Raw genomic sequence first — 144,179 nt, 5'->3', positions numbered from 1 at the left:
ATTATCAAATCACTCACACAACACTCGATATCCTATTTGATTGCTCACCCTAAGGCCCATGAAACGGTTCTTGAGTCCAATCCACAGAAGGAGGAAAATAAAGGCCTGGCTGCAGCAGATGATGGCAGTTACGTCCACTTTGGAGATGCTGCAAAAGTGCCAACAAGTACAAATAACCAGATAAACTCCATAGCACAGAGAATGGAGCAGTTCCTTTCAAAACAACCCTTACAGTCAACTCTTCTCCCAGGAACCGACTGCACTCTCTGCAAGAAAAAAATTATATACAACATTGCACATCCAAATGCTATTAAGTTTCAAATAATACTGAATCTTAATATAATTCTAACACATAATTCTTTAAGTATAATAAAATAGAGTAGACTGGGCTGGGGCAAGTTGTCACAGGTAGGTTTTGAGTAAAAAGTCCAATAACACAAATATGTATTTTCTCTATCAGGGGTAAAGATGAATGCATGTAGTTTTAGTAGGCTGCTTTATAAATCAAAAACTCTAAACCCCATGTGTAAAAATACAGTTAGTCAGGACAATTTATAATAAAGCTGCAGCTAACCTCATCTGACATTACTGAAGGTTTCGCTGTTCCCAACAAATGCCAGCCAGTGTCAGTGATGGCTTTGCACTGATAATGGGCTGCTGGCCAGGCAGTGATTCATTAATGAAAAGTTGTCATTTGTTTAGATGTGCTAAAAGCCGAGAAGATTAGAGACTGAAAGCAGCTTGTACTAAACAGCTTAAAATAAAAATAAGAATTATATACAATAGTGATTATTTGTATTTAACTTGATTTAATTGCATCACCACTTTAGAAAATTAATATTGCATGAAAGATGTGCAGCTCAGGGTTTGGACTGCAAAACATGCATAACAACATGAGCTAGTCATATTATATACACTCTATAAAGTTTCCAAAAGGGAGTTTTCACAGCAATGCCATAATATAATAATTCTGGGTTCTCTAAAGAAGTGTTCAGTTCTTAAAAGTACCTTTTTTTTTTCTTAGAGTGAAAAACATTTTATTAATTCGTAGATTATTTTTATGCTTTAAAGAACCTTTTATACAATGAAAGGTTTCCATGGATTGTAAAGGCTTGCCATGGAACCATCAAAGCCATCAAAATAAATTCAGAATGTTTTCTTCTAACCTGAACTCGGTAGTTGCTTCTGTTTCTCCGTGAGAAGATGACACAGATAGTAGAGTGGAAAAAAGGGAATGTTCCAGGTACTACAGAACCATATGATGAAGAACGGGGCAGGATGTCTTATAAGAGTCTGTTTAGCACTATTAGTATCCCAAGCCCTGGAAACAGCTACACAAGCTGAAATGAGCGCAGATGTCACCTTCAGTATAGCTCGGAATGGACATCGAGCGCAGCAGCGTTTAGATGGTCTTTTTGCATCAGATTGATCCTGAACTACAGTCTGCTCCTGAGGATCCTTCTCACTTGCTAAAACAAGACATTTAACAAATTACAAATGCCACTCCTTCCAATACTTCTACAATAACAGATTTCCATTCCACGAGGAAGGCTCCAACAGACTATATGAATAGCTGAAAATCATTACCTGGTGTGGGCAGGTGAAGTGTGACAGGTTGAGGTCCAGAGGAAGGAGATATCTTGGCAGAGAGTTTGTTCATTGCTCGTTGTGCTCTCTTAAAAGAAAAACCCTTGGATCAGGGTTTTGAGACCCTCTGTAAGCTTGGGCTCTCATGCCAGTAATATGCTTTAAGTAAACACATGCTAAGTGATTCAACTGTGATTACAATTCCCATGTTTAACAGCTTATAGTCTCACTTGCTAAATGCTGTTTAATCACAGTTAGTGCTGATGTTAGTTAAAACTGAATTTAAGTGTTCTGAGGTTTTATCATTGATGGTTGATTAATAATTATAAATTACTGAACTTGAAAATGTCTAAATTAACCATTTAAAAAATATTTAACTCTGCTGAATCAATTTAAAAACATTCATTTATACCAACAATGGGTTAAATCAGGCAGATATAGGTCTTTAAGGTAACAATTGCACCTTTTACATTGTGTATGATGGTTTGAATATCTATACCCATAATTAACTTTACAATGACATCTAAAACTAGTTATTAATCCAGATTTTGGCAGATCATCAACACTGGACTATGAAAACACTGGACATTCAAAACACTAATGAGATGGATGAAATTAGAATTTAATTAATCTCCAGTCTCTAAACTACTGTAGTTGTAGAAAAACCCTTACTTAAAACTTACTCTAACTAGAATGGTATTGTACGTCACTTTTGTCAAGTCATCTGATATTTATATAGTTCTCTGTGACTTCATTGGGAACTATTATTGTAGGGGGAAAAATATATATAGCTTCTTTAACTTACAATGATCTTTTGTAACCACATGCCCCAGTAGCTGGGCTCTGATCAACAAATAGTGTCTGAAAATCATAAAACAACAGCAATTTGTTGAAAGTCATTTGATCAGTTCTACAAAATTTCAACTATATTCATGTTTTATAAGTTATCATAATTAATATGAAAACATCGCTAATGAAGGTTTTAAAGGTATTTTATTTGGTTTAATGTGTCCAAAATTCCACACTTGACAAAACAAGACTCTAGACTCTAGACAAGACAAGTTAACACAAGCATACATAATCAGATGATCAAACTCCATTCATTGAAAATGCATTGCTCATACACTCTTTGTAACCATATGGGTTCATTTATAGGTACGACCATTAGGGAGCACTTTCACAAAGAAGAGGCATGTTATTCCTGGACAGAGAATCTCAAGGCAACCATTCACCGCACACTTATGTATTCAAGTTGGATTTATGCTTTAAACTGTCTATTTATTACCATCAGTGTGACCCAGTTATAAGTGATACAGATGTGGTTTCTTTGCTGTGAGGTACTCCTGGCATTGGGATGCCTTTTTGCTTAATGTGGAGCCGGAGTAATGGACTCGCTGTGAAAGTGCTGAGGGAATGTACTCGAGGATAACATCTGTCCTGTGGAATCTGATACGGGGAATTCAGTCTGTTATAAACAGAGAGGGAGACACAAAGAATGGGAGTGAGATAATTATGCGCTAAACATTGGTAAATAACATTTATACATCAGTTTCTTAAAAACTTGCCATGGATATAATGATGAGAAAAGAGGGTGGGTTTTTTTTTACCTTTGGGTTTAGGGTGCATTAGGGTCAGAGGCAGCTCTACTGTCACGTCACTGAATGGAGGAAACAAAAGGTTAGATAAAGGGCCATTTCTGATTTCCCATAATGCATTTCAGCTGCATTTCATTTTTGATTTACCTTGCTGTCAAGCCTCCCAGCAGACTGAAAAAATAGAAATAAATGTATAAATAAAACAGTACTAATAATTATAATATTAATGACACTATATTTATAATTGTCTTCTATTTATGAACAATTGTTTAGCACAAACTGGATGAATTTCTCAAAGGAAGACATCCTTACCCTCCTCCTGATACCATGAGGTTAACCTTGATCTTGTAGGACACCAGGATTCCCAGAATCTCCTTATCCATACCGCTTCTAATTCTGAAGGAACAAGAGAAAAGTAAATGAGTAAATGGCAACTGATTAAAAAAAAAAAAGGTTTAATTGTTCTTGCATTTATGTATGAACTCAGGTCAGATTAGAGGTGATAGATACTAAAGAGTTCACAGTACAGTTCAGAAGCATTTGTGTTGTAAAAACGTTATTATAAGCAAGGTTATACTTCATACTGTCGGAGTTCTGTGAAACTCTTTATAAAAGTTTGTAAATATGAAACAAACGCTCACATTGTAGTTGAAGCCAAATTGGTGTCTTCATCTTTAAGCCTGCCGTCCAGCGCCAGGCCACGTTTCTCCTTATTGTTTGCCAGCAGAGGAGTGATTTGGAGGGTTTTATCAAACGAAGCATTTGCTTCTACAGTTTCCCTGCAGAGAGCATTTGAATAATATAGTTTCAAGAACTTAATACAGATTTCTGAAGAGATCTTCACTATGGCTGGCATACAAGCATATGTCACTGTCAAAGAAAATAACACTCACCCAAACTCTTCACACAGCACATTTTTGGTGTATTTGTCGGCTGAATAGAGAACGACGTCTGTGGTTTGGTCAACTATGATGATAATGGATGCCACATCAGTTCATTTATATATACAGTTATATTTATTATACTGCCTGCTGGAATATTCAATTCTGATTGGTCAATGACGGCATTCTGTGGCTATTTTTTTTCCTATAAATTATAATGACTATAAAATGTAAAATTATCTGTAAAATGCACCTGATTTTCGCACATAAATCAACATTTCCACATTTTTAATAACTTAAATCATTTCATGTCCATTTATTGACTTATTTGGGAGAAGTCGTGGAGAATGTGTTGGATAATATACAGTCAACCAGTTAGCAGTAAGCTACATTATTCGTTATATTTACAACTTGTGAATTATTTGAAATTTCTTTAAATCAGTCTCACCTGTAACCTTGATTTTTTTCACAACTTTGTTGGTCTCGTTCTTGATCTTCACAGTGACAGGGATGGGATCACCGTGGTAGTAGATCTGTCATCACGAGGAAAAAGACACATGAGTTTCTTCTTGATTTGGTAAATATCAAAGCCTGCAGTGCATCAGAGGTTACATACTTCCTTGTCCAGAGAGGCTTCCAGAAGAACAGGCTTATCAGACATCATAAAGCTCTTGCAAATCTCAGCTTTCTGTCCGGATCCTGTGTTATCAGGAGCAAACTGGATTTTACGAATGACAAGGCGGCAGGTGTCCCTGTAGAGGGAGATGACAGAACAATGGTTAGTAAAGTTCAGTGAATCAACAGTGTTTTAACATGGATTGAATGTGCAAAATAACCAACAACAAGCTCACTTCTTGTCAATCTTCTCATCGGGGTCATCAGCTGATTTGGCCAAGTAGGCCTTGACCTCAAAGTCAACACCGCAAGCCTGCAAGAACAAAGTCATGAGCAAGTCCATTAAGCGCATTTATATTTGAAGATAATATATCTCATTCATTCTTTGCATCTCACCTTTCCTTTGTCATCTGGGCTAGGCTGAAGTGTAACAGAGCAGGGGAGGTTGGTAGGAATCTGAAAGACAGTTCATTTCAATTAAAATCCTTTCAGTTCTATGCAGATTATTCTGTGACAAATAACAAATAGGGTGTTGAAGGTGTATGTTAAAAATATCAGTCCTAATCATTGCCTGTGCTATTTTAGTGTCTGATTCACAGTGTAAAATAAATATTCTGTTGTTGGTACTGGCAGATGCCTTACATTAAAAGTGAAGGCATGACCCTGCTCTCCAGCTTTCTTTAGGAGAGTGTTATGCATCTCTGTCAGGGTGGGTTTGTGGCCTGCATCAGGATATAGCTGTATGTGCTGAATCCAGATGTCTTTTCTGAAGGAAAGCCCAATCACATCCAGGTCTTCACGACCATAGCGGAAAGCACAGGCCAGCTGAATCCAAACTACATGAAGCAAGAAACTGGTCAAACATTTTTTTTGAATCCAACTGTATTTTTTTCTTCTATTGTTTTAGTCATTTTTACATTTTTAGTTGGAAACGAGATTAGGGGAAAATTAAAAAAAAGCAAAAAGCTAAACTTTTTTTTTTTCTTTACATCACAGGTAAATGATTAAATACCTAACTAAATAAAAAATAAATTTCTTTATGTACTTTTATCATTAGATATTGTTCTGTTTTATTAAGACACATAAATACCGACAGTACCTTTTCTGTCTCCAAGATCTGCAGGGTCGATTTTCAGAACACCCTCTGTTTAAAATAAGAAACAATTCAAATTTAGTTGTTGGACAATACATGTTGTCTGTGTTTCAATAATAAATGCAGATAGTTCCTCACCAACAGTGTCAACTGTGTCAACATGATCAACATAGTCTCTCTTCCCCAGGTAGAGAGTGAGCTGAAACACAAACAGTGCATTGCACACATTTTTTCAGAAATGTAATCGTAAAATTCAAGATGTATCTTGAAAAAACAGAAAGAGTTCAGTCATACCTGGCCATTTCCACTGGTCTTTTTGAAAACTCTTTTTGAATACACACACACACACACACACACCACACACACACACACACACACACACACACACACACACAACAGACACACACACACACACACACACACACAAAATGGGGAAAAGAACAGAAAGAAAAAGGTTTGGAATATGGTTTGTGCTGTAGTAAATACTGATAAAACAAGATAAAGAATTTAGTTGGTGTTACGAATGGGTAGACTCCAAAGAGGAATGAGCTGGGGTCACTTGTCCCATTAAGCCTATACCTTAGGTATTAACCCCTTCAGCCACCTCTACCTGAGCAACATATTTGTGTTGGCATGTTTGACCTTCTTATCCTGGGCATTTATCAAGCTGTGAAAGCTTAGTATTTTAAGACACTTCAAAGCCAAGTCCTGGACTCCCCTGCGCTAATCCAGGCTCCATGAATGGAGGCAGCTTGTGTTTACTCCAAAGGGGATGCCTGTTAATTGATTGTGACTGAATAGCTTATGACACATTAATGCTGGACTCCAGAGAATGTACTGATAAAACAAGATAAAGAATTTAGTTGGTTTACAAATGGGTGCTCCAAAGAGGATGAGCTGGGGTCCTTGTCCCATTAAGCCTATACCTTAGGTTAACCCCTTCAGCCACCTCTACCTGAGCAACATATTTGTGTTGGCATGTTTGACCTTCTTATCCTGGGCATTTATCAAGCTGTGAAAGCTTAGTATTTTAAGACACTTCAAAGCCAAGTCCTGGACTCCCCTGCGCTAATCCAGGCTCCATGAATGGAGGCAGCTTGTGTTTACTCCAAGGGGATGCCTGTTAATTGATTGTGACTGAATAGCTTATGACACATTAATGCTGGACTCCAGAGAATGTTCCCACTTGATGATATATTCTATACTTACAAGAACATCCTCACAGACACATGTAACGGTTTTTCAATATGTGCTGCTTCCTATCCTATCCCATCCCATCCCATCCCATCCCATCCCAACCTCCCTCTCCTATCCTATCCTATCCCATCCATCCCAACCTATCCTATCCTATCCTAGATATGTTAATATGTTTATTTATGTATGATCTCTCAAATGATTCAAAACATTAATGACAATGCTTGCAGTTTGCCCTAAGTTTAGAAAAATGTGAGCAAAATGGGAAGAAAACTTACTTGTCTGCCATCGTACTGTACAAGGATTTTCCTGAAATAAATGAAAAAGACAATATTATGAACTTTAAAAAATTCAAATGTTATTAAAAAACAACAGGTCTGTTGTCAAAGTGACAAGACTGTGAGTGTGTGTCAGTGTCATTATAGTTAACAGTGAAAGCATAAAAACTACTGTTATTTGATAAATAAGATTCAGCAGAAATTAAATATACAGCAAATCTTATTCAAATCTTAAATCAAACTTATTTTATTTCAAGGCAACACTTCTCACTTTCTTATTTGTAAATAAACAACAAAATAACAAAAACTTTAACTAAAATGAAAACCTCAGTGATACTAAAATAACACTGTGTGCATCTGTCCCTACTCTTTATTGCCTATCACTACGTGTGTTTAAAAAGCCGTGATGTGTTTTTGTGTGTGAATGTAGTAATAATCTCATGCAATGAGATTACAGCATCACTCTTATTTTTCTTGAAGATAGATCTAAAATAAAGCATTGCTCATCCATGGAACTCGGATGCTTTGCCATAAACCTCTATAAATGTGCAGTTAAACTAGGCTTTAAGGTTATTATATTATATATATATTTTTTTACATGCAATTCACATGGAATATATTCAGACAAAAACAAACATGTTGTGCTCCATTTACATTTCAAAAAGAATAAAAATAAAAAAGAGACTCCAATAGGTTGTCAGTTACTTTGTGCATCTTATATTGGCTTTTATAAACACGTTAAGCAGTAAAAAAACGTGAATTTTTCCCTTTTGTTTAGTTTCTCAAGACCCTTTCTTTTAACTGTAAAGCACGTGTTCAGATACACAGCATGAGGTTGTTAACACACTGCTGCTCATCCCTGTCCAAAATCAATTTTTCCATATTGAGCGGCTCTTCACAGGAAGACAATCTGAATACAATCAAAAATTGGTTGGACGCGTAGGCTGAATGATTATATACTGGGCCCTGCCAATAATCCAGCAAAGATGTAGGCCTAATTGTAATGAATGATGTCAATAAAATACTGTATTGTATATTGTACTGTTACAGAACCAATGGTGTCCTATAATGGAAAGACACTGAGTTCTTACCTTTGCACTGGTAGAGCAATAGTGTGATCTGCTTCCTCTCTCTGGTAATCCTGTCTGGTGAAGTCACAGTCAGAGGAGCAGGGTTTTATACTCGGACCTTTGCTCTGCTGGCTTGGGCTGCTCTGTTGTAGAAGCTTTCTGTCAATCCAATTAAACACTTTACCTGCTATTTAGGGCTACAACATGTTTATAAATAAAAATGGGGAATTAAACCAAAGATCTACAGGGAAATTGCAATGGTTTTGCAATTGAATTGAACATGTTTCAGAGCATATCTTGGGAGGAGATTATGTCTCTTAATGTAGTCCAGTTTAGAATTGAATTGACTTGGACTGAACCAAAAAGTCCTGTTATTTGGTTTTGTTGTTTTTTTACTTGACACAAATGTATTTTTGGTTCTAAATCAAAATTATTTGTCATACCGCTTGTTATATTAACTGAATAACAAACAATAAGATCATTCCATATTTTAAAGAAGGTACAGTGTGATACACTGAAGTGTTGAACAATTTAACAGAAGTGCACAAAGCATCTAAATACATTTTGGTAAAATGCAAATATTTTTTTTAATATAGTATGACAGTAAAAATCTAATTAATTTATTTAATTTCAATATTTAATATACAGCAATTAATCTTTATTGTATAAAGACGTGGTATTTTGTGTGGAATAAACATAAGAATAATAAATGTCAGCAGAATAATTATATCAGCAAACAGTTAAATTCATGTGTCTGTGTTAACCAGTAAAAAAAAAAAAAAAAACTGTAGTAAATGAGACGAGAACCTCAAAACTTACCTAACAGAGCCACTCAAAATGCAAATATTTTTTCTTTAACATGCCCTCAGAAAATATAAATAAATGTAAACAAATATTAATAAAATATCCCAACACAAACTGAAATGGCTGGTCTGCAGTTGGAACGTGAGCAGGACACTTCAACTTCAAAACAACCTTGAGCGATGTCATGCCTAAACATAGACCATTCACCCAGTACAGCACCTTTAATATAGCACTGTACATATTGCTTGTACACAATTGTAGTAATAAAACATTGTGTACATATTGTAGGATTTCCATTATTAATAATTTATTAGTTCTTTTTCTCACAAACAAGATTGCACCTTAATATACACTTCATTAAAGAAACCCCAAAAGAAAGATAACGTATGGGTAAAGTGGGAGTCTCGCTGCACCAGATGGCCAACAGGTTTGGAAACCCAGTGACCCCTGGGTACTTTTCTTAAGACTTTGACTTATATGAAAGGCTTTTGTGTTGAGCGTTGGTCATTAAATTGTTTTATTTATTGTTTGAATTATGAAAACACTTGCTTTTAACTATACACTTATAGTCTTTATTTTAAATTATAGTTATTTTCTTATTATTTATCATATACCCCTAAAGACATGTATGTAACAAATATGTAACAAAAAGATACAAAACTTTTACAATTATTGACAGTTAAATACTAAAAACTGATTGTTGTTTAATCAAACTGAGTTGTTAATTTCTAAAGTTTATTCATATGCTAATGATTTATTTATTAATGTATTTTTTAACATACCTGTGGCAAAATGTGTAGCGAATAATTAATGGCAAATGTAATTAAATCTCCACATATTAAAGGTGCTTCCTTGCACAAAAGGTGTATGTAAGCTTGTTATGAAATCTCTGTTTGCCCAAGACAGGTAAATCTCTTAGCGTCAGTCAGTGTTCACTGAGATGGCCTTTACTTCCATCTGTTCCCTGGCAGTCCAACGACATCATGTTTATCTAAAGGCTCTCCACCAATCCCAGAAGATCAAGCACTCAGGTGGCGTGTGGCTCACTAGTGCAAGAATTGGCACCCTAAGGATATTTCTCGAGAGTAATCCACTTATTGCTAAGAATTCACTTTAATAGCTACGTTTGAGTCGAAACATTACATTAAGAACATATGTCTTTATTTTTAGGACATAATAAATGCATTAACTTATTTACATTTTTTATTTTTTATTAAAGTGAGTTAAAACTGTTAGGCAAACCTTTCTGATATGTGACCCGGGACCACAAAAACAGTCTTAAGTCAATGGGTTATATTTTTAGTAATAGCAAAAACAAAAAACAAAAAAACAACAACAACAACAAAAAACATTGTATGGGTCAAAATTATAGATTTTTCTTTTATGCAAAAAATCATTAGGATATTTAGTAAAGATCATGTTCCATGAATACATTTTGTAAATTTCCTACTGTAAATATATCAAAACTTTATTTTAGATTAGTAATATGTATTGCTAAGAACTTCATTGGACAACTTTAATGGGGATTTTCTCAGTATTTAGATTTTTTTTGCACCCTCAGATTCCGGATTTTCAAATAGTTGTATATCGGCCAAATATTGCCTTGTCCTAATAAACCATACATCAGTGGAAAGATTGTTTATTCAGCTTCTAGATGATAAACTGACACTTAAGACTGGTTTTGTGGTCCAGGGTCACATATGGGGACATTTTAATCACAATAATGTAGCTGAAGAAAAAATTACACATTTAAATAATTAATTACATTAGATATGTTGTTGATAGATAGGTTAATAATAACAAATAATTTGAAAAATAGTAAAAAAAATAAAATAAAACAAAACAAAATCATAAATTAAAATAAAAATAAAAAAATAAGTCAGAAAGAGCTTAGTCTGTCACTTCTAATATATCAGTTATATTATAATTATATTCAGTTCAGAGTGTGAAGATTTAGGATTTAATCCAAAGGTAATTACAGAAGAGCTCATGTGCGTCTGTAATTATACTTTAGGCATGTGTGGGCGGGCTTGTTGAGAAAGAAGTAAAACCCAGGTAACAAAGAGTCAAAGTCTGTAGTGCACATATAAACATATGATTACTTATTTCTAAACAACTCCTAAATGAATAATCACATAAAATATTGTATAATTATTCAGAAATAGAAGTGAAGTCATATTTCACTTCTTGTATCCATTGTACACAGGACTGTTGAATAATTTTTATCTAAAATTTTCTGACTCAACCAGCAACAGAGACTTATAATGTAGCAAATATTATGTAGAAGATTTCTTAAAAACAATTTTTAACTTTGAGTAATTTATGATCCAAAAACTATGGTAATGACTGGCTTAAAAGGAGGCTACCTCACATCTCCTAAATATATGCAAAGTTACACATCCTCCCTGGATGGTATCTGCATAAACAGCATTTGCATTAGCCCAACTTCCATATAAACATTATTTTTGTCTGGTTTGACTGGACTGATTGATATCCAGTTTGGTTTTGGTGCTGTGGACCCATAGCTGGCACAGATTGCTTCAGAGTTTAATCTCTCTTAATCTGTCTACACTCCAACTTTGCCTGTAATGGGATTGTGTCTACTGAGAGCACAGGATGGATTCTCTCTTTATTAGAATGCGCTTGAAGTCCTCTGTGACAAAACCAATGTCACTCAAATGAAGTAAAGACCTATGAACTCCGGCCTGACCTTTTGTAAATGCCCAAGGATTTCAAAGATCTAGACGGTGCTCAGCACCTTCCTGGCATGTATTCAGGCTTCCACTTTGATTAAGCTTTTTAATCTTTGTTCTGGACGTCCAGAGTGAGAGTGACCAAACAGTTCTCAAATATTTAGTCTTTTGTGCATTATTGCTTATATAAGTCTTCTTGAAAATGCACTGAATGACTCTTGAATTATGTTAAACCTTGACTAAAATTGAATTGGAATTGTAAACGGGGGTGGGGGGTTGTAACGGGGTGGTGTTGGCGCAGTGGAAAAAGACACATGCCTTTGGTGTGAGAGACCCTGGTTCGACTCCACTGTGAGACTCCAATGTGTCCCTGAGCAAGACACTTAACCCCTAGTTGATCCAGAGGCATGCGACCTCTGACATACAGTATATAGCAATTGTAAGTCGCTTTGGATAAAAGCGTCAGCTAAACGAACAAATGTAAATGTAAAAATGTTATCAGTGTCTTTCATTAAGAAAATACATAATGCCTAAGGATGGATTGGAGAAGAGATAGTCACCCCCCTACAGGCCTTTACCTGTAATGTGCATCATTAAGCTGAAAAATTGTGGTTTGCAAATGACAAGTGAAATGGGTCAGAGTTTGTGTTCCTATGAGTGGAAAACCAGGTGCTCATTAGTTCTCATGATCACAAGGCTTGGAGAACATTTTAATTCACATGTTCTATTTATAACTTCTATGAATGCTTAAAAAGCTCAATAACAGTGGCTGCTGGTGTTGAGCCATCCAGATATTTGGTCAAAGTTCATGGGCCTGTCTTTAAATTTGAATGACTGCCAGCACTTTCTAATATCTTTTAATGTAATTGTTGTGTAGTTATATGGTTATGAACCTCATTAGAGACATTCATTTTTTCTCACACTGGTTGCTGTGCTGGTCATCCGTAATCAGCCTAAAACTTAGGTCATCTTCATAGTTCCATGTAGTCACTAGCAGTATATGCTATACTTTGCTATACACATTTAGAAGAGAAGGTACAAAAGCTGTCACTGGGGTGATACAATATAAAAAGTACACCTTTGCACATTTAGTAAGTCCATTAAGTACATCTATGTGTGTGTGTGTGTGTGTGTGTGTCTCTGTATACAAACAAGTAATGTTTTATCTATAGTCAGGGACACTCAGTCACATTAAATTAGATTTTAGTAAAATGATATAAAGCCAGTTAATTTACAAATTATATTAAAAATTACTAACGTATTATTTTTTTATTATACATACATGAAAATATTTCTTCTATATTTATATTTAATAAATAAGAAATATTATTATATAATTATTACTCGCATTTATAACTAGATATATAACCATACATACACATACACAAACACATACACATACACACTGTATTCATAATTTTACATTTTATATCACATTTATTTCAGGTATATGTTTTATATATATATACAGTACAGACCAAAAGTTTGGACACACTTTCTCATTCAAAGAGTTTTCTTTATTTTCATGACTATGAAACTTGTAGAGTCACACTGAAGGCATCAAGGGCTATTTGACCAAGAAGGAGAGTGATGGGGTGCTGCTCCAGATGACCTGGCCTCCACAGTCACCGGACCTGAACCCAATCGAGATGGTTTAGGGGTGAGCTGGACCGCAGACAGAAGGCAAAAGTGCCAACAAGTGCTAAGCATCTCTCGGGGAACTCCTTCAAGACTGTTGGAAGACCATTTCAGGTGACTACCTCTTGAAGCTCATCAAGAGAAGCCAAGAGTGTGCAAAGCAGTAATCAAAGCAGAAGGTGGCTACTTTGAAGAACCTAGAATATGATATATTTTCAGTTGTTTCACACTTTTTGTTATGTATATAATTCCACATGTGTTAATTCATAGTTTTGATGCCTTCAGTGTGAATCTACAATTTTTATAGTCATGAAAATAAAGAAAACTCTATGAATGAGAAGGTGTGTCCAAACTTTTGGTCTGTACTGTATATATATATATATATATATATATATATATATATATATATATATATATATATATATATATATATATATATATATATATAGCCTTATTATTATTATCGTTGTTATTATTATTATATATGAATGAGCTGATGTAATAGTTTGAGGTGGCGGTTTACTGCCCGAGTGTGTATCGATCTCTGTCCATGGTGCTGGATTTCATAATTCATGTCCTCCATACAATGTGACTCTTGCAGTTTAATCCAATCAGGTCTGATTCGAGCAAATTACACAACAATGTGGTTTCGTACATAGATTTTGTTCCGCGTTACAGTCCTGCAGGCAAAGTCATGGAAGGGGGAAGTTGTGAGGCTAAGAAGTAGAAGTGTGTCTACATCCATACGAAAATGGCAATTCAGAAACAATGGCCGAGGCTAATCCACTCAGGGGACTGCCCCGGATCCAGAGGGCTGCGGTAAAATACATTCTTCTTTGTTTTGGACCGGGTTTATGCTGCAGAATTGAGGCGAGTCTGGTTTGCTTTTGATTAATGAGAAACTATCAACAAGACTATAAACGCACGCGTTTGTTATAATAATTATTAGTTAGGACCGGGATAATTATTGCAATCAGCAGTATTGTTTTATATTTGATATAGGCATGTGCAGTGATCGGTTTTTGAAACACCTGATACTAATAAGGTAACAGATCTTTTGCCCAGTCTGTTTAACTGATACACTGATTAAAAGCTGGGAACATTATGTTGTTCTTGCAGGAAGAAATGGGCCGTGCTCAAAATATTGTACTACATGGGCACCAGTTGGCAGCGAGTCATCACTATGCTCTTCCCCTGATTGTTCAGCGCTGCAATAAACTGAGGCATCACTCTGACACTCTCACTACAGCTCTTCATGTCAAACAGGCATCTCTCATGTGCATACGAGACTTGCTGTTGCGGTTGGAGGAGGTAATAATGATGCAAATGCAATAAATATGTAATTTATCCAATTTATGCAAAGCATGTACAGACTCTGCATATCTGTGTATGTGCAGACTGTGCATTGGTGTAATGAGGGTGCCTATCTGCTGGCAAACCAGCTGCTGGATAAGTTTCAGTCAAAAGAGGGTGTGCAGGCAGCCCTGCAGGACATTGAGAAACTGATGGAGACAGATCCTTCAGTGCTGCGGTCTAGCCCAGACTTTCTTAGTCTGGAATTTGAAGCAATAATCACTCCACAGTTGCAGGTACTGACATATTTTATGATAAACTATTTCTTTATTAGCTCTATAGCAAGCAGATTAAATCCGCAGTTGCTTCAAGTGAGAAAAGTCACTATTCATGGCCGTTTACCATTTTATGTAATGTGTCTAGCCTCGCCTCCAAGGTCAAAAATGCTGAAGACAAGTCTGTTCTTTCAACAGCGTTAAGCAGTTTTGAGCTGTAGCTAGCTCGTGCTTTGTCTTTCTTAACTTAGCCTTTCTTAGCATTTTCAGATTTCCAAGTAAACCAACCAATTAACTATGTTATAAAATCGTTGATGGTCTAGAGAAGAAATTTTAAATTAAGGCAAAGTGCAGCTACTTCCCGCACATAACAACCGGAAGTCTTATCTAATGTTTTATTTTAGTCACAATAACCTTTTTTATATTGCATGGCAGAAACAAGCTTCCATATATCTAAGCTCTCAAAAAGCAATATTATTTTTTCTCTGAGTACAGACACTGGAATGCAACGATGTAGAGTCCCTCTTTTTCTACAGCATGTCCTTACTAATTTTCTATCGATCAGGTACGTATTTTAAGTTCACACTGTTCCTTTCTTGTCAGTCTCAGATACAGCAATATCTCGCAATATCTCGACAAAATGAAAATGTATGTTTATGAATCATGAATTTCTTCTCAACCTCCTCTCTTTGTCTGTCTCTCACCAGTATCTTTCCCGTTCTGTCCTCATATCTTTCTTCCCCTCTCTCTTCTGTTATTGCCCATGCCTCCCTCGCTTCTGCAGCCACGTAATGAAGGAGCTGATTGAGACAGAGAGAATTTATGTGGATGAGCTTCTGTCTGTTTTGCGGGTAATGTCTAGACCAAATGGCCTTGAAATTATTGGTCTGTGTTTTATTTTCCCTCGTCCCATTTGCTGTGCAGCTGTAATATTGTAGATGACCTTTGGATGCACTCATTTGGAAACCACATCTTTCCTTTCAAACTGTAGTTTAGTGGCATGGTGCATTAGAGCCTGGTCACGTAGTTACATACACATTTTCCACTGGTAATGTGATGTTTTCTGTACAACTGTTGATGGAGACTGCCATTTAAAAACAAAACCAACTCTGGTGTGTCTGATTTGATACAGTGCACACAACATGAAAAGTTTACAATTAGAGCTAATTTAATAGTTAAAAAAAAAGCATGCTGTATGATATTGTGACAGGGTTACAGGGCAGAGATGGAAAACCCATCTCTCTATAATATACTGCCATCTGTACTGCGAAACAAGAAAGAAGAGCTGTTTGGAAATCTGCCAGAAATCTATAAATTCCACAGCAGATGAGAAAAATGGCCACACACATGGACACATGGACACACATTCATACTGATCCTGTCTTTGCTGTGCAGGATATTTCTTCAGGACCTCGAGAGCTGCTTAGAGACCCCGCACGTCCTGATTTTGCCAAGTCCGATGTGTTCCTAGGTCAACATATTTTGTTGACCCTGGAACAACATTTTACTCCAAAAATATATTCTTAACCATATCCCTACACCTAAACCTAACCTTAACCATGAGTAATCCCTAAAATCAGAGGAAATGATAGATGAATGACACTGATGTACAAGCACCAAACACTGATTTTAAGAATAAACTTCACAAAATCTATAAACTGGTTCTTCAAATCTGATTGGTTAATCACAATGTTGTTCCAGGGTCAACAATGATGTTGTCCCAGGAACATGTCTCACTTGGTAAAATCAGGTTAGGCTAGAGACCCCAGAGAGAGTGGGAGAGTGCTTTCTGGAACGGGTGAGCCATTCTGTGCCAAACATATATACTGCATATGTAAAGACATTACAAAAGATTAAAAGTTACAAGATATAAAGCTACAAAAGATTTTCTATTTTTAAAAATAATGCTGTTTTTTTTTTTTTTACTTTCTGAGCATCAGAATCCTGAAAAAATGAATCAAGGTTTCCAGAAAAAAACGTTTTTAACATTGATAAAAATAAACATTTTAGACTGTGAACTCACAATCACAGCTCAGGTAAATGTAATTTGTTCTGGTCTGGTTCTGAAGATTCGGTACTGACAGACTAGAAAAATAATAGAGGAAACATCTGGATACTTAAAGCCCATTAAGAGGAATTAATGCTTTTGCAGAAAGAAACTTTCAGGTCTATGAGTGCTACTGCCAGAACAAACCTCGCTCAGATGCCCTCTGGAGGCAATGTTCAGATTCAGCTTTCATCCAGGTATTGTTGTGGATATTTTTTTTATATCACACAACCATACATTAAAAACTGATAAACATGGCTACAATAAACAACACTAGCAGGTGTTAATAGGGATAGATTGCTAATTTTTGCTAATTTAGAATTCTTTCTTATAGGAGTTAAAAAAAGAAGCTGGATCATAAACTAGGTCTGGACTCATATTTGCTGAAACCTGTTCAACGTTTAACCAAGTACCAGCTTCTTCTGATGGTGCTTAACCAGAACAACCCCCCCCACCCCGACACACACACTGATGTCTATTGCACTAAATGCTGTCTGTCTCTCTGATTAGGAACTATTAAAACACAGCTCAAACTCACAGTATGCATCTGAGATGTAAGGCGCGCTAAATGCCATTCTGGATCTCCTCAAGTCTGTCAATGACTCCATGCATCGAACTGCCATCAGTGGTTATGAGGTGTGGCCAAGAAATGAGGAAGGATAGAGGAGGAATATTAAAGGAATAGTTCAGCCAAAAATTAACATTTGCTCAAAAATGGCCTTCCATTAAGTTTGAATGTGCTTCTATTGACATTCCCACATTTGCTTTCTTTTTATTTCCTTTGTATCTAGGGCGAATTGAGTGTCCTGGGCCGTGTCCTTATGCAGGGGTCTTTCAGTGTCTGGATCAAACATAGGAAAGGGCCAACACGCATGAAGGATATGGCTCGCTTTAAACCAATGCAAAGGCATCTGTTCCTTCATGAAAGAGCTCTGCTTTTCTGCAAGAAGAGAGAGGAGAGTGTAGAGGCACATGATCGGACAACCTCTTACAGCTTCAAACACTGGCTGATGGTGAGAGAGAATATCAACTTATTTGACATTTAAACAGTCACTTTGTCAGAACGTATTACTACTTTTGAATGACTGCCAAAGCAGAAAGATACTTTTTGCCGGCAGATTTTGCAATTATGACATCCATCATGCAGCTAACCATTTTTGAGCATGTTGTTGTGTTGCACAAATGCTGAAGTTAAGCACCTCTTTATTGTGCTCCAAAGAGATGGAAATTTTTTTATGAAAGGGATTTTAGGCTTAACTCAAATTCCATTGGCCGTTAAAAAACCCACAAGGTTATGTTTTCTCTGTTTCTTTTGTAGATGAGTGCTGTTGGTATCAGAGAAAATGTCAAAGGGGATGTAAAGAAGTTTGAAATGTGGTATAACGGAAAAGAGGAGGTGTATGTTGTTCAGGTGAGTCATTTTATCAAGGTTAAAACTCCACAGTATGGAGTACATTAAAAAAAGTTACAAGTGCCTTTGTCATCACTTAATAACGCCTCCTCAATACCTCTTCATTGATGGAGATATTAAAAAAAATATCTTGTTTACAATGAATGTGAATGTCAAGTGCTGAACATTAAATTTAAGCTTTTTTGCAAAAATTAGAAAAACTAAAAATTAGAAAAAAAAAGAAAAGAAAAAAAAAACACTTTAGAGGAACTAATTAGCCATTTTTAAGACCACTTTGAAAATGTGGGATTCAAAATCTAATCTAACTGATAATAAGGATTTTAATAAAAGGATTTAAGAAAATAAAAAACATTTAAGTGTATGATGGGTTTAGTTTAAACTTTCTACTAAAATTGTTATGATAATAATATAACGTGTAAATAAAAATAATTAAAAATAATTAAATGTTAAAATTATATAAAATAAAATTTGTAATATAAATTAAAATGATTTATATTTAAAATTATATACCTGTATATTATACATATAAATTAGTTATATAAAATATATTCTAAAAATGTGAGTAAATATTATATAAATAAAATAAAATATTAAACAAGAAAAAATATGGTGGCCTCAGAAGTTTGTGTGCAAAAAAAAATAAATAAATAAATTTGTATTTTGTAATTGTTTTATGTTGCAGGCTTCAACTGATGTGAAGACTGTATGGCTCACTGAGATCCTCAACAATCAGCAAAAGATTGACAAAGGTTCCTACACTGCATTTCCATTTCTGTTGATATCAGTGCTGAATTCTGAATTGGTGAATCTTAATGTCTTAATTAAATCTTTTGTGTTTAGTGTGTTTCACTTTCTCAGGTGATGCTCACCCGGTTGGTGAGCAGACATTATCTCCTCCCTTGGCCGACAGGTGATCCTCACTGTACTCCTGTAACCCCTCACATTCTTTTTACAATCTCTTCTAGAGTATGGATGTAAAATGTTCAAATCAAAATTCATATTTGCATATGGAAGGATCTATACAAAAATCAACAGAATTTGTTGAACAGTGTTGCCTTATAAATCACATTCATATAGACTGTATGCTTTGAGCCCATCTACATGATGGATATAGTACAAAATACAAATCAGTACCATTCTGGCATGAAAAACACTCTTGAAGCACACATTCTTGCCATTTCTGAAACCTGCTTGAAACATTTGGATTTTGAGAATAAAACATAAAATGCATTATGCATATATAAAAGATACAAGCATAATTTTACAATAAATAATAAAAGTTACATTTATAATTACATTTGGAAAGTAATTTGCAGCAGATGGTACTTTGTGTTTGTTCTTTCAATTTCTTAGAATTTTGTTGTTCAATGGAACAGGATTGGGATCAATGTCATGTCAACTCTGCTAATATTAACGTTTTTTTTCTGCTGCTTAGGTTGTTTTGATGTCCTTCCTCACAGCAAGCTCCCAGGTGCCATCTGTCAGCTCTGAGGAGGCCAATTCAGGCCGCGTGAGTCCGGTTTTGACAGAGGCCATTTTAACTGGCATTTAGTCGAGTTGACAGGAGCAGGAAAATTCACTATGCTATGGAACATAATGGTACATGGGATTTTTAATATGTAAGATGTAAATTGAATCTTGTAATGATTTACGACCCATTCGGGGAGAATGTCGTTATGGTTCGGCTGGTTGTGGGTTGCAGGCTGGCCAGGGACATCTCACTCAGTGGACATCAGTTAGGGTTTGGAGGACTGGACCACTGACCTTTCGAACATTTCAGACTCTGATGAAGAAGATGATGTATTGCTTGTAAGCTTGGACATTTAGATATCATTCCCAGTTATTCGGGTGAAACTTCATCAGCATTAAAGGATTTTGATTGTACAGTATAGTCCATATGATGGCTTTGACCTTGTATTAAGCTCAATTGTTTGTTGTCTTTTAGGTTCCTGGAAAGTATAGAGCAATGGAGGACCACTTAAAGTGTGGCAAGGATGATGTAATCATCAAATGTGGTGATGTCATTCATGTGCTAAAGGAGAGTGCTATGGGGCTTTGGTGAGTCACATTTCATTATTCATTTGTTCTTAAGTGGAGCAAAACATACATAAACATAGAGGGCAGAGCATTCTGATATTTAAAGGGGCAGTTCACTCATCCATGAGTAACAGAGGAATAAGTAGTTGGATTCTGATGACCGTATTTTCCGGACTTTAAGTCGCACTTTTTTTCATAGTTTAGCTGGTCCTGCGACTTATAGTCAGGTGCGACTTATTTATCAAAATTAATTTGACATGAACCAAGAGAAATGAACTAAGACAAATGAACCAAGAGAAAATATTACTGTCTCCTGCCGCGAGAGGGCGCTCTATGCTGCTCAGTGCTCCTGTAGTCTACACTGAAAACATAGAGCGCCCTCTCGCGGCTGTAGACGGTAATGTTTTCTCTTGGTTCTTGGTTCTAAATAAATGCGACTTATAGTCCAGTGCGACTTATATATGTTTTTTCCCTCATCATGACGTACGTTTATGTGTAGTTTGGGGTAACAAAGGGTTTTATGGGTTTGACTGAAATAATAATGAAAAAATACACTTTAAATCAATGTTTCAGACAACAACAACAAAACAATCTTGCCTAGTTATCAAAATTGCTATAAATGGCACTATGTAACGCTATAATTCCCACAGGCATGTTAACAATTTGACTTGTGGAGGTGAAGGAAAACTCCCTGTTGATACACTGCTGAGAATGCTGGGAGATGCAGATGCAGGTTTTATAAGCCTACTAATTAAATTAATGTTTATTAAAGCAAACTGATTGTATTTATTTAAACATATCTGTACTGCTGAAGCTTTTCTTTCTCTAAAGCATTTTGGTGTTGTCTCATAGATACGGGAAATATAAACAGCAGGAAGCCCAGCAACACGTAAGTACATAAACCACATGTTCACAAAGCTCACACAAAGTGACAACCCTAAAGGCCATTATTGTCATTAAGGACTGTGCCCAGTCACGCCAACCTGAAGCACACAAGCAAACAACAAGTCAGGAAAACAGAGCCGCCTAGTCAAGAGAAAGTTTCCATCTGCCGTCAGTGGGGATTCTGGATTATGCTGCATTTAAAGACAAAAGGAGATTCCTCTCTCTCCTCGAATAAGCCAATGACACGCCAACAATACAGTATGGAAATAAAAGTAGCTTTGCAAAGCACTTACTGATCTACTTCACCCCTGGAAAGAACCATCACCATGCTGTGCCATAACATGATATAAAACATGTATTTGTGTAGTTAGCAGAGTATTTAACTGTTTAATAAAAACAGGAAGGTTTACTGCATGGATGTAAACTGGCTTGAGAGAATAGTAGACTATTTTTTCTCTTCTTGAATGGGTACATTGGTTGGACATTTATTTAAAAAGCCATTTTAGTTCTGGAATAGACACCAGTGATACAAATAATGAGGGATAAACTAAACATTAGTATGAAGTTAATGAACCAAAACCTAACATTCCATTTCAAAACTTACCAGGATGACACTATTTCCTATTTTTTATTACTCTGATTTTACTTTGGCACTAGTATTTCTCCAAGAAATGTTTAAAAGAAATATGTGCAAGAAAAATTATTTCAGAGAGTATGTGAGATTACAACTTGAACAAATCACTTACAAATCGCTTACAACTTCTCTATACAGCTGAGTTCATCAACCATTACTCCTTCGAGGACAGCCAGAAACCTAGGAGTTGAGATGGATCATCAGTTAAGCTTCACAGACCACATTGCTACAACGCCCCGGTCCTGCAGATTTGCGTTATACAACATTAGGAAGATTAGACCCTTCCTGTCAGAACAAGCTACCCAACTTCTTGCCCAAGCTCTTGTTCTCTATTATTGTTCTCGATTATTGTAATACTCTCCTGGCGGGCCTTCCTGCATGTACTGTCAAGCCTCTGCAATTGATCCAGAATGCAGCCCCTCGCATCAAATTCAAGGTACTGATGCTTGCCTACAAGACGAACACTGGTATGTCACCAACATGCCTAAACTCACTGGTTAAATCTTATGTGCCCTCCAGAAGTTTGCGCTCTGAAAGTGAACGACGCCTTTTGGTGCCATCCCAAAGAAGTTCAAAATCACTCTCACGGTCCTTCTCCTGGACTGTGGCCAGCTGGTGGAATGACCTCCCAATCCCAATCCAAACAGCGGAGTCTTCACTCATTTTCAAGAAACATCTAAAGACTCATTTTAGTCGATAGCACTTAACCAACTAATACTAGCACTTTTCCTTGTTTTCTTGTCCTTTCATTAAATAAACAACAACAACAAAAAAAACCTGGCTATGCGTTCTATACTAGACTAACTGAGACTTGTCATTGCACTTGTATACTGTTGTTGTTCTCTTGTTGACCTGAGTGCTTCTATTGTTCTCATTTGTAAGTCGCTTTGGATAAACGCATCTGCTAAATGATTAAATGTAAATGTTAAATTTCAATTACTAGTCAGCAATGTGATTGCTTTATAGCTTCACGGTTATGCTTAAAAGCATACATCTCACCCATGAGATGATCTGTGTTTATATTCAAATTCACTTTAAGCCAGATCAAATATGGCTATTCTGGACAATTTAGCAAATGTTCTTAGTCATCAATGTGTTTTTAAATGGGTTTATGGAAGAAACAGCATAATTTATGTGTTCATATTTTGTTTTTGTTTTTTTAGCACATCCATCATATTTGGGTCAGTTTTAGTCACTGAAATAAAACTTGTTGGTATGCATCATTATAATGTCCATTGTAAACTTGTCCATTCCATTCTTTCTTTTTTTTTATGAACTTTCTCTGCACTCACAATGAGCACTTTGTTAACCGCTTAGAAACCACTGAGGTGAATTTACATGAGCTAACCTCATTAACAACGGGAATGAATAGAGACATTATTGTTCAAAATTTTGGGGTCAGAAAGATTTTTCTGCATGTTTCTTTTTTTTTTTTTTTTTGTCTGAAGGAAATAAATATTTTTTTAAAGAAAGGATGCATTACGTTGATCAAAAGTGAGAGTAAAGACATTGATTAGTATTTCTATTTCAAATAAATGCTATTCTCTGAACTTTCTGTTCATCAAACAATGCTGTAAAAAATGATTTCCACAAAAATATCATATTTAGCATATTTTGTCACTTTGATATTAATGAGAAATGATTCTTAAGACCAAATCAGCATAGAAGGATTTCTGAAGTAATGACTCCTGAAAATTCTGCTTTGTGTCAAAGGAATAAACTACATTGTAAAAATATTTATGTTATTTTAAATTGTATTCATATTTCACAACATGACTATTAAACTGTTTTTGATCAAATATAAACAGACTGAAGGAGCATAAAAGTGACCCCAAACTTTTAAACAGTAGGGTACATTTGCATGCCATTAGTTTAAAAGAGGGCTCGACAAGGAAGAAGAAAAGTGGATGTGGCCTGAATGGGTTTTATGTTTTATGTACTTCTATTTGCAGTACACTTCTTAAAGCCATACAGTCCTAGTGTTTAATATGTACAGAGTTAGAGTTAGATGACCAGATGTACAAGCACAAAGTCTAAGATGAAAAATTATATTTTTTCTTGTTTGTTACAGTTTGTCTGTTGAATGATGACTAGTAAATATCATCTGTACAAAAATGTCTGTGAGATCTAATTCAATCCAACATTTATTTTTATGATACTTTTAAAACAAACCTGCACAATGGTTTAATCTAATTCTAACTCTGTTTATTAGTATTGGACATATGTCCTATTCTGATGCCAGTCATGTTGTTTATCCAGTGCATATATTTGGAGACACGGGTGTAGATGCCATACTTTCCCTTCATGGCACACTCGTCCCCCCAGCTGACAATGCCAGTGAGGAACCATGTGTTCTGATAGCGGGTGGCATGGGGTCCTCCGCTGTCCCCCTGACAGGAATCCTTGCGTACCGTACTATAACCAGCACAGAACATGAAGCGGGAGATGGTGTCGGTGCTGCTGTCTTTGCACTCTGTCCGGTCCACATAAGGGAGCTCTACTTTCTGAAGCGTTTTAGATACGATGCCCCCCTGCAGTAGCCTCCCCCATCCGCTCACCAGAGAGTTCTCCGCACTCTTGAGCAAGTTCTCTAAGAAGTCTTTAGAGCCCAGGCAGATGGGCACAGCATAGTCAGAGAATTTGACGGGTCCCTGGAGCTTTAACAAGGCGATGTCATGATTGTAAAGACTCTGTTTAGAGTTGTACCGTGGGTGGATATGGTACTCCACTATGCCATGGTCACTCTCTCTTCCCTCATTCTTTGAGACATCATGTTCCCCTTTAGAAACATAGGACCAGAAATACAGCAACTCATTGACAATATGTGTGATATCACATCCAATGTGCCTTGGAATATGTAATTGTACATCTGAGACAGTGAAATTAAAAATTCAATAATACATTATACATACTGTACTATTCACAACTCCAAAAGTTTTTTTTTCTATAACCAAATAGCAATAACAATGATGTGACAGTGCAGTTGGTGTCTCACCAACTCTGATGAAGAAAGATCCCACCTTTCCTTCTACACAGTGGGCAGCTGTAATGACCCATTTTTCACTGAGGAGAGAGCCACCACAAAATGAATTCTTATTCACCTTTTCCATAAGAACCACCTGCCAACATAATAGAGAAAAAGACGGTAAATTTCCCTCAAGATGTCTGATCTTATGGTTTTTACTGTAATACTCTCTTCATAAGGTTCTGTGGATTTTTTGACAGAAACTAGAGTAGATTATACTTGCTTTTCTTCACAAAGTGAAGAGGAATCATATGGACACACAATTCATCACTTCACCTACCTGCCAGGGAATCTCCCCTGGTGTTGCCTCATTTCCTCCTACAATACGATATTCATTATTTGTTGCATTTTTGATGGTGGGCTGAGTGGGAAAGAAGGAGGTGATGTTTTTCAGTGTAGGTTGTGGTGTGCTAGTCACGTTCACATCAGGGGAATCTGTAGGACTGGACTCTGTTGTATTTTGTTCTGTTGTATCACTGATAAGAGACCTTGAGTTAAGAGTTTGAGCAATACTCGCTCCAAGACGTCCACATGGGTACTGCCCTATAAAAATTAAGTGCGGATCTAATCAATAAACCAAACCAAGCATCTGCTGAAACATGAATAAAATTCCTTAAATGAAAATGGTATTCAAAATATTCTACTGCGTGGGATGAAAAGTCATATAGCACACTGTAAGAAAAGCTTTGATCTATGAGATGAAAATATAATGCACGCCCTGGTGACAATACTGACAAAGTGGCAATGCAAATAAATATAATACATGGGAATAGGATTTTTGTACCTGTAGGTTCACAAGTCCTGCCATCCAGAGCCAGTCTGTAACCCTCGGCACAGTCACATACTACTCCATAAATTTTATCCACAGAGCAGAAGTGCATACAGCCTCCATTATTTACATTACACTGTATTGCTATTTCTGCACCAGAGCAACCCATGAAAGACAAAATAATGTTTTAGCAGAGGGAGACTTTAAGAGTCACTAAAGAAAACAAGGTTAGGAATTTCTTTTAGACAAAGTATTAATGCAGAGATATTTGGACACATAAAAAATAATAAAAAAAATAAAAATTGTTTATTATTTATTTGATCAAAAATTATGATTTATATCCATTTCATGTTTTTAATGATCTGTGTCTAAATATATACATATTTGTGTACTTTATAAATTGAAACTTTAAAAAATAAACAATTCAGAATTTAGCCTTTAAATAAAGACTAAAAACAACACCATCTAGCATATTTGTTAAAAAAATAAAACATTGGATGCACTACAAGATATAATGTAAAATATTGCTCTTAACAGCTAATGTGAGCATCATGGATCTTACCCAACTCACAGTTCTTCCCACTAAAGCGGGCTGGACACCAGCAGGTGTATGTATTCATACCATCAACACATTTCCCATGATTTTGACAGGGCGACGACTGACATTGGTCTCCATCTGAAAAGGAGGAGAGGCCATGACCATGATATTATGAATATATACTGAAATATAAGGTAAGGTTAAATTAACAGATGCTTTATGGACAAATTTGAAAGGACAGAAAGATTTATCATCAGTGTTCTACATGACATGTATCATAAAGAAAGAATATTTACGCTCACCTCTGTAACTGATCCAGAATTCCACCTGAAACAAGGTTTGAAAAGGTAAAAACTCACACACAGAGCCCTAAAAACATTTAAATGAGATAAACATGTGCTTATGCAACTCACTGTTTTTTCCTGGTCTTCAAAAACCTCTCTGGCCTCCTCTCGATCGCAGCGTTCTTCGAAACATTCTCTCTCCAAATTATCCGGCTTCATCTCCTCAATACCTGTGTTAAAGCGTTTCTGTCTCTTCAGAAGAGACTCTGCGAGATACTTCGGCAGAAACACTGAAGCTACATACACAAAAGAGACATACTGAAAAATCACTTTTTATTGGACACGAATAATGTAGTCTTACAAGCACTGAAGTTTTGGCAACTGAATATTATTTTACTTTGAAAGTCCTTTCATGTTGAGTTTGAACAGCTTTTGTATAAGTCAGAGGCAAAGATTTCAGTTCTCTCAGTTCCTCCATGATAAGAACAATATGATGATAGATTTTTTTGTTTCCTTTGTTTTCTCACAACACAAAACATGAAAAGTCTCTGTGTGTTAACAAGTTTCTCTCTTTTCTAACTCTAATTGGTTATTGCACAAGGCTTTTACATTTCAAAAGACTGCTTGTAACAAACAAATACTCAGCCTTTGACCGTTAGAACAGATTTTACATTCAGAAAACGTTAAGACAGACGAATGTTAACTTACCTCCAGAAGAAAGCCAGGTTTCAAGCAGCAAACTGCAAATCAAAATAATGGGATAAATCTTCAGCATTTTCCCTATGATGATTTTCCTTTGGGCAGAAATCTCTCCCAATAGTTTAAATACGTTGATCAGCTCCAGAGTTCAGGGACATACGTGTTTACACTTCTGGTGGGTGTTTATTTTTTATTGTATTTTTATAGCTGATGCATTTGAAATAATTTTATGTTATGTATAGTTTCATGAGAACATATCAGTGAATAATGCATTTTGTCACACTTCATAACAGTATCGATACTGTATGTGGATTATACAATTCATGTGGATGATTATACTTGCATGGATATCCATGTCTATTAATTTATTTCTTCAGACTTCAGACTTAGGACCCAGCAAATATTGACAAGGCTTGGCTGACTTTCCTCATAACAGACATCAATGGGTGTTAAACAAGGTAATGCTTTTAAAATTAAAGAAACAACACCGACATAATGTGCTCAGTACAGAGAATTGCTATTTGGCAAACGACTACAACCTTTGACAACATAAACTCAAAAAATCCTTGTTGAAATATACAAAACATGTTTGGTGTTTTACTCCAAACTTCAGTTCTTCTTTAGTGACTCGTGGAAAATAAGCCAACATAAGTTTCCCAACAGTAAATTTAATTTAGGAACATTTTTTTTATATTATTATATTATTAACGCAACGTGAAAAAATATGAAAAAAATATATATATATTTGCTTCATCGTTTTTGTGACTTGTCTGTGGCAGTCAAACTGGAAGTTTAAACTACATAGTCTTTCAGTGGTCAACCATTTCTATGGCATTTCTATGTACAGATTCATCTTACTCAAACAAGAGTATTTTCATATTATAAGTTTTAATCGTTGTGTAACTCGATTTCTCAGGAAAAACATTTGCAGTAGACGAAAATGTAATACCTTTTTGGTTAGAAATCAAGTATACCAATTCTCACTTTTAAAAGCAAAATGTAACAAACATCTATTTTTGCTAAATAGATAAACACTCGTTGAAATAATATAAGCCTAGTCATTTTTGTTCAATCTTGAAATTGTTGTTTAACAGATTACCTTGCTTATGGTTATATATTTTACACTTACTGGCCTGTAGCCACTCTTTACACGAATCTTTAAGTTCAGCTAATGAATGACTCAGCGTAGATGTTCTACGTCATGTTTGTCAACTCGAGAGTATTCTGAAGACTGAAGCATCAGCGGAGGGTGACGTCACGCGTCACGTGGTGAAGTTTGGGACCGGGATCCACAACGCAACCTCAATAGTAGCGTAGCGGGTTGAGACACCGCCATGTGGACTGATTGATTTGTCAAAGCACATCATGAGCGCTCGAATTGTAATCTTGCGAACCGCAAACTGAACGACACTGAAACAGCTTGGCAAGTGGCCTTTTACATTTTAATTTCATCAGAAGACTTGTTACATATTTTTTCACGTCTTATTGTTTTCCTGCCTTGTTTTTTGTCATATGGAACAAAGCGCTATATGAGCACCTGCCAGATAAGATAATAACGACCAGCAAACGGTAAGGATTCAGCAGCATGAAAATCCACAGTATTAAATTCATTTCAAGGTTTTTCTTTTCTTTTTTTTCTTTTTTGTTTTAGTTTATTTGATGAGTGTGATTGAAAAAAACACATAAATGGTTTATACGGAATGCCATGTATTCTTTGATTTAAAATATATGAAAAACATAATTAAAAAGACATGCTACGGGGAAACCGTTGTAAACAGCGCTCTGGTTCCTTTAAGGGGGGTTGGCCACTGTTAAACTGAAGAGCCAGTTTTAAATGATCGGACCGATTTGGTGTGAGCTATCATCAGGAATTCTTCATCAAAACTGGGATCTATGAGCGGGAAAGCATTACTAAAGACGAAAGAAGATAAGGATGCAACAAAGGGTAAGACGTCACATGTATAATTTTGCTTAAACATTTTTGCTTTCCATGTATTTATATAAATTTGGCTGTTTATGATTCTGCAAAAATGGCTCACGATCTGGTTATGCAGACAAGGTTATGCATGTCAAGCATCGCACGGAAAATCATTAAATATTGATTCTCTCGGCGGTAGTAGCCACCGATCTATTAAGCCTCTACAGAAAGTAACTTAACACGAAATTATAAAAATATATCGGCTTCTAGGCAAACAAAACCAACAAGTGTGATGTTTATTTTGCCATCATATTAGCCGTGGCGCGGTCACTTTAAATCTAGCTACTGTAACAATCGAGTGCGCTTCACTAGAAGCGAAAATAGCTTTCCACTCTTTTCACACTTTACCTTAAAACAAACGCTTTAATTAAAAGCACTTTCTTTCAATAAAACGCGTTGATAGCAAGAATGGGTTATAAATGTATTATTTTCCTTGAGAGTGACTGACAGGCGCTCAGCGCGCTTCAGTTCACGGATGTAGGCTGGGTACCTATTGCCATGGAGACAAAGAGGCGGAAAGTACCTCATTAAAAATACATAGCATGCTCTATAAAGCAGATGCATTCGGTTTTTAGTGTCTACAGTGGTCCTTTCACTGGACATTAATTGCATACATTTTTATATAAGGTCAGCAAGCAATTAAGTGTGGTTGGATCATAGGTAGGCTAATATAGCTGTTCACAAACCCTGAGAGGGAGCTATGAATGGTTGTACAAAGGATTAGGTTTGATTAAGTTGTTACAGGAAAAACGAATTAAAGTTTATTAAGTTATGGAAAAGTGAGGAACAGTCTACCCATCTACACCGAGGCCATGTTAAATGAGGGGTCATTAAAAAGACACAGGTTTTTATTATATTTAATAGACCTGTGGGGATACAGCTTAAATAAGAGATTAAGCTTCTTTGTAGTTTTAATTGAACACACTGTTCATTTAGAACACCTTCATTTAGTGTTTAATTCTAGTCAGTGTATTACTCCACTGTACGTCCATGTTTTACAGCCTAATAGTGTCCTTCAAAGATACAACATAGGCTGTGATGTTAATTAAATTTTCATGTTGAAGTTGAAGCCTAAGTGATTTATACTTTGTAATCTTGTAAAAGTGTCACTGACAAAAATGAATCATAATGTTTCACACCACATGTAAACAAGACTCCTCCGGAACAATCTTATAGTATCTGTAGCCACAGATCTGTACAGATAAGATACAGATCTGTGTTCAGCTTAGTCACTTATTTATCGTTTATAATTTTCATGACAGTTTAAGTGTATACTGTTGTAGAAATACTGAAGAATATACTTTAGTGTAGATTTCATTAAACACATGGCTTTACCACCAGATGTCAGTATCCTCTTTCTAAACTCATTTGGTTTCTTTTTATGGTTCTCGGACTCCCGCTGTGTGTCTCTTGTTACTGTTAGTGTGTATCTGTCTCTTTCTTTCTCTCTCTCTCTCTGTGTGTGTACATGGATGCTCACATGAATCAGTATGTTGTGTAGAAATGATGTCTAGTCTATATTATGTCACCAGAATTTTTCATAATACTTGTTGTTCTGTATGTTTCTGTTATATTTAAGTATATACCATTCAAGATGCCAGTGAGTACATTCTGTTGATGTCGGAGTCAACTCAGTCGCTTGCTGTAGATAAGAAAGAAAACTTACCCTTTCATAGTAAATGTCAGGAGCTCTTTTGCTGTCCATTCTGGAAACTCTTCGTTTTAAAGAAAAAAGAAAATACTGAAGGTTTGTCGAGATGAAAGTTTATTGATTCTACCTTGCTATTACCTGGATGGGATTTTTTTTTCCTCATTTGCTTAAATTAGGACTTGCTATTATCAGTCCCATTTTTTTATCTAAATAATGTAGCTTTTTTTTTTATATAATAATAATTATGTCAACCAAGCTCTTATAATATATGCAATATTATATTGATAGCCTATCTGAATTTAAATAAAACAATAAGCAAAAAAATAAATAAAATAAAATTGTGTCATAATTTACCCAGGTTTTTCGATGTCTGTATAAAATACTTATTTTTCTTTTTTTTCTGTTGAACACAAAAGAAGATACTTTGAAGAATGTGGGTAACTGAACAGCTGCTGGTCCTCAGTAACTTTCATAGTGGAGAAAAATATTATGGAGTCATTGGGGACCAGAAGCTGTTTGGCTACCACATCCTTTAAAGTATCTTATTTTATGTTCAACAGAAGAAAAAAAAATTATAACAGGTTTGGAACAACTTGTGGGTGTGTAAACAATGACAAATTTTTATTTTTTTGGGTGTACTATCACTTTATAGGGTTAGTTCACCCAAAAATGTAAATCTGAACTGAATCGTTTGAAATGGTTCCCATCTCCAATAAGCATTAATTCACAAATTACTTAAGATGTTAACTTTTTTTAATGTGGCTGACACTCCCTCTGAGTTCAAACAAACCAATATCCCGGAGTAATTCATGCACTCAAACAGTACACTGACAGAACTGCTGTGAAGAGAGAACTGAAGATGAACACCGAGCTGAGCTAGATAACGAACGAAAGATCGACTAGTTTTCGAGTCAAGAACTGGGTGCATTGGTTTTCGGATCACCAGTAGTGATGGTAAGTTTGGTTCTTTTCCGTGAACCGGTTCTTACGGAAAGTTTGTTTCAATAAACCGGTTGAAAAAAAAAACCGCATGCTTATTTAACGGCATACATTATGGAGACACGAAAATGTAATCAAGTGCAAATTAGCTTCTCTAATAATTTTCATGAAATTAATTTCATTATAATTGATTTCATATAGAATTGAGTATTAAAATGGTGAAAAATACTTATTTGTAGTTTCAACTTTGTGTTGGCCTTTGTATAATACGGGACAAAATGCATACTGTGAAAAAAATTGTAAAGTGTTTCTTTAAAGGTAAAATCAAATCAATATGTGATTCAACAATTTACAGTATCTCTAATGGAACACTATAATATTTATGAAAATAACCTAATTTTCCAACTACCCTAAAGTAGCATTTTTTACCATTTTCGAATCCATTCAGCCAATCTCCGGGTCTGGCGGTAGCACTTTTAGCTTAGTTTAGCATAGATGACTGAATCTGATTAGACCATTAGCATCTTGCTAAAAATATTATGATAAGAGTTACGATATTTTTCCAATTTAAAACTTGACTCTTCTGTAGTTACATCGCAACTTTTCATTTTCCATCAGTCTTAGTACATGATTCCGTATTTTAAGGGAGTTTTTTGCTATTTGAGACAAAAGTAACAACATTTATGGCACAGTTGTTGTCCACAAATCTTTAGTGATTTCAAATATGAAATTTAATAATAATCTTAGTGAACAGTTTTGGCAAATTTTTATGTTTCCCCATTCAAATAAATAGGAGTTACACTTGCATGCCTGAGAGGCATTTCAAAGATGGCCGCCGTCTTAGTTTCCCCCTTTTTTTTGTTATGTCACAGAAATTCTGTAATTTTTCCTTTAACAAATGGGTAGGCAAAAATTATATTTGTTGTAGTTTACATTCATCATAAAATTTTTCCCAACTTTGACGACGTCCGCTTTTGAGAAACATGGAAATGTGAAAAGTGTCCATTGCAACACATGCTATTATTTCAGTGCACAAGTGCTATTATTAAATTTAATTAACGTTACTGAATAGAAAGGGAATCAGTATGCCTTCCCGTCCGGACCCACACAAGGTGTTACTCCTGCATGTATACACTGATTGTATTTTAAACCCAAGTCTGTTTTATTCCACACTTCAGGAGTTGTTGGATGAAATGATGAAATGGAATAAGTCCCGCCTTCTAAATGAAAGAGCCAATTACTGATCGGTAAAGTCATTGCGTCACTGCAGCAGTTAGAAGCTCCGCTTATGACTATTCAGCTTCGAGTTTATGACTGCACATACGCATTGTCGAACCTGAAAAATAAGTTTTTTTATGCTATTTGAGCAAAAGGAACAACATTTATGGGGTAGTTAATTTAAGATTTTGTTGCTGATTTTAAATATTTAATTTAAATGTGATTTTTTGAAATTTTAGGATTCCCCCATTCCATCAGATAGGACTTTTTTTTGGATTCCCGAGATAGTGGCCACCAAGACTTTCCTTGAAAGGGACTTTGGATGAGCCCAGCGTTCCCTCCGAGCTCATTTAACATATTTTAGCGCCATCTAGTGGTGCTCTTTGAGATCAGCTTTAGGGTGGGGTTGTTGTTTTCACTCGAAAAGTGTCTGAAAACAAAAGCATAAAACTAAAGTATTTTCTAACTGTTTAGGTTAAACACGTAAATACGTTTAGCCAAATCTGTTTTGATCATATATATGAGTTTGAATTTTTTTTTTATAATTTTATGCCCTTTTGAGACTATCTTTTTGTATCATTACAAGATTTGAAATAGTTTAGGTTTAAGTAAACCATGGTTTAATAGCCGTAATAAATTAGATCAAGAATTATAATTATATCATTGCCTGGCTAATTAAATTCAGTTCCCAACGAAGACAATATATTTGTCAATAGCAACACAGAGAATAAAGAATGTAGAAAATAAAAAGTGCTCCAGCTCGGGTTCCCTTATGAGTAAAGACAAAAAGAATTGATAGAATTCACAGTCACTGGAGATTTGCTGTGAATGAGTAATATAGAGACTGCCAAAGCATTAGGATTACATAAAACACTTGTGTATGACAACAACATTGATAGATCCTTAAACTCACATTATATTAGTTGCATTAGAGGAGCAACTTTGTTGTTTTCCATGTAGGCCCAACACATAACAGGAAGGAGGGCCAGACAAATTCAGTTCACCCTCTCCGATGAAAAAACCCTGTTTCTTCATTATGCGGTATATCTCATTAGTCCCTCTCTGAACATGTAGCTAGTTCGCTCTGCTTTTCTGAACTGTTCCTAAACTGTGCATGGTTTTCAGAGCTTGCAGACCAGCCAGAGCTCTGACAGATTTATTACCAAGAATAATATTTAGAAGCAGGACTTTTTTTATCCAAATGGGTTTTATTTATTGCCCTGTTATTTCTCATGATGCTGTCTTGGCAACACTAATACTGTAATCTGTTATTGACTATTAGCGTGATATTTTGAGCATATACTTTTAAGTAAATCCTCAGGTTTGTGATTAGGATTCATTTATCTCAACAAAGGTTTGAGAGTGTTTGCTCTCTCTACTCTCCCCTATCTTTAGCTTCTTGCTGTGAATGACCCTGAAGAGAATGTTAGATTTGGCAGTAGCACAGATGCATCTGATGAATCATTGATAAGGCGCCCTAAGCTCATAGTGGTCCTTCAATAATAGCCGATAACAATCTGCTATGATCACCAGTCTGTGATCTTTTAATGGACAGAATTCTCATGAGAATTAGTTGAAAGTTTGCAATGCCCATTTTCTTGCTTTGCACACTATGAAGCAGTGCGAAAGAATAAAAGCATTCTTTGGATGCCTCTGAGATGGCGTTTCCCTTGAGAAGATCTGTATCAGGTAAACTTTTAGATATCTGTAGAAATCCAATCCTAAAGGCTTTCTTAATAGGAGTTAGACAACAAATGAGGTATAGACATTTCTAAGCTGATGATAGCATGTTTGAGGGGTTGAATGGCTTTGTTTGTAACTAACAGAGAGTTGTGGGTCTTTAGTGCTGTCCATGGTGCTGAAATTTACCAGTGCAACTGAAATTCATCTTAAGTGGGTCACAAGATTTTTCTAGTTGTTTTCTCAAAGAAGGATCTGAGTAAAAAAAAAAAAAAAAACTAAGCAAAACAGATTTTAAATATATATATTTGCTTATGTATATTTTCTAATATATATTTCCGCTGTGTACTTTAACACCACCCATCCGTATGCAATGTAAACATTTTGCATTCAGTGAAAAATATTATTTAATATGACTGATTTTACATGCCTATAGGTTGAGGGCTAATTGAAAATAAGGTAAAAATATATTGAATTAAATGCAGTTTACTTTACCATATAGACAAAAGAGTATTTTCAACATTTCACCTATTTTTAAAAGTGTAAAAATTACTGTATGTGTTTTTATTTTATGAATTATCTTATCATTTACAGACAAAAATATTTACAACAATAGGCAATAATATACTTTGATATTTATTTGTAAAAAAATGCTATAAGTAAAAAGTATAGCCCATGTTAACTGATGTTGAAGTGGCATTCCCAGAATCCCCCTGTGTAAAGTTTTAATGAAAAAGTCATTTTCTTTTATTTTTGTTATTAGTTATTTATTATGTGTTTTATGCTACATTGCACAGAATGTTGTTTAGTTCATGTTTACTGCATTATTGTTACTCTGATGGTGTTTATGTTATTATATAGTAGCTGGAGAGGGATTAGTTGGTAATTTAACATTATAGCATTAAATCAGATATAATTGAAGCAACCACTTTTGTTTGTAAAACATGTATATAAATTTAACTAAACATTTTTACAGCGTAATTGTATAAAACAACACAAAACATGTATGGCAATGAAAGGACTAGTAATGACGTAGTCTGTGTGCCAAAAAGGCCACTCGTCTACAGGAGGCTCTTTTATTGCCTGTTTATACACGGCGGCTTGTTGAAGACCACAGTCACGTCTCTCGGGCTGTCTGTCACCATGCAGCCGCTGAAGCCGTGCTGCTGCAGGAACCACTGTGAAGGGAACGAGCTGCTGCTGCTGCTGCATTCCAACCCAGTGTCGAAAAGAGAGCAATCTGGAATCTCCGCACTAGCAGATGTGGATATTTTAATTTTTTGGATCATACTGCAGACACCTAAGTTCAGACGCTGTTTCATACGCCTCTGAATTTCCATATTTTGGGCGGTCTTGCGGAACGGGGACGGGGTATCTGTTAGTTACCTATGCAGATCTCCACTGCTGAAAACGAGCACATCTGCAAGGGAAGCCGATTAATCCACTCAACTTCAATTAAAGGCTGCGTTATTGAAAGGCGGGGACCTCTTGTTCTCTATTTCCCAACACTATCTCCCTCTCTCTTTTACTCTCTCAGTTTTCTCAGATGAAGACAATATTTAATTATTTCCTCAGCCGCGGTGTGTTACAGGTGCTCATTTTTCAGCGCATGACTTAGTAAAGCGTTGGATCATGACACAATGGCACGCGTTTCTCTCTCCCACAAACGCGCAACAAAAAGGCAACGTTTTCTAGAAGGCAGCTTTTTCCCTGGAGAGGAGAAGAGGAGCTGTCCGGGATCTGCTGCACCATGTCGGGGCACAACAGCCGACGCTGAATGAAGCGGCTGTAAAGGATTCAAACTAAGTGATTTGTCAACAGGAGAAATATGCTTAATCCTTGTAGGGACAACAGCGGACTTCTGAAATGACCAGTATGCACCGTCATGGAGTATTGATTTGACAATGTTCTGAGCACACAGGACTTTAACATACACAACATATGGTCATTTTTAATCTGGGACGCGTCGCCACAACGAAACGCCAAACTGGCTACAGCCGCAGCGATCGCCAGCTCCCTCATTCGGCAGAAGAGGCAGGCGAGGGAGCGCGAGAAAGCCAATGCCAACCGCTGCGCCAGCAGCCCCAATAAGAGCATAGGGAACTGCGAGAAGCCCAGCAGGCTCAACTTTTTCTCACGCGTCAAACTCTTTGGCTCAAAGAAACGCAAGAGAAGGCGGCCAGGTCTGATGTTATATGTTCTTTTGAGCAGACTTTACCCAGATACTCAAGTCCATCAATCATCTTCATCATCTCCATCCTCATCATCGTCATAGTTGACTGAGTTAAGAAATTGTGACAAAAATGTAACTCCTTCTATACGAAGGAGTCTGAACTGTAAACTAAGATCTGCTCTACAGAGTAACAAGAATTTCACAGTTCACTGCTTTTGAGCACTGGCTTCTCTCTGAGCTAGAGCTGATGTTGCAATATCACCAGAGCACACAGCTCATCACTTGTTCTACACTAGATAGTATGCAGTCTACGCAGTTTGAATCAGAGATATGGCTAAACTGAGATTTGTGGCACTCTTTAGGTTATGTTGACTTTAATTTGATGGATTTTCATTGCTTATATTGAGTATTTTGTTAGAATGAGCATGCTGGCTGGTCTCTCATTCAGTGTTGTATTTATTTATAATTCTACAATAAATATAATAAATGTGCATCTTGTTTATAATAATTAATATAGTGGGTTTCTGGTTGGTACACTACTAAAAATAAAGGCTCCAAAAGGGTGTTTTTGCAGTAATGCCATAAAAGAACCATTTTGGTTTCCAAAATAATCTTTTAGTGAATAGTTTTTAAAAGAGTAAATGTTCCATAGTGTGAACAACATTTTTTTTTTTTACTTTAAAAAACTTTTTGTGCCATGAAAAGGTTCTATGGATGTTAAAGGATCTTCTCAAACCTTCATGAACCTTAATTTTTTACCACTTGAGAGACCTCTCGAGTGGTCTTAAATAACTGGGAGAGTAAGAGTGATTCTTAGCTTTAAATTGTAGGTTGAGGCAGAGCTGAACTTGGGTCATGGAAAATGTGGTAACATGCAAATTAACTTAACAATACTTTGAATGACATAAAAAATACATAAAAAATAATTTTTTAACATTTGTTGCTGTATTCACGTTCAGAGCACTGAAAATACAACACTTACAAGTGAAAATAGTGCAAAACCATATTAAAAATGTGAAACATTATTAATAATAGTAAAATAAATAATAGCAAAATGTAAATAAACTAAAATATTATTTAATATGATTGACCAATCCTGACCTTGCTTTGCATCATTTAAAGTTATTCTAAGGGTCAGATCAGGTAGAAATACCTCTTTAAACAACTGCAGGTGAAAAAAAGAGAGAATTATTATAGTTTACTGGAATATTGTTTGTGACATTTGTGGAATCATCAAATATCAGTAGCACAGAATGGGTAAGCAACGTCTTTTGTATCCCCGCTGCTCCTTTTTTTGTTTGTTTGTTTTTTGCATTTTCTCTTGTATACAATAAAGAAATATTTTTTTTTGAAAACTTATAAATTCAGAGTGGTTTAACTGGAGTCGGAATATTACTGAAATGCATGTTACATAAGTTATAGTTATCTATCACCTCAACACTGAGGCATGCTTGGCAAACGCCTGGGTCCTGTTGGCACCAGCACTCACTATGTTTTCACAATTCACATTTTATGGTTTTCCAACATTCATTTCTTGGCTTTCATAAGCTGTGCATTTTTGTGCTGGACGTTCTTCCTCACCCCATATACATCTGCTGTGGCATCCCCCCCTCACCTCTCCTAAATTGTGTTGTCTCAATTCTACAGAGCCTCAGCTCAAGGGGATAGTCACCAAACTCTACAGTCGACAAGGTTTTCATCTACAACTCCAAGCTGATGGGACCATCGATGGTACAAAAGAGGAAGATAATAGCTATGGTCAGTTCACCATACATAACGTTTAAACATGACCATGCTGACACGCTTCTTTCCTGTTGGTTCAATTCTGTTTTGTACTGTAACTTCACAGCTATTTTCAACCTCATCCCCGTTGGGCTGCGGGTGGTGGCTATACAGGGTGTCCAGACCAAGCTCTACCTGGCCATGAACAATGAAGGCTACCTGTACACCTCTGTAAGTGTAGCAATCTTTTTTATACACTCTTAAAAATAATGGTTCATTATATTTCAATTATTATTTCAATTATGCAATAGAAGAACCATTTCGGGTTTCCCAAAGAACCTTGCAGTGAACAATTCTTAAAAGAAGCTTTATTCTAAAGAACATTTTAATAATCTACAGAACCTTTTTTCCAACATAAAGAACCTTTTGTACGATGTTAAAATTTCTTCCTGGGGACCAATAAAAAACCTTTATTTTTAAGGGAGTAGTGCATCTTTGCGAGTCCCTCCTACACATCGTGGGCTCTTCTGAGTTCAGGGCAGTAGTAAACATCCCACATTTCATCTCTGCTGCTCTCATTTGAGTTAAATCTATGTCTTAGACAGCATCATGGATGCCTGAGGATCCATGCTGTTAACTTAAAAGTTGCAGGTTGGACTCCAGACAGCCGGCGATCGATGAACTGAAGAGTTAATGAGATCCAACTCCTGCCCAAACACCATCTGCCTCTCTTATTTTTTCACAGCATTGTATCGTACTCATATTCAAAGAGGAGATAATGGCATATTTAGACATGCTTGTTAGCACCTCACATTCACACGAATATTATTCACACTTCATATAATTGCTTTGTACTTGAATGCTATCTATAGAAAGCTCATGGGAGATCATCATCATAGCCAAGGTTTCCGTCCCAATATCTACTCTGCAGTTTTTAAATACAGAGAATTCACAATAATGCTCTAATGGATATTCTGTTTTGCGAGTGCCTCCCTCGCCTCTTTCCTTTGATTAAATGTGCTGTGGCAAGATTAATAATTTAGTGCTGTGCCAATAAGTGCTTCTGTCAATGTTCCTTCATTTTGTGTTACATTGCTGGCATTAGAAGATCGCTAAAGATTTGCAGGGGCTTTTGAAAGTCTTGGCCAGATCTGTGCTTTCATAATGCAGAAACAGTTTACACTGTACCTTTGTATTTCAGCTGTGTGTGGGTTCGCGTCTGACCACCTGCCCACAGAAATTGACTCTTTTTCACAGACTGTGATGATGCATTTTCCACAGTTATTAACATTGTAAATCTAGCTAAGCTTTTTAATATTTTCATTTAACAATGTAACATACATTTATGATTCTATACTTGGGCTATATTACTTTGGTATAAAATATCAGTAAACTAGATAATGCTGCTTTTAGGGTGTTTTAGGGTAATGACTGCAAATTTGACATATTTCTCTTTACTGATATAATCAATCTCTCAAAATCCTTTCCTCATTTGGAAAGTCGGAGACACTATTGTGGATTTTTTTTTTTTTTTTTTTATGGGAATGCAAAAAAATTATTTGTTGTTCTTTCTATTCACCACCACTGAAGTTTACTCAACTACACTGAAAATTGCTAGTAATTTTCACAATTACAAAGGAATGGCAAGCAACACATTTATTTAAATGTGAATTTGGTAGTAGAACGACTGAAATTGTATTCTTTAGTAAAACTTTCTCCAATAATCATTATTTACACTTAGAAAAAAAATATATATATAAATTTTTTTTACAGTGTATGACAACTTTGCTTCTAAAAACACCATTAATGTGCAAAGGGCCCATACTCAAACCCGCACCCATGGTCGTGCCGGTATACACGTATCTCCTTGTTGATTTTGAGAGGTTGTTTTCCCCAGGATGAATGTATTGATCCACAGGAATGAGTCAAAGTGTTTCAGGCCTCGGGAGTTTAATGGTAATCAGTCTGTACCACAAACTAGAATGAAAGCACACGCGTGCTACCATGTTTAGACCACTTATTACAGTTCCAATCAGAGGAGTTTACCTTCAGGTTTAAAGACAAATCATGAAGAAGTGATGTGTGATATCGACGAGGCTGGTCTGGACCATCATCAGCCCAAATTTGTCTGCTCTCGCTTTCTTTATCTCCCTATGAGCTTGCACACACATTTCTTTTTCTCTCTTATGAAAAATACTCCTCCAAAACATGTACAAATTTTTCTCTTGTCTTTTATGTCTTTGTCGTCTTCTCTGCCCATTTCACTCTCACAGGAGCACTTCACGCCAGAGTGCAAATTCAAAGAGTCAGTGTTTGAGAACTATTACGTGACATACTCATCAATGATCTATCGGCAGCAGCAGTCAGGACGAGGCTGGTACCTGGGTCTCAACAAAGAGGGTCAAATCATGAAGGGCAACCACGTAAAGAAGACCAAGCCGGCTGCACACTTCATTCCCAAACCCCTCAAAGGTTTGTTCAAGTGTCTTCTGTACCGATCGCCAGGCTGATGGCTTTCTAAAAATATCTATTTTCGCCTTAGGAGATATTGGCTGAGTGTAGTGCAAGGATTCAAGTAACTTGTTGGCTTTCCAGCATGTCTCTGCAGTTGTCTGGTGTTAAGGACAGAAATGTGCTCTTCGAAAAGATAGAAATGCAGATGTGTTGGAAATGCTCGTATTGTACAAACTTGCAAAGATGTGATTGTGCTGAAGGGGGCATCTGTGCCATTAAACTGGTATAACTGCTGTAAACATGTTAACATCTTAACTAACTTTCTAAACAGATTTTGTTTGAAGTGATATATATTAGTACTACACGTTTTATCAGCTTTTTTTATTTTTGCTGTTCTTTTAATTAATTGGCATTAGTTAATTTGAAATTGAATTTAATTGAAATTTAACTATTCGTGTTCATTTCGCCTCTTTTCATCTAAGGGCCAGTTAAAGGTATTTTTTAAGAACATTAGTCTATTATGTAATCTTAAAAATTGATATTCTCAAATTATGTATATGATAAGGTTGTGATGACTAAATTTGCTTGCAGCATTAAAATTGACAGATTTTTTTCATTCATTTAGGCAAAATAAAATAGAATTTTAATATGAAAATAATTCTCTTTATTAACCAGAGAACATTTGCTTCTCAAAATATGACTCTCCCATTGAAGAGAAAACAGTCTATAAAAAAGATTTATAGGCACACCTTATTTTACCCCTTTTAGAAATATGCAGTTTTTTCCTCCTTGAATTAAATTGGTGCCTCTCTTTCTCAGAACTGTCTGAATCAGTGGGGGATTTAAAAACTGCAGCTGCTTGTGTGCAGTCATAAGTGAAGCTACGGAAAGATGGCTAGACATTAGTCTGCTTTAAATGAGCATGGAAGCACCATGCAATTAGATTTTAAATAAAGTTATGGTGTATTCATGCAGCACAAAATAATTTTTTATTGCAAGCAGGTGTTTTTGTGCTGCATAGAGTACTTACTTGGAACTGGTTCAAATGATTTTCATGATGTTCTACTTCGACAGACCGGAAGCTATTCATTTCCAATTGAGCTGTTTTGTGCCCTGGTTGCATTAAAATATTTGAATTATTATGGCTAGGCTGACCGGATATGATGTATTTTAATAAAAAATATGAGCATGAGGTGAGAAATGCAAAAAATTAAAAATTATATATATATATATATATATATATATATATATATAAATATTAAATATGTTCCTACATTTGTTAGCATAAAAAAAAAATGGCATCAGAATGTCAGTCCTGTTTTCCAAATATTTCTTCCTCAAATTCAAAAGAATCAGTAATTGGAAGCCTAGTAATTGGAAGGAACAATAATCATTCAATTCCTTGTGATTCCCATCCCTATAGCATTGTGTATGCACTAATAGAAGTCATTGATGTACTAATAAGGAGACAAGCTTGCTACAAGCAGAACATGAGACTCATGAGATCTGTTATTTTCGTTTCCCTCATATAGTTGCCATGTACAGAGAACCGTCGCTCCACGACCTGACTGAGTTCTCCCGCTCCGGAAGTGGCACTCCAACCAAGAGCCGCAGCGCCTCAGCCATGCTCAACGGTGGCAAGACTCTGAACCAGAATGAGTCAACATAACCGCAGGGCACAACTGTGGCCTGCTGCTGTACAGCTGCTGGACTCTACTAAACAGCACAAACCCGTTTACAAGAGTGCAGTGAAACCCCTTAGCTGGTCGCTAGCTAGTGTTTCCTGAAATCACTGTGATGAGAACACAAGTGCATACCTGCATTGTACAATCTTCTGCAGGTCAACCTCGTGAGACAAACAAACCAAGCCATCCTTCTGATCTAGGGGTCTGTGTCCATTTGCGGGCGATCCCTGTTTCCATGTGTAGCAAACAGAGCTGTGGTTTACTCCTGTGGCATTTTCACAGATTCTTCTAGAACACCTACTTTTGTGTTTTGCTCCATTTCTTTCTTAGGGATGCCAGCTCCATAGTGCTCTAAGTCACCTACAATATGACAATAGCAGCTTGTGCGAACCATTTATCGGTATATAGAGACGGAAATCCCAAAGGTTTTTGGACATATGATACAAGTATTTCAGCTCAGCTTTTTTTGAGGCATTGTTGTGTGCTTTTTAGACGAGGCGTTTTGCTCCTCGCTTCTCTTTTTCTGTCTTTTCAGCTCCCCCCACCCCCCCACACACATTGTTATTCTGCAAATTAAACAGATTTAGGGTTCGGTCTTTCTGCACACCAAAGATGTCATTAGTCTCTTTGTATGGAGGTAAGTCAATTTGTGTAATTTCAGCTCCCTCAGACAGATGGTTGAGAAAACCGCAAGAGTGAATGTCATTTAGTCAGAGAAAATGTATTCAGGATAGAAGAAGGCTACTCGCGGTGTGTTTTTCTGCTTTTTTGTCTGTTTATGTCTTCCTTTACTTCCCCTCTAATTTGGGAACTCAGCATATTGGAGAAATGTTTAAATTATTGATTAATGCCAACGCGGTAAGATTTCCGTAAAAACCAGACAGGCTCCAGCCCCCCCACCCTCTTTTTCGTAAACAAAAATATAATGAAAACCAAGCAAGAGAAAGCTTCCATTTTTTTACAGGGCTAAATCAACATAGTAAATAATTTGTGTGTGAAAATGTATTCTTATTGTTCTTTCTAGTCGTCAGTGGTCAGGTAGCAGCCCCTGTTTATCATTTGGATCAAAATCATCTTCTGTTGTATGTATGTATGTATGTATGTAGCTGTATGAAGCATATTTAATGCATGGGGGATTATGGACGCTGCATGTTATGTGGCTATGTATATTAACTACAGTATGGAACCATGTGCTCTAATGGATACTGGAGTAAAATACAAATGTATATAAATGCCTTTTATCCTGCTACCCGTCTGTTTATTATTTGTTGTACATTTAAGAAGCTGCACTGAATAAAATGTTTTGTATGTTCAGAGCAATCACAATGTTTGATTATGTGTTGTTAAGTGTCAAGTGCTGTGGCACTTGATAACTCTTCTTCAAAATAGTCATTGTATGTTGTATGTGACAGTGCTGCTTTAAAATACAATACTAATGCAGATTTGTAAAAAATTATAATATTTGAATTAAGCATATTCTAACTGCTATATAATACAAATGTAAAAAGGTGAATTAAATATGTTACAGTACATATAAAATTGCATTTAATAAAATGTAATATAAAATATAAAAATTTTATAATTATACATAATTATGTACATTTAATATGTACAAATGATCTTGGCATATTTGAGTTTGCGTATGTAACATTTAAAGACAAAATAAATCTCTATTTTATGGCAGATAGAGAAAATCTCCAAAATTCTTAAAGAAAATAACATCTAAAATAAAATGTATTTTATATCAAATATATTATTTGTTTTTATATTTTATTACATTTATATTTCCCCCCATATTTTACTTATAACCAGATTTGACCAATGTATTCCGTTAAAGACTTAAATAATGTTAAAATAATCAAAGGTGACATTATATTTACATTTACATTTATTCATTTAGCAGACGCTTTTATCCAAAGCAATTTACAAATGAGGACAGTGGAAGCAATCAAAAACAACAAAAAGAGTAATGAAATATAAGTGCTATAACAAGTCTCAATCGGGTTAACACAGTACACGTAGTATGGGCTTTTAAATAATATAATAAATAAAAACAAAACAAATAGAATAGAATAAAAAAGAACAGGTCAAGTTAATGTTAGAGGTCTTTACACACACACACAAAATTGCATAATAAATGAAAAGAAAATAGAATACAAAAAGATTAGAAAGGTAGTTAGATTTTTTTTTAAGAATAGAATTAGAATAGTGAGTGTTAAAGTTAGAGGGTCAAATAGAGATGGAAGAGATGGGTTTTAAGCCGATTCTTGAAGATGGCTAAGGATTGAGTTGGGGAGGTCTTACATTTAAAGATATCTTACAATAAATGCATATTACATTCTTCTCTGAAAAATTTATTCCGACTCTCTGTCATCAAGGCTGGTTGACTGTATATTATTGCTTGCATTTTTAATAACCTAGTTAATTGACAGTATGTTGACATACTGTCCTGAAGTTATTAGTAATACTGACTGACAGAAATAATGACAACAGCAGCTAATAACTTTACATAAAAAAGTTAAAAAAAGTTTTTAATTATATCATGAATTTGTTGTTCTGTTACCAGCTTGTTGGTGAAACTCTCCACACCCTTGAAATATGCAGACTCTGTGACATTCAGAACCTCTTAGGAATGTACTTGATGTTCATTTTGGCACCACAGTGCATAAACTGTGGTGAATTCATCTGAATTTAAACCATAACTTGTGAATAAACATCAGGTCAGCAATCACTGTTTGATTTTTAAGTAGATAGTTCTACCTGTTTTTTATTCATGAATTCATATTGATGAAGACACCGTGAATGAAGAAATTGATTTTGTTATGCTTTGCTTCACTGGAGTGGTGTAATGAAACGTTGATCATGTCTAATGCAGAACCTATGGGGAGGCTATTGGAAAACCATCTGCTGTTGTTTAATGTACTGTAAATGGGCATGATATAGGTCTCATTTAAAAACCATCCAGTTCAACACTATTTAACTTAAATATGATTAAACCATTAAATAAATGTATAAAGGGACATTTTAATGAAAAAGCACTGAAAATAAAGAAGGCCAGATGACCTTGCTTGATTGTGTTTTCAAGACATTTAAAACGCATTCAAACATTTGAGACAGAATAATATTGTAAACCCACAGAAGAAAATGAAATATACCAAGGTGTTCTTAACCCTTGTTTATCATCATTCTAAAACCCACCTTTAACCCTGAATTAATGTGCATTTCACACTTGTAATTTGGTAGAGAGTTAGCGTTGTTTTTACCCTGGATTATGAAACCCTGCTTCGGAGCAGGATTTTGGCACCAAGTTTTGTGTGTGTGAAGAAGTGAAGAAGTTCTAACTTTTAGTGTCCAAAAAGTCCATTCAGAGAAAACATCTCGGGTTATGCAAGTAACCATGGTTCCCTGAGAGGGAACGAGACATTACATCCCCTAGGAGACACTTTAGGGAAAGCCATCCGCATGACCGGTGTCTAAATCATGTGTTTAAGCGCATGACATCTTTAGTTGAGCGCCCGGAAGTATAATAAATGGTTGTAATGCACGTCATCGACTTCTTTGTCTGAAGAAGATGTGACACAGGAAAGCTTTTTTTTGTCTCATTCCCTGTTGGGGAACCATGGTTACATGTGCATAGCCCGAGATGTTCCCCTTCAAGGGAATTTGCAATGCGTCCACTAGTGGATACTATAGAGAATTTGAATTATGAGTTTGCCTGTAGACTTGGTGAGAGAGCTCCAAAAAATAGTGACAAACATACACTAATTGAGGGGGGGGGGGGGGGGCAATCCTGTGATGATTCAGACAGCTTAAAGGTGCTGTCTAGTTCATTTCAGTTCAGGGAAGAGAGTGGAAGGATGACTGAAGCCCTTGGCAAGAGAATACCACCCACTACAGGGAAACAACCGCGTTCGGAATCACAAATCAAATCCGATAAGAAAAGGAGCCGAACCAGAGTAAACATCGGCCACTGCTTTCAATCGCTGGAGACAACTGATGGACCTGAAAGAAATGAGGTTCGACTTCGAACTTGCAACATTTCTTTTGGATTGGTAAGTTAGATGCTGTTAGTATTTTGCTAGACGTTTGTTTTATATGTTTGTGTATTTTTTTTTCGGGAAGTTATAATAGAAATCGAAGGCTGTTCGATAAACGTGCTAATGTTAGCGATGGCTAACCGTAGCTGCGTTTGATAATTAGCTAGCTATAATTTACCCATTTTTTTTATATCATAACTAACCTGCTCTGTCTAGTCTGTTGGTCTCCGTGTCCTCTTTGCTTCGTGGTTTTTCTGTGCGTGAGAAAATCGATGTGTGGCGTGAAAGTGTGTGAAAGAGTCAATTGCGTGTGTCTCACGGTGAATGCTTGAGAGTTGGCAGCTCTGGTTACGTTGGTTGGCGCTAGCTGGTCAATCAGCTGTCTGATGTTGACCAATGATGTGACAGAATGCTGTCTGTGAAATTAATTTAATTCAAATAATGTGAATATACAACTCAAAATGTAATATGAACAAAACGAATAGGAACATATTCACTGGTAAAGGTGAAGGATAGTAGCTTGAAGATGTCATGTTTCAAAATCACTTGACATCACCCAACGTTCCTCTGGAGGCAAAACGTCCTCTTAGGCTTCGGCTATGGCTGTAGGGTTGTTGTGAAGGTAGGGGCGGAGCATAGAGACTATGCCGTTCTCGTTTGTTACTCTAGAGTAGACCAATTCACTTTATTGAGGCATACTGCCCCCATCTGGTATGGAATGTGGAGTATGACTTGATTTTTTTGCCAGACATGACAGATGGCTCCTTTAAATAACTTGGGGAAAATGGGGAACCCAACCAGTACTAGTATTTCAAGGAGGGACATCCCATTCAGCCAAGGGGAAACAGCGGGGGACCGCCTACTTGAAAATACTCTTAAATCAGGGGAGGCAGCCTAACATATCAAAAGGAAACCTGAGGGGACCACCTACTTAAAGCCTTAAAAGTGGGGAGGCAGCCCAACCCTGCTACCAGAAATATTAGAAGGGAAAGAGCTCACACTCAGGGGAAGATCTTATCAAAGAAAACTCGACTCAACCGGTACATCTTTGACAAAATTACTTCCCGAATAGGAAGCCTAAAAAGAGAATCAACCTATAGACATGGACTGTCTACTTGAAAAACCTCAAATTAAAAGGAAAACCTAGTTCCTGGGTAAAGTTCCTGCGGTGGAAACGCAGCTTTATACAAGAGCTCAAACAAACAAATAAACTAAAGAAGGCTGACCACCCACTTAAAGCCCCTAGTATTTGGGGGAACAGTCCAACCCATACATGAAGACCAAAAGGTTATTTGATGGATATCTTGCTCCATCGGGGAGTGACATCTTGCTACAATCTTTAGCCATCAAAGGAAACTGTTCTTAAACAAGTACATCTTTGATGAACTTCCACTTAAGAGATATAACAAGAAGAGCTGGAATGGAAGCTTTCTACTCCCCATGCTACAACCCCTGTGCTCGAAACCGACTCAACGCAGTGGCAACCATGGAAATTGAACCACAGAGTGTAGGGGTTCAACTTTCATTCCTCGAGAGTCAGATCTAGGTGGAACCGATTATTGCGACTGCATCACACATCATGCATTAAGCATACTAAATTCAAGCATCACCATAATCCTTCTGAGAGCCGGACGTGCTCATGCAAATGCTGAATACTATCCCTTGGGATAGAACAAAAAGAAAATCTAATAATCTGTCACTTTCAGTCAGTCTTGCGAATGCATCACACCAGTAACATCCACTCTCTCATATTACATAGTTTCTATTTTGTATAAAGAATAGAAACAACATGGAATTCCTGAAAAGTAAAACATTTCCTGTTATGTCACTTCCCTGCTCCACCTACAAACCACTTGAATGGAATCCACAGTAGCGAATGCATTGCTATGAGCCTGTTCAACTCCCACGAGAGGCGAATGCTCTCATGCAAACACTACAATCTCGGGTAAAAGCTGAAGCAAAGAAAAATCAGGCTTGCTACCTTCCCTCTCGGTAGTCCAGCAAATGCATATAATGAGTGCATGCTACCTCCTCATGAGCAAAATGCACTCCATCCATGCTACTTCACAAAGAAAGAAGCGCAATGAGTGCATTAAACTCCCTTGAGAGCTGAATGTGCATGTTTCTCACCCACTCACACAACACGAGTCACATGAATCCACAAGTATCAAAGCAAATCTTCTCAATGAGAGCATTGAGTTTCCTCAAATACTAAAAGTGCACGCTCCTCACTCATGCATTAATCATCCATCATACAGAGGAATGCACTACATTAAATGATTTGCAGAGTGTTTCCTACACATACACAAACAAACAGATCCTAAAGACAAAGAAGTTGATGACGTGCTTAACAGATGTCATTTTATACTTCCGGGCATTCTGTTAATGACGTCACGGACTGTGCGGTCCAATGTATTGGAGTGTTTTCACACATCCTTTAGACACCGGTCATGCTGATGGCCTTCCATATAGTGTCAAGTAGAGAACATGTTATGAGTTCCCATGAAGGGAATGTTGATTTATAATGGTTTTCATGGACTCTTAATTAGCTTTTCCTTGTTTCCTGATTTTTTTTGTTCCCTTTTCCTTTGCTTATAAATAGGATTAATTATTAATTCGAAGTAAATTATGAGTAGCGCGAACTCTGAAGTGAGATAACCCAGGGTTCTGTTTCTGATTCGGTTTAGAATGACCCACTGTTAACTAGTTCAAGTGTGAAAGGACTAAACATGTCTGTATAAGCTCCTTGGGTGAATCTAGGATGGTTACATCATCATTTCCCAGGCTAAGGCCATCAAATCATGTAAATATTTCATAACCTGAAATGAATTTTGAATGAACTGGGCTTTCGTTCCCAATAAACCCAGTGAGACAAGATTATTTGCCCCTGGGAAATGTGCTAAAGACTCTGCATTCATTAACATTCATATCATTAAAAGAGCACTACTTTCGGTGGTAAGGAAGGTGACATGACCTGGCTGGAAGCACAAAACAACTGATATGGAAGAGTGATGTGGGACAGAAAAATTATAGATACTAAAAATGAAATGAAATGGAGAAGTGAAGTTATGATGGACAGCTCAGTGCTGATCAGCTGTTTAAAAATCTGTTTCTGAGAGCAGCACTCAGAAAATTGTACTGCAAATGAAACTAATGAATGTAAGGAAATCAGACGAGGGTGAGTCTGGACTGAATCACGTACAGCCGGCTATACAACCCCAGCTTTGTGCAGCCATGCATGGTCACTTTAACTCTGTCAACTTGCATTCTATAGAAGAAAGCACGGCTCGGTGAGCACCGACTTCTTCAAATAATTTTATTGGCTGCTTTGTGAGATATAGTTCTAATATGACTTGCATTTACATTTAATCATTTTGCAGACACTTTTACTCAAAGCAACTTACAATTGACTTCTTACATAACACTGGCAAACCCACAGATACTAGAAAGTATAGTTGCAGATCTATGTTTGTATTTACAGTACAGCAGTGTGCCGAAGCAGATTTGAGCATGCAGTTCCCATCTGTTTTGGTGTTTGTGTGCTGCGAGTGGTGCCTCGCAGGCTCTGATGTCGATGATGGAGTGCAGAAGAAAGGCGGGGCTGATAGCCTGTACCATCACTGGTTGCCATGGAATCAGGGAGGATGTGATTTCTGTGGTTATGGGGACTATTTACAAACCCCTTACATACATTTTGTTTGTTTGTTTTTTTGAATGATGAATGTGTATATGTATCTGTGCTTTAGATTCAGATGTTTGGTGTCTGGCCACAGAAACTGAAATGCATACAGTCATATTTTCTTCTATGTGTCATTAAAGCACTGAGTCAGGGCATCAGAAGATTCTGGAAACCAGAGCAGGTTAAAAAGACATGTAAGCTCTGTGAGAATCAAATCTTGCGTTGTGTGAGTTTGATTTATGCATATTTCAAAAGCTTGGCTTACTCTGTCTTCCTCTCTGAATCCATAGGGATTTATACATTTGCACACATACAATCATGCACATATGCTGTTAGACGCCTCAATATAGCTCTGGCCCCGTCCCACCATGGGGCATCGTCAGAGGCTTTTATTTTACTTAGGTGAAGCTCCTGGTAAAGGAAAACTTGAAAAAAAAAAATTGTCAGGTCAATTCAGGGACATTTCTAGCCTTTCATAATTAGGCTACTCCATGAAAAATTCTTTCCATATTTTCATTCTCATTTATGATACTGTTTTGAATGTTTGAATATAAATGGTTATTGTAGTACAGAGTGTGTTGCTTATTCACAAGCCAAGCAGTTTCATCCCTGACATAAACGTGTTAGTTTGTTTCATACAATGGGCTGTAGGTAAATATCACCTCATTCATTCATATTTTTGTGTCTTATAATGTGTACCATTACAGTGTGAGAAACCACTGTACACGATTCAGTGTGTGAGTGAACTATCCAAATGAATCAAACTGAACTGCAAAATATTTCATACCTCTTTACAAACCCATTTAACTGAAAATATCAATAGTAATTCATCTGTGAATCACTAGCTCTGATTCTAAACAGTTAATAGAAACCAGACATTATTGCTGAAATATTACCAGAGATAATGAATATCAGGTTGGTATGCAGTATTCTCCAGCATCAGCCAAGGATTTATCAGTAAAAGTTTACTGGGTCGCTGGCATTTCACTGGGGCTCAAGCCCCTGTAAATAGTGTCTAACCACACACCTAGTGAAAATATGACAAAATATTTTGCCATTTAAAATTTGAACAGTCTATAAAACTTTTAGACAGATAATTTCAATTTTTCTCCAATTTCCAGCACACCACAAAGAATGTGAGCCATGATGTCTGATTCAGGGACAAATGACTCCTATGAAACGGTTCTTCTCAATGAGTCAAAATGATTCACAAACCAGTCTCAAACTCACTGCCAGTGAAAATATGAGAAAATGTTATATATATATATATATATATATATATATATATATATAAACAAACAAACCACATACACATGCATGCACGGTTTGTGTAATATCACAGCATCTTCCACAAATAGAATCCCAGTCAAACTGGGTAACCAAGGACACATCCATAAAACTGTCAGTTTATAGATTTTTCAGACTCGATGCTCGGCTCATGGTTTGAGCGCTGATGTGCGTATGTGCTCGGCCTTGCACTCATTTCACCCGATCGATCAGTAAACAGAGTTCAAGGATAAGACTGATCTCTAGAGCAAAAATGACAGCTTAATGACGCCATTCAATCAGATGATGCCATTCTAAAAAAATTTTAACTCTGTGAACATTAGACCAAAAGGAAAGCAGCTGAACTGAACACAAAAGGAGCATGCAACAGCCAATTTTTTATAGGAATATAAACAGGAACCCCCTTTTCATTAAACCACAGGACTGTGGTTTGTAATCATAAGAGGTCCATTCATTACCTTTCTGCTGAAGCCATGTTTACCACTGTGCTGAGATTGAAATATACTGCCATGGATTATCTGACATGACAGGCCAAATTAATGTCTATTAGTAATCATGCATGTAAACCTTTGCCTTGCCCTGTATAATTAATGACAATGAGGTTCATGAGATTTGTAATGGGATAATGAAGTTGAGAGATGAATACAGAGAATAGGATTTGATATAATAAACACATCTCTAACATTATCGATTTAATTATAGCAAATACACGGACTGCATTGTGTTATTTTAAAGAAAAAAAACCCAGGCCACTGGATGGTCAGACAATTTTTAAGTCATATTTTTCAATATGTATCCTACCTATAGAGGTTGCATTTTTTTAAATATATACTAAAATAAAGATTCATCTGCCTCTGATTTGATTACATTTTTAATTGAGCTTAAACTAAACTGTTGCATACCCAACCCTTTCAACTCAGGTCTGTTTTTTCAGATCAACATGCCATTCTCAGAGCTGAAGCTCTTTTCTCATCGACTGGTTTGCTGGCTCATTAGAGGATGTGTTATGCAGCTCTATCTCTGTCAGGTACAAGCCAATTTCAGAGCCAGTTATTCTGTGATGAGAACAAGGAGCACTTTTAATGAAAGCCTTCCTCACATATTTCCTGTGAACTTAATCAGCCAAGGCTAATCATAGAACCTGCACCATCTATCCTAACGAACAGTTAAAAAAAGTTTCGACCTTCTGAAATGATCTTGATTTATGTCAGCTGGCTCTCGGCATGTGCTTCCATCTAAGTCAATAATAATTCAATTCTGTCATTTAACAATATTTTACAGTAACAAAAATGTTTCATGCGAATACTATTTATTATTTTGTAACTTTTGTGACCCCAAGCACTGTCAAAAACATCCTATAGCTGCTCATCAGGGAATATTTTGGTCCATTTTTTTTCTGCACAAGCTGTTTCATAAATATTTTGGGATGTCTTGCATATTTTTGGGATGCCTCAAATGGCCTTGAATAGAAATCATGCCACAGCATTTCAATGAGATTGAGGTCAGGACTCTGACCTGACTATTTTTTAGATAGGATGCGCACTGATAGTGATTTATTCCTCTGTTTAGGAACAAACATGTTGCATGACCATTCTTTCTTTAAAGTGTCAGATCATAAACTTCCTGACATTGTTCTGTAAAATTGGAACAATTATATTTTAATAAGTATGCTTGCAGATCCATAAGATTTCTCTCTAGGGTAATTTTCTGAAGGGTCCTTTGACATGTCCTTACACTGACCTTTAAAAGGAAAGCCATGATACCACTTCTGCTGAATATCTTCTATTTGTAATCAATCTGCTTCAGTGGAGACTGATGGAGCCCCACGTCTTCAGACACCCTCATGTAACCTTTTCCAGACTAATGAGCCTGTACAATTCCTCTTCTGTGGTTCTCCGAGATCTCTTAGGTCATGCCATATTGCACTTTAACAGAATTCAGTGGTAAAGATCAGGCAACCTAAGGTTTCCATTTCAAGAGGCCTAGAAAGTCACATTTTATATTAATAACTACTTTGATGGATTTAACCTTTTGTTGATATGGATTTGCTAAATATTCTTTCTCGTTTGGTATGTAAGACTATCTTTATTGACTTATGATTTTAGGAAGTGTCATATAGAAATCTAAATAATTTCAAAGGTTTTTCAACATTTTTATCAAACTGTTAATGGAGAGAAAAGTTAATGAGGAAGATATAAACAAACAACAAAAACAAAAGAAAACAAACTAATAAAATAAAAAATGATGAACAGAAAATTAATTAATAAAAAATACATTAAAAAAATAAATGTCTTAATCCATTAATAAAAATAATTGCAGTAATTTAAGGTAATACATCACTTGATGATACTGAAAATAAAATGCAATATTCAGACGTCTAGATTTATTAAATCCATTTGCCAAGTTCTGTAAGAAAAAAGATCCCTGGAGAAATCTTTTGGTTTATATGTATGTGTCACTGAAATCACTGAAATCACTGTATTGAACAAAAAGGGTTCAGGTGACCAGTATAATTGAAGAAGATTCTGATATAGTATGATTAAAAAACCTTAATACTTTTATTTTTTCACTTCAGTGCACACCACAGGCATGACCTTCGGATGCTGCCAAGCCCAAATTTCATTGTTTCACGTTTGAACAAATACTGACACCTGGTGGCAATAATTACATGCAATATTTGAAGAAAAAATAAATAATAAACATTAAATAATAATATATAAATTTCACTTATAAAACACAAAACTGTAAATCGAAATACTGATATACTAGTATCTTTCTTAATAACACAATATTTGTATATGTATATGGCAGTAACAATGTCATTTCCTGTCCCTCTAAATATGGTATTGCATGGATGGAACGTTCATCCCAGGCTTTTATGAAGCACAATGCACCACAAGCACCAAAGTCTTACTACCTCTTTGTACTGAAGCCCTCTGGGTCCCAAACTTGTCTGGGCTGTCTGGCGGAGAAGTAGCATCATATGACCCCATAGGGATACAGTCCCGCTGACCACCGCCTTCTTCTGTATGAAGGGTGAGATGGGCTGGAGGTTCTGGCCCACATCTTACTAAAGCTATAAAGCACCTGTAAAACTGGCAGTAAATATAGATTTGACAGTAACACTGTTCTATAAGAATAATTTGGATACAAATATTATTATGAGAAACACATACCTGATTATTGAACAGAACATATATGATGGGGTTTAGAACAGTGCTGCTCTTTGCTAGTATGGATGACACGACGCTGGCTGTGGGGCTGACAACACCGACGCTGAACGTGCCAAGCAATGCCATGACCCCGTACGGCATCCAACAGAGCAGGTAACAGGACACCATGGAAACCACCATCACCAGCACGTGCGTTTCCCTCCTCTGTGCAGCTGTCTGATTGATCTTAGCAACCTGTGAGATGAGGAGACACACTTTGAGGTTTGCTTTTCAAAAAATAACTGCAACCAGGCTGGATTGGAACACCATATTGAGAATGTACCCACTCTCAGGCCATCCAAGATGTAGGTCAATTTGTTTCAACTTTGGAACAGATTTACATCACTTGCTCACCAATGGATCCTGTGCAGTGATTGGGTGCCGTCAGAATGAGAGTCCAAACAGCTGATAAAAACGTCACAATAATTCACATGTAATCCACACAACTCCAGTCGATAAATTAACAATATTTGAAGTAAAAAGATGCCTGTTTGTAAACAAATGTGATGCTAAATTTCTCTAAATCTGTTCTGATGGCCTGAGGGTGCATAAATATTCATATTTGTTTTTTAGCATTTGTTGAGACAAGACCTACGAAAATCTGCACATTTACATACTAAAATGCCCAAATCTGAATCTGCTGTATATATAATTCACAGAAGTCATACATAATGATGACAATGATTGTGTGAAAGACTTTGGTTCCAGACAGTGGCTTAAAAATGGCTTAATTTATGGCGAACTAACGTTTGGCTAGAAAGATTGATGAGCCTTACTAGAAAAGACCTCTTTAATCAAAATAATTGCTTCTACTCCCTCTCTCTTTCAACCTTTTCCTCTTTCACTCTTCCCTCACCCCATGAATGGCAATGAGGATCTTCCCGTAGCAGTAGACCATCAGAAGAAGAGGCAGCAGCAGACAAAAGACAAAGAGGCAGATGACGTAAGATCGTGTTTCCGAGGAGGGCTGGTTCCACTGGACTGAACAGGTGGTGCCGGGACCCTCAAGACCATAGCTGCTCCAGCCGAAGAGTGGCGGCACTGTCCACATGAGAGAGTACAGCCAGCAGCCCGTGATGAAGAGCCAGGCCTTCCTATAGTCAGACACATCTGCTTTTGAACAGCAGAGGATGGTGCTGTAGCGCTCGTAAGACAGCACAGCAAGGGATACCAGTGAAACAATGCCTGTTGATATTGGATAAAAAGACAAATAAATTATATGTTCATCAACTATTTTTTTTTAAATTGTTGTTTGTTTTATAGTGCACATTACTTTACTCAATGTAAAAAAACCTTTAACTTCACATTAGATAAAATGGCTATTTGACAGGTTGGTAAATTTCACTAAAGCCCCTTTCACACTGCCATTCCGGCAAATACACGGGTAAAGTGTTCCGGCAATTGTTCTCGGGTCGCCACTAGATTTTGCACTTTCACACTGCCACTGATTACCCGGGATATGTGCGTGGTTTCACCAGGGGGGCAGGTTTTCATATTTTTTTTAAGCACCCCTGGGCACCGCCATTGGCTAGCAGACCCCCACCTGCTGTTAGCATTCCATTGACTCCCATTCATTTTGGCGTCACTTTGACAGCAAATAACTTTATATCTGAGACGTTTAAAGACTCCATTTGTCCATTGATTATTTCTAAAGAAACACGACAATGTATAAAAGGCTTCATTCCCTTGTATCTTACGTTATGGTCCTGTAGAAGCAGTTTTTGTAAAAAAAAAAAAAAAAAAAAATAGGCTAACGATTGCATCATAACCAGCGACTATCTGTCGCACAGTAGAGAAATTACCGTATGGACAGGAGGAGAAGCTCGCAGGCAATCTTTTACTGTCTATGAGGCAATCGGGGGACGCGGAGGCATGAAGTCAAGGGAGATAATTAATCAGAATACTTACCAAAATTTGCTCCTGTTCACGATCGCCTTCTCTGGAAGATTAAGTGGGTGATTCAGATTTCTCTTGGCACAGCGGTTAGAAGACTTACAGGTTGCTCACGTGACATCTACGTCATCAAGCTCAGTTTGAGTCTGCGCAGTACGCCCGACCCCCCAGGAATTAAGTGCTTCTAACTGACTTCACTTGTCTACGTTGAATACAATGTGGTCGCTGTGTCCATTTCTTTTACTGTCTATGGCTTTCACACACAACCCTTAAAGATCCCGTAATGACACGTGACATCAGGGCGTGACGTGTAATGTACGAGTCGCAAACTTTAGGCACATTATACAGTACTTTCACTGAAGCAAGCTAACGACCTCGGCGTTAACGCGGAGGAACTATCTGATCTCTGCTCCATTACAGTTTGCACATATTTTTTTTGTCGCGAACGTTGATCTTTCTTCAAAACAGCCAGTAAAAGAGTTGCGCGATCATCACTTCGACACGCCATTAGATCTGGCTTTTGTTCACACAGCGCTCGTCCAGGGTTGAACTCGGCAATGTCACTAGGTCGGGTTCAGTGCCGGAATCAATCCCGGGACGTGTTTGCTTTCACACAGAAGGCGACCCGGCAATGTGCCGGGTCCGACATGCAGTGTGAAAAGGGCTTAAGAAATCAAGAAGTATTTGTACACTTAAATACGTAACATCCTGAGAACATTTCTGCATATTTTCATGGAATTTCCCCCAGAAATAATCAACAATAATAAATAAACCAAATGTATTTTTTACCTTGGTAACCCTAGTTTATCCCAAAAATTTTTTAACAACCATTATTAGACTATGTACAAAAGTATTACACATCTAGGGGCAATTGTAACATTGATATGATTTCACTAATTAGGACAAGACTATAATTAAATGCAAGTTAAATGCATTAGGTCAGTGTTACAATTGCTCCCTTGGTTACTGATTGTAACAGTGTTTGGGGGCAATTTGAACACTGAAAAATTAGTCGTATCCTACGATCCTACGCCGAATTTTCTGTCTACGTTCGTTTCGAAAAGGGCCCCAATAACATGGTGCACTTTCGGATTACATTTTTTTTGCAGGATGTTTTCATTCACTTAGAGTTGTGTTACACACTGCATGTAAGGTAATTTTCAAAAATCCATAATAGGGGAGCACTTTTAAAAAGCATAATAGGCTACTCTGAAACTAATGAATCCATGTGACACAGACGTGATCCACGAGTTAACAGCTTTTGAAATAGACCCAAACCAGTTAATGTTGTTTGTTTTCTATAACGTCCAGTTAAAGGTAATCACATTGTGTAATCAGTAGAACATATTAATATATTGGATATAAGCTTACCGAACAGCGCGTTGGCAAAGCCATACCACCTGCAGCCATGAACTCCCGTCAGCCACCGGCCGTGCACAGACGCGGCGAAACTTAAAGGTGAAAAGGAATTCTGAGAGGGATATGCAGGTGGCTGGCTTGAGACCAGTAGAGGTGTCGGTAAGAACAGTCCAGTCCAGTCACTTCAATTACACAACTTCTTTCCTTTATTAGGTAGGTACATGTGAGTATGTGTGTGTGTGTGTGGTTTCTAAGAGGAAAAAGGATATGGGATACAATTAGCTACATAATGCTACAATACAAAGCCACAATTCATTTGAAGGATAAACATTTGTACAAGAACTTAGATTGCAGGAAATTAGCTAGATAGCCTACAAACAAGTCAATACATACATTTTCTCTGCCCCGTAATTAAGGAACTGGTCATGCCTATAAATACTCAAATGCACATATTCTTACAATTACCACAGTAAGCCACATGAACAATATAAGCCAAGATAAACAGTTCATTCTAACAGTAGAAACATATGGAACTTACATAGTTCAGTAACGCACACAAGGCAGGAGACACGGCATTTCCAGCAACAACACACTAGGATTCCTCCATGTGGCATGAACAAAGGGATAATGCTATGTCTACAGGTGCTGCCTAATAAAGTCTGTGGCTAATTAAGGCTAATTGAAGGTGTGGTGAACTGCATGAGAACTAAGTGGCAAAGAAAACTGGAATGTGGCAACTGCAGGACAGAGAGCAAAAACTTCCAAACAGCCGCCCCCAAATTTGCCTTGCAAATTTGCTAGAGTGAGAGGTCATGGGGGTTCAGGTAGGGCAGGGAGTGGAATGAGGCGGGCAACAGGTCTTGTATACGGTTTGTCCCCCACCTGGACATCTGCAACCCTACAACGGCCGTCCTTGCCGAGATGGAGGGAAATCACTTTACCTACTGGCCAGAGGGATCGGGGGAGCTGAGGGTCAATAATGAGAACAACAGTATTTAGCTGGAGGTTAGAATTATCAGTGCGCCACTTCTGTCTAGACTGGAGAGAAGGAAGATAATTTCTGAGGAAGTGGGCCCAAAAATGATCTGAAAGAATCTGACTATGACGCCACTGACGACGGCTGCACAGCTCAGAATCAGGATACGTGACTAAGGGGAGGGAAGAGTCATGCCGCCCCATAAGCAACAGGTTTGGAGTCACCGGATCAGGATCCGCAATGTCAGAAGACACATAACCTAGGGGCTTTGAATTGAGCATACCTTCGATTTCAATCATCACTGTGCGTAGCACCTCTTCAGTGACAGCTTGGGCACCTAGGGTGGTCTGCAGGGCAATCTTGATTGAACGTATTTCACGCTCCCACATCCCGCCAAAGTGGGGTGCGTGTGGGGGATTGAACTTGAAGGAGATCCTCTGTTTGGCCAGAACTGCCTGGAGATCAGGGGTCAGAGATCGGTAGACTTCCTGTAGCTCTCGGTTGCCTCCGATAAAGTTGGTACCTCTGTCAGAAAGCAGCTCGAAAGGTTTACCTCTACGAGCTATAAAGCGCCTTAGTGCCATTAAAAAGGAATCTGTATCCATATGACTGAGTAGATCTAGATGTACACACCTAGTTGTCAGGCATTTGAAAATAATTCCCCACCTTTTCTCAACTCGCCGTCCAACTTTCACAGTGTAGGGCCCGAAACAATCTGTCCCGGTGGAATAGAAGGGAGGTTTGCGGAGGCGTAGGCGAGCAGGAGGGAGATCGGCCATTTGGGGAATAAGGGGTTTGGCACGGGACTGCTGGCACTTAGCACACCTGTGCTGATGTTTCCTGACAGCTTCACGACCCCTCAGGATCCAGAATCGTCTCCTCAGCTCAGCAAATAGCCTCTCTGGACCAGAATGATGTAGGTGGTCATCACAATCTTTAATTATAAGTTTCGTGATCGGATGAGCAGGGTCCAGGACCACTGGATGTATGGCATCAGGGGGCAGGTCACCACTTTGTCGTAACCTTCCACCTACTCTAATAAGACCTGACACTGGGTCTAATTCCGGAGCAAGGGAGAGAAGACGACTGGAATGTGGAAGAGGCTTGTGGGTCTGAAGGCATGCCAAATCAGTTCCAAAGGAATCCAACTGGGTCTGTCTTAGGATGGCAATCTCTGCATTAAGGTAAGTTGCTGCCGATGGTGTTGCAGGAGGCTTTGTCACCCCATTATGGGAGGCAGCGGTAGAGTCAAGGAGGTCCTGAAAGGTGGTAAATTGAGTAGGGTCAAAGATGGAGGGATTTCGGCCAAGCAATACGGCACCACAGAAACTAGGCTTACGCAGCTCTACAGGATCTTCGGCCTGGTCTATTCTGGGGTTAATTGGCCAAAGATCAGGGGGTTTTAGGAGGAAGGCAGGTCCCTGGTTCCACCTGCAAGGCTTACTTAGATCAGACAGCTGCTTCCCTCTAGTCAGATCGTCAGCTGAGTTGTTCTTGGAATCCACATATCGCCATTCCTGGCTTTTGGTAAGTTCCTGAATTTCAGCCACCCTGGTTCCAACAAAGACCTTATAGCGGCATGAATCAGAGAGAAGCCAATAGAGGACAGTGGTAGAGTCAGTCCATAAAGTAGCCTGTCTGATGTTGAGGGTGAGCTCTGTTTGAAGAAGGTTGAACAATTGAGCTCCAATGAGGGCTGCGCACAATTCAAGTCGAGGGATAGATAGTTGTTTTTTGGGCGCAACACGGGACCTCGCCATTAGGAAGGACACATTCACCTGTTGACCATCTTCAGTACGCATATAGGCAACTGCACCATAAGACTGCTCTGATGCATCGCAGAAGATGTGCAGGTCTTGGATGGCTGAGTGGGTATCTACTGTCCAATGGATAAGACAACGGGGTAGTACTATTGAGGAGAGATTAGGGAGTTCTCCTTCCCAGGAAAGCCAGGCTTCTAGGATGTTGGGGGGAAGGTTTGGGTCATCCCATTCTCGTGCCTTTGCCCACAGGTGCTGGACAATGATCTTGGCTCTTGTTGTATAGGGGAGAATATAGCCAAGAGGATCATACTGGCTCGCAAGAACTCTGTAGATGTAACGCATGGTTGGAGTTGTAGCTTCAATAGCTCTGTGCCTGTATTTCAGGGTGTCCGTATAGCAATTCCAGTGGAGGCCTAGGGTAGATTCCATGGGATCAAGGGAAGGATGATGTGACAGCCAAAACTCTGCCTGGTCTGACCTAGCATCGGGAGGGAGATCACAAATGACCTTGGGGTCATTACTAGCCCATTGTCTAATCTCAAAACCACCAGAGGAGAGGGTTTCCCGCATGCAGTGAAGAAGGTCCTTAGCTTCCTCTGGTGTGGGAAGACTTTGAAGGCAGTTATCCACATAGAAACAATGCTGTATGGAATAGGTAATACGCTCATCGGCCTGTGCGTCCATGGCGATCCTCTGGAGGGCATAAATGGCACAGCATGGGCTGGCAGTGGTGCCAAATGGAATGACTTGCCATTCATATACAGTTGGAGGGGATCTACTGTCTAGGTCACGCCAGAGGAAGCGCAGGAGGGGTTTATCTTGTGGTAGCAGGCGCACCTGATGGAACATAGACTTAACGTCTCCGCTAATGGCAATCTTGTGTTGCCTAAAACGGAGGAGAACTCCAAGGAGGGAAGGCCCAAGGATTGGACCAGGGAGCAATTGTGAATTCAAACATTGATTCTGATAGGAGAAAGAACAATCAAATACAATGCGTTCCTTTCCATTATGATCCACAATATGGTGAGGTATGTACCAAGATTCAGGAGTATCTGCTACCTCAGATGCGGTTAACTTCTTGACATACCCAGCATCAACTAACTTCTGAATCTCTCTGATATAGGTCTCCGCCTGTGGGGGGTTTTGAAGCAATCGCCTCTCACAGCTGCGAAGACGTGACATAACTGCTTCCTTAGGGGCCTTTAGGGGGAGCCAGGGATCTACTCGGAGGAGAGGTGTGGCATACCGTAGTACATCATCAACAGGAATTCGAATGGTTTGAGTCTCCAGCTGGTGAATTGCATTTCGGTCCTGTTTCGAGCGGACAACCATTTTTGTGTTCCTCAGAGGTACTGTGTCCAGCTGCCACAGTTTTTTCACATTATGGTGGATGTCATCAGGTGGGTATTTAAAGGAAATATAATGACACTTAGTGGAGGGAGAGCTCACAATATCTCTAGCAGGACCCTGTAACGTCCAGCCGAGACGGGTTTTAATTGCTACAGGGGCTCCTAGGGGCCCTAACTTTACAGGCAGTATTGGAGTGATCAGGTGGGTATGATCAGCTCCTATGAGTAAAAGGGGGCTTACATTATCATGCTGCTTCAAGGGAATCTGCCGGAGATGAGTGTAGCGCCGCTGGAGGGATTTCACAGGATGAGAATGTTCGGACAAAGAAAGCTGATCAGCAGTGAAGGCATGCCTGATTGCATAGGATTTCTCTGGATGGGCCTTTGGAATAAGGGTAAAGGACACGGCGGCACCATTTAGAGTCTGGACATCCTGTCTCACCGTCCTCAGCTTCAGACTCTCAGACTCTCCTACCAACTGGAGTTTCTGGGCAGCAGGATACAGAAGGATCGTACGTTCTGACCCATCATCCAATATAGCATACGTATCTAAAGACTTGTTTCCATTACACAGGGTCACTTCAACTACCTTCAGCAGCACTTTATTACAATCGCTAGGATGATCTAGGTAGAAATTCTGCACTTGCCTCTGGTTTATATTACATAAGACCTGCAGATGTTTCCCATTACATTGGTTGCAGCGTCCCTTCAGATCACACTGGTTTGCAAAGTGGTCTCGTGCACACCGCCAGCAGCGTTTCTGTCCTGTGATCCAACTAATTCTCTGCTCTTCAGTGAGTTGGAGAAAGTCATCACATTTACTGACATGATGTTCAGGGGAGTTACAGTAAGCACACACTGGACAGCGTGTGAAGGTGGTGTTGAAGGGAAGCTGACTGGCACTATGAGGAGCTATCTGGACTTTAGGGGAGGTCACTTTGGAAGTCTTGCTACCATGGAGTATAGCTGTAGCTCTAAATGGGTGAGAGGGTGGTGGCCCTGGTCGGACAGGCCGAAGGGTTCTTTCCCTTCTGGGTTGGCAGCGGGTTTCCTGTTGTAGCCAGGAGGAGAAGTCTAAGAGGTTATAGGAGAGGGGGCCTGGTCTGCTCAAACTCATGCTTCTCTTAAACTGACAAAAGTGCTCACTGGGTAATTTCTCTAGTAGCCGCTCGACATGTGAGCCACAGGTAAGCTCAGTGAGACCTTCACGGCCCATGGACTGGAGGAGACCCACTAAAGCCTGTACTCTAAGGGAAAACTGATCTAGGCCTCTACCATCACCTATCCGGATAACAGGCATCTCCATTATAGCCCGGAGCTCTCTCAAAGCAAGCTGTCTGGGTTGGCCATAACGCTCATCTAGGGCCCGAATAGCTTGAGTATAGGGATCTTGGGCATAAACATAAGCTAAGGCAAGCCGCTTCGCCTGATCTACCTTTAAGTGATCCAGTAAGATGTGATATTTATACTGCTCTGACTCTCCTGGATCCAACAGGTTGAATAGGGCCATCTTTAACATCATATACTGACTTTCATCCTCTCTAGTAAGATCAGGGAATGAGGGACCTTCTATCTTGCTATATGACTGCAGTCGACCTGAAGGGGGAGCTAAATGGCTTGATGGAGCTGCAGAAGTAAAATGGGGAGGATGCACATTACGAGGCTGGGATGCTGGCTGGGCAGAATGGGTCATAGCTCTAGGCGAAATTTGAGGTGACAACATATGGGCTGGGGGCAAAGGATTACGTGAGACTGGGACTTGACAAGTAGCAGGGAACTGACTATGATCAGAAGGATTTGTGTGCTGCCAGGACTGAGCTAAGGGCTGAATGACAGGGGCACGGCTTACAAGAGGTAGATAAGACTGCTCTCGAGGTAGTGAAGAAAAGGGCTTATAATCATTTGTGGTAGCCTGGGGTAGCTTTGTAGCATGCTGGGCTTGTGATGCTACTAACTGAGGGCCAACATTTTCAGAGGATAGTACTAAACGAGACTGTGAGGAGTGGCCTTTACCAAGCATACAACGCTGGATTAGTCTACCTTGATTTCTTACTTCTTCTAGTAATTGCTGTAAAAGCTCAGTTTGAGGGTCAGGAATTGGGGCTACATGAGGGTCATGTGGGTATTCAGGGGCTAGGGCTCCTCCATAAGAGACAGATGAAGGAGGGTATGTTGCTGGCTCCAGCTCTTCCGGTGGTTCCGGCTCTTCCTCTTGATCCTCCTCGCTGGATAGTTGAGGTGGCTCTTCCTCCTCCTCAGACTCATACTGTGGTTGATACTGAGGTCCAACGCCACAGATGCCTGCCGAAGGAAGCGATGGTGGCTCTAGTGCTGCAGCAGAAGGTCGTGGCCGCTGATCATAATCCATAACATAGTCATCATAGCGTACAGGACGCAGGGCTTGGCGGTGAGGACGCTGAAGTAATGAAGGCAAGGAGTGACTGGACATCTCTACTAGTCATCAATGGCTCCGGCTCGAAGGACCATGAAAAGGAATTCTGAGAGGGATATGCAGGTGGCTGGCTTGAGACCAGTAGAGGTGTCGGTAAGAACAGTCCAGTCCAGTCACTTCAATTACACAACTTCTTTCCTTTATTAGGTAGGTACATGTGAGTATGTGTGTGTGTGTGTGGTTTCTAAGAGGAAAAAGGATATGGGATACAATTAGCTACATAATGCTACAATACAAAGCCACAATTCATTTGAAGGATAAACATTTGTACAAGAACTTAGATTGCAGGAAATTAGCTAGATAGCCTACAAACAAGTCAATACATACATTTTCTCTGCCCCGTAATTAAGGAACTGGTCATGCCTATAAATACTCAAATGCACATATTCTTACAATTACCACAGTAAGCCACATGAACAATATAAGCCAAGATAAACAGTTCATTCTAACAGTAGAAACATATGGAACTTACATAGTTCAGTAACGCACACAAGGCAGGAGACACGGCATTTCCAGCAACAACACACTAGGATTCCTCCATGTGGCATGAACAAAGGGATAATGCTATGTCTACAGGTGCTGCCTAATAAAGTCTGTGGCTAATTAAGGCTAATTGAAGGTGTGGTGAACTGCATGAGAACTAAGTGGCAAAGAAAACTGGAATGTGGCAACTGCAGGACAGAGAGCAAAAACTTCCAAACAAAAGGTGTGCCAAAAATACAAACGAGCATGTCGCTTACACTGATGTTCAGCAGTATTAAGTTGATCGGAGTCCTCAGGACATGAAAGCGGGCGAAGACCAAAAGAACAAGAAAGTTATTTAGGAAACCGAAAACTAAGATAATTCCCAAACACACTGCCACTACAGTGTATCCCGTGCGGCTGAACCCGGGCTGATCTACAGGAGTCAGGTCGAGCTGACTGCCGTTCTCTATATTGGACTCTCTGAGGAACATAAAACAGCGGACAGTAACCATAGTAGGCTGAAAAGCGCACACCCGTACTCTGTAACGCAGAAGATGAAGAAAGATAAAGTTAGTTTGACTCTCAGGTTGTTTAAATACCATATATAATAGACCCACAGACCCGGTTCACTGTCGCCCCCACCTCAGCTGAACGCGACCCTCCCCGTGTTCAATCAGAATGAACGCAGCAACTTAATCACGCTTATCTCATAGACAATATGGCAAGCCATTTGAAAATATGTATTACATCATTTTATTATAAAATATATTATTATATCATATTGTTTTAATTATTAGTAAAAATGCAGTAGTGACTAGGTCTTTTATAGTTGAATGAAAAAAAAATATATATGTAGGCCTATATATAATAATTAAACTATAAATAGCCATTCTAATATTACATGCATATAATTTGCCTTTAAACTGTCGCTTCTGGTCAAAATACTAATCATGTATAATAACAACTTCCTGTAGGCCTACCTGTAATATAACATAACTACCAGATTATTAACTTTTAGTCAGTGAAAATAAAATAACTAGTCACTACTGTATTTTAATAAATATAAGTGATATAAAAGTAGTTATTAGTTAAAGGAATAAAAATGAAAGTAGCATGCCACGAAACCCATATGCAATTTAATGAGGTGGAGTGTCTTTAGCTATTTTGTCTAGAAAGGAACTATTAATAAAGACTGACATATTAGAATATCTCACACATCTCCAGAGGATTCAGACATTGTTTGAAGATTGGAAATATGTGGCTCCAAAGTCCATTTAATAGTGAAGTGAAATGAGGTGTGGCCGAGTATAGTGACCCATATTCGGAATTTGTGCTCTGCATTTAATCTCCGAATGCACACACACACACACACACACACACACACACACTGTGAACACACCCCAGGAGTGGTGGACAGCCATGTGCTGCGGCGCCCGGGGAGCAGTTGGGGGTTCGGTGTCTTGCCTCAGTCGTGCAACAAAGTGGGTGTGCATATTGTTTCTCATGGTTGTTCCGCAAATGTGCTGAATATCACACATGACAGATTTAGACTGAATGTGCCCCTGTTGTCCTCTTGTTTTGGCATCAACCTGATTTATTTACTCCACAAGAGAACAGGAAAATTAGGGCAGATGGGAGAGAACTTAAAATGTGCCAAGGCATCAATAATCAAATAGTGAGCTTGCTAAAAAGACAAGTTCTACCATCTGGTCCAGTATAATCTACTACTTTTTGCTGTGATCTAGAGATGAGAAGTGCATTCAACATTATTCAGTCAGCCATAAAACTGTCCTTGTATTTGCTTTCTTAATCCAAGTTTCTGTGTTCATAATTACATTGCGGCCTGCACACTGAATATGCAGTTTCACTCAGACTTCGAGTGACGTAAAATTACTTAAGTAAATGTGAAGTTTAACCAAATAAAAATATATTTATCACTCTCCCAAACTGTAATTAGCAGTAATACACATTTTTGGGTGGAAGTATTAGCCCATTGGACGCATGGTTGAGTCTTTATCCTCAAATAAATGTCCCCTTTAAATGAAAATCAATGCTTTGAGCAGTAGATGCAGAGAGCAGACTTTTTTTCTTTATATTTTTGTAATGGTCTTTTTACATTTTACAAATGCCCCGCTCTTACGGGGAAAAAAGGAAAGTTTATAACTGCAGACCTGAAGAAAATCAAATGTCTAAATGTGTAAAGTATGAACAAAAGGATCATTTTCATGTAGGATTTATTAAACAGGTCACCTGTGTATTCATACTGAAAATAGACTATACTATTCTTGAGAATAATTGAGGAAATTCATCATAATTGTGCAAAGCCTTTAGCTGTTCTGTCATACTCGTACATCAAAAGTGAAGGTTTGTGACAGGGAAATACATCACAGCTTGAGGGGGAAAGTGTAAAGCAAGTTTTGCAAACAAGTTTTTAAAGAAGAAGTCCAATAATATTTGCACGATTTCAGAAACATTTATTTTTGGTTTGCTCATGTCAGTTCACTTTTGCCATTGCATTAGCTTTACTTGGCCTTCTGTGTAACCTGACCTAGAGAGTTGACACTGCTTGAAGTTTTTTTTTTTTTCATCCCCAAGGTATGGGCAACTTTTAAGAGAGAAAGTTTAACTTAAAAATAACTATATAGAATATATTTTCCTGACAAATGACTATAGTTTTTGAATTGCTATAGTAATAATATTAACTTTCAAAATACAGAATAATATACACAAAGAAAGTTTGGTAAAACTATAATTGTATTACAAATCATATAAATAGACTTTACTTCCTCATTCACCCATTAAATAGCTACGAGAAGTAAATTATTTTCAATCAGGTATTCTACTACAAGATCCTTCACATGCTCATGGCTAAAATAAGCAATTAATCGCCATTCATCTCTGAGGAATGTTTGATACCATGAATATAATGGTTTGAATCACTATGCCAGATGTTCTAAAAGCAAAGAATTCTTAAGCTTATAATAATGTAAACACAGGCAGTCCTCTGCTGAAAATATATTTTCATCACAGAGCCAGAAATCACTTCTTCAATACCAGTACAAATCCTTAGTTATTTCTGAGACAGGCACACCTGAAAAACACAAGATGATCACAAATCAATAACTTATCACCACATTCACAAACCCTTATTTTATGTACTGCAATTAGAACAGAATATAATTGACCAATTCACATTATTCATAAAACAGCAGACGAAAAGTACCCAGATGTACTTGGTTTAAAGGGATACTACACCCAAAAATGTAAATTCTGTCATCATTTATTCACCCTTAAGTTGTTCCAAACCTGTATGAATTAATTTCTTCTACTGAACACAAAATAAGTTATTTTCAAAAATGTGGCTAACTAAAGAGTTTTTGGTCCCCACCGACCATAGAATAGTTTTTGTTTCCATACTATAGAAATCAATGGGGGCCAGCCACTCCTGTGATTACCCACATTCTTCAAAATATATTCTTTAATGTGCAACAGAAGAAAACTCATACAGGTTTGAATAACTTGAGGATGAGTAAACGATGACAGAATGTTCATTTGTGGGTTAACTATCCCTTTAAATAGATTAATTCATACTATATAAAACATATTTTTTTAACAGTCATAAAGTACTTAATTACTCAAAGGAGCACCTTAGGTGCATCCCAATGTGTGTAATTTGCACTGTTCTATGCCATTTTGTAGTATAAATAGTGTATTTATTGCATTTAAGTAGCCGACCATAGCATTATAATTACAATACCATAACAATAATTACTAGCTGACTGTTCATTATATTTCTTATTTAACAATTGATTTCCTGTGCACTTGCATTAGATTCATTTGTGAGCAAACAGTTAGCAATGGCATACCTGAATCTAGGCTGATCCTGCTTCCATCCTTAAAGGCTGTCCCAGAATTCCACTCTGGTCTGGTATCTGATTTTGAGTAGGGCGAGATCATGATGCCCCCTGTTGGCCGATCCATTTGTAGCAGGTTCAGGTAAGAGTTGGCACTGCTCTCAGCAGCCATGGGCTGTTGGTAGATTATATGAGGCAGTTCGAAGGCCGTGCCCTGTCTGGATGGGCATGGCCAGAGGGATGAGGATGATGATGATGATAGTACTGAGGGATTCACAATAACTCCCTGGGATGGAGGTGTAGGTTCCATGGACGTCAACTGGGTCAGCTTTGAAGAACCGGAAGTGTGTGTGGACTTAGGCCATGTTAGACCAGAAGAAGCCCATGATGATGATGATGGTACATCTGGGAAAAGAAATGTATTAGATACAAACAGACACATAGATGTATGGATAGATAGATAGATAGATAGACAGACGGATTAACGCACCAGCTTTGGGAGTCCTATTGCTGTCCTTGGCTTTAGTACTGAGGTCTTTTGGTGTGGTTGCTTTATTCAGGGCACGGAAAAAGTGCTCATCCACTGCAGTGTTGATGTCACCTTGATAGTATGTAAAGAGCTGAGGTGGATCTTTACAGTCCTCCGAGCGCTTTAACACTCTGTTCTCCATCATCCTGATTTAGGAATACAACATGGATGGATTATTTTACAAAACAGGTTCCATTTGGGTCCCCTATTTGAAATGAAAACTATGAAAGAGACTTGTTCCTCACATCACATAACACTATATGGAATGCAAAAACTTTGAAGCACGGTATCTCGTAACTGCTCAGAATGCAGATAAAACCTTATAATTCCAAGGTGACAAATTTACTGTCCTATACATTAAAAATAGGAAACACTGTCATTACACCATTCTTTCTAGGAGTGAACTCTCTAAAGATGTTAAAGTTACCCTAATACAATGATTCTGTACAAGAAACTAAAAAATTTTTCCAAGCATTTTGTAATTTCATAGCTTTGAGTACAAGGATTTTCATGTTCAATTAAACAAAAAAATTAGGTTTCCACAAAAATATTAAGCAGCACAATTGTTTTCTACATGGAAAGATTTCTGAAAGATGTGACACTGAAGAGCCGAGCAAATGACTGCTGAAAATAATCTACATTTTGAAATATATTACAATAGAAAACTGAAATCTTAAATTGAATTGTATATATTTCACAATACGTGTAGCCTCTGTGAGCATAATATACTTCTTTAACGATATTAAACATACCAACCTCAAAGTTTAAAAAGTAGTGCACATTACACTATATATGAATCTATCTGAAGATGGCACCGTGCAGTTTATTAATATTTAAACATTAATTTGATAGAATATTTAAACTTCAGCCATCAAAACTATTACTAATTATTTCATATAAATTAGCTCTTTATTTATTCTAGAATTAAACATACAACAACAAAAAACACAGGTAAAAGCTATTAAAAACGAAATGGTAACGAGCTATACAGTTCCTACTTCTACTTCAATTATTAATTTCTCAATTGAAACAGGGCTTTAAATGCATTCGCAAATAAATCAAAACCCCAAACTGCTTACCGAACTGAATCCAGCCAACTTTCAGCCACCGATCATACTAAAACAAAATGAATATACTACGTGCAGGAGGTGCTCTTCTTTACATGTTCGCTGAAAAATGCAGCCGAGCGAGTTGAACAAGGACTCTCGAAACAGATAAAATCACAGCTGTCATTAGACTTACATGGAACTACACTTAAGGAAACTACTTGTTTTTTTCCCCCCTTATAAACCAAAGATCTTGTCAGAGAGAGAAGATACAAATAAACATCTTTTTCATGAAACAAGAAACAATGATGAAGTCACAGAATATCTGTATATATTTTTACTACAAAACTATTAACAGATGTTCAAACTGATTCAGACAATGACACACATTAACATAAAAATCACACAAATTACTATTTACTGTCAAATTTCCATTACTGTCCTTATTTTGATATGGTGAAATGCACAGACATATCATGGGAATAAACAATTAAAAAAGGAAGCATTGTATATTAGTATGAAGATGTTTTAGCAAGAGACATTAAAAGAGTCCTATGCTTCCTGATCACTTCCTGCTAAACTGCTATCGGTGGACGCTAATCCTCCTTCCTCTACCTCGTCCTCCTCCTCCTCATCTTTCCCCTCTTTTGGTTTTGCAGTACTTTCGTCTGTATGTTCCTCTTGTCGAGTCTGTTCTGCTGCTTCTTGAGTGCTGGGATTCTGTTGTTCAGCTGCTTCTGAAGAGTCTGCCTTAGCTTTGGCAGATGCACTCTCATCAGTCAGAAAAGAGGACCAGGTTTTCAGTCTCTCTTCTCGTTCTCGTGAGGTTTCCTCAACCTGGGATTCCAGAACCAAAATGTGAGACAAAGAAAAACAAGCAATAGAGAATACAGAAATGATCAGTTATTTTAGTTAATTTTGCTCAGGTTGTTATTCTGGTCTTTTTTTTTTTATATATACAGTTGGTATTGAAAAGAATCACTCCGCTTTAAAATCATCACATTTTGTTGCCTTACAGCCTCAAAGGAATGGACACAGTTTCTGTTTTATCCAATTGTATTTACTCAGTGCAACTTATAACATCCAAGTGAAAGATAGAACACTAATGAGTCATTGAGTTGAAAAATACCATCAACCCCTTTTGTCAGTATTTTGTTGAACCATCTTTTGCTGTAATTACTGCCTTCAGTCTGTTGGGACATGTCTCTACTAACTTTGCAAATCTAGACTTTGCTCAAGTTCGGTTCAATCTGATGCTGACCATTTATGGACTGCAGTCTAAGTCCATAAGTCCACAGATTTTCAGTGGATTTAAGTCATTTCAACCCTTTACGCACACCTTGGCAATATAATCAGCATTGGCTAGTATAGTTTTTAGTTTATTAACCAGACCACTATTTTACACACACACACACACACTTCTAAATAAACTCCATTTTCTTTTTACAGGAAATTACAAAAAAAAAATAGTTTACATGTAGCTTGTCGATTCACTGTGGTATGTAAGACTCTCACTCTCTCTTTTTGCATGTGTGAGAAAAAGCGGTATTAGAAAAGTGAAGGCGAGTCGTGCACCATCACTGTAGACTGCATAAAAACAGGCCATCATGCTAGAGTTTACAGTGCGGCAAATACAGGTACGCTGAAGTGAAATAGTACGGATCGCTTGATGGAGAATGATGCTCTAAAGCACTCAGAGTTCAGAGTCAGAGTGTTCTATGCTAAGCTTGCACACAAACACAAACATTGGCGAGTAAAATTTATTAGCCAATGGTTGACAATATACATCATGGGCATCCCAAATCATGTACTTTTGCACTCTTCTATGAGGTTTTTTCTATCAGACTCTGATTATGAATGACAAAATAACCTTATATAATTCATACACTACATGGTTGAGTACATAGTGTATACTAGTGCATCATTTGCAGCTATTATTTAGTCACCCAGAGTGAAGATTTACTTGCAATGTAGAGGGTTGCATATTCCAGTGATTGTTTTTTTTTATTTTTATTTCTCTGACATGTTGGTGTCTTTCTTTTGGAACTGTAATTACAGCTACAGTATATACAACAAAAAGTCTTTATTTCAAGATACAAAGCAACAAAATCTGATCATTTTAAAGGGGAATGATTCCTTTCTATACTCACTGTATACCTCTATAGAAACATTTTATTATTTCAGCTTTAGTTTGAGCAGTTTTAGTAAAGTTAAACTAAATAAAAATGAGAAATGTTGCCTTGGCAACTGACTGGAACGAAATAAGTTACTTTTTTAAATTCAAAAATGCTTTTTCTACCATGGTTTTAGTTTTTGTTAATGATCCTGAAATTGACACTATTAACTTACTTAATATACATCTCTGGTCTAAATATGCAAAAATATATTTGTTTACACAATGTAATAACTTTCCTTTTCTGATGACATCATAAAGGCCATGCAATGACGCATTTGGTTTTGTCTGTACAGTAACACGCTTCATATGATTCAGCAAATACCTAATGAATAAACTAGTCCCTCTCTACTTTTTCTCTCTTCAAACATCCTTTTTCATTCAGACAATATAAAATGGAGGAAGTAAAATGGGTTGCAAATAGCAATTCATCATGGCTTTAAATAGACCAAGTATTTTACCTGGTAGTCAGTTACACCATCCCACAGCTCCGCTGACAGTTTCCTCCCACCAAACCAGCGTCCATTCAGAGCCATCTGACACATGTCCGCCTCCTCAGGTTCCTTAAAAGCCACGGATGCCACTCCATCAGGGTGCCTCTGATTTTCATGGAAAACGCAAAGAGTATAGTGTTAGGAATGGCAGAAAGAGAGGCATTTGAATGATTACGGACTTCAAATTTTGAAAAGCTGTTTTCTAATAATTGTGAACAGGAGTAAAAGAGGACTTACATCAAAAACGATGACCTTCTTCACTTGGCCGAATTTCTCACATTCTGTCCGTAGATCATCTCTGTACTCATTCAGAACCAAAGGGTCCTCCTGCACGAGACATAGCGTGCAGCTCTTCAACACATTATCACTCAACATTTGCCTTAATTTATGTTACTCATTATTTAAAAAAAACTTTATTATTAAACTTTTCAGTTTACTTTGTTGGAAAATATAAATTGTGCCTAAATGGTACTAAAATACCTTTTATAATTATATAAATATTTCTTAAAAATAAGCCTTACTAATGCTAAACTTCTGAACGATAGAGCTGTATTATTTATAGTTGCGGCACATACATAGTTTTAGTTCAATTTAAGTATCAGTCTCATTCATTAAACACAATAAATCGTCACAGAAATCATGACGATGCTTGTATTGCAGATCCACGCCTGCATTTCGACTACCGTCTGACCCTTTAGGTTACACCTACTTCAGGAATGCAGACAGACCCGCTCCGCTGTGAGATGTTCAACGCTGTCAGAGAAACTACATGCCGTGGCTCTAAACTGTTGCTAATCAACAGCATTACTGTAATTAACTTCATACATCATAAATACCAGTTTAAGGCTGGTGGAGTTATAGAGCTGTAAAATGAAATTCTGTAGGTCTGGTTTCGGCTGCAGCAAAACATTTGACAAAAGCTCTGTCAGGAGGTACTTTTCATACAGACAGCAATCAATGTAAAGTGTTCTTCTTTTCACGAACATCTGTAGTATGTTCCAGTGTATTTGTGGGTGTGTCTGAGTGATTTGTGATTAATTCTTGCCTCAAAGTCACTGGGATGAAACATGTTTTGGATGATGATGACTTTTTCATGCCTTTTGCGAGTTTCCCCAGCCTTCTCCGGCCTCCAGTCCAACTGCCTGTTAATCATAAATGTCAGTCAAATCTACAGCAACACAGAAAATATTGAATCAATTATATAGAGCCGCAGGAGTCAGTTTGAACAGATTCTTACTTTTGTTGCTGCTGGAGTTTTTTGCGATATTCTTTGTTTTTTTTCTTCTTCTTGTTTGCGTCATATTGTCCTTTGAGTTCGAACCGCGCTTCCTCCACGTGAAGCTGATAGCCCCGAATCTCTGACTCATCTAAAAGCCGCTTGGCAAGAGCTACAGACTCTTTCTAGAAGGAATTAGAAAACGATAAAAATAAGCATGTAAACAATGTTAAAGAGCTTAAAATTGTTAATTTCAAATTCTACAGCTGAAATTAAAATGTGTTTAATTTGAAGTACTAAATTACTAACAAATAAAGCTATATATAAATAAGACAAGCACATAAAATTCCTAAAACTTTAAATTTAAAATGAATATAAAAATCTAATTTAAAATAATTAATAAACATTATAATAGTATATAAATAATAGTAAAATAACACTGAATGTGAAACATGTAAGTGTTTTTATTTTAAATATATATAGAAAATAACTTTCATGTTGTGTTTACAGGGTTTTGTTCATTTAGAGAACCTGCGAGGGTAATCTTTTTCCTGAAAATGTTAGAAATTGTTATCATATTAGACTAAAACTTACTGGCTTCGCTCAAGCTGGGTATCACAATGTCTCAAAAAACATTCGGATAAGTTTTGGTGCACCTTTTTCACTGTGTTACACTAGTGATGTTCCCCGTCAAAAATAACCAGCCTTTTAAAAAAACCTGCTTATTATGCTGTAAACTTGTTCGCTTTCAGCTGTCCTGGGTTTTACGTTTCTTTTCAGAGCAGATCAATGGCAGACTTCTGAGCTTATGCACTTTCGTTTTTGAGTAAACCCTGGCAAACATATCCACACATAATGTTCTTTCACTCAAACGAAGGTGCAAAAGCACAGATCAATGAGGCCTACACTCAATCAGTTTCATTCAAAATTTTCAGCACAGCACAAGGGATAAATATACCTGATCATAGTATTACAATGACCAACCTTCAGGTAGCAGCAAAGTCCATCTCCTTTTTGGTTCCCGTCCTTGTCTTTGTAAAGCTTCATTTTGTAATCTTCTGTGATGGGGTCACGCATGATAATTCCACATTTGGACATGACCTCCACAAACTCATCAGGAGTAATGTCTGGAGGAAGACCTAGCAGAAAGACACATTCACGGAAATACATTTGTGAACCAAATTTTGGATTGACAGCCAATTGATTTAAAAAAACAGACAGGATCATACCAATAACTTCATTTCAAAATTAAAAACAAATAGCAAATAAATGAAAACAAATAGCAATCTAATAATGTGGAAATGATATACCTGTCACATAAACATTGGTGTTTTTGTCCTTTTCAACTTCAAACCATCCTGTAGAACACATCACACAATGTATGTGTGTTAATATAATTAGAATACTTTGTAAAAAAAAAAAAAGAAAAAAAAAGAAAGAAATAAAAAAAAAATAGGAATGCATAAAATAAAATTGGGAATGAATAATTTCTTACCTGGATCTGCTTTCCTTTTCTCTCCTTTCTGAGCTCCCTCCTTAGCTGTTCCCTGGGTTGAGCTCTCCTCCAGATTCTTAGGTTCTTCTGTTTTTTTGGGCTCCTCCGTTTTGGCAGGGAGAGATGCAGAGAGAGGGAGCGCAGCAGTTGGATCAGGGGCCCCATCCTCATTGAATCCATAGTTTGCTTGATAAGCTGCGATGAAATCATCATTTACCTATAAAGAAACAAATAAGTGGACTTTAATACAGAACTTTTACTGGGTTATGAAAACAGACTAATTGAGTAAATGTAGTATTCTGTTGATTGGTTAACCGGAGACCTTTGGAAACCATGCTCTCTTTTCATGGTCCCAGTCGTACAGAGTGCCGTCTTCTGGGTCAGTGTATGTGTACGGATCCTCTCCACCCTCTCGCCTCTGTTCATACAGCTGCTGCAGACGGAGCTGCTCATGGAACACTTTATTACCATCCGAATCCCCACTCATCTACAGAAACCAAGAGACGTCAGAGATACTCAATGTAAATCACGAGCTTTGCTGACACACAAAACAAAAACTATATGTGTGACCCTGGACCACAAACCTAAAAAACATTGCATGGGTCAAAATTATTGATTTTCCTTTTATGCCAAAAATCATTAGGATATCTAGTAAAGATCACATCCATGAAGATATTTTGTAAAGTTCCTACCAGAAATATATTAAAACTTAATCTGATTAGTAATATGCATTGCTAAGAATTCATTTGGACAACTTTAAAGGCGATTTTCTCAATATTTAGATTTTTTTTTTGCACCTTCTACATTTTGTCTTTATTTTGTGGTCCAGGGTCTCATAAAAAAATACACATGCATACATATATGTGTGTGGGTGTGTGAAATAAAGTGTGTCTGTGTTTGTGTGTATGGGGTGGGAATCACAACAAGGCACACCAAAATACAAAACTATACATGGCTCACGATAGCAATAATATCATGATACAGCGATTCTGCGATAACTGATATTTTGCTAGACAATCACGATATCGTACAAATAATGCATTTCTTGAACATCGCATACTCTGTTGATTTTGTTTGTCCCATCAGTGGTATAAAAGCCAAGGTTTGCTCAGAATTTTAACTTAAATGAGGCTTTTAGAGAATTCATTATTTTAGTCACACTTCTTAGGCTTATGTTCACGTCTCCGTCACTCATATGTTGAGCGCCACCTGGAGGAGGCCTTCAGTAGCGACGATGGGAGCGGGGACCTCTATTTAAAGCACCTCGTTTTATTTGTTTGAATATAGATATTTGGCGCCAGTGTATCGATCCACGGAGGACAAAGATATATCGCACGATCGATATTCTGTGTATATATAGCCTATCAATTCGTTGCCATTACATTTTAGTGAAAACGTTGAGTTATAATGTGATTATAATGGCAACCAATGTAGATAGATTGGCTAAGTGTAGAAACTAGGCTAAAAATAATAAGAAACCGATAGATCACACTGGAAATAACTGTTAAATGAATTGTAGGCGTTCAGTATTAATTGCCGCTTCATTTGGGGCCTGTTATGAGTTCTCAAATTTTCAGCCAAAACATGTCTTGATAGTTTTGATGATGAGACAGACATCAATCCGCTAATGATGATTGGACGGGTAAACACACAGCTGCTTATCGGCTTTTTTTAGAGCCACTGCATCTAGATTTAATATATGAGGTGAACAAAAAGGATCTTCTTATCTGCTTATAATACTCTGCTTTGATATTTTAAATAAATAATATAAAAACTAAAACAAAAACACCCCACCTTTCCAGTGCCGAGCCTCCAAAACGTACAAGTGTTGCACTTCCGAAGAACGCGCGTCGCGCAAGTCCGCCGCTATGCGTCTTCCGGAATGCAACTGTCGGACGCACATGTGTAGTTCCTCTTGCAGTGCTAATAATTGCGTCTCAAATCGCGTATTTATGCACTTTTTTACGTCGTTTTTAGTATATAATAGTGCGAATAGTGCGTTCACACTGAAACTTAATTACGTAGCGAAAGCACTCCGTTTACGAATTACAAAAAAACGTATATAATTCATACACTACATGGTTGAGTACATAGTGTATGAGTGCATAGGGTCACAGTCTATGTCCCAATTAATCAAACCAGATTTATATCATTTTTGTTTAAATCTCAACATACTTTTTCTTGATTGTTTCATGAAAAAAGGTTGAGATATAAAATGTATTTTAATCTGAGAGTTTTATATATTTTTATTCACTCATTTTCTAAGAATCAAATGTCATTTTTAAATTAAAAGTTAACAGAAAAAAACATGTGCTTCAGTACAGAGCAAACAAACAAAAACAGTCACATTTATGTGGATAGATGTCTGTGTCAAATCCATTCTTCCATGGACTTGAAGGAAACTTGAGCCCACTTGCTATCACAGGAGATGTATCGTAGGGAAGAACCATCAATCCTGCTCTGGCTCTTGGTATTACCAAACTGTTAAAACAGTTAAGACAAGAAAACATAAAAGATTTGGAAATAATATAATTAACAATATCATGTTGGTAATGTCTTACACAGGTCTGGTCTTGTAATAGTCATTTGACATTGACTGGACTCTGAGGAAACCGTTGAACTCTGAGCTGAATTAGACTTGATGGATCTCACAGATGCCATGACAGGAAATGTATAAGTGGATTGGGTTTGTGTTTGGAAACCACAGTTGCAGTTTGGCTCCATTCTGAAAACAATCAGGAAGTTAGTGTTTGTGTTTTCCAAGATTGTTACAGTTACAAGAAAAAAGATTGTGCTTTACCAGAGTATTCCTGCAGCTTGAAAGCAATGCAATATAAATGTATTCTCCAATGCTTGCATACATTTTCCTCCATGAGACAATGGAACACAAAAATAAAGAATTCTGGAACAAATCACAACATATTAATGGACTGGATCCTAAAACGGAATCTAAATTAATTATATGTGCTCTTTCTCACCTTGAAGGCTGTTCAGAATGGAGAACAGGTAGAGGAGGAATACTATGACAGGACCCCAGGCGAGAGAAGGTGAGGTTGTGAAAATTTCCTTGGTCAATATTGACCACTAATATTGCTGTTAAATAGAAGCTGTCAAACTGACCGACTCTGCAGTAAACCATAACATCTGGTCTCCAACAGAAACTGCGAAGTTAAGAATACTACACAAATACAAGGAAGTTTTTTGTTTGTTTGTTTGCTTGTTTGTTTTGTTTATGTTGAAATATGTATTATCATGGAATATAAAATCCACCTGTAAAACCCTCACATAACACTTACTAATTTAATATATATTTATGCACAATATGTGAACCTGGACCACAAAAAATTCATAAGGGTCAATTTGACAAAACTGAGATGTATACTTCATCTGAAAGCTCAATAAATAAGCTTTCCATCGATGTATGGTTTGTTAGGATAGGACAACTATATGAAAAGGTGCAAAAAAATCTAAATGTTGAAAAAAATTGCCTTTAAAGTTGTCCAAATGAAGTTCTTAGAAATGCATATTACTAATAAAAAATTAAGTTTTGATATATTTACAATATTAAATTGACAAAATATCTTCATGGAACATGATCTTTACTTAATATCCTAATGATTTTTGACATAAAAGAAAAATCTATAATTTTGACCCATGTATTTTTGGCTATTGCTATAAATATACCCCAGCAACTTAAGACTGGTTTTGTGGTCCAGGGTTACATATATTTCACTGTTAACCACATAAACTAAATAATTGTAATTTTAATTTTTTTAATTTTACATTTTTTTTTATTACTATCTTTGTTTAATAATAATAATTAAAAAAAAGCAAATATATCAAATGAACACTTGTCTCACATACACACACATGTTGGTGAAAGATGTGCTCATATATAATCATATGTTTGGATCAGATGCAAATGTGTTAAAACAGACTTATATCTTTGCTGTGAAATAATGCTTTTATGTTTCATTCAGTTCACTTCTGTTTATTTTAAGAGAATAGTTCACCCAAAATTTTAAATTACTGAAACATGTCTCACCCTCAGGACATCCCAAATTTAGATGAGATTTGAGAAAAGTAGCATTACATCACTTGTTCACCGTGAATGGGTGCCATCAGATTATTGTGATGTTTTTACTCTCATACTCTCATTCTGATGGCACCCATTCACTGCCGATGATCCATTTTATCATACACACTGCATCCAGAAAACTGTTGGGAGAGAAGGGTGAGACAGTATCGATAAATCTATCGAACCATGAATTATTTGGATTACCCCCCCCCCCCCCATTAACTATTGCAAATTGTTCAGAGCAGCTTGACTCCAAGATACACAACATTATATAAAGCTGTTCAGGTTTAAAACCTGCTCATCCAATTTATGGCTGTAAATAAACCTTGAATGACTGAAACATTATGGAAACCCAAGAGATTGCTTTCCCTCTGCAATGAAATGGATCATACAAATAGTTCTGACATTAACGATACTACTATATGGAACATATATGTGTATTTTCAAATATTAAATCATATGGCTTCCTCTTTCTAGAGTTAGTGATTAGAAACAATAACAAATAATAAGTGGAGTCTCAAAAGATTTATTTGCAGATTTACAGACTGTCCATCAATGTCTCATTAAGAAGAACAGACAGGCAACTATGAACTGGAATTGTTAAATGATTGAATGCGATCATTATCATTTGTTTAAAGATGAAGTGTGTAATTTGTGTAATAACAAATGTACTTGTGATTGGGTGTTTGAGACGTGGCTCAACTGTTCCTAGAAGAATGCTTCCAGAATGTTTGCAAATTGAGAAAATTAAATGTTCCCCTTTAAGTTTTCCATAATCAATGTTTGTGTAAGTAAGGGAAAGAATACTTAAAACTTTTGAAAATAATGCTCCATGACTTTATAAGAGCACTGGGAGAATGTTCTTACAATATTAATTAATTAGCTGGGAAAGCTGGGAATTACTTTTGCATTTAAGTCTGGTGCTGCTAGTCATACAGAAATTACATTCTTTATCATTAAGCATCATATTTTTGGGGGGTTGGTTTGTATTAAGCAGTATATTAAAAAATATTTTCAAAATCTATCTCTTTAAAAAAGTATGACGGAATTTCAAACATCAATTCTATTTAGTTACTGTAAAAGTGAACATTTTCAAGAGAGGCTCTTGCAATTGCCTTCATGCTGTCTTTTCAGGGTTTCCCACACAGCAAAGCAAAGCGAGTTGCTGAACCCCAAACTGAGGCCATTTTAGGGGGTCTGGGGTCTTTATAGTTATCATTCTTGGTGTGAACAGTGTTGTATAAGACTGTATCAAAAGCTCCACTGCAAACATAGGGTTAAAATCATTTTCCACTTTACTGCTAATTGTACTTCTCTCATAAAAAAAAGGAACAAAATGGGCATAATTCCAAAGGATATAAAGAGGTTACCTTTTGTTGTTAATATATACTTTTAAACTATTGCCATTATGTTACTAATATTTAGCATTTAGATAAATGAAGTACAAAGATGTACCCTTTAACTTTTGTATCCCAGTGATTTCTGGGATCCAAGTGTTGAATTATATTCAGATTTATCAATAAATTTAATTAAAAAAGAAAGTACTTGTAAATTATTCAATCATTTGTCATTATAAAAAAATATCAGATGTAATATAATCCAAATCCAAAATGATTGATTGGCTGTCATTTTTTTATCATTCATCAGCTGGAAAACGATGTTGTTCCCTTGTCGTTGTTGAATGGGGACACCTCCATTCTCGTAGATTTAGAATGATTATTAAAATGTTTTAGTTAGTGTTGTCATTATTATATGTTTTGTTGAAAATATGTTTTCAAAAAAATTTTAAAACATCTTTTGGGGGACTTTAAATTTGTTGTCATTTACTGGTTCTGTGAAATATTATGCCACTAGATGTCGCTGCTGCATGAAAAAACACGGCATTTAACGAACGCAAATGACAGTATCCAAACTTCATTTTTTTCTAGATGTCGCTGTTTTCTGAAATAACACACAACACTTAAAGAACACAAAGGACAGACTCCCAACTTTATTTTTCTCAGGTCATATACAAAGGCAAATAAAATAACATATTTGTCATGTTAATGGAAGAGGAGAATGTGTTAGTAAGGAAACAAAAGCCACACATATTAATTTGTTTCTCCAATATGGGTTGTTTTTTTTATACGAAAATTAGTATTTCAAATCCCAAGAAAGCAAACTAAAAGATACAGAAAAACACAGTGCTGAAAAGTTCGGTGTCCATTATTACAAGCTGTTAAAGATTTAAAAAATGATCAACCCAAAGTTTAATATTATAAACATTATTTGAAACACATATGTACCAGTAATACATCTCAATCTACAGACTTCACCCTCTTAATACACACCTCTTCTCATTATCCATCTTTCACCCAGTCTTACTATCTTTCCTGAGACAAAAGGGCCTTTGGAAAGAGAGAGGATACGCTTTCCCATCAAAGCTTCTAGGTAAACGTAATGTTCCTCACAGGAAATATCAAACTCCCTTCATAAAGAAGCCAGAACCAACATAGCAGAAGCCTTTGTCAATACTTCAGCATATTTATGTGGGACTTTTGTATAAATTTAAATGAATGCTGATATTTTTCTAAAGTAATCTCACTCTTCCGCGTCTCCACGGTCATCAGGCGCTTACAGTTTCTTGGAGCAGTCAGAGCAGTATATGTCTCCACTGTGAGCTACAAAGCGCTTTTCTGCCAGGTTGAGGGAGCACTTCTTACAGTTAAAGCAGTAATCGTGCCAAGAGCCACCCTCATAGTTCACTACATTCGCAGCCTTGCCAAATCCTGTGGGATGAGAAAAGGTAGATTTATTTGTCACTTTAGTTCAAGTCAAATACAGAACTTTTAACAAGAATAATGGACGTCAGTGCATATGTGTGTGGATTCAAACCCGTAATGGGATTCCTGCAGCTGCTGCATTTCTTGGCCACAGTGCTTTTGTAGCAGTCCACACAGTAGACCTTTTCCTCATGGGAGGTGAAGCGGGTGCCAGCCAGGGGCTTTCGGCAGGAGGAGCACACAAAGCACTCAGAATGCCACGGCTGGTCCTGGTAATTCACACCTCCTGTTGTAATGGGCTGGAGGAAGAGAGCCAAAACATGTGAAAACAATTGACTGAACTAAACAATAGACTTTATTTTATAAAAAAACATGATTTGTATTCACAAAATATATAGTAACCTTCAAGTTTAGAAATAATAATTGATAAAAATCCATTCATTTGTACTATATCTCTTACCTTCTTACAGCAAGCGCATTGTTTGGCAAATTTCTTCTCGTGGCAAGGGCTACAGTAGATGTTGTTGTTCTTTGTTAGGAAACTTTTGGAGCCGATTGGCTTTTGACACTGATAGCAGATGAAACACTCATCATGCCATGAGTTGCCTTTGTATTCAACATTCTCAGTGCCTGGAAAGGAACACAGGAGACCCCAATTGTCAAAAAGACAATATCTGAAAGCCCCTTAAGATATTTCTGGAACTTCTGCTGTAATGACAAGTTTGTTTACAGGAACTAGAACCGGCAAGAGCCTCTGTTAAAATAATTACATAAAATAATCAGAAATAACTAAATTATAAAAAGTTTCAGCTACTGAATTTTCTTCAGAGTTTACACTTTTACATGAATTAATTATTTTTCTATAAAAATATATACTATTAAAAATATTTATTATATATTCTAATACACACATACAGTACATATATAATTGTATAATATCTATAATTAAAAAAACTACTTAAATTATGTTAATTGTAATTTTGTAAGTTTTTTTTTAATTAATTAAATGAATTGTCTCCTATATTTTGAGTGAAGAAATCCTTGATCTTGTTGAGCAAATTATTTAGATAAGAAGTATATGTATTAAAGAGCACTGTATATATAAAACATATTTTAGCTTTTTATGATCTATTTTATATTTCTGTATAATTTATACATACACAGCACAAGATATACAGTAGAGACTATCTGTACCCTACCTGCCAGTATGGGCTTGTAGCAGCCATGGCAGCGAGGGGCATCCTCACGTGAGCTACATGTCCCACACAGGATCCTGTCATCCTTGGAGGTGAAAGACTCCTTGGCCAGATTCTTATAGCACTTCGCACATCGGAAACAATCCGAGTGCCAGTACCGGCCCTTATGGTGAAGCTCCTAGACAGACCGCAACCAAAAATGATATGTACTGTACACACTTGATATAATACAATTTAACTTCAACAATATTTGTGAAAGTAATATATTTTGATAAAAATATACACCACCATTCAAAAAAAAGTTTACATTAAAGCTACATAATGTCTTTCAAATAAAATTGTAAAATATATTTAAATAGAAAACATAATTTACATTAGAGTAGATGACTAATAGTGAAAAGATTAATGTAATAGATAACTAAAGGTGTGAAACTTTCTCTAATCATTAAACTAGCATTATCACTGAACTATTATGATTATGACGTGTTCTTATCTGACATTGAAAGATATGGGCGAGAGTGCAGTCAGCTACAACAAAGCAGAGAGATATTTCAGCGTTGGTTTTATGTCATTTTAACTGCTAAACCACCCATGGAAAAAAGTCTCGGGCTACCAGTGTAACCATGGTTCCTTGAGAGGGAACGAGACCATGCTTACCTTAGGAGACACTTTAGGGCATGCCATCAGCATGACTGGTGTCTAAATCATGTGTTTAAAACACTCCATTGGACCGCGCAGCCCATGAGGTCATTAGCGGAGCACCAAGAAGTATAAGAAATGGTTGTAATGCACATCACAACTTCTTTGTCAAGGGGAAAGCACGGTAAGGGGACGCAGTGTCTCATTCCCTTTCAAGGGTCCATGGTTACATGTATAACCTGAGATGTTCCCCTTCAAGGGAACTCGTATTGCGTCCCCTAGAAGACCCTATTGGAAACAAAACACCCACTACGCCATACGTAGCACTAAAAATAGTGGCAAAAATACACCAATTTAAAAGGGGGAAACTTTTGTCTTCATGCTAATGGTATTTCCTAAAGTGTCCCCTAGGGGATGCAGTGATGAGGTCCCTTGAAGGTGAACAAACATACAGCTCCTGATATGACATGTTACCTTGGAGTCGGTGCTGATTGGGCGTCGACATTCCGTGCAGGTGTTTGCGCAGAACTTGTCAAAGCATCGAACGCAGACTTGTTTCTCGTCTTTCCTCACAAACTTCTTTCCACTGAGGTCTTCGCGACAGTAAAAACAGTTGGAACGGCCTGCCATAGTCACCCTGTGAGAAATAATAACAGCAATAACCTCAAAATGTGGTCATAAAAAATAGGCCAACATCATGATGTATAAATGTAGAAAAAGAAATAGATCTTTTTTTCACACGTCGCACACCCCCTCATGTAACTTAGTGTTCAGAGTTTCCTCAGGAAACAGTGAGTGAGGACATTTATTGATAAGAGAGTGTTTGTTCCGTTTTCCCTTAGGCGGAGTTATCAAATTGCTTTATGTAACCATAGGCAACAGCAAACAGTACATGTTTTTTATTGTCCTCCAGTCTTATCTTCATCTGATAGCGGTTCTCTTCAGCTGTAAAGCAGGTTAGAAGACTGCCAGATGGGACGAAAGACCTTCTTTCAGTATGATAAATCTAATTGGTAATAATAAAACTACACATTCATAACTAAATCAAATGATGTCACGAACAAACGTAGGAAGTATAATAAAAATTGAATTTGTTATGAGATATTCGATTATAAACATAGCAGATCACATTGCAGCGAGTGCCTGGTTTGAATTACTTATTGTTTCATTCGCCAAGACAAATTGTCATTGGGAACTTTCCCATGTAGTCATTTAAAATGAGAGCTGGTTACCAAACATTTCTTGAGAATTAAATATTAACTTTTGTGCAAATCAAGCTATTCAAGCAAATAGATGCATGTTTTCTAGAACGCTAGCACACATTTGATCGTGTTTATTTTTTTATATATGAGTGCAGAAGTATGTCTGGTATGCATGTGGTGAAATGAGAAATGTTAACAGCTCTTTGACAGTGTTTGAATAGGGAACCTCTCATTCACTTCTTAAAACATTTTGCATTGAGGTTACATACTGTATCTGGTTAATTATTTAGCATGCATCAGATTTGAACACTTTCCAGATGGGTTGTCTGTCAACTAGCCTAACTAATGACTGTGGTATGACAGATTTTGTCTGGTCTTCACAAAGTCCCAAAGGCTGAGGAAAAATAATGTGTCTACTTTCCTGTCTCCTTTGCAAATGTGAACTAATCCTTTATTGGAAGGAAGCTGGTAGATCCCAAAGTTTCAAATGAAACTGAGCAAGTTGGCCTGTATAGTCCATAAATAAGTTCTGCTCAAGTTTTCAAACATCACTGCCAAAACCAGAATTGCAGATATTTTTCTGGGTCGTGTATGGCTTACAGACGCTGTACCGACCCAATGGTCCTATTAATACATCTAAAACCAAACCTCCCATCCATGCTTGTTTTAGACAAGCAGAAGTATTTTTTAATGGACACAGGAGAAGTATTTGAACAGTAATGAGGTTTAAATATGCTAGATACTGTTACAGCACTTGGCATAAGTGCTCTTGTTTTCCCGAAAGTTTGAAGACTTCTAAAATATGCAGTTCATGATTGTTTTTTTCAGTTCTGTGTTTCCTGGTCGGTTAACTTTAATAACAGACCATATAGACATTTAGGGATCAAATTTTAGCTAAGTTCTTACAGACATGCTCACCAAAGCTCAAAGATCACCGGCTCATACTTTTTTTCAAATGAGATTTATGGTGTTTTTATGGGACAGTCAAGAGAGGACAGGGCCCGGATTCATAAAAATTTTTAAGGATAACATTTTTCTTAACTACTATTTCCTTCCTATTTTCTAGATGGGGAAAAGTGAAACACTTTGTTTTTCTGAAAAGACTCATAAGAAAAAAGAGAATATTCATATCTTTATCTTTTTTTCAGGTTTCCCTTCTTGAAAATAATGAAAGGTAGAAATCATTATTATTATTATTATTTTTACTATTTTACTATTATTTTTACTACTTTTACTTTTATGATTATTTATTGGTATTAAGATTTTTTTTGTATTCATTATATAGAATACAAGTGGGGCATTTATATTATTATTATACATACTTTTTTACCATTATTATTTTTCCTTAATAACTACTTTATTTCTTTAGAAGATTTTCATAAATCGCCTCAGATTCGATCTCATCTCACCCACACACACATGTGCTAACCACTAAACTACATTTCCATTCATATGGTTGTAATTAACACCAAACAGTTTCATTAAAACAAATAAAGAGCAAATAAGGGAACCTGCTAAATGGGTCACAGATAAGCGTGAATGGGGGCATTTTTACAGACGCTGATGTAATGGCGAACTGACAGAGCCCTGTTTTAGTCAAATATTTAATGTGATCTCCAGGGAGATGGCAGACTGTTGAGACTGGAATCTGATTTCAGGATGACCTCATGCACTAGCATCTGGAACACAGTAGGCAAGCGCAGCAGCCAAAGCAAACGAGGGGAAGAATTGGAACAGTCACGCTGCTTGCAACCCATTGGTTGAAGCGATATGAGAGCCTGTGAGACTTCAGCTGAAGAGAAAAATAATATGGTGATACTGATCATGTTTTTTCCCTCCTTTATGCTGCTTTTGCGTGCATTTAGCAAGTTATTTTTCTTTGCAGGCTCGTAAAAGGGTGCGGTGCATATCATGAAGGCGACCAAATTAGAAGCTATGACATCACTTGTTGGTTTAGCTCAAAACATCCCTTTTAATGACAGCATTCGAAAACCACACATGAACTCACTTGTGCATATGCTGTAACCCAAACAGAGAAACATATGTTGGAAGTCCTGTTTTTTTTTTAATGCATTTAAAGATACAAATGATCCTGTTTAGCAAACGTGGGTCATCTGAAATGGGTGTGGGTAATGGAAACAGCCCTGTTATACAGCTGGGAAAATGAAGGGGGTCTTTGCAGAGTGTTGTGTTGGCATGATCTATATGCTGAAGAATGTGGTGAAAGCTTGGAAACAGGAAGCCTGTGAAACAGTGGTAAGAAGAACAGGCGAGACGGCTGGCCAGCGGTGTAACCCTAGTACTCTTGATCTGCACTCATAAATACACTTTCACAAAGAGGAAACTCAAACAAGACTACCGTCCCTTTCTAGGCAAGTGAGGTTAATCTGGGGTCACAGTTTGACCACCATATAATTATCCTTTTTAATGTTTATAATTGTTTATAATGTAACCTATTGTTAGTGCCAGGTCATGTTACTTATTACATGGTGTTCTGGAATATTTCATCTGGTCACGGCATTCATTTGGTTATTGTTTGTGCAGCAGTTGGGTTCTAGAATTTTCTCCATAGGGGAATTGATTTTTGACCAATGGGGCTGTTAACTGATGGTATATGCCTTTGTTGAAGCCACCAGTGTGTATTATTTCAACATAGTTTTTAAATATTCATATATCAACTGCAGAATTCATGACTCTAAAAAAAAATCTCCACCAATCAGAGAATCGAAACAAATGAATCAGACGAAAAGAGATCTTTAATGTCGTCAACCACTCCCATGAACCTGCCCTATCAAACTACTTAAATATTTGTGTAGTTTATTATGCAATAAACATATAATCTTTGTTTTATATATATATACACACACACACACACACACATATATATATATATATATATATATATATATATATATATATATATATATATATATATATGTATTACATGTTGTAATGTTGTGATTGTGATTCCTAACTGGTTGGTTTGGTTCTTGGATGGTAATTCTTTAATGGAGGCTTTTTAAAATCCCATACTAATGGAATGGAAAATACTAATGGAAGCAAGGCTGCTGAAATAAAAGATGGGCATTTAGAAAATATCTGATTTCAAAGACTGATCAATCAAAAAACTCCAGAGTTATTTAAAGTCAACTTAAAAAAAAGGTTAAAACCCAATTAAAGCAAACAATTTGCCAGTAACATTTATTGTAGCACTCACTGATATCCATCTGCTGTTATACGTATGTTCTAATACACAGAACAGTATAAGAAGACCCTTAGTTTCAATTGCAAAGGTATTATTAAATAAGTAGTAGCCTCAGGTCATAAAATATATAGATGAGTTGGTTTCTTCATTAAAACAGATTTAAATAAATAGACTCCAATCTATTAATTAACATCTTGTGAAAAGAAAAGCTTCCATCATTGAGTTGTTTTAACTTTAATCTGTCACTTATGGACCAAATATGAGTCCAATATATATATTGTAACAATGCTTCCTCCAGTAAAAAAAAGTCCATCCCCTGTTGTCCCCTCACATCAAAATCCACAGACATATTTGTTTAGAACTGTTTTGGACTGTTTCTGTTTTTAAGCGGTGATTGATCTGTGCATATTTCTCTCCTGATTCAGACGAGAAAAAATTCCACTGAAGGAAAGCAATTTTATACATAAAGGATTTATATTTCATTCGGAAGCAAAGTTTTTGAAGTGAAAAAGTCGTAATGATGGATTTGTTTTTCACAAACATGCACCTTTTCCCTTCCCAAGACATTAATTGAAGGACTTTAATTGTGGTTGTGGATTATTGTGATGTTTTCATCAGATTTTTCAGAGTCGAATTCTGGCGGCACCCATTCACTGCAGAGGATCCATTGGTGAGCAAGTGATGTAATGCTACATTTCTCCAAATCTGTTCTGAGGATGCAACAAACTCATCTACAATTTGGATGGCCTTAAGGTGACTACATTTTTAAAAAATTTCATTTTTAGGTAAACAATTCTTTTAACCTTTGAAGGAGGTTTCATGCAACTGGCTCCTGATTTGTAATCAGTCCTAAGGCAGTGACTCAAACACATGAGACTGTCCATGTGCCCTTGACACGATACAATACTCTTATTGTGGTATTTATACAGGGTGTTTGTTTCCTCTATTTAAATGTGCATTATATCAACACCACATATTGTCCAAAGTGGAAAAGGGCATAGCAACCAGACATGGTATGATAGCCTATAATTTTTCTGTGTATTTTACTTCCTCGTAATGTGCACCGGATAATGACAGGGAATTATTGACATCAAACACACATATCAGATATTTTATATATCACTCTCATGGGGTGGATTCCTTCCTGCACATAATTTAGACACAAACTGTCCAGCGGAGTCTCTCACAACATCAGTCTATGCCTTAGACATGTGGCAAGATCTTTGTAAAAATCTTTAATAAGAAACAGATTTCAGAGGCTGAAAGAACATGCAGAAATTCCCTGCAGCCAACGCCCCATCTACTTACTTCAATGCAATTCATATTCAGACTCCCACACTGCTACAATATCAATGAGGTTAATCAAAAAAGAGTATCTCACATGTAGAAGGTAGACATTTGATCGGCCAGATTAAATATTAAACAGCTAAAGCCAGTTTAAAATTATGAGCTTTTTTTCACCAGAAATGTAGGATGTTTGTTGTAAGTCTTAATGGCAGGTGAAATACATTTCTGTTGATAATACAACACCAAACTTATTAGAATATTTTCAGATATCAGAGAGTATTTTTAATATGATTTTATTATTATTTACTTAAATATAAAACATTATTTTGCCTCTTTTTATGTTTCTGATTTCTTATGTTTCCTAAGCACATGTCTTTGCATATCAGCCTCTATGATATCAGCAGAGAACCAAGTCTCTGTGATTCTGGATGTTTTGATTATTGTATCCTGTCAAGAAAACGTAAATTTCGCTTATTGTCTGACCTTTTTTTTTTAATGTTGAGAAAGTTTAACTTACCTTTTCTGGGGTACAAGGTGCTCTAAGTGTCCTGTCTACAGCCGCCACAGCAGAGAAAAAAGTGTTTTGCGCTTGGTCCGGTTTGCGTTGGTGGGTTGTAGAGAAGGCTTAGCTTATAAATATAAATGAGCTTATGCTAACGTGGTTGGGTAGCCTTCCAATTGCTAAAGCTTTCTTACGAATATTAATTAGGTACTTGTGACGTTGTACAGTTACCATCCAATTACGATTAGGCTCATGAATATTAAGAAGCTTTACATAGTGGCGTTCATAAATCTTCGAGATGTGACGACGAGGAGGACGCGCACCGTTTTATTATTCCTAGCAAAGCAATCAAATTAAGATCATGTGAGCAGGAGCACTTTCCTTTATGACAGAGGATTTAAAGTCAATTTTTTTAAAAGATTTTAAATCTTTTGGAGATGGAATGCATTAGTTTGGGGTCACAATCTTCCAGTACATGTTCAGATTTTAAATAAATGAATCAATTAAGAAAAAAAAAAGTTCAACACTGTCTTAAAAAGTACATCAAATCTAATTTATTAGAGGATCAGTGGGTGTGGAACAGTAACAAAACTCTTTCAAATAACTCATTTTCCTATGTATTATTAAACCTCTTTTTCAATGTTAATGAGGTAATGATGAGTCAGACAGCACAGTACAAACACCAGATTACCGGACATAGGCACTTATCTACACAAATGTATCCACACTGAGCCACAAGTTATGTATGTCTTTGAAATGACTAATCCAGACACAGTGCAATCACAATAGATGCAGACATTCAGTCTGATCTTAACACTATACTCAAACAGAAAATGTATTCAGAATATTTTATGACCAATTTGAACAAATTCTTTGGGAGAAATTGGTAACAGAAGGATTAGCAAGCACAACCATTGTATACCAGTGTCTTGACAAATAAATATATATGGCACAATATAATAAACCAGTTAACGTATAATCATTTAACTTAATATCTGCAAAAGAAAGCATCACATAGAAGACAAGAGGTCAGCAGCTGTCTGGCAGGCTCAGACTCGGTGGCGCAGAGGGTCCGACAGGGGCGGGGATGGCGGAGGAGGAGGGAATGACATCAGGGGGTCTGGAGGCTCATCTGTGGGGAGAACCAGACGGGTGCCTCCGAACACAAGATCCCTGTCGAGAGGATCGTCTGAGGTTCCTGCTAGTGAGTAAAGCCCAGCCTGGCTGGAGGAGGCGGTGGGCATGCCATGGGCATCTGTGCTGACCGTCATGTCACTGTACATCAAATTGCTGCCATCACTCAGAATCAGCTCTGTGTCCTCATCATTCAACTGACCGGCATTCTAGCAGAAGGGGAAGGAAACGTTTCTGATAACTCTCCTGTGCTCATATGATTTTACACACTGCATGAGCCATTAGCAGCTGAATGTGTTCATAGGTTTACCTCATAGGCTTGCGAGCTGGTGAGACAGCGTGCTATTGGACCACAGCAGGCCGGCAGAGTGGAAGTGAGAGGAGGCCCACTGTGAGTGAGGAAGGGTTTTAAATAACTGGAACACTTCGTTAAGGATTAAACTTTATTTAAAATGACAAATAAGTATACTACTCCTACTTTAGTAATTTACTTTATTATTAATTACACTAAAACAAGTCTCTTATGCTACATCAGATAATACAGATAAAATAAAAATACAGTAAAAACTGCAATATAGTAAAATATTATAACAACTTTCAGCTTCCTTATTCCAGACAAATCAATCTAATATGCTGATTTGCTGCTTAAGTAAGTTATGTTGAAAACAGCTGCTTAATATATTTGTGTAAACCGTGATACATTTTTCTCAGGATCTCAGAAATAATTTTTTGTAACCTAAATTATTTAACTATCACTACCATTTTTTACGAATATAAAGTAAAAGTCTTCATTGTCACAATCTATGAATGCATATAATCACATAATCTGCTCACTTATTATATTTTACACACTCATGAGGATCATCATAATCATTTCATTTGTAAGTTTTGTCAAAATATTTAGTTTAAGGTTACCCCCTGGGCGTTTGTGAAGGAATTGCAGCGGGTTCGGGAGTTTATGAAAAGCTAGCGATTACAACAAAAATTTAAAATTAAAATGAAAAACTTTAATTAAATAAAAAATCCACAAATAAAACAAATCTGAAAACACTTGTTTACCTGCATGTCATGTGACCATTAACTGACATGTCGTCCCCTTGGAATTATAAGGTTCTATCTGACATTTTTGTCAAAATTGAGTTATTCGCATATGAGTTATTCTGTGACAATTTATGTACATTATGTGATGTTTTATTTTAAGTTGTGTACATTTTGGGATTTTTTTATTGAAAAAACAAAAGGTTTCTATCTACAGAAGTCTATGGAACACAAAAACTTTAAAGCTCAATATCTCAAAACTACTCAGAATGCAGATAGAACCTTATAATTCCAAGGGGACGATGTGGTGTTTAATTATTTAAAATAACTCATACTCAGGCTGACAAAACAGAGTTTTCCTGTACTCGTGAAACCCAGATGGAGAAATCAGTTTGATGTAAATTTTACGTCTGATCTTGAGCGCCCTCTACTGTTTGAAATGCTGCACTGAAGACATACTGCTGGAGGTGTAAAATATATTACAGTTGCCTAAGATTGTATGATCTAAAATGTAGGGTGTATGGTCAAAAAACATCCTGATTTATAAATAAATCGTGTATGAAGTACAATGTAAATGTTGATACAACTAGGCAGAACAACTGAAGGATACTTGTGGTCAAAAGTGTACCACAGTCTGAACGGCCAGGCGCTCTCATGCTTGCTACTTTTTTGTGTCATTCCATCCGGTGCTGTGACCTATAGGAGCAGACAAAAAGACAAGACAAGAGAGGTAATGTAGTTTGTTATACCATCCTTATGATTCAGATTTGTACAGTAAATATTTGAACATTAAACAATGTTTTTCTGATATCAACTGTTGCATGTTGAGCAGACATGAGTAGAACTTACTGAATTATCTTGATCTGTATCCACTCCCACTCTGTGGAAAGATAATGTGATTTAAGCAAAAGACAATGAAAAAGACATAATTTTCTTTCAGAATGTAACCGAGGCGCACCGAATCTGCATGAGTGACAGCATGGGGGTCGTCCCACCACCACAGACCCACACAGTGAAGAACACGATCAGTAGGGTGGTGGAAAACATCATCTGCCTGGCGTAAGTTGCAGTGTCCCTAATTGAAAGGGCAAAGGTCATTGCCCCTCGAAGCCCTGTGAGGTCAGCATGACATCATCAACAACAGAAAAAAGGACAACAAACGCACTCTCTGACTGCTGCAGGTATTACCTGAAAACATCATGACGTGCTGGAAATTGGAGGCGATTTTATTCTTGCGGCCCAAGTTTATCAGGAAAGACAAGGGGTAGATGTTAGCCGCCCTGCCAAGAAATATGGCCAGCTAAAACCAACGCCACAGTCAAGGATAATGTGTGAATGTATATCTGTACACAATTCATGAGCACAGCACAAACCCACTGCTACAAAAGGATACAAATGCACCTATGATGAAGAAGGGATTGAACACATGGTGCTGGAAGGAGAAAAGTGTCAAGCCCATATAAGAGAAGATGAAGTTTTCAGCCAGGAAATTGAGAAGCTCAAACAACTGTTGGGGAAACGGAGGAAAATACTATCATTACATAGCTTTTTAACACCGAAAACGAGAGTTCTTCAACCGTGAGACGTCCCGTTAAAACATTATCGGTTTGCATGCAGTAGGTGTTTGTCTGTTACCTGTTTGGATCTACTCTTCGATTCAGCAGAAAGGTTGTTGTATGTATAGTGAGCCTGAGTAATGCCACAGAAGAGCACTGCAACCACACCTAAACACAGACACAAACAGAACAGCCTTATCTGAGCATTGTTTATATACTGTTACAGCATTACTGATATTTTGAATTCACTTTTGCTTTTATATTTTCAGTTTTAATTTGAATTAGAATTTTAGTAATTTAGTGTAGTGCTTTTTTTGCATTTTTTAATTTGTTTGTTTTTATTTTTATTATTTTGATCTATTATTTCATATATATTTTTAACCATTTTAGTTTTAGTTAATTACAGCATTGATGAAAATGCACTCTTAAACAGTTAGAAATAATTGGAATAATGAAAAAGATTTTTAAAATATTTTTGAAAGGTTTCTTAAGCTCATCAAGCCTTTCTTTATTTAATTAACAATCGAGTAAAAACAGTAATATAATGAAATATTATTACAATGTTTTGTGTTAATTTATTCCTTTGGTGGCAAAGCTAAATGTTCAACATCATTACTCCATTCTTCAGTCACATGTTCCTTCAGAAATCATTCTAATATACAGATTTGCTGCTTAAGAAATCTTACTATTATTTTCAAAACTAAATTGTAATAATATTTTACAGAATTACTGTTTTTACTGTATTTTTGACCAAATCAATGGAGCCTAGTGAGCATTCTTCCACGATTAACCAATCAGAATAAAGTATTCCTGTAATAAAGCAATTTAGAGACGTCACCTGTTTGCATAAACGAACAGTATGAATTTTTCCATGATATTATATACAACATGCGATTGAACAGAGATTTATTTTATAGTGTTGCCATTGTTACCCGTGAAGCCGCAAGCCTCAGCCAATAGGAACGTACTCCAGGACATTAGGAAGAAAAGGGCTGTTTCCAGCAAGGGGAAATCTCTCAGCTTGGTGAACTTTGTGACCTAAATAAAAACAGATATTAAAAGAGAAACTACCTTAGACAGGTTTAAACTGATTGTTTTGGCTAGTTTATGTGAATTAAATATTAGTAATAATTATAAATACTGTATCATTGTATAAATATGTACCAGAGCTGTCATGACTCCAGTTGCAGCCCCCATTGCAAAAGACCCACTGAAAACTCCCAGAAAGACACCCAGTGACTTGAGCAGGGCACTGCCATCAAATGTGTGACGATTGTCTCCCTCAGGCTGGTATGCCACTATTGATCTGTCAGTAGGTGAGAAAGACAATATCTTCTTCATATTGAAATGAGACATTTCATGACTGAACATGCTTAAAATACACAGAAAAGCTTGTGTGCTTAAAATATCTAAACACATACAACTGTTACATATCTACCTTTCAAAAGTTTGGGCTCAGCTTCATGAAGGCAGTTAACAGATTTATTCAGCAAGGATGCATTAAATTGATCAAAAGTGACAGTAAAGACACTTATGACACTGAAAACTGAAATCCACTGGAATAAACTACCATTTAAAATATATTTAAAAAAAAGTTATTTTAAATTGTAATAATAGTTCACAATGTTGCTGTTTTTAGTGTATTTTGCAGTCTAGGTGGGCATAAGAGTCTTTCAAAAACATATATAAAAAAAAAATTCTAACTGCCTCAAAATCCAAATCCAAAAATGAGAAGTGTGTGTGCCTGTGTGTATTTTTTACACATAAGGATCTGCTCTTACGATGATAGGACGATGGCCACAGCGTCATTGAGGACACTCTCACCGAACATCAGCGCGTAGAGATCCACGTCCACTTTCAGCTCATTGAAAATGGCCAGAACTGTCACTGTAAGTAATTTCAACTTGTGATGACTCCGGTTTTGGCTATAAATCAATCAATAGTTTAATATATTAAATATAAGATCAACTAAATTCATAGGAACAGCCATACCTGGATCTGTAGCAGATACAATAGCACCGAAGAAAAGGCAGTCAGTGAAAAAGAAATCCCCTCCAAGCTGACCGATGACTTTCATAAACACCACACAGCCGTACATCACCAACCTGCATTTATATTCATATTTATATTACATTTATGTTTTCTTATAACAAAGCTTTTTTTTAGAAAAACAATCACTCACCCTGTAACAAAGCATGATGTCAGTGTGCCCACAAAGGCATAGGAGAGGATAGACCCCAAATTTCGGAAAAAATGCCTCTGATAATTAAAACGAATAAAGAAATTATTACTAAAATGAATGAACGCAGCTCAGCCACATTGGTAATTGATATGAGACAGAATTTCTATTCTATTCTTCAGACTTTCTGTAGCTTTTGACATTTTTTTTTATTATTTTCTTACTCGTTTGAGACTGTATCCCGCATGAAAGATGATGGGTGGCAGCAAAATGTTGAAGAAAATCTCAGGATCAAAAGTAACCTAGCAGCAGATTTGCAGGGGTGAGAAAAAAAATGATGTACCCTAAAAATACTTGCGTATTCAGTCGTAGGAAAGAACTATATTAAGAATAACAGGGAAGATGTTGTTATTTTAGAGAGTTTAACAGCACAGCAGTACCTTCCTGAGCATCTCTGCATTTGGCACATCATGACCCTTGCTGTCCCGGACCTCTCCTTTCAGGCTGTACTCGTAGAATCGGCCGCTCACGTTCACCAGTACGGTGGTGGGACTGCTGTTCATGGCACAAGGCAAGGTGACGTCATCCAAGTCTTGAGGCAAATGGACCCCAAAGCGCAGAATTATACCCACAAACAAACCTGAGGACAGAAAACATATATTTCAAATATAGTTTTTAATGCACAGCATGTTACACAATCACATAATATCACAAATAGCAAAAGCAGTTGTCAAGCTACCAGTACAAATAAATACCATCCTAATTAGACTACCTAAAATGGTAACTGATTCTTATATTTATTATTTCAATTTAGATTTATAAGAATTGTAAGAATTTATTACACAATTAAATTAAATTTTGACTTACACTGTATGTAAAGTTTTACATTTAGATTTAAATTTAGATTAAATATTTATTATGCCTATATATTGCACATTTTCCCATATTATTAGTGGCTACAGTATTTGTAAGTAAACTATGGTTATTATGGTAATCTCTAGAGACGAAACAGATCAACAAGTATTTAGGCATGATATTTCTGGTGCCCACCTACACAAGTTTTCCTGATAACAAACTTGAATCTGATTCTATGAGATAATTCTCACCATAAATCATAGCCAACCCCGTCTCATGTAGGAATCTGAAGCGGCGGTGTTTGAAGAGCCATATGGTGAGGATGGTGAGTGTGAGTAACAGGATGAAGATGAGCAGATTGGCGCTGTCCTGCCTGTGGCTCTCCTCCGCTTTCCTCTCCGTCACCACGTTCACCATCTCCGTGTTCTCAGCCAGACTAACGACAGCAAAACACATCAGGCACAGTAAGCGGGGGAGCATCAAGGCCCCCGAGACGGAGGTGCCTCTCCTTTGACATCCTGTCATGGCCGTGTTTGTGAGAGCCGGATCCGCCGTTCAGTTCAGCGCTGTGGTGATGCTGATAGATAGGAATCACGGTGATCTATTTACCTTCACATAACGGTGTGAAGACAGCGTCAACATACCTGACAGAATATCCCCCGCTTGACCGGAAGTGGGAGATTACAATATAAAGGTTCTGACATGTATTGCCCCTCTTATTATTAAATCGCGTCAAAATAGGACCTAAAACCTTTCTTTTACTGTCTATGGTTAAAACTCGCGACTGTTCATAAATAAAATAAAGCTATTATGAGGGTCTACTAATTATCAACTAACTGAAATGAAAGTTAAAAATATATTAAAATGTATTAGTCAAAAATGATCAATATTAAAAAACAAACACTAATAAAGAAAATAATAAAATATAAAATAAAGTTAATTAACACTTTAATAAATACTACATAAATAATACTAAAATAATAATAAAAAGTATTTGAACAAATGCACAGTAAAGGTGTTTTAACCCTCAGAAAATCAAATATAGTAGGAGCTTATTTTTCAATAACTCGATTTTCTAATTATTGCAACCTTATTAGTAAAATTTATTAAAAATATGTATGTAAACATTATGTACAGATTAAACACTTGATTTAAGTGATTTTGATTATTTTATTAAATTTTACATTTAATAAACATTCAAATTAAATATTGTTTATGAAATTAAAAGTAAAGCTATAATGAGATGCTTTCTCTGTACATATTTTAACATATGTATTATCTGATGCAGACAATAATTAATTACAGTATGCCTCATGTTGAATAACATTTATTATTGCGTACATACAACATCAATTGCTCCATACATTAATGTGTACTTTTGATATGCACTTAAATTACAGACCGAATACTCGTTACTGAATTGCAGTTTTGTGGTTTGTTTGTGTATACATACATATAAGGTTAATGCCACAGACTTCTGTTTACTACTGGGCTAAAAGCTACAAAGGAACGTTGCCTTCATAACATGACTTAATTCCTATAAATCCTTGCTTCTCATTAATAACTGGCTCTAGCAATATTAGGCTCAATGCTAATGCCTTTGAATGTTAAGTGGTTACATTGTGTTTATCAGTCATCAAAAAACAAACGAACAAACAAACAAAAAAAAATACATAATCCACAACCTGATACTTTTCTGTATTCTGGAGGTGTTCACAGTAAGTGCTTTGGAATGCATTTTGGAATGGTTTTCTCATGCATTAATTCACACAATCTTGCTGCCTTCTTCTAACCCCTTCCTCAACCAAACTCCAAACAGAGACAAACGTTTCATTGCTTTTAAGCTTTAAAAATAAATTTGCAATGCTCAAAGCCAACATATGTTGCTCAGCACATCCCAGGCGAACATTGGAACAGCCATGAAGATGTTAAATTTGTACCAAAATGTAAACAGGGAACAAAAGCACAAGTAGAATACTGCTTTCCTGAAATGCGTACACTTTAACCAAGAATTAATATTTGCATTACGCCCCTGAGGGATATTTAAAAAAAAAACCCTGCTTAACATGAGTAAAACAACTGCACACAAAAAATCAGTTCCTGAAGGCTGATCATTCACCAATAATACAGTCTGGAATGCTATACAATTGACAAAAACAACTGAGGCTGACCCATGATATGCTTCTCCAGAATCAAATAAACACCTTTGGGGCCTTGGAACTCCACAGACTTTAATCAACAAGGCATTGTTAAAGAATATACGATGGCAGCTTTAAATGTTACACCATCCATAATCCACCTTTTTGTGTTCAGACTGCTTTCCTTTTAAGATTATACCATATTTTATATCATGACAAATATATTTCTCTAAAACAGACTGAAGACATGATAATGCTATAATGACTCTGAAGTCAGCTGACTTGTTACATAAATATCTGAATCCGTCCCGCACTCGCACAAACAGCTAAAATACACAGAAACAGATGGCGCACAACAAAATACAGCACAGTATTCCTCCACATAATAAATAGATTTATCCACAACCTGTTCATCGAAATAAAAAAATACAATTCCATTGAGCGAATAAGTACACATTGCACAAAAGAAAGCATCTTGAAGGAGGGATCCACCAAAAAAAAACTAACAAACAAAAAACACACATACACACATTTGTTAAATACAGCATTTCTGTTGAGAGCTTTGGGTCAGATGAACTGAAAGCACATGTATATACACTGTCGATGAATGAGAGGTGCCACTGTGACCCTCATGTGAACAAATACACCCTCTTGATTCGAAATGTGCGTTTGAAAGCGTAGAGGACAGAGCTCTTCAGTGCACTTTAAATATGGCATGAATTTGCTGGAAATATAATCACAATTCAGAACTACTTTACATTTTTCCCCACTAGGAAGACATATAATCACTATTAATATGTATAGAAGATATATTTCAACAAGCTAAGCACATCGGTCGTGCTACAGGAAGCGCGGGGGGTCATTTGCATGAACACCCAGAAAAATAAGACCTACGATTTTAAAATGCAGTTAAGCACAGCGACCATTACTGCTGCATGTGACACTCTGAAACTAAACATAGGCAATAGAAACAGGTAAAAGATACATTCATAATGAGTTTAACAACAAAAAAAAGATATCTCTGGTCAAGCTCGTTTTACAGATATGTTTTCTTATTTGCACTGGGTTACAGAATAAAGAGATAGTTCACCAAAAAATGATCAAAAAAATTATTTACTCACTCTCATGTCATTCCAAATATGATGTTCCTTCTTCTGTGGAACAAACAAGAACATATTTTGAAGAATGTTTCAACTGGTTTTGTCCATATAATGGAAGTCAATGGGGTCCAAAACAACCTATTTAGACCCCATCGAGTTCCATTGTACGGAGAATTTTTTTTTCTCCATAAATATCTTCTTTTGTGTACGGGCATGAGGGTAAGTTGAAAATGAAACTGAAGTCTCAATGAGATATATAGTTTGACATTTGTAAAATTTTTAAAAGCTGAAAGATTTGCGCTCTAATGTGTAATATACTAAATTTGGCCACTGAAGTGTAAAATGTTTCACACAGGTGTATATGCAGGTTAATACGCAAATGATACCAAAAATATACCAACATACTGTGTTGATTTCCTCTTGTTTTCCCATCTACATTGGGCTAAAAGTAACGGCCAGATCTGATTTTGGACAAACACTTCCAACACCACACTTTGAAACAAACCATACACATATTATAGATACACAATAATATTTTCTTTGTATTTTACATACACTTTCTCATACATCATCTCTCTGTAAATTCATTTCTGGAGGGGATATGGGCATTTTTGATGCTGGTATTAGTCCTGGTTGGGATCGGAGGGGGGATCATGGGAAACGCAGAAGTGGGAAGTGATGTCCAGTTGCCGTTTATGCCAAAGCCTGAGCTGGGGATGCTGCTCTGAGGTTGTGGGAACGGAAGGGATGAGGCTGCAGGTATAAGCGGCGGGCCGGACCCACCTGCCTTTCTAGAAAAGTCTGAATCATCATCGAATGTGACCCATTCTTGGATCTGTTTGGCTGGGGCCACTGCTGGAGCAGGAACTAAGGATTGCTGTCTGGAAAATGATGGTGGAAGAGTTGAACTGTGAACCACAGCAGACATGGCCCTGCTGAGGCCCGGGCTGGCCTCCTGGGACTGCTGCTGGGTGTAGAAATCGGGCGTGAGCGCTCGGCGTGGGGAGGACAATAGGTTGCCGGTGAAAAAGTTGGTGCTGCTGGGTCTGGGTTGGGCTTCAGCGAGGAACGGACTGGGGGATGAACAGAGGGTCTCCTGGGATTTGCTGCGGGAGGGTACGGGTGGAAGCAGAAGACATGGAGTGCTGCTAGTGTCCGATGCTGAGAAAAGGGAGAGGGAGCTGGGTAATGTGGAGGAAGAAGAAGGGGAGAGGCTGCATGAGGAAGAGCGAGGGAGGGAAGCGGAAAACGAGGTGTTTTGGAAGAGGGACTGGGTGTTAAGCGTGTGGAAGGGGTCTTGTTTCCATTGTGCTTCTCTTTTGACTCCATTCATCTCCTTGGCCTGGGGAAAGAAAACATACATGGACAACATTATTAAATCAAACTTACAGCTTAAGGAGAAGATACAACACAATGCAGTTGCTGAGTCAACATGAAATCAAATTTTGAAATTAGATTTTATAAAAATATTGGAGAAACACTGTCTTTGTAACCTTCCTTAACGCTCCGATGCTTTAAAAAAAAAAAAAAAAAGGTCACACTTTGGCTGCTTGGAATAATAAGAGTTTCCTTTTTCCCTATTATTATTTTTTTTCTTCTTTTTAAAAAAAAAATGAAATTCTACTGAACTAACTTTCTTTTGAAGTAGTAACATCTATTTTGGGGGATTTTAGGTTCACAAGCTGAAAAATAACTGCCCCCTTTGGTTGTTGAGTTGAACCTCTATTTTAAATAAATTATATAACATTAATTTCCTTAAGCAGAAACAATAATAAAAAAAAAATATTTAGATTTTTTTTAGATTAAGCAATTTACCAAACTACTGAACGCACCTTTAAATATCCTCTTTCAGTCAAAAACTTCATTTCATGTTGACTTTAAATTATAAAGCAATATGTTTATTACAAGTTTTGATATAAATCACGATGACTTATTGGTTAAAACATAAATGGTGCAATGTGAGACCTTAAAATAAATCAAAAGCAGAAAGATCTGAATCTTATTTATTAAACTGTCTAATGAAACAATGAAAACAGCATTGTAAAAAAACAAAAGCACAAATATAATTAGCGTAAAAGTCTACTAGAGGGAAAGTAAAGCTAATTACTCATAAAATGACTTTCTCTTATCCAAGAAACACTGAAAACAAATAAACCGCAGATTAAAAACAAAAACATACAATACCCACAATAAATACTGGATGACGCTTTCCTTGAACCCCCTGTTGGAACTAAATTAAACTCATAACCTGGTAATTTTTTTTTTACATTTGAAATCGCAATATACAATAATTTCAAGGGGTTCAAGTTAAGTTTGACACTTTTCTTATATTCAAATAAAAAAAAAAAAAGGTCAAATTAAAGATGGAAAGGGGAAAAACAACTATAACATGGAGGATCCTAAATTAATGAGCACCCCACACATTGTGACTACAGGCTATGGTGCCATGAAGACAACGTGAAGGCTAGAAATGACTTAATCCAGTACCTGTCAACCTGAGGGTTGCTCCTGCTAGTAAAAGAGAGAGACACATGCATCAAGAAGAGCGAAACATGACTGTAAGTATCACCTGGATAAAATCGATATTTGCTGGACGAGGAGAAAATAAAAGGAAGAGGCCCTTAAAGCTGGGTTTTAACCCCAGGATGGGCTCTTGTGGGAACCTGTCTCTCTTTATCAAAATTAGAGGTTGTGCTTGTGATCTTGACCTCCATGCAGATGTGGGCAGGGTAAGAGGACTAACCTGAGATGTAGGAGCAGGAGCAGACTCAGGTGGCAGTGCATGAGAGGACCGGCTCCGGGGTGGAGGTTTAGGAGATGCCAGTCCAGGCTGAGGGGCGGCAGCGGCTCCAGTAGACTCTTGAGGAGCAGGCTGAGGCACCAGCGAGACAGGGAAGGTGGGCTGCATTGGTGGAGGGAGCTGGGATTGTATGGGTGGGGGCAGTTGGACTTGGACTGGAGGCTGCATTGGTGACACACACTGAGGCTGCATGGGTGATATCATCTGAGGCCTCATGGGACTTGGCAGTGTCGGGGTTGGACCTGACGGACAGACACAGCATTATTACATGGAAAAAAAGTTGTTAAAATCATAAAATATATGTATAAATCTGGTATAAAAAAAAATATATATAAAGTTTTTAATAATTTAATTTAATAATAATGCACATATTAAAAATAATTCTAAAATAATACATTATCAATATTAAGTAATTGAATTACTATTATTATCACTATCATTTTAAAAATTGTAAATTATTTAGGTAATTCAGTAACTACTGAATGTACTTTTAAATATCTTGTTTCAGTCAGAAATATGTATTACAGAAAAAAAGGGTTAAAAAACTAATTTTAAACAATGTGTTTGTAACAAGTTTTGATAAAATTCACAATGAATTACTGGTTAAAACATCAACAGTCTATAGACAGACCGGGGTGATTACAGTTACTTAAAACTAAAACTAAATTCAAAACCATTAAAAAAATAATTTTCATTACTTGGGGTAAAAAAAAAAAAAAAAACACCTTTATTTCAGCAAGTTGCCAAGGCATAATTTCTATTTTTAATTTATTTTAGATTGATGTACTAAAATAATTAAAACTGAATAAAAACTATATAGGCGTTTAAAACAAAAACTACTAAAATGACAAACACAAAACAAAATGACTAAAACTTTAAACAGAAAATATAAAAATAAAAACTGATTAATAAAAAGTATTATAGTAAATAGTAAAACTAGAATAGTATAATAGTAAAAATAATCTGACAGACCAAAATAATCAAATTAAAAAATATGAAACTGGAATTCTAAAATGTTATAAAAAATTATCGAAGAAAAACGAATAAATAATTAGAAGTGTTTAACAAACCCAAAGGCAGTTCAGATGGTTTTCTTTGGGGTTCAGGAATGTGTCTTGGTGCTCCGGGATGATTATCAGGTGAGGGTCGTGGTGCCCCAGGATGCCCCTCTGCTATGGGTCTGGGGGCCCCAGGATGAGCAGGAGGAGGTCTAGCCTGAGGAGGGACGCTGATGACTCCTGCTCGAGGTGGGATCTAAAACAGAACCATAATATTAACACAGTATTTAGATTCTTCTTCTTCTTCTTTTTACAATTATTAAGTCTACCCACTGGCCGCGAGGCGCCTCCAGGGGCTGAACCGGTGGCTTGACCTCGACCTGAAAAACAGCCGATGCAATAATCAAACATTCAGTAATATTTAAGAAATAAGTTTGTAAAAATATCAGAAAACCTATTTTATTAAATTCACATAACACATATCACATAACTACAAATGTGATAACAGAACAATACTTTACATAATAAGTTTAATCGGATGCTTTAAAAGTAAGCCTGGAAAATATCAGATCAGAGCTCCTGTTGAGAATGTAGCTCTATTTTGTGTTGAAACTAGCTTGAGGTTACAATATTCTGGCATGAGGAAGGCCCAGATATGTCCGTCAATTAAATCTTTTCTCATTTACAGATGGTTGATGTTATTTCGGAGGGCTGATGAGCGAAGGCAGTGTGTAAGAACTCACCAGCTGCATCTGCACGTGCTAATGCTGGGCTTTTTTGTCCTTTTGTCAGCATGAGGGAAAAAGTATTAAAAAAAATGTTTTGTAGCACGTTACAGCCTTTAGCTAGGGAGAAAATATATCTGTCCCAACAGACTCCTTACCTGATATAGAGGTAATTTCTATAATTATCTATTCAATTACAAAAGCTACTTTGCCTAATTCAACCCATCACTTCACAATGAGACATTAAGCCAAAATCACTGGAATACCTGAGACTTCATGCACTGTGTCACGGCAAGATGGTTGACCTGAACACCCCTGGCCCATCTAAATTAGTCTATTTCTGTTAGCAATTGCAGGAGGTCTCAAGTGATCAGGTGATCATCATACACAATAACAAACACTGCAAGAACCATCTAAAAACGAAATCTTTTCAGAAATTACCTTCATAACCGATCAGATCAAACTCTAGACTGAGAGGCTCAGCAAAGCCTTTGAAAGAAAATTTAAACCAAAAACCAAAATCGGTAATTATAAGCTAAATCCACATGGCAAAATAGTTACTTAATATTTTATGACACAAAAGGGCAAATTTACAATGGGGCTCAGGAAAAGCATGAAGAAACACAACCAAACAGAGCCCAGAACTACATCATTGTGCATTACATGTCAGCCAGACATATTTCACTCTGCCAACCTAATATCAGGTGCAGCTAACCAAGTCAATAAACACTAAACAGCATTAAGAAAGTAATCAACTGCTAATACACAGATTCACAGAGCTGGTTCATGTACAGCGTTACCTGCTGAATCTTTCCTAACAGGTGTGGGACTTTGCCCTCCTTCAGAAACCACAGGACATTGTGAAATAAATGAAACATGTATTAAATAAATAAATAAAAAAAATATATATATATATATAATGGAAAACATAGCATGTAATGTATTGGGTGTTTCAATCTCAGATAAAACTCATGACTCTTAGGGTTTTGACTTCTTGTATGAACAGTTCTTTTATGTTCATTATGTTCATCATTCCTGTGTAAAGATTCACAGCTGTACCTGAGGGTGGTGGTGGGCGCTGTGGAGGTGCAGGTCGGGGTGGTGGGGCATTGGGGCGTGGAGGAGGGGGGCGTTTTGGATCTAGTATCTGTGAAGAGGGAGCTCCAGCTGGCTGACCATCAACAGGAGAACCTGAGAAAAGAGAGGAAAAAAAAATCATTCTATCACAACAACCACTGTCAAATCAACAGCCTTAGTGATTTAGCTCAGCTCACAGCACTTTAAACTACACTGAAGCCTTGACACACACACACACACACACACTAAAAACCGCTGAAGCACATTGGCAGCACCTCTGCACACGCCACTCATTCCCTGCCAGTTCCATTCTTATGGATGCTGGGCTTAATCCTTCTTTTTGCAGTGTAAAAATAAAGGAAAATTAATGGACTGGAATTTTGTATGTTTAAGAGTTGAATGACAAATAAACATTTTGGCACAACTCTATAAATTTAAAATTACTACGGAGTTATGCAAGTTTTTTCCCTCTTCCACTTCCCTGATAAGGGTCTGTAAGATGTTCTTGACAGTGAGTAGACTCTTATGATCAAGAATATTTTGTACATATAATAATATTATGAAATATTAATACAACCCAAAATAATTTATTTTTGTGTTAATATATTATAAATTGTAATTTATTCCTGCAATGACAAAACTGAATTTTCAGTTGCCATTACTCCAGTCTTCGTGTGACATGATCCTATATTTAATTTAATTGAAGTACTAATTTTTATAACATTATAAATGTCATTATAAATTTCTGTAAAAATATTTCAATCTCACTGACCCCAAACTTTTGAACATTTGTGTATATATATATATATATATATATATATATATATATATATATATATATATATATAGAAAAAGACAAAGCTAAAATTTGATAAACCCCTAAGAGTTTGTCCATGTTGAGTAGAATCAAATACTAGCACTACCCAGTGGTGGTCCAGCTGTGCGTGGAGGCGCTCTGCTGGGCCGGATGGGGGCCACAGGTTCTCCGTGGGTAGGAGAGGGGCAGGGACTGGTGTGTGGTGATGTGGCAGGGGATGCGCCCAGATCCATGCCTGCTCCAGGTTGCAGGTGCTGGGGTAAAATATCCTCAACCTCCTCATCCACATCACCTGTCAACACAGCAATAACAATGCAACTCCATACTGCCCCAGACTTCCACACATTCCTGTTGCATTTTGGTAACATGTCACCCAAACAGGTGCCACACCTTCCATGTCATACTCTTCTCCTATGTCAGAGTTTTCTGCCAGCAGGGTAGAGCTGGTGGATGTTGGGATGCTTCCACAGATTCTCTCCACACTCATTTCCTCCTCTAGACTCTTTATCCAACCTGGACTCCTCAGACGAATGTCTATGGTCTTACCATCCACCTGCATGCAAACACACAGAGGGATGGTAAAAAAAAAATGAAATTTTAGGGTGCCATGCAATAAATACATGCATGTGAATTTTCATATTTTCAATATTTAAAGCTGAATCTGAACTATAGTGTCTTACAGTAGAGCCACTCAAAGATAGAGCTGCCAGAGCAGAGTATCCCTCCAAAAATGTCACCCACATTTTCTCTTCAACAAACCTGTTCAGCAGAAAAAAAAACAAAAAACAAATTTTCTATGTATATGTTATTACGGTCACCAAGGTTGTGGTCATTTAATCAAATATACAGTACAAACAGTAATATTGTGAAACATTTCTAAAATTTTAAATGACTATTTGCTATTTTAATATATTTTAAAATGTAATTCATTCCTGTGATGTCAAAGCTGAATTTTTATTGATAAATGAACATTTTAAAAGAACAGGACTTATATTTTGTAAAATGATAAATGTCTCCATTGTAATTTTTGAATGACATTTTAATTAAATATAATTGTAATTAAATTATATATATAAAAAATAACCAGTACCTGATAAGAATAACCTCGCCAAAATTTGCAAACTTGTCCAACAGGTCGTCAATCAGTGCATCATCAAAGTAGTCATCGGGCCCAGACGTGCAGAGAGAGACAAGGATGGTGCCATCTGGTGGACCCTGCAGGGCGATCACTTCCTTATACACCTGATGTCTGGCCTCTGGATCCACCTCAAGTATGTCCACATCCATGATAGCCACCACAGGCCTGCAAGAAAGAAATGTTAAGAGTACAAGAACACAGATTCCTAAACTTAAAAGCACCTGTGGACCACACAAACAAACGAAACATTTTAAAAATGACTTAATATTTTAATAGACTAGCGTCATTTAGTTTTGGTGACACGAGAGCGGGTATTCTTAATTCCGGTTTCTGTGACGTTTGCATTTACTCTAAGGGGAAACTCATACGAAACTCATTCCTTCATTCACCTGACCCACAGAATGATACGTAAGTTTCAAATACCACTGGCTCAAATAACATATATAATATAGTAATGATAGCAACGTAGATCTTATTTGCATTTAATTGATATTATAAATCCTGTAAACAAATATTGAAGGTAAGATTCAGTTTTTTTCCAGCTCTCTTAGGAAAAATTGAATTATGTTTCTCTACCCATTCTCGCTGATCAGAAATCCAACACCCCTTGACAGCCTGCTGCAGTACCTCTGAGGCCCAGTGGAGGGCAAATAAAACATTGCAGATGGAAATTTCAAAAGGCGTTGTGCTGGCCTTATTCTCTCTAACCTGTGATCAGAGGTTTTGAGCTCTGCTCTACCATAATACTTGAGCTCTCCAGGGCTCCATGGGTACTGATCCTCCTCATTCACTGAGGCTCCTACTACATTCAACTCCAACTCTTCCGCTGAAACACACACACACACACAGGCAGATCTAGTCAAAAATGTAACTTTAAGATTAGCTTATTCTGTTGTATACTGCGTTTGAAGTTTGGTTGGTGGGTGAGGATATTTTATTAATATAATTCTTACCAGTTTTATCAAAGTTCCACTTCCTTCTCTTCCACAACACACGGTCAGTCCAGGCTGGTGTGCGGCACTTCTCACTGGTGTCGTAGTCCTCCGAAAACAGGTCATATTTATAAGTGGGCGCAAAATCCAGCTTCCCTTCAATAAAGCCCCTAAAAATCTGAAATGTGAATAAAATGGAGAAATCGTTTAATAGAGTGACAAAAAAACAAAACAAAATTCCACAGATTTTTCCCTAATGTACCTGTCCAGCATTCTTCTGCTCCAGCAGCTGATCTCCAGCAATCAGTGCATCCCACTTCTCCTGTCTGATCAGTTCCTTTGTCTCTTCATTGGGAATATTTATTCGGTAATTGAAGTCTCCACACCAGAATACATAATCATGGGAGTACAGGAGACGGCCCTAATAAATAAAAAAAATCTTATTTAAGAATAGTATTTTTAATATGTTTTCTATTATTTGCATCAATAATAAATATAAATACTATATATTAATATGTATTATAAGTTTATAACATTATTATTATTATAAAAAAAAAAAAAAATTATATACACACACACACACACACACATATTACATCTAACATTTATTATAATGTATTTAAATAACACGAATACATTACAATCAGTAATACATAACAATTAAAAGAAGAAGGTGTTCATAAGTGGAACAGAAGTAACAGATATTTTAGGAAACACAAATGAATTACCATGGGGAAGGACAGTTTGCGTGCAATTTCATTGTAGTCGTCGTTCCTCTCTTTGACCTGTGACTGGCCGGCAGCAAAGTGAGAGCACACAAAGCAGATGCTGGTGGTGTGAAAGAGCATGCGAATAGCCACACCCCCTTTATTACCAGTGGCTCCACCCATCCCAGTCTTCACTGTGTCCACAGCAACGTCCCTATGTGAGGAAAACTCACAATATGAGATCTTAGAATAATTTCTAATCCTTTTAAACATCTGAAACTAGATTGATTTGTCAAGCACAAAATGAAGTCAAGTGTGTGAGAATACCTGATGAATGGTGCATGCTGAGGACGTATGAAGACGAACAGACACACACCCACCAGCTGCTCTGAGGCCAGCAGCACGTATTTGTGCTCTCGTGAGATGTTCTTCTGCAGTTCTGCAGCCCACAGCTTCTGATTAGTGGTGCTAATAGGGAGGAAAGAGAAGTTAAATAGTTCTCACGAATTCAGACCCAAATACTGATTGAAAGAAAAGTGAACTGGGTAGCACATCACAACTACTGGCACTAACCAAAGGAAGTTTTGCTTCTGCTTACTATTTAACTACAGTCCAGTGAACTTCAAAATCTCTAACGTCAAGTTACTTCTTACCTTGCGCTGACGATATTTCCAGCATTCAGCTCTACCATTTCCTCAAAGCCAATAGCAAAGATGTCCACTGGGTTAGATTTTCCATCTGCATGACAAAACGGTGATCTTGGACTCTGATACATTTAAGCCACTTAAGTATTTGCACTAGTTTTATTAGTCACTGACTGATAATAAAACAAAGCAACCTCATTTACTTTCAAAGTATCATTTGCATTGTCTTTGCATCAACACATACCCTGGAATTCTGGGTGGCCGGCCTTCTTAGGGGCATCCAGGAGCCAGTCATTGAGCGTGTGGTTACGAAACGCAATACTGCGGAACTGCTTGCCCCCGTTCACGTTCCATGTACCCACACACACTCTGATCTTCTTGGGACGTGTGTACTTGAAGTGGTTCTGACACATGCCCAGAAGCACTCTGGGAGAGGCTAAAAACAGAAAGCATGAGACATTTATCAAAAACCAAATCCAGATGATCAATGATAATAATATCATATTTTGGCCAGAGTACACGAAAAGAAAATGCAGAGCATATGACATCGCCCAAACACACCAAAAAGATGAAAATCTGTCCTTGAAAGTTGGACAATAAGATAGGACACATTTAAAATGACTACACAGCAAAAAAACAACAAAAAAAACACACTGTACAATGTCAGAGGCGCCAAAATAAACAGTGAGTTTATGATACAGGGAACCATAAACATTTATAGATTTATTGCTGGTATATGTATACTGTACCTGACTGTAAAATGGGCTCAGTGACTAACATTGTAAGCATTAAGGAGAAAAAGAAAGAAAAAGAGAGAGAGAGGTTCAAGTTAGCCGTTAAGACAGATAACAGCATTAGTCCTCTTGTTCAACACTAATCTCACACCCAAAGCTGCCGGGAGCCATAGATTAGCACGCTAGCATAATGAAATGCATTCAGATCCACAGGATGAAATCAGTCCACTACAGCAGACTGATCACATTAAAACCGTAACCACAAAAACAAGATACCAAAGGTGGAAATCTTGTTTGAAATCATCAATACCTGAAGTCCTGAAGTCAGTAAAATCGGTATAGTTTAATATGCATTTGCTAGGTATTTTATATGTATTCCTTCATGGGCAATGTATTTACAATATATTTATATTAAGAAAATCACACTAATACTATATTTATATTTGATTTGACTAATATTATCATTGCCCTGGTTGATTTCTGACTCTGGATTGTGGTGGTGTAAATCATACCGTACAGGCTGCCGGTTGTGAGGAGGGCTCGTGCCTTATCTGCCAGGTCACTGTTCAGGGTGCTGCCCAGTCTCAGGATGTCAATGGCTTCCTGTTTAGAGCTGTCAAAGAAGTTGTTCTGAATGGTTCTGGTGACTGAGCGAGCGCCGTCTTTTAGCTTTCCACCCTACAGAAAGAAAAAACAAAACCAAACTGTTCATATAAAATAGTTACAGTCGGGAACAACAAAACTATCAAAAATAAAAAAACAAAACAAAGGAAACATTCATGTATTCAAAGGGACATGACAGCAATACTAATAATATTTCTTTGCAGCCAGCTAAATGAGGCTTGGTGTTTGAGGCCTAGCTGAGAGAGAGTTTACAGGCCTTTATAACAGTCTGTAAAGAAACCGAATTAAAGTTGAGAGCACAGCCCTACAGTAATCTTTCTCTACTAACATGAACCAACACAAAACAGCAGACTAAGATAAATAGAGCATCAAAACTTGAATCGATACAACTAGCTAGTGTCAACTTACCACAAAGGCAGAGGAACAGCCATAGGAAAGCAAGAAAAACAGCAGATATAAGAGTTAAGACAATCGTTAACTTACTGGGTAAAGATGGTCAGAACCTCTCATTTTCAGCTCTCTACTGCCTTTTTGTGCTTTATTGTTTGTATGTGTTTTACAAGCTGACACGTACCTTAGCCTTGCCATCCAGGGCACCAGTGCCTGCGTAGATCTTGCTGACCGAGTCTCCATTGATGGACCACATGGAGCGGAAAACCTCCTGAAAGCGTGCCACCAGCTGAGGCTTCTCAGTCAGACCCATGTCTTTCAACTGTTTTGGAAGCATCTGAGCAACAGAGACATATTACGTAAGAGGTATTAGAATTTTTTTTTACTGTAGTTGGAAAACAACTGTGTTACAAACACACCTCAAGTGCAATGAAGGCCTGGACGCTGTTTGTTCGGTCCAAGCAGTCTAAACAATTGGAACGAATAGTCCCAGTTTGACATCTGCAGTGAACAAAATTGTGGGAGACAATTTCATGAACTAGTTTTGGTCACTTTGTGATTATTATCATCAGCATAAGCCAATTACTTATTAAATGTAAGGAATTAAAACATTTTTACAATGTATTTTTTATTAAATAAACTGATTCATAAATAGGTTCAGTAAATTGTACTACATTCAAAACTTTGTCTATCTTCATTTCAGACTACAAAGCAACAAAATGTGATTATTTCTCAATGTACAGTAAAAAGTGAAAGTGAAAGTGAAAGTGACATTCAGCCAAGTATGGTGATCCATACTCAGAATTTGTGCTCTGCATTTAACCCATCCGAAATGCACACACACAGAGCAGTGAACACATACACACACACTGTGAGCACACACCCGGAGCAGTGGGCAGCCATTTATGCTGCGGCGCCCGGGGAGCAGTTGGGGGTTCGATGCCTTGCTCAAGGGCACCTAAGTCGTGGTATTGAAGGTGGAAAGAGAGCTGTTCATGCACTACCCCCACCCACAATTCCGTCCGGCCCGAGACTCGAACTCACAACCCTTCGATTGGGAGTCCAACGCTCTAACCATTAGGCCCACGACTTCCCCAGTATACCAATATATACCAAGCGGCAACCTCCCGCTCTGTCTGGTGAAGCCCATACGGAAGTGACTTAAACTGTAATTCGTCAACTGGCCGCTAAAGGCTGGCTGCAAAAGGGAATTAATCCCATAGACCCCCCATGTTAAAATGCCCAATTTACAGCAAAAAAAAAAAAAAAAAAAAGTTTACAGCCTGGTTCAAAAATGATTTTGGCCTATATAGCTATTTTTGCCCTTGATAACAACTGTGAAGGGGGTGATTTTTTTTTTATATACCCCATCCGTTGAAATTACCTCAAACCTTAAAGTTCTGCATAATTAAGGGCGTGGCCATTTGAGTGACAGGTGGATTACTGCTGCTGTAACTGCTGTCGAGCTATGTGGGCTGTATAAAAACATGTCATTAGAACAATGAGCTGGATTGATGGTGTTTGTGGCATACAGGGTTTTGGAGTGGTAGAGAGCACTTGTATTATTAGTGAAGACACATTATTTGTTTATTTACAGTCATTCATTCTCTCATTCTTGTCTCTGTGGCTGTGCGCGGTCCGGAGCGCTGTAAGACTGATGTATCCATCCAACTGAACTTTACTGCAAATATATGAACTTACCTGTTTTAAATACTTTTATATTTAATGTGTTTGTTGTATTTAATAGCCACGTGGTTTAAAACACCACTATAAGTACAGAGAGCCTCTCTCTTGCCCTCACCCATGCATGCAGGATAATATGAAAAAATGTCCATATCGCCCAACACTACTCACCTCTGAATGCCGGCCTCCTCCGAGTAGTAGAAGAAACCACATTCCTCCAGAAACTTGCTGATCTGAGGTTTCAGGACAGTGTTGAGCTTGTCAGTCTTCCCGCCTTTAACCATCTGATGATAGTCAAAGTTCAACATTCTCACAGCATTCGCATGCTCTGAGGCTTTCAGGTGACTCTGTAGGCGAAGACAAAGATAGTCTTTATACAGTAAAGAAAGCGAAACAACTGCTCTATGGTTCTGTCATACTTGAGTATTGAAAGACATCTCAAATTATGCATTGCAGCCTGACCAACCCGAATATTTGCTTAACAACAATCACCTGGAATGCTTTGCTGAGCATGTTTTCCCCCTCCTTCATACCCAGCAGGTTGATGATCACCTGTCTGCCATACAGCTTCCTCAGAGCACTAACGTGTCTGGACAGGAAACATCACACAGGGGTTCATGCACATTTAAATACATTAATCTAATCGAAAAAGAATAAATAAAACATGTTTATCCAATCCTGTGATCCAACGCTTCAAGAAAAATCAAAGGTGATTTAAAACAAAGGAAGCCAAGGAAAATAAGTGATCAATAGATCATTAAGGATGGAGTGGGAGCAATGAAAGCCTCACGATTGTGTTGTCTGCATCTACTTCCCCTCATCACGACCTGACTCAGCACTCCAGGGAACAGAGCAGTGACTCATGATGAATAAAGAATGTCCATCATGCTCAGTGTGAGAAGCCAAGGCTGGATAAGAATAAACCCTCCCACATTTTCAGGATCCTTAAAGCAGATTTTAGCATTTTAATAAACATTATCTTTCCCTAAAAAAAAATAAAAAAAATCATACAAAGATTTATTATTGATGAAGTTCCCTGAAAGAGTATGTCTTTAGTGACACTGACAAGATCATGGGGTTATTAACTCACTTAAATCTGTGAGTTTTCTTGTAGAATTTTAAATAATATAAATAACTTAAAAATAATATAAAAAAAATGTGTCTGATTTTTTTTGAAAGTATTTTAATATTGGGTAAATAAATGTAAAAAAAAAATTTAAATGATAATATTTTAGTGTCAATTCAACAAAATTATTTGTAAAACACACATTTGCAAACATCCAGCAACCAATTTCTAAATTTAAAAAATATATATATATTTGTAGCTTTTTTTAACTTCCCTTTTTTTTTAATAGTTTTAGTAATTTTAGTACTTTAGTAAATTTATTTTAGGTGCCTTTAACTACCATGTTATTATATCAAAATGTTGTGTTCATGTCTTTTGCTGTTATTAAGGTGGGATACAATAATGGTATAGTTAGGTTTAGGGGTGCGAGAAAGGGTTTATAGTTAGAAATATAACTACAAAAATTACAGATGTAATTACAACCAGTAATTCTTTATATAAGTACAAGGTAATAACATGCATTGCATGATTAATGATCATGATTAATTCAATTATTAGTACATATTAGTTAAAGACACTTAATACAAACTGGGTCCATTATTTTAAGATTTTTTTTATGGTCAAATGATTATTTACAGATAATGGGTTTAGAGTTGCGTTTACATGGGGCTGGACATCTTACACTGCATTTTCAACATATCACGTCATCAGTGCTGATTTTTTAAGACACCACGAGCAGTTTGCATTTATAAGACCGCAATAAGCTAAGTTAAAAATGTTTAGCTTTTAAATGATGCCTCCAGACTCCCTGTTGCATTTAATCCAGCTGTTCTGTGCGTAATTGCCATCTATGAAATCGGGCTCTGGTGGACCTTAATTACCCAGCGACTAGCTGAAAATACATCCTTAGACATGTCTGAGTTTGCCCATCCAGACCGTGTTAAATAACAGGACTGTTTGAAGCAGGGCCCATACACAGTGCAAATATCTGCTGGATTGCTTTCATCATGCACTAACACTTGGGCCAGAGCCAGAACAGCTGGATACTAGAGCAAGCATCATCAAAGACCAGCTGAACCCTAATTACCTCTCAAAAGCCGGTGCGTTTGCTTCAAAACCACGAGACAGCTTAACACGATGAGATCCGACCTTTGTGGAAAGAGAAAAAAAAGAAAAAAAGAAAAGAAGAATTGTGAGTTGAGTTGTTTCCTATTTGATGCAAAAGGAAATTAAGGTGGCAGAAGGAAAGGAAGATGAGAGAGGCAGCAAGAGAAAGACCACACAGGCCTGGCCTGCCTGCGGAGTTGAGCTGCATTTGAGAAACAAAAAACATTTGCGCAGAATGAGATAGCGGAACCATCTGTAATGATTTCACAAGTTCACTGAAGCCTGAAGATCTATCAGAGATACCGTTCATCCCAGGAAACACATGAATCCTGGCTGGACAGTCATGATTTGTGCTCTTCATAGAATTTCAGCTGCAGTTTTTAATAGTTGCAGGAAGCTCCTTTATAATAATGGTTTTCGATTGATGTTACTTTTGACCACGCTCACATCCTTCAATATAATGTATAACGTTCCCGCCTACAACCACAATAGTAATCTATACAGAGGCCTTTCCCATTTCTAGGCTATGACTGGCTTCTCATTTCCTGCAGTCTCATATAACCCGGTCACTGATATAGTTAACCCTTTGAACCCAATTTATTCAACATTTTACATCAAGGGTCTTCAACAAGGGGCACTGTAGATGGTCTGCCAATGTTTAAAATCTATTTATTTTTAGTATTATTATTCATACAAAAATATAAATAGCCAGTAATTAAATATTTGATTATTATAATTTTTTTATTATTAGTCACTATTTAAAAAAATATTTTTATTTTAGTAATTTTGAACTGAACTGAATTTATTTTTAAGTTTAGCTTTCTTTTCTTTAAGGACTTCACCTTTAACTTATTTTCAACTTTATTTCCAATTAATACAAAAATGAATGAAAAAAAAAATCATTATTACTTATTTAATGCAATGTATTTACATTTGCAATACATTTAAATATGTCAACTTGTTATTTTTTATCAGTATGTATAAAGATGGTGCCTGTTTTGCCTCTATTTGCAACAAGGGGGACTTGAATTCAAAAAGGATGAAGATCTCATGTTTAGAGCTGTTGGACATTTCTGCTTTATTTAGACTCAGTCCTCAGTCTCTGCAGGTGCCATTAATATTTCAGACATACGGAAAGGCAGCCAAGACCAGCTCACATTACCTTGAGCTTTCTGGGAGCAAATCAAATATCCTGTGGTGATTCTACTTCCTTTATTTAGCTTTGCACTGAAGACAATGGAATCCCTTAACCAATACCACTATGGCCTGAAGTGACACAGAATACCTTTCATTCAGGTGTTGTGCAAAGCTTTGAAAAACAGCTCAAGAAGGGTCACCTCACCAGCTTCCCACTAAAAGCAACAATGATAATGTCTATGCAATGTCAGAGGAAAGACACAGGCATTTCCAGACCTGCTTGCTGGCATCTTATCTCGATTTCACAAGACGCCAGTAGATTTATCAGAATCTGGATCCTTTCCAAAATGAATCACGGTCGGTTTAGATGCAGCTTTCACCGGCTGACATTGCACAAACTCTTTGCAGTGAAGAACAGATCATCCACCAGACAAAACTAAAGCTTCGATCTACCAGCTGTTGGTTTCCATGCTGTCCTTTCGCCTCTCGACTTTGATTCAGCTGCAACATAATCCCCTTAAAAGAGTGTTTCTGATAATATGAATAAAGGGGGTCAGCACTGGCCACTTGTGATGAAGTGGAAACACAAAAGAATACATTCATTATGATGAGACAGCAGGGGCTTGGAACTCCAGGAAGCTCAATTCAGTGGAGCGCAATGCAAATATTTTTCCTCAGTGTGATTTGAATACAAGCATACATCATATTGATACAAGGCTTTACTGTACCTGAATTCCCGGCTGCTCCCAGAAAAGGGGTATTGACCCTCGTATCTGAATGAAGGAAGATACTTTGTCATCAAGGAAAACAACCTGTAGGGAATATAAATAAAAACTCAATCTTAGCCTTGGCATACCATATATGACATTTAACCCTCTGGTATATCTCTGGTATAAGTCACACTTGTCATCTTCAGTGGAGCGAAAACAATAAGCTTAACTTTTTTAATGAGGTACTATGTTTTGTTTCAATAATTTTCTTTCTTTAATATGTTGCATTTTGTGGGGATTTCATGGTTCCAGACCATATTTACCTGTAAATTAAGCACCTTTTATTTCTGTATAAAATAATACAAATATTAGAAAAAAAATATTTTCTCATATTTTCAGTTAATACAGTGTTTAGGTTAAAAACAGAGCAAAGGCAGATTGGTGCCATGTGGTTGTAAAAGTCACTGAGTCTGAACCATTCTAGTTAAGTAAAAAAAAAAATCTAAACAAGTTTAAAATGACTAAAGACCACCGAAGGGTTAAGGAAGTGAGTTCAGAGGTGACTTGGCAGGTGACTCATATTGCTGGCGTACCTGCTCAGTCTCCACAAAGTTGGCCACCTGGCCATCGTCATTTGTGCCTCGGACATTAAAACGTGTGCCTGCTCTCTCTGAGCTGAGCCGAGAGATCACGCAAGCTTTGGCCTGCTTGTGGCCAGCGTAGATGGTGCGGATCTCCACTCCGCCACACATCAACCTCAGCAGCCAGTCATCACAGTTCACCCCATAATGCTTGAGATGGAGATGGAGGGACTGATTCCTGTGAAGCCATTACATTATTACATAACCATTACATCCATTTATCATCAACTTCAACAGTTCAACAGTCTGAGTAAGTGAGATTTTGTTGGAAACATTTTGGACATATAATGTCACTATAAGTAAATGTTTTGAATAAAACTGTATTTATATTAAATGAAAAAATCTTTCAACACTGAAACAAAATGTCCTTTGGGGTCACAATTTGAAAAATACCTACCAGAAAAAACGATTGTCAGATATGTCTTCTCTGATTCTGCGGTGCGCGTTCAAGCTGAGGTCCAGACTCACTCCGGTGGAGGACCAGGCGAAATAGAAGTTCCCCGAGTTTAAGACTTTCCTGACATCAGCGATGCGGTCCTCATCCGAGGGGTCGTTTTTCAGAGAGACGAAGTCAGTGCCCGTTACTCGAAAAACTTCTGAATCCTGGACTTTCCCCACTGAACTGCAGCCTGTGACGACCACCAGGCTGTGCAGCATAGAATCCCCTACAGAAGAAGAGAGAAGAGGATTCAGAGTTTGTAGCTTATGCAAGTTTTGCAACCACATCTTTAACAATTGGCCATTGAAAAACATATATGCATAGATACCTTACTTGAATATTGAGGTGGACAAGTCTCTATGTCTATGCTGTTTTCGAAGAACTTAAAATATGACAGTGAAATATTAAATACACTTACAAACTCAAATAATGGGTGATCTTGTAATTACATTGTAATTACTGACTGTATTTGTATAACAACTGCTTGATAATATGTTATGCGTTTAATTTTCAGAATTTTTGTTTTGCTGTGAATTTTAGTGTTTTGGTACTATTTCTGCTCCACTTATCTTCAAAAAGAATTTAAATCTGTCGACAGGGTGGATTTACACCCTACAGCACCCTACAGCATACACCCACAATATAATATGCCACAGACTGCACTTTTACTTTAACAGTTCAACACTGGACTATACATACACACTGCATTTAATACAATAATCTGCCCATTACCACTGGATATCATCCAATGCACATCCATGACATTTCTGTATCCAGTTCACGTACACTCTGTTGCACCTTAGCATATTTTTATGTGTATATACGTTTACATAATGTGTAGTGCTAACTGTATGCATGTAAATATTGTGTATAATGTGTATTGTTAACTGTAAGTAAGTCTAATAGTACACTGTGTGTACTGACTATATGTATGTGCATATTGCATATTTTCACCTGCTGGAAGTCTGTTTGGTTATATGTTAATTGTTTTTGCAATAAAAGTGACGACTTGACTTGACTTGATTTGTATTTGTCGTGATGACAAACACAACCAGCAAGTCAAATAAAATAAAACAGAAGCTGAGAAACTGTACCAAGGTTAAGACGAAGAACTCCCAGGATCCCATAAGCATCCAGCATCTTAGTGTACGCTGTTTTGATGGTCTCTTTCTCTGCCGCCGCTGTGGATGACATTAAAACATTAACTTAATAAATAAATAAAAAACACTTGCCATATTTATAGACTCCAAAGCTGTATTGTATGCAAATAGACAATATTTAAGCCATTTTGTTTCTCTTTTATCTGGGAGATCATGGGAATCAATAGGGGGAAAACTTTTTGATTCAATAATATTTCAATAAAATGACTGGTTTGACACTTTTTTCATATTTAAAATGTATAAAAAATAAGTCTTACACAGTACAGCAACGGCTCCAGTCTCGAACATCAGGCATTCCTCTCGATTTCTGGTCTCCACAATCACACTGTACGGAGGGGGATCCAGTTTATGATAAATACGATAACCTTTACTGAATGCCATGACTCGACACAACCTGTTTCAGCCCTGAATAAGACAAAAACACAGTTTACTTTGAAAACATATGAAGGAAATGCCACAAGGGTTATGGTAACCATATTCAAACTCTAAACCGCCTGCAGGTTCAAATAATCAGGTGCATCAAATGGTGCATCATGTAGTCACAAAAACACAATTCAAAATGTTTTATTAATGCATCCTGTCATAAACCATTGACATAAGAGCAATTAAAAAGTCTGAGAGACATGCACAATTCGTGTTTTTATAAATCTAAAAAAACACTCATTACGGTGCTGACGAAAAACATGTTAGTTATGCTTTATTTAAGCAACAGGAGAGTGAGGGATGAATAATGAACCCCAATCCACTAAAAGCCGAACGAGTTAAAATGTCCGACTCCAATGAAATAAAATGTTCAGAAACAGAAGATGACAGGTGCTCATCGCAATGCCACACCACATACAATCAGATCTGCAACCCAAATATATGACAATGTTTACAATTCCTGCACACACAGCATGTCTATCCTTGGGCCACTGTCTCAGCGTGTGGATGAAGGTTAGTGCATGGTTAGTGCACATGAGATTAGTAATCGTCAATATGATAACTAAATTGAAGAAGACCAGGCCCAGCCGGCCATTTATCTGTCAACACCAACAGTTAAAGACACTGACAGCGCTAAGCATTTATCACGGCCACGGCTAATGTTAGCCGGCTAGTTCTCCATCACCTTCCTGAACCATATAAACAGTTATTTAACTGATAACAGCGCCGTAATATGTGCGTTTATATAAAGAAGCAAATGTAATGTCTCAGAATTGTTATTCATTTATGACGATGCATGGTCAAGAAACGCTCTTGTGTACCTGTCAGAGTTGTGTCTGTCTTCCCCCGGTTGGAGATCGTCTAGAAAACAAATGATTAGCGGGGCAGGTAGTCCAAGCACAGAAATACAACCGAACTAGAAAGGAAAACTCGAGTACTGTTGTTAATCCGATCGTTTCCGGAACGCTGAGGTGTGCACTGATTGGCTATATTTTTTGTCACGTGATGCAAGAAGTACTGACGGACATCGTGTTCTTCTATCAAATACAATGTTGGTGATAATTAAATACGACAATAAAACGGAACAAAACTGTCTCGGGACATTTGTCAGGTCATTGTATATTTCATATTGAGTTTTATAAAAAAAAAAAGTATTCATAAAAAATGTGTTATGTGTCAGTTTCGAGAAGCAAGATGAAAATTTATATTTCTTCGCAGCTTAATTTGTTGTTTATCCGTAAATGTAAGGTATTCAAATGTAAAAGCTTTTTTTCAAAATTCAGAGAGATTGAGTTATATTAATTTGATGCACCTCTTGTAACAAAAAACAAGATAACGAATGGGAAGCATGGTGACTTGCTTTTGTATTATGTTTATTTTATGTATGGATATTTTTATCGACGGGCTGTTGAATGTAAATGATTCATATAACTTTTTTTGGGGGAACCAAATAAGAACGTTCTGGGAACGTTCTCTGTTGGTTATTTTTTAGTACCCTAAAGAGAACGTTCTGGGAACGTTCCCTTCAGGTTATTTATTGGCATTTTTTTATAACCTAAAGAGAGCGTTCTGGGAACGTTCCCTCAAGGTTATTTATTGGCAATTTTTTATAACCTAAAGAGAACGTTCCCAGAACGTTCCCTGCAGGTTATTTATTGGCATTTTTTTATAACCTAAAGAGAACGTTCCCAGAACGTTCCCTGCAGGTTATTTATTGGCATTTTTTTATAACCTAAAGAGAACGTTCTGGGAACGTTCCCTCAAGGTTATTTATTGGCAATTTTTTATAACCTAAAGAGAACGTTCCCAGAACGTTCCCTGCAGGTTATTTATTGGCATTTTTTTATAACCTAAAGAGAACGTTCTGGGAACCAAAAACTAACGTTCTGGGAACCAAAAATTGTTAGCTGGGTTTCCCCCTATTTTGTTTTAGTAACTATCTGGGCTAAAACACAAACAATATCAACCGGTGCAACAAGAATCAATACAGCACCCAAGGTTTCAGACATAACACAACAAAAATGGAAATCTGTGAAAACGTCAATAACGTGCAACAATAAAATAAATAAATAAACAAATGTGAATTAAGTAAATTAGCTACCTTACAAAAAACATTCAGAAAATATTAAATTAAATGCAATTTTATTTCCACCCGCTTTTGCTTTAATGATTTTGCACCTTTTGATGTATTAATTATAATACAAAAAAGTACAAAACATATTTTACCCCTTTTAGAACAAATCGATGCTCATTAGCCCATTGCGATTTCACAAATCAACCCGCCCATTTGGAATGATTGGCAGCTTCACCAACCAATGACCTTAAAGACCTTAAATTCAACTGACCAATCAATTTCTCAAGAGCAGGAAACCAGCGTTTCATAAGGAGTTGCGATTAGTCATGTTTCATAAACAAAACAGAGAGCAGTTTAACTGTCACACTGGTTACAGAAGAGTCTCAACAGTTGTGAGGAGTTTCTGGTGTATTGTTCTGAATGAAGAAGTAAGTCTGCGATCTGTTTGCATTGTTTGTACTAGTGTGCTGTAAACAGACCGGTAGCTGTCCAAGGTGATCAGCAGTGTGACTTATTTTGATCGGTCATGATGCAAGTTCGTATTGAATTTTGATGTTGGCCTTAACTAATTATGCAGGTCTACAATTAGTATAATCATGCGGACTTGTGTAAACGTCTGTTTTTCTCTTGGCTTTGCAGTACACCCTTTCCTCGACACTATGAAGAGACTGTACTTCATCGAGCCGATCGTAGCGATTTACGCGTTTGCCAGTTTTATGCTGTATCCCCTCGTGCAGCAGTACGTGTATCGCAGATTGTGGCTGGAGATCACAAACTCCTCTTACACCGTGTCCGAAAACACATCCCAGTGCGCCTCCAACAACACCAGTCACAGCAGACAGCAAGATGTGAGTAATGCCTACGTGTGTCATATGCCACAAACACTTCTACATCACATATATTTGCTAGTTTTAAACAGATGGTTATATATATTTAGTGGTCGTATTCATCAGTTCCCCTCAAGTTGACACAGGTGTGTAGCTGAGTAACCACAGGTTCATCGCATTAACCGCATTAGTGTTGTCATATCCACTTTTTTTTAACGTTTTTTAATTTATTATTTATTATTTTTTCTCCCAAAGAAAACAAAAACAAAACAAATTATTGTAATATCTGGCAACACATGTTGCTTTTTATTTATTTATTTATTTGATCAAAATATTTTTGTGACAATTTTTATTATTATTAATATTTACTATATATACACCATATAGGCCTTTTATGTATGACACCGAATTTACAAAGTAGAAAGCTGGTATATTTTTGTGTCTTACCAAATTCTACCACACAACTTTTAAATAAGGTGTTATTTTTTTTCGATATTTTTATAAGGGCAAAGAAGCAAATTACAAACAATAGCCCAAGAAAAACAATCAAGAATAAAATACTACAGAAATGTAATAATCCAATGTAAACTAAAACCTCACGTCTTTAATTTATTAAATTAATAAACCCAAATGTCTGGCAAATTATGCATGCATGTTGACTTATTGTAATGTTTAGTTTGAAAAGTATGCTTGTGCTATCTTCCTTATAAATTATGGTTTAAATTACTATTACCCTATTGTTATTTTTGTTATCAATTATTATCCAGTGACATTCATACGTTTTAAATGTGGCAAAGGACCAAAAATACAATTAGATAATCAAAGTTAATAAATTAAATTAATTTCAGTACCTATTGTAAATATGTGCATTTAATTCTCTGGAGTACTCCATTATGATTGGTCCATTGCTGAACTGAGCCTGTATACATTTCTCAGATAGCATAATAAATTCTAAATTATGATTTTTGTCTGTGGCAACATTATTTAACAGCTTATTCATCCGGGAAACAATGTTTCCTGTGCTGGCGTTCTGTCCCTAGAAAGACAGAACACTAATAAGTATGTAAATACTTGATAAGTAAACCTATAACTCAATTTAAATCAATTTAGTTTCTAAATAAATAAATCAATTTAATTTCTATGTTTGTATGATCTACTTAGGAAGTGTGTAATAAGTGGGATAATATGCAGTCAGTATTGATCACCCCTGTTAATGTTTGTTTTAAATCCCTTAAATATATTGTGAATTAGACCTGTTTTTTAGAGAGCATGCGACTGTAGTATAGTTTTGGTCGTTAATACATAAGGAAACACATGTGTTTCATTTCCTCTCTCTTTTTTTGTTTTTTATAAGTTTTTTTGTACCAGGAATTGCAACAAATGTCATAAGATACGTTTGTAGCAACAGTTTTGTTATGCACATCTGTTTAGTGATTTAATTTTACTCTATTTTTCAGGAGGTACAGAAAGCAGCTTCTCTGTTCTCCATGTACAGTGATTTGTCCTCCATGATCCCCAGTCTCATAATGACCCTCCTCCTGGTGGCCTACAGCGATCAGCGCGGCCGAAAGATCACTATTATTATGCCCCTCATTGGGTCTCTGATCTACACGCTTTCATTCCTGGCGGTGTCCTTCTTCGAGCTCAACCTCTACCTTCTCATTGCCGCCAGTTTCGTAAGTGCCCTCTTTGGGGGTATCGGCACCATGCTAGGTGGCTGCTTCTCCTATGTGGCCGATTTGTGTGAGGACAGCAAGCAGAAGACCCTTCGCATGGCTGTGGTGGACATGATGATTGGCTTGTTGGCCGGTGTGGCGTCAATCTCCACGGGCTACTTCCTGCATGCAGTCGGGTTCAACTGGCCTTTCTTTACATCCGCCCTGTTTCAGGCGGTTAACTTAATATACGCTGTCTTCATTCTGGAAGAAACCAGGGTGATTGACCAGACCGAGAAAGTGGCTTGTTGTCAGGCCATGCAGAAACTAGCTCGTGGTATCTGCAACTTGTTTGTGGGAGGCAGCAGTCAGAGAAAATGGGTTCTTGTGCTGCTGATTGTCACTTTCTCCTCCTTATCTTTTGTTAATACGGGGGGTCTGTCCATGATCACACTTTACGAACTCAATGAGCCGCTGTGCTGGAGCGAGATCCTCGTCGGCTATGGCGCTGCGGCCAGCACCTCCATCTTCATCACTAGTTTCGTCGGTGTGTATTTGTTCTCCCTCTGTCTGCCTAACATTGCCATCACCTTCATCGGGATGCTGTCAGTCGCTATAAGCATGTTCATGACGGCCTTCGCAAAGACCACGCTCATGATGTTCCTCGGTGAGCATATATTACCATTTTATTTTAATAAATGGTGTACCACATTTATATATGACTCTGGATGTACTGTACAATAGTCATACATGAGAGAAAAAACTAATGAGTTCACAAAATTAATATACATTTTTTGTTTTTCACATTATCTTGAATTCACTTGAACCGTAGCATTAAAAACAAGTTAGTTTAGATGATATTGTTCAGTTAATTTAGACACATTTTAATTTATATATAAACCATAACACGAAATAATTTATTTTATTGTCCAGAATTTTCATATTTTTAATAGGTTTGCTATTTTTTTGGAGTATTTAACACCAAGAATTAAGGAAAAGCGAGAATAGATAAACAATTAATAAGTCACTATTAGAATTTTTACAAACCATCACAGTCAAATGAATTGTATATGTGTCTTCTCTTCTCTTTGCTTTTAATATATGTTGGTATACATATGGTGCACTGTATATTTTATTTTATGATGAAGATATAGAATTAATTAAGAACAAACAAGAGCTGATCCTAGATTACGGCCAGTGCACATCTTATCACATTTTTATGTACTTATTATCTGTGCAGTAATACTACAATAAAATGCACTTCTTTGATAACTGAACACAGTTGCGCTGGTAACTGTAATAAAGGGTTATAAAAGTCATAGTGAGCTCTGAATTTGTAGCTATGTAAAATATGTGAAACTTTCCATAATTCTGGAGGCCTTGTTTGTCTAGTTAATGTGAGTATTGATGTGTTTGCTTACAGTGAGGATTCCTGCGATGTTTGCCATTATGCCGTTCCCTGTCCTGCGTTCGATGATGTCAAAGGTCGTCTCAAAGTCTGAGCAGGGTGAGTGACTCTCTGAAAATCACTGTTCCACAGCAGAACTCCTTATTCAGCAAGATCATGGTCATAAGAGCTCTTCTCTGCTCGAGTGTGTGTTTTTGTGTGACCATGCACTTTAAAGGGATCCTTTCGAAGTGGTGTTGCATTTAAGGACATGTTATGTGACTTCTTTTTAATGAAAAGTAGTTTTGATGGCACTTTCACCCTGTATATACTGTATGCATTCCTCCTTTTGAAGAGACGATCATATCAGAATGTTCTTTGTTTACCCTTTGTTTTCTCAGGAGCGCTTTTTGCCTGTGTGGCCTTTACAGAAAACTTAAGCACTAACGGGTCTGCTGCAGTTTTTAGCAGGATCTACGCGGCCACTGTGGCATGGTGTCCTGGCTTTATCTTCCTATTGGGTTCTGGACTCTGTATCATACCCATAAGCCTATTAGGGTAAGAGTTGCTCTGAAAACATTCCTAGTTATTGATCTTTAGAATGCTGAAATTTCTAAACCGCATGTTTAAACATTTACATAGCAAATTATAAATTAAATGTATTATTATTATATCAGATTAATGCGTTTTAGAGAGGCTTCATAAATAGGAATAAAAAAAACATTTTATTTAAATAAATACAAAATAAAATTGAATTGAATTTCATCATATCATTATATCATACAATATGAAAAATTATATTTAAGTGTTATTAAATGATTCGTGTTTTTAAAGCAGAAGCCTGTAGGTCTTATAACCAGTTATTCCTAATTTTAACTGACACTGTTCTGCGGTCTATTTTGATTAGTATGTCTATAGTTCCTCTTTTTTTTTATAAATGCCAGCTAAGGCTTACATTTCCTCTTTCACTTTGTGTGTGTGTGTGTGTGTGTGTGTGTGTGGATAAGAATGTTGATTCATTCTGACTTTGTGTCCCACTCCAGCATATTTAGGTGTTTCTGTTCCTTGGATTCTAATGACAATCAAGCACTCTTATCAGAAGACGAGACTGAAGCCTCAGATGACCCACCTGCACAGTAGTTTAAACTCAAATCAAAGGGAGTTTGGATACCTCATGGTCCCCTTGTGTGTTTCTTTACATTTCCTCATACACATATGGGTAATCTGTTTAAGCCAAGGTATATAATTAATTTTTTTTTTTTTTGCTGAAATGCAGTAGATGCTAATGGTGGTTTTGAAAGGAAAAAGAAATGTATAGCCCTAAAGGGAAATTTTGTAAAGGAGTAAATATATATATATATATATATTTTAAATAACGATAAGAATAATTTTTAGCAAAAACTAAATTTACACTTCAAGAAAATGCCAGTCACTTGCAAGGCAGCAACAAAACAGTTTAGGCGTGTTTTAGGTTAGGCTTTGATCCTGTGTCATCTGCAAAAAGAATCAATAAGTAGTTGAAGTGAAAGGGATCTATAAGAGACAAGTACAATCACAATTCAGTATGCAAACAGATGTAAGAAAGATCACCAATCCAATTCATTATGTTAATATAACAATGATATAATCTCTGGCAATAATAGTTTAGAAATGTAGGATTAAATATTAAAAATCATGATTTGAATAGACTCTTTAAACTGAAAATGTACTGCCTTACAAGTCTAATGTTTGGGCTGATGTGCAATACATTTTTGTTTTGTATAGACCAACATTAACTGTAGATTTATAATGTATGTACAATTGTATTTTATAAAGCTAAAGATTTAGGATGCATCTTTATAGTGTTTTAAATGTTTCTATGCTTTTCTAAGTGTGGCAGGTTTTCATTAGTCTCTGATCTGAGCCATGAGCAATTGAGCCAATAAGCTCTGACCTGCCCTTGACTGTGTGCCTGACTGTGTGCTGTAATTTTCATATACCATCTCATCTTGACAAAATCATGTCAAGATACATAAATTATAAACTAGTGTAGATCATTTTATTTTGTTTGGAGGTTAAGCAGTGAAAAAATGATTTTGGAGGACTGGGCACATCAGTCAGTTGATATTTCTACATATCTACATATTTATTTCAACATGCCTGTTCTTATGCTCCTACACGCACAAACTACATACACCATAGAAATCTACTGAACCACTGAAAAAAGAAAAAAAAAAGATCTATTCACAAAAACACTTTTGTGTTACTGATTTAAACTACAAAATTGGGTAACTTGTGTGCAGTTGTGATGAGTTAAATATAACTACATAAAGTTTATGTTATGAAATTGAATAAATTAAATAAATCAAATTTTACAGCCTGTAAAACCTACTGTGTTGTTTGAAATAATATGAATATACTATGGAAATTATCAGGTTCTAGCCATTATTATTATTATTTGCAAAATGTTGGTATTTAATAATAATAATCAGATCCTTATTCAGTTGCTAATTTAGTGTCTGCTAAATTAATAAATTTAAATTTATTAAATATCTATTTTCGAGTCCAGTTTAACATTTTATGTGGTAGATACACTTATGTTCTCTGTTATAGATTAGTGTAGATCACTGATTCTCAAAGTGTGGCACGCGGGCTCCATCTAGTGGCACGCGGAGGAATTACTGAGTTTGTCCGCCAAAGCGGTTTTTCCCGAGTTGACACGTTTTTTAAAACGTCTAGCACGAAGCCGGTTTCAGTTTGTATTAAGTAAGTTCGCTTTTAGTTTGGGCACATTCTGAGTTTTCGAATTCAAATGAAAAATTCAAATAAAAGAAAACATTTTAGTGACAACTTTTTTGTTGCAAATTGTTTATTATATTGAGATATTATAATGATAATTAAAGTATCTAAGTATTCTATAGTCTTTGGTATAATATATTTGGCAGCAAAATACATTTTAATGAGCCAAAAAAGAATGCACATCACACCTCCGTTTATCAATTTCAAAGTATCTTCCATCTTTATTACTGTCGTTCTAATTCTATTCTTTAAAAAAATACTTGCACCCTAGTCATTTGCTGTTGTTTTCTAAAAAAAAAAAAAAGAAAAAAAAAAAGGATGGAAACAGTGCGGTGTTAATGTTCAAACTGAATTTACAGTGTTTATAGTGGCCGATAATAATAAATATTCTTATTCGGAATGAAACTGCCTTGTTTTTTTTTTAGCTGTAGCTCAATAGTAAGGTCTCCTATCCTACTGTATTTTAATGTTATGGTGGTACTTGGAGAGCCATATATTTTCTGAGGTGGTGTGAAAAGTTTGAGCACTTGTGCGCTTTATCATTGTGGCCAGAAGATGGCAATATATACGCATATAAATATGATAGCATAGGAACGTCTTGTCACAGTTTAAAAATGTATTGATCATTCTTTTTAGTTGTATTTTATTTTTAATTTTTTAAGGAAGTGTTTAAATGTTAGAGCTTTATTTACACTCGTGATGTATGATTTTATGTTCTTCTAACTGACAATAACGCATTTGTTGTAGGTACAATGCAGCTTTAAAGTTTCAAACAATTTGCTTTCTAGGAAGTCACAAAGCACAAGTTAAATATGTGATGCAATACATTTGTCCTATGGAAAAATGAACTGTGTAAATACACAATGGAAAGCAGAGGTGCCCAAAGAAAAATAGTGCTATCCTGTGTTTAAATGTAGAAATGACGCCTGACCTGTCACTCCTCCCTGTGGATTTGATTTCTGACCCCTGATATGATGAGAACTCTTCATAACTGTGCAGTCAGAGTGTCTGCCGAGTGAAAGTATGATCAGTCTGAAGTGGACTTCTCTGGTTTCCAAACTGAGGCTCCACACCTCTGACTCAACATGATCTCCCCCACACCCTCTGTTCATCTCCCTCTCTTATTTCTCTTTATTTATATATGTATTTCTCTTTTTGCATTTTCCCCTTTCCATGCACTCTAACCCACTCCATATACAGACACATTCTATTTTATTTCATCTTAATTCAGATGCATATGCACACACACACACACTCGCACCTGATTCACAACCCCCTGAACTGTTTGTGGTTGGCTAAGCCAGATACCACTCACACCAACATGCCACCCAGGGATGAAACTATCCTAACAAACAGTTGGACCCTTCTCTCAACGGGCACATCTGGGGTTTGTTGGACACAGATGTTTCTGCAGGCCCACACCTCACGTTAGGGGTTAACAACCAAATGCTGAACAGCGCGAGTCATATGAGGTAATGTGAAACTTGTTTGCGAGCAATAACTTAAAGGGTTAGTTCATCCAGAAATAAAACTTCTATTATTTAGCTATTCACTAGTATATCGTTCCAAAACGGTGAGAATTTGTTCCATCTGTGTTACGTAAAGGACAGTATTTTCAGAAATGCCTCAGTGTTTTGTTGTTGTTGTTGTCCATTCATTGGGAGTTCCAAAACGGTTTGATTAGCAGCATTCTTCAATTTAACAATTTAACAATTTTCTTCAATAAACCACGGTCAAAATCTCCCCTGCTGTCGGAGACAGATATGAGAAGAATGCGGTTAATGTCTCTTTGGTTTGAACGTTAGCCAGCAGAATTAATTTTGGATACTGTGGTACACTGATATGTGTCTGTTGAACATGTATAAAATATTTGTGTAATTTTATTAATATAAAAATTACAACAAATTTATATACATACTTCTAATATTTGTATTTGATTTTTTTAATGAAATTTATGTTGTAAACCAGAGTAGGTTATTGACAAGATTTAATATAAATTATATTAATAAATATATAAATATATAGATTAATTATGATAATTAATAAACTGATGTAAGTGAATGGCTGTTTTCTTCATGCCCAACCTTAGAAGCACTGACATTTTGCCTTTGGATTTGCATCATCTCATTTGGAGTCCTTTTCTCTTTGTTTCCCCTGAAAGGTCAAAACTTTGTTTGTACTGTTTGCTTTCCCCATGTAATTTTTTACAGGCTTGTTTGTATTTAGCTGACGCTCTAGCAGTGGGTGAACGCTTTGTGCCCCACACATAATTACAGTGTTTCAATGCCCTGCAGCTTGACTCTTTGGGAGGGTGAGCTTCACTTACTGTAGGCAGTGCCACTGAACTCACTATATCACTGCAGGGGCCTGTCTAATAATTGTGTAATTGTATGTTCTCAGTATACATCTATTGCATTGTAGCTAGTGTTTTTTTTTATTTATTGCAAAATACTGTAATTTCATATGATATTAGTTTATTAATAGCATGAGCATACAGTATACTACCATTCAAAAGCTTGGGAAAGGTAGGTAAAAAAAAAAAGTAAAAGAATGCAAGGATGCATTTGTCAGGATCTTGGCAAGGAGGAACTCAGGTGCAGACAGGATTTACAACACAAACAGGTTTATTTACAAAAAGGGGAAAATAAAAACCCACGAGGGGGAAAACAAGGACTAGGGCAGATACAAAAACAACTAAACAGGACTGATAAGGTAAGATAAACAAAGACTCAAAACTAGAGAACACTGACTACAAATAAACACTCACGGTATACAGGACACAGTATCTTAAAGGGGTTACCAGGGTATTATATGATCCTGCCTCAAGACTAGGAAAAATCAAGGACACGAGGGCAGAATCATGACAGAACCCCTCCCTTAAGGAGCGGCTTCCAGACGCTCCTCAAGGGAACATCAAACACGAGACATGACTGACATGACGGACTGGGACACCGACACAAACCAACAAGACATGACAAATAATAACAAAGGCAGACATGAATACACGACGGCAGGGTTAGGGTGACAAATCAAAAAAAACAAACAGGGAAGGGGAGGAGGCGGGACCACAAAGTTCATGGGGGACATTGACTCCCATGAAAACCGTCTCCCTCGTTTCATGGGGAGACTGCTGGCTGAGGAGGGCACCTCAGGACTCTGGGAGGGGCTTGCCTGATCCCCCAGGGTTGCCACGGCCAGGACACGACCCTCAGGGATCGTTGGCAGCTGGGTAGGTGGAGGGGACCTCTGTGGCTCCTCCTGGGAGATGCTTTCCCACAGCCGGGCATAATTACGGAGGATCCACTCCCCCTCGGGCGAGTATGGGAGGGTGACCCCCTTCCTGTCGGTGGGGGATGACGTCCAGCACTGCCTCCGGAACTCCGCCTGACGCTGAAGCTCAGAGGCCCTCCTGCCTGCTGAGTTCCTTTCTGGTCGGTTCATTCGGTCAGGATCTTGGCAAGGAGGAACTCAGGTGCAGACAGGATTTACAACACAAACAGGTTTATTTACAAAAAGGGGAAAATAAAAACCTACGAGGGGGAAAACAAGGACTAGGGCAGATACAAAAACAACTAAACAGGACTGATAAGGTAAGATAAACAAAGACTCAAAACTAGAGAACACTGACTACAAATAAACACTCACGGTATACAGGACACAGTATCTTAAAGGGGTTACCAGGGTATTATCACGAATCACAATCACAATCACAATCACAATCACAATCACAATCACAATCACAATCACAATCACAATCACAATCACAATCACAATCACAATCCTTAGGGAACGAACCGACGCAAGACAGAACACACTAGGAAAGCTAAATAGGGGGAACAATCAAGACACGACAGGTGGCACAGATGGGACAATCAAGACACGACTAGGTTAACAAGGGGGGCGGGGCAAGGGAACGAGACAACACAAGCACATGGCCCAAAGGCAAGGCCATGTGCTTGTACACAAAACACGGGTCTGTCATGATCCTGCCTCAAGACTAGGAAAAATCAAGGACACGAGGGCAGAATCATGACAGCATTCAGTTGATCAAAGTTGAGAGTAGCTTTTATAATGTCACTAAAGATTTCTAATTCAAGTAAATGCTGTTCTGTTTATCAAAGAATTACGGTTTTCACAAAAAAAAAAAAATTGACAATAGTAAAAAAATATTTCTTGAACACCAAAACAGTATATTAAAATGATTTCTGAAGGATCATGTGACACTGAAGACTGGAGGATTGATCACAGGAATAAATTACATTTTACACAATTGTAATAATATTTCACTTTACAGTTTTTGCCCATTGCTTGAACACATTTTGCAAAACTTTGCTCATTGTGACAAAACTCTACACACAAGTAAACATGACACAACACTGGGAAATATACCGTTCACATCTGTGTCAAATTGAAGCTCTGCTATCAAAACCTAAACTCTGCTATCAAACCTAACATTCCTTTGTCAAAGTGTAACTCTGAAGACAAAATTACACACACTTGCATCATATGCATATACTTTCAGATCAGGGGGAACACTGCAGTCTTTGATTTTCTCTGTTTATTCAGAAGGCATATTTTCAGGAGGCACATTTTCAAACAACCAAAAAAGCAAATAGGCCTCCTCAATATTGTACACTGTAGCACTGTACATTGCAGTAACATGAATTCAGATAAAGCAAAAAAAATATATATATATACTGTAAACACAGAAAATCATGGCAATTGTGCATTCGTGGGCTCATGGATTCCGCCATCTGTTGGCCTCATCGACATTGCAAGCAATGTCCTTTCCCGCTAGGCACAGGGGAAAATATCCCTTTGCATGTCGAAACCATCCATGGATTGCTGTCACCTGAATGTCGTCACAGGTCTGTTCCAGTGCCTACAGAAGAGACATGCGGGCGTGTGGGTGGACTCTCTGTCCAGCTTCCCTCACACTCAGGCCATGGTTGATGACATGGTCCACCAAAGTTGCTCTTACTGTATATCATCAGGAATAGGGGTCCGTGCATGGCCTCTTTGACCTCCTCCTCATCCTCTTCCTCTTCCTCCTCCTACTCCTCTTCCACTTCCTGCTCTTCCTCCTCCTCTTCCTCTTCCTCTTCCTGCTCTTCCTCTTGCTCTCCCTCCATCCATGCATGCAAAGTTCTTGAAATGGCTAAACTGAGGGCTTATTGTAGCTGGCTGATTGGTGTTCAGTTTTGCAAGTAAGTGCCCTCAGTTGTGTATTTGAGTGGTAACAATTGCCCGATGTGTTTTGTATTTTGGATACATGTGTTTTCCAAATGGCACTCTGAGATTTCATTTTTGAACAAAGTGTCTTAAGTATGAAATAGAGTGTAGTATGCAGGTCCAAGTGTGTTGCATAAATGAGTAAGTGTGTTGCTGAATTGCATCTAGAGTGTAAAGCAGCGCTTTTGTTTAAGGTATACGGGTACATGTGTTTGAGGTATGGTAACAAAAGCTTCAAGTTGTGTTACTTTAGTCTAAGCATGGGTCTATAGTGTTCAAGCAAGGGGCTTGATTACTTTCAAAAATATTTAAAAATTGAATCGACCTTATATTAACATTTCTCCTTTTGTTTTCAATGAAGACAGAAATTCATACAGGTTTGTAACAACAACAAAAGAATAATGAGAGAATTTTGTCCATATTTTATTCATGCAGCTCATGTTTCGATGCCAGGAAGCTCACCATAAAAACCAGCACCATATTACAGCCAGGATATGTGGAGGGTCCTGTTTCTTCCCTCTGTCTCCCATCTCCCTCTAACCACATTGCTGTTACAAATTGAAAGTCTATTTATTTTCTCTCAAATATAGATCAAAACACTGCCTTTCAAACCACAGGCCCAGTCCTCCATAGGCCCGTGTGTCTCTTCCAATTAAAACCCAATCTGAGTCATCTCAAGGCCAGTCCACCTCTGCCGTTCTGCCCCAGGAGGGGTGAGCCTCATATGGAGCTCCGGTCCATCCAGACACCGCTGCTTCATCTCCACTGACAGGGAACATTGTGCTGCTGATCCAGTTTTTTTATTTTGTGGTCAAGGAATCCATCCAAGGAACTCTTTGGTGTTTTGAAAGCATTACTTTATGGTTTATGATGAAATGATTTGTATGTGTTGTACAGGAAGATTTAAATGTTAAATCTGAATCATAAGAAGTGCAGGATGGAAAAGCAAATAAAAAGGGATATCTGTGGTATTTTATAATTAGAAATCAATTCAATTCAGTGAAGCTAATCTACTCTGCGGTGCTGATTATAAAGCTGATTATATGCATTAAATGCTCATTATATGTACTTTGTTTAGATCTGAAATATTAGGATTCACAGCATCCTCTTCATGCACAACAATCATTGAAAAGTTAGTGTATCAATCAATAAATACTTAATTCTTGTCCTGTCTGTGTCTGTAGGACCCTTCATGTTAGTGTGCTATGTGCCATGATTACCTGCTGCATCCACAAAGTTCAGTTCATGCTCAGCTGCAGGCCATTTCATTGTCTATTGATTTCTGCTTATCTCTAGCAGCGGTGGACTGCACAATCCTCAGCTCATGAGAGCATTAATAGCTTCTGCGGTTTCCCTTGCAAATGTCTACTTGGATTTAAAAACTGTTTTAATTTATGTCAGGTAGTAATAAAAGTAATGTTATGTTTATACAGTATGTGTTGGGAGAGAAAAAAATTACAATTCTATATTCTATACAGTTTTGTCTCAACATAAATAATATAAAATAAAACACTAGAATCTAAAATATTGTTTTTACAAAGCATACGTTGTGATAAATGCTCATTCTAATTAAGACTTGCTAAAGATGAAATTAAACAGCAGTGTTATATTATTATTCATGTTAATAATTGCATTTAAGTGGCCATTAGATAACATTTGTCTCATCTTTTGTGAATTTGATTTGTCAGTGTATAATGGCCTACTGTACATTTTAATCTGTTCATCATACAAAGATACTATGTAGACAATATACCAGTCAAATGTTATAGAGGAATTTCATGATAGCTTCACATCCTTTTTTAGATTGAACATTTTGGGTCTCACTGACTTTCACTGTACGGACAAAAACAGTTACACATTCTTCTAAATATTTTCTTTTGTGCTGCACAGAAGATAGAAAGTCAAGCAGAATTGGAACAACATGGTAAAAGGTCTTTCATCTTAGATTAACCGTGGCTAACGTTAACTTTTCAAAAGCTTGTTTGCTAGAAAAATGTTGCTTTGCAAGATAAATCTGTTTTTCTTTACTGGTTTATAATAGTTGCTTGAAGAACATACTATTTATGTTTTCCATCATCTTTTATCATATTTTCATCGCTTAGGCATGTTGGCCAAAAACTGCCCTCAGTTCAACCCATGGCATTCTCTTCCTCCCATCTGCATAGATTTAACGTGTATGACATTTTAAACCATGTATGCAAAGTTATCACTGAGGAATTCTACTAGATTAATGTCATGACTTTAGTTCCAGCACCATTTACTGTACATGATGATGAATAGTCAGGTCTTAGTGAAGTGGCTGACTCTATACAGACAAGATAAGGGCTTCACCTCCTATAAAAGCATGATCGCATTGCAAAAATCCTCCCTAAACATATTTCTGATGGCCTTCGAGGACCCCTGCTGTCTCACTCCTACGCTTGGATTTGCAAAATCTTGTAAAAAAATAACAGGTGTTATTAGAGTTTATTATAAAAAGGAAATAAGTGCTTGTGTGACAGACTGTTTAAAAAAATCGTTTTCAACCTTCTTTTTGAAAACCCACTCTGGCTTTTCTTGTTTGAGGATGGTTAACCTCACCAAAACCTCTTCAACAGCTGTCCGATTCACTTCCTACATCGGATGAACTCCAAGGATGTGTCAGCCTCTGTATAAAGACCATCTCTGTATGGAACAGAGGAGTTACCAGCTTTGATATCTGATATACTGCACAGCCGGAGAATTTGTCCCCTGCCCTTTAGTTACCGACAATTCACATTATATTTTATTCTTGCTGGTGTGTTAAATAAATGTAACGAGGAGAGAAATGATGAATGATGAGATATGCTTCCTCTGCCTGGCTAAACTAAAAGTCATCAATGCATAGAACAGAAATAGTTAGCTTGTGTTCAACATGTGGACTGGACTCATATGGCACACATATTTTGTTAAAACCAAACCTGCAAAGACAGCAGTTTGAACATATTTCTGGGGCATCAAACATTCAGATGTTCGAGCTCAGACAGGGAAACTTTATTTATTATAACTTGTTTATATACACAATGAAGAGAACATTAGAAGGATGCCAACAAAAACTAAATGGGTGACTGAGTGTTAGCTTACATGAGGTCATCAAAAACAAAACTAGTATTTCTTAAAATGTTGAGAATGGAATGTTGTGAAGTGGCAGAAACCAACTAATTCCACAAAACATTTTACTATGGGATTATAATTTTGTAGGTCAAAACCATAAAACGGGTTAGCATGTTCAAACCACTAGTTCCATCATTCTGAAGTTAGTGGGGTTTTATTTCCTTTATAGCATACAATTAGCTTTTTTTCCTTCTGCCAACTGTATTTAGGCTTCAAAATTCATGAAAGTTGTGTTTGTGAAGATTATCATGATGAACAAAACATTTGTTTGTCACAGAGCTTACTTTCTGCAGATATTCAAAATAAGTAAATAAAGTAAAAAGTGTTTTACTGCCACCAACTGGCCTGGAGTATGTGGAACTGTAAGGAAGGGCATACAGCATTAGAACAACACAAGTGTGAGAAATAATGACTTCATTGCCATTTTTGGGTGAACTACCCCTTTAATTATACACTATTCAATTGAATGCTTGCGTGTGCACTTAAATCCTTTTATCTGGACTAGTTTCTTTATGATATTTTGAATCCTTTTTGTCTATAATCACATTTAAGTAAAATATGTGGGGCCCCACTTCTCTTAGATATTGCTCTTTTTTTCTTTCTTCTCTTTTATACACTATACTGTCTCATCATAATCACTATACATACACTTCCTTTATCTCTCTTTCATATTCTCAATACCTATGAAGGCTAGTGATTATTTTTTCTTATCTATTGCTAATACTTAGTGTTTTCTCCACCAAAATGAAGACACTTCCTGGAAGGTGATGCCATTAAGGAGTATAACACAAAGGAATATAACTTTTTCATGCTTTATGAGATATTTTAACATTGTTAATGAAGGTATTTAATAAAATGATATAAAATATAACAATGAAGAAAATTATAAAACTAAACAGATTAAGAAAAAAGACCTGGATTTGCTAGTTTTTATGGCAATATCTAATCAAATCAAATCAAAGTTCAGTAAAGATATTGTGCTTAAGAAAAAAACAATTGCATGATTTACAGAGTTACATTTAGTTTAGTGCTATTTGGAATGCCTTCGCCATGACATGTTTGTGTGTGTGTGTGCTGCTTCTTGCATTTCCTATAAACAAATCCCCAGGTTTTATATTTCTTATATATTTTGGTTGCATTATAAGCCACTGGCATTGAAGGGCACATGGAGGAAGAGCTCGGTGGTTTAACGTTGGATACTTAGTTTCCTGTTGTTTACAGTAGCCAGGCCAGACTCAATAGAAAATCACCACTCAAACCACACATCCATCTAATTTCAGATGAGTATGGGTGGATCTCACAAAGAAACAGATTGCATGATGCTTTCATGTACGCCTTTCCTCTGCGTGATGTGTTTTCGTTGCCTGACAATCAGTCCTGTGACCTAAACATGCTCACAAGCACGAACCAAACAATGTGCTCCGCTCAGAAAATCCCTGCACCGCAGCAGGACACTGGAGATGTTTCCTGCTCTGCCAGAGCGACCGTAGCCACATCATCAATGCCAGCTTGCTGTTTCGGTACTGTGGGGTTTGACCGAGACAAACTCAGTTCAGTATAGTCAAAGTATTGTGGTTTCTGATGGCCCTCCGTTCCTGATACGCTTCCTGGATCCACCCAAAGTGGAAAACTAGCAACCACACCCTGAAGTGACCAAAACAACACAGCACGGCATCATGGGAACCACCCCAGTGCACATGGCCACACTTCCGGAAAAGCTTTCCACAACTTCCCAAACACACTCACACAGATATTAATAACTTTTACCCATTTTCCTGGTGTCAGAGGAGCGAGATATTCTCTCTCCACCATCCTTTCTTCTTTCAAAGATGCCAAAATCTCTCCCTCCTCTACTACCTCCTGCCTCTGTCTGTGGTTTCCTTCCAGTAGTGCAATAATAACAAGCTCAGCTCTTCCCTTGATGCACCTGGAGCTGAAGTGTTTTACTGACACGCTCTACGGGATGGGTCTATAAGAATAAAAGGAGACTTACACAGGTGGTGATTGCTTTGGGCAGTCCAGGCAGCCAAATCTTTGTGTTGTGATGTATTTATTAGGGTTCGTGTGAATCTACAGTATCATGTCAGCAAGATTCGAGCACTCAATCACTCAAGGGCCGATGAGGTTTCATCTCACCATCACCCTCTGTTTGATGTTTATCAGACATCTGTGAGTGAGCACACCCTTAACCTCTTGCCAGATCCCTCTCTGGGTTTTGGCAGTTCATTCTAATAGAGAAGTGAATAAATATTGACACTTGCTGTGAATTCCAGGGGTTCCTTAACTGATGTAATGTTAACACTATAGGAATAACACAAGATTCATTACCAGGGATTTTCTTTATTTTGGCATAATCTTTCACTGCTGGATGCAATGTCTCCAATGTTATATAGGCTTCAGTATTATTGGCAATGATTCTAAAAGAAATTTATTCTGAAATGATCAAGCCATCATTTTTCCAGAATTATTATGTTTATTATTTTAGATCCTAATAGATTGTCATTACATCAGAACACATTCCATCGATGTCTTACAGGGATGTGTGCTATTTAGAATTAAACTGAGAATGTTTTGTGCATTAAATTTCAAATCAAATTTGAATAGTAGAAAACAGTATTCAGAATAGCAATTTTTAAATTGAAACCTAAAGAAATTCATCCAAAATATTTGAAAAGGAAAGCTAATCAAGACCTTGTTTGAATGTTTAAAAAAAAAGAAAATAAAAATAGCTTTGAATGTTGATTGTTTGTATGATAGATTTGATAGATTTAATTATATTTACAAGATTAACTTTTGTAGATCAGGGTGGAAGAACACTTCCCAGTGTTTCCCATTTCCCAAAATGCAACTGTGTTTGAACTGCAATCTGATTTGTTCCAGAACAAAAGAGAAGCTACCAGAAGCTCACCGGGAGTACAATACGAATATGGAAAAAGTGTACTATCAAAGTCCCGTTCAGATATTAAAAAGAAACAATATGTAATGTTCCTACTTGTACCGATTTCTTTTTGCAGCACTAAATGCAAAAAGTGTCAAATCTTTTTAACAAGTCTCAAACTGACAAGGGACCAGTATGTGATCAGCAGTGTGTTTCTGCCAGACAGCAAATTAAAGAGAGGAGGAAGGGTGGACTTTGAATGAAGAAAGAAAATAAACTCGATGCTGGACAACAATAGCTGAATATTTTTATATGGTGAAGAGGAAAGCGCTGGACTTTGCTTATTAACACATGAAAGACAAGTCCAAAGGATGAAGTGTTTCTTGATTCTTTTCTTAAATAGCATTGTTGAAAATTGGTTGGCAATTTTTTTTGTCTGGCTAGATGTTCCATTCTTTCCCTGCACTGAAACTTATGATCTCACATGAGTCTCACAGTAAAATCTGTCAAATAGGAGTCAAGCCTTTACAGTTTACTGACTTTACGCAGCCATATTTTTGGTGTGTGCAGTATCCCAAAATATTCTCAGCTGATATTTTTAGTATGTCAGCGTGAGTGCGTAACCCAGGAGTGGTCAGCTTCTGATGTGTGCAAGGCCTGCTGCCGTATTTAGAGTGAAAACACCATGCAGTGTTTTACCAGATCATCGCACACTATCCCCACTGCAAATTAGAGCCTGTGCTGTTCCCCGGCTTTTTGAACCCTCTTTCTTCAGTGCAGTTAAATGAAAACAGACCGATGTGGCAAATCTCTATACAAACACACAGTGCACATACTGTACAAAGTCATGCATGCACACAAATGAAGTTTCATGACTGCATACAGAAGCAAAGCCCATCATGCCTCAGAAAATATAATATGGTTTCTTTTGTGGGATGTGGATGCAGTTATATTAAAGATTGGGAGTGATGCCAGACCATGAGAGTTGCTGTGAAATTAAATTCTGTACATTTTCCAAAAGGCAATGGTGCACAGCCACCCACTCTGAAGTGTTAATCAATTTTAATGCTTGGCTGCAGAAACTGGTATGTATTTTATGTCAATTAGCAGTTACCTTAGGGAAATATGAATCATAACTGCAGTATGATTGGACATTTGTGCAATAGTTTGATTCCCTGTACATGAATAAGGATCCTCTTACACAAAACTTAAGAATCATTCAGAGTGGACAGAGTGTTTAGAGATTACATTTAGGTTCATTTAGCTTTTGAAAACAAATTTAAACAAACATGACCATCTCGCAAGAAAAAAAAGGTAGTTGGCCAAAAACTTTGGATCTGAATCACTGAGAAAGTGAATCAACTTTGAATCAACATAATCAGATGAATGAGTCATTAAGACTGGGTTCATGAACTCAATCAACCAATTCACTGAAAAGATCTGACTCACTCAAAATAATATGGAAGCTTTAGCATAAGTTCTGCCAGGAAGACTCAATTGTTAGCTTCACCTATTACATTCTCAATTGTCCAATCACGTTCTAATAATAGAAGTATAAAACAACCATATAGCTTGCTGGGTCATAAATAAATGGATGAATTGTTACAATATCTTCTCCGAGTCTTTCTGGTAGAACTGTTGTTACAGACATTGCTTCCTCTCTCAAACTCAAATTTTCAGTGAACTGACTTGGAAATCACTTCACAAGTTGACAACTTTTATGGTAGTCAAGCTACAAAATGACAAAAAGCACCATAAAAATATTGAGTTCCCTCATTCGTTTTCATTATATTGCACATTGTGATCTTTTGTGTTTCACATAAAGGTTTGGAACAACATTAGGGTGAGTAAATGATGACAAAATGTTCATTTTTTGGTGAAAGATCACATTTTGTTCTAGTAAATTTCTGGAGTCTCTTATACTCACCAAGGTTGCATTTATTTAATAAACAAAATCGGTAAAAAAATAAATAATTAAATTATTATTACAATTTAAAATGACCGTTTTCTGTTTAAATATATTTTTCACATATTTTATATTAAGCAAAGTTGAATTTATGACGATCATGAAAGTTTTCTTAAAAAAATAAATAAATAAAATCTTAATTATTCTAAACTTTTGACCGGTAGTGTATATTTTATATATTTTCATAATGGACAAATTATACACACACAAAACCGTTGGCTTAACAATAACCGGAGATTAAATTATCTTCGAAAGCAGAAGTTGTTATGTATTCTGGGTAAATCATTTAGATAAAGCATTGCAAAGGGAAAACCATAACCTTTCTCTTTGTTGTATTAAGAGTTAATTTAATTTTCAGGAACGCTATATACAATTGTAGCTCAGTTAAGATCCAGTGCATATGTGAAAGTAAGAAAGCGTGATAGTACTGTAATGAGGCTGCAGAAAACATCATAAAATGACGGCTGGGATAAAGTAGGTGCTAATGACAGTGGAAAGGTCAACCTCCTCTATAAATGTGCTTTTATGGGGCTAAAGGAGGCTGCTTTTGTTGGGCTAAAAGAGGCTATGGCATGACATTATGGTTTTTGAGTGTGTGCGATCTCATTTGCTGCTGTTAAAGGAACACCTTCAGTTCTGCCAGACTGAAGTTCACTCGTTTTTCAGAATCAAAGGACTCGATTTGGCAAGGAGGCTGCACTCCCTACTGTATGCTGGTACCTTAGTCCTCTCACTCGAGCTGCAGACAGGCATCAATCAAACCTCGCCTCGGGGCTCCTGCCATGAGACAGAGACTGAAAGAGAAAGCGAAGGGAGGAATGAGAGATGTGGGACAGAGTATAGAACAGAGGTGATTGAGAGCTGGCTTTCCTCGCAGGCTTTTCTGGCATCTCTTAAACATATCATGCAAAACACTCAGTCATGCCAAGATTCTCCCCACTTCCCATGCTGGTGTCCTTCACAACCTCCTCTCTCTCTCTCTCTCTCTCTCTCTCTCTCTCTGCTGGCTATAGGGCCAGGTCAGTGCTCTTGTCAGAGCCAACTCACAAACACTTCATGCAACACTCTGAGAGCCTTTAAAAATGTATGCTTTCTGTTGAGTAATTGCAATTCACCACATGTTGTGTGGTCATTTTTCAAGCAGTAAATCTGCAGAAGTACTGTGAATAATTTTACAGTGATGACAGATACTGTACTGTAAGATATTTTAAGATGGTTCACTCGTTGCTTTTCTGACCTCCAAATTAACGTTTTCTTTTTAAATAATTATTAACTATATTATGTATTTGTTAATGTTTATGTA

General features: G+C 37.1%; 9 protein-coding genes, 1 long non-coding RNA gene and 2 pseudogenes across 21 annotated transcripts; 4 read left to right on the top strand and 8 right to left on the bottom strand.

Annotated features, from left to right (window-relative positions):
- The window catches only part of LOC113053903 (solute carrier family 35 member F4-like), a 3,948-nt pseudogene extending 2,243 nt beyond the window's left edge, over positions 1-1,705 (bottom strand).
- Positions 1,706-2,561: 856 nt separating this feature from the next.
- Positions 2,562-8,411, bottom strand: LOC113054821 (arrestin-C-like). The gene is made up of 16 exons (XM_026220621.1): positions 8,335-8,411; positions 7,244-7,274; positions 6,066-6,096; positions 5,910-5,970; positions 5,778-5,822; positions 5,321-5,514; positions 5,075-5,134; positions 4,915-4,991; positions 4,680-4,815; positions 4,512-4,596; positions 4,076-4,148; positions 3,824-3,961; positions 3,495-3,578; positions 3,330-3,353; positions 3,195-3,244; positions 2,562-3,052 (listed from the first exon to the last, which is right to left on the bottom strand). The coding sequence occupies exons 2-16, from the start codon at positions 7,252-7,254 to the stop codon at positions 3,048-3,050; spliced, it is 1,074 nt and encodes a 357-aa protein (XP_026076406.1). The 5' UTR covers positions 7,255-7,274; positions 8,335-8,411; the 3' UTR covers positions 2,562-3,047.
- Positions 8,412-13,965: 5,554 nt separating this feature from the next.
- Positions 13,966-22,588, top strand: LOC113053902 (proto-oncogene DBL-like; annotated as a pseudogene).
- LOC113054326 (uncharacterized) lies at positions 16,774-17,508 on the top strand. The gene is made up of 3 exons (XR_003277362.1): positions 16,774-16,814; positions 17,169-17,260; positions 17,398-17,508. It is a non-coding gene; the product is annotated as an uncharacterized LOC113054326 (long non-coding RNA).
- A 1,216-nt stretch (positions 22,589-23,804) lies between the features above and the next one.
- LOC113054325 (coagulation factor IX-like) lies at positions 23,805-27,491 on the bottom strand. The gene is made up of 8 exons (XM_026219795.1): positions 27,355-27,491; positions 26,776-26,942; positions 26,665-26,689; positions 26,387-26,500; positions 25,840-25,974; positions 25,336-25,598; positions 25,026-25,149; positions 23,805-24,809 (listed from the first exon to the last, which is right to left on the bottom strand). Exons 1-8 carry the CDS (start codon positions 27,419-27,421, stop codon positions 24,226-24,228), a joined length of 1,479 nt encoding a protein of 492 aa, XP_026075580.1. The 5' UTR covers positions 27,422-27,491; the 3' UTR covers positions 23,805-24,225.
- A 994-nt stretch (positions 27,492-28,485) lies between these two features.
- On the top strand, positions 28,486-44,167 carry LOC113054324 (fibroblast growth factor 13-like). Its single transcript, XM_026219794.1, has 6 exons — positions 28,486-28,914; positions 29,142-29,290; positions 38,632-38,742; positions 38,834-38,937; positions 40,980-41,178; positions 42,693-44,167. Exons 2-6 carry the CDS (start codon positions 29,239-29,241, stop codon positions 42,827-42,829), a joined length of 603 nt encoding a protein of 200 aa, XP_026075579.1. The 5' UTR covers positions 28,486-28,914; positions 29,142-29,238; the 3' UTR covers positions 42,830-44,167.
- A 10,499-nt stretch (positions 44,168-54,666) lies between these two features.
- On the bottom strand, positions 54,667-65,951 carry LOC113054322 (pinopsin-like). The gene is made up of 5 exons (XM_026219793.1): positions 65,554-65,951; positions 58,325-58,424; positions 55,917-56,245; positions 55,025-55,255; positions 54,667-54,943 (listed from the first exon to the last, which is right to left on the bottom strand). The coding sequence occupies exons 1-5, from the start codon at positions 65,917-65,919 to the stop codon at positions 54,725-54,727; spliced, it is 1,245 nt and encodes a 414-aa protein (XP_026075578.1). The 5' UTR covers positions 65,920-65,951; the 3' UTR covers positions 54,667-54,724.
- A 1,826-nt stretch (positions 65,952-67,777) lies between these two features.
- LOC113054321 (HIV Tat-specific factor 1 homolog) lies at positions 67,778-78,050 on the bottom strand. The gene is made up of 13 exons (XM_026219792.1): positions 77,919-78,050; positions 76,447-76,611; positions 76,125-76,341; positions 75,940-75,987; positions 75,614-75,768; positions 74,651-74,814; positions 74,459-74,555; positions 73,651-73,740; positions 73,381-73,518; positions 70,780-71,583; positions 69,662-69,846; positions 69,184-69,576; positions 67,778-68,408 (listed from the first exon to the last, which is right to left on the bottom strand). Exons 2-10 carry the CDS (start codon positions 76,609-76,611, stop codon positions 71,299-71,301), a joined length of 1,359 nt encoding a protein of 452 aa, XP_026075577.1. The 5' UTR covers positions 77,919-78,050; the 3' UTR covers positions 67,778-68,408; positions 69,184-69,576; positions 69,662-69,846; positions 70,780-71,298.
- Positions 78,051-82,162: 4,112 nt separating this feature from the next.
- On the bottom strand, positions 82,163-91,166 carry LOC113054320 (four and a half LIM domains protein 1). Its single transcript, XM_026219791.1, has 6 exons — positions 91,011-91,166; positions 85,274-85,436; positions 84,164-84,338; positions 83,425-83,594; positions 83,077-83,263; positions 82,163-82,970 (listed from the first exon to the last, which is right to left on the bottom strand). The coding sequence occupies exons 2-6, from the start codon at positions 85,427-85,429 to the stop codon at positions 82,816-82,818; spliced, it is 843 nt and encodes a 280-aa protein (XP_026075576.1). The 5' UTR covers positions 85,430-85,436; positions 91,011-91,166; the 3' UTR covers positions 82,163-82,815.
- A 360-nt stretch (positions 91,167-91,526) lies between these two features.
- Positions 91,527-98,474, bottom strand: LOC113054319 (sodium/hydrogen exchanger 6-like). Its single transcript, XM_026219790.1, has 16 exons — positions 98,009-98,474; positions 97,343-97,542; positions 97,127-97,204; positions 96,906-96,982; positions 96,716-96,828; positions 96,505-96,610; positions 95,888-96,029; positions 95,656-95,761; positions 94,803-94,891; positions 94,561-94,674; positions 94,356-94,467; positions 94,126-94,279; positions 94,017-94,047; positions 93,778-93,863; positions 92,440-92,545; positions 91,527-92,338 (listed from the first exon to the last, which is right to left on the bottom strand). Exons 1-16 carry the CDS (start codon positions 98,280-98,282, stop codon positions 92,045-92,047), a joined length of 2,082 nt encoding a protein of 693 aa, XP_026075575.1. The 5' UTR covers positions 98,283-98,474; the 3' UTR covers positions 91,527-92,044.
- A 593-nt stretch (positions 98,475-99,067) lies between these two features.
- LOC113054317 (synaptojanin-1-like) lies at positions 99,068-121,906 on the bottom strand. Of its 12 annotated transcripts, none has more exons than XM_026219787.1 (32): positions 121,769-121,906; positions 120,782-120,929; positions 120,459-120,545; positions 119,323-119,590; positions 118,878-119,103; positions 118,303-118,386; positions 118,028-118,105; positions 116,418-116,479; positions 114,757-114,853; positions 114,436-114,611; positions 113,001-113,082; positions 112,766-112,918; positions 112,080-112,245; positions 111,583-111,606; positions 111,078-111,269; positions 110,843-110,927; positions 110,517-110,657; positions 110,211-110,403; positions 109,745-109,903; positions 109,504-109,660; positions 109,259-109,376; positions 108,503-108,715; positions 108,093-108,171; positions 107,803-107,965; positions 107,519-107,704; positions 106,578-106,709; positions 105,537-105,575; positions 105,127-105,173; positions 104,866-105,049; positions 103,739-104,037; positions 103,483-103,503; positions 102,252-102,337 (listed from the first exon to the last, which is right to left on the bottom strand). In XM_026219787.1, exons 2-31 carry the CDS (start codon positions 120,903-120,905, stop codon positions 103,486-103,488), a joined length of 4,032 nt encoding a protein of 1,343 aa, XP_026075572.1. In that variant the 5' UTR covers positions 120,906-120,929; positions 121,769-121,906; the 3' UTR covers positions 102,252-102,337; positions 103,483-103,485. The 12 variants fall into 12 exon arrangements, with proteins under 12 accessions (XP_026075562.1, XP_026075563.1, XP_026075565.1 ...); XM_026219786.1 differs by having other exon boundaries at positions 102,296-102,337; positions 103,483-103,506; XM_026219777.1 differs by lacking the exon at positions 103,483-103,503 and having other exon boundaries at positions 99,068-102,337.
- A 1,387-nt stretch (positions 121,907-123,293) lies between these two features.
- LOC113054316 (solute carrier family 46 member 3-like) lies at positions 123,294-129,251 on the top strand. Its single transcript, XM_026219776.1, has 6 exons — positions 123,294-123,449; positions 123,661-123,869; positions 125,306-126,170; positions 126,927-127,010; positions 127,292-127,448; positions 127,934-129,251. The coding sequence occupies exons 2-6, from the start codon at positions 123,681-123,683 to the stop codon at positions 128,028-128,030; spliced, it is 1,392 nt and encodes a 463-aa protein (XP_026075561.1). The 5' UTR covers positions 123,294-123,449; positions 123,661-123,680; the 3' UTR covers positions 128,031-129,251.
- The last annotated feature ends 14,928 nt before the right edge of the window (positions 129,252-144,179 follow it).

Source organism: Carassius auratus, chromosome 35 (genome assembly GCF_003368295.1).
Source record: "Carassius auratus strain Wakin chromosome 35, ASM336829v1, whole genome shotgun sequence".
Lineage (NCBI taxonomy): Eukaryota > Metazoa > Chordata > Actinopteri > Cypriniformes > Cyprinidae > Carassius > Carassius auratus.
Note: the sequence above shows the minus strand (reverse complement) of the source record. Positions and strands in the feature narration are given on the sequence as shown.

Excerpts from the sequence above, each read along its gene's own strand:
- LOC113054821 (XM_026220621.1), bottom strand. Across the intron at positions 4,816-4,914 it reads GATGAGAAGATTGACAAGAA|GGACACCTGCCGCCTTGTCA; the intron begins GTGAGCTTGTTG and ends CTCCCTCTACAG. Across the intron at positions 4,149-4,511 it reads GAAAAAAATCAAGGTTACAG|TTGACCAAACCACAGACGTC; the intron begins GTGAGACTGATT and ends TTATCATCATAG.
- LOC113054325 (XM_026219795.1), bottom strand. The coding sequence starts at position 27,421 with ATGCTGAAGATTTATCCCATTATTTTGATTTGCAGTTTGCTGCTTGAA. Across the intron at positions 26,943-27,354 it reads AACCTGGCTTTCTTCTGGAG|CTTCAGTGTTTCTGCCGAAG; the intron begins GTAAGTTAACAT and ends TTGTGTATGTAG. Across the intron at positions 25,975-26,386 it reads TGGGAAGAACTGTGAGTTGG|AAATAGCAATACAGTGTAAT; the intron begins GTAAGATCCATG and ends GCTCTGGTGCAG.
- LOC113054324 (XM_026219794.1), top strand. The coding sequence starts at position 29,239 with ATGAGCGGGAAAGCATTACTAAAGACGAAAGAAGATAAGGATGCAACA. Across the intron at positions 38,938-40,979 it reads AAGGCTACCTGTACACCTCT|GAGCACTTCACGCCAGAGTG; the intron begins GTAAGTGTAGCA and ends TCACTCTCACAG. Across the intron at positions 41,179-42,692 it reads CATTCCCAAACCCCTCAAAG|TTGCCATGTACAGAGAACCG; the intron begins GTTTGTTCAAGT and ends TCCCTCATATAG.
- LOC113054322 (XM_026219793.1), bottom strand. The coding sequence starts at position 65,919 with ATGGTATTTAAACAACCTGAGAGTCAAACTAACTTTATCTTTCTTCAT. Across the intron at positions 56,246-58,324 it reads CTTTGCCAACGCGCTGTTCG|GCATTGTTTCACTGGTATCC; the intron begins GTAAGCTTATAT and ends CAATATCAACAG. Across the intron at positions 55,256-55,916 it reads TCCTCATTGCCATTCATGGG|GTTGCTAAGATCAATCAGAC; the intron begins GTGAGGGAAGAG and ends CTCATCTCACAG.
- LOC113054321 (XM_026219792.1), bottom strand. The coding sequence starts at position 76,611 with ATGAGTGGGGATTCGGATGGTAATAAAGTGTTCCATGAGCAGCTCCGT. Across the intron at positions 76,342-76,446 it reads AGAGAGCATGGTTTCCAAAG|GTAAATGATGATTTCATCGC; the intron begins GTCTCCGGTTAA and ends GTTTCTTTATAG. Across the intron at positions 71,584-73,380 it reads ATGGTGTAACTGACTACCAG|GTTGAGGAAACCTCACGAGA; the intron begins GTAAAATACTTG and ends CTGGAATCCCAG.
- LOC113054320 (XM_026219791.1), bottom strand. The coding sequence starts at position 85,429 with ATGGCAGGCCGTTCCAACTGTTTTTACTGTCGCGAAGACCTCAGTGGA. Across the intron at positions 84,339-85,273 it reads CAATCAGCACCGACTCCAAG|GAGCTTCACCATAAGGGCCG; the intron begins GTAACATGTCAT and ends CGGTCTGTCTAG. Across the intron at positions 82,971-83,076 it reads CTGCAGGAATCCCATTACGG|GATTTGGCAAGGCTGCGAAT; the intron begins GTTTGAATCCAC and ends CTCATCCCACAG.
- LOC113054319 (XM_026219790.1), bottom strand. The coding sequence starts at position 98,282 with ATGACAGGATGTCAAAGGAGAGGCACCTCCGTCTCGGGGGCCTTGATG. Across the intron at positions 94,468-94,560 it reads TCTTCATCATAGGTGCATTT|CTGGCCATATTTCTTGGCAG; the intron begins GTATCCTTTTGT and ends CGTTGGTTTTAG. Across the intron at positions 93,864-94,016 it reads ATACAGATCAAGATAATTCA|GTCACAGCACCGGATGGAAT; the intron begins GTAAGTTCTACT and ends CTGCTCCTATAG.
- LOC113054317 (XM_026219777.1), bottom strand. The coding sequence starts at position 120,905 with ATGGCATTCAGTAAAGGTTATCGTATTTATCATAAACTGGATCCCCCT. Across the intron at positions 107,705-107,802 it reads AGAAGAGTATGACATGGAAG|GTGATGTGGATGAGGAGGTT; the intron begins GTGTGGCACCTG and ends CTGTGTTGACAG. Across the intron at positions 102,338-103,738 it reads CTCCTGCTCCTACATCTCAG|GCCAAGGAGATGAATGGAGT; the intron begins GTTAGTCCTCTT and ends TTCTTTCCCCAG.
- LOC113054316 (XM_026219776.1), top strand. The coding sequence starts at position 123,681 with ATGAAGAGACTGTACTTCATCGAGCCGATCGTAGCGATTTACGCGTTT. Across the intron at positions 126,171-126,926 it reads CACGCTCATGATGTTCCTCG|TGAGGATTCCTGCGATGTTT; the intron begins GTGAGCATATAT and ends GTTTGCTTACAG. Across the intron at positions 127,011-127,291 it reads CGTCTCAAAGTCTGAGCAGG|GAGCGCTTTTTGCCTGTGTG; the intron begins GTGAGTGACTCT and ends TTGTTTTCTCAG.